Source organism: Arachis hypogaea, chromosome 8 (assembly GCF_003086295.3).
Source record: "Arachis hypogaea cultivar Tifrunner chromosome 8, arahy.Tifrunner.gnm2.J5K5, whole genome shotgun sequence".
Taxonomy (NCBI): domain Eukaryota; kingdom Viridiplantae; phylum Streptophyta; class Magnoliopsida; order Fabales; family Fabaceae; genus Arachis; species Arachis hypogaea.
Window position 1 is genome coordinate 27,551,793 of NC_092043.1, and position 144,179 is coordinate 27,695,971.

At 33.6% G+C, this 144,179-nt stretch overlaps 12 protein-coding genes across 15 annotated transcripts; 6 read left to right on the forward strand and 6 right to left on the reverse strand.

Annotated features, from left to right (window-relative positions):
- The first annotated feature begins 39,715 nt into the window (after positions 1-39,715).
- LOC112706723 (transcription factor MYB48) lies at positions 39,716-41,742 on the forward strand. 2 transcript variants are annotated; one of them, XM_025758162.3, is made up of 3 exons: positions 39,781-40,202; positions 40,281-40,410; positions 40,912-41,742. In XM_025758162.3, exons 1-3 carry the CDS (start codon positions 40,148-40,150, stop codon positions 41,390-41,392), a joined length of 666 nt encoding a protein of 221 aa, XP_025613947.1. In that variant the 5' UTR covers positions 39,781-40,147; the 3' UTR covers positions 41,393-41,742. The 2 variants fall into 2 exon arrangements, with proteins under 2 accessions (XP_072057790.1, XP_025613947.1); XM_072201689.1 differs by having other exon boundaries at positions 39,716-40,410.
- Positions 41,743-42,536: 794 nt separating this feature from the next.
- Positions 42,537-43,824, reverse strand: LOC112706724 (aquaporin TIP1-3). The gene is made up of 2 exons (XM_025758164.3): positions 43,320-43,824; positions 42,537-43,149 (listed from the first exon to the last, which is right to left on the reverse strand). Exons 1-2 carry the CDS (start codon positions 43,701-43,703, stop codon positions 42,775-42,777), a joined length of 759 nt encoding a protein of 252 aa, XP_025613949.1. The 5' UTR covers positions 43,704-43,824; the 3' UTR covers positions 42,537-42,774.
- Positions 43,825-46,380: 2,556 nt separating this feature from the next.
- LOC112706725 (ATP synthase small subunit 6-A, mitochondrial) lies at positions 46,381-48,089 on the reverse strand. Of its 2 annotated transcripts, XR_003155840.3 has the most exons (3): positions 47,885-48,063; positions 47,735-47,777; positions 46,381-46,705 (listed from the first exon to the last, which is right to left on the reverse strand). XR_003155840.3 is itself a non-coding variant. In XM_025758165.2 (2 exons), exons 1-2 carry the CDS (start codon positions 48,003-48,005, stop codon positions 47,731-47,733), a joined length of 168 nt encoding a protein of 55 aa, XP_025613950.1. In that variant the 5' UTR covers positions 48,006-48,089. The 2 variants fall into 2 exon arrangements, 1 of the variants encoding a protein (XP_025613950.1); XM_025758165.2 differs by lacking the exon at positions 46,381-46,705 and having other exon boundaries at positions 47,731-47,777; positions 47,885-48,089.
- Positions 48,090-56,284: 8,195 nt separating this feature from the next.
- Positions 56,285-58,307, forward strand: LOC112706726 (uncharacterized). Its single transcript, XM_025758166.3, has 2 exons — positions 56,285-56,483; positions 57,421-58,307. The coding sequence occupies exons 1-2, from the start codon at positions 56,442-56,444 to the stop codon at positions 58,159-58,161; spliced, it is 783 nt and encodes a 260-aa protein (XP_025613951.1). The 5' UTR covers positions 56,285-56,441; the 3' UTR covers positions 58,162-58,307.
- Positions 58,308-58,553: 246 nt separating this feature from the next.
- Positions 58,554-59,274, forward strand: LOC112705168 (RING-H2 finger protein ATL66-like). The gene is made up of 2 exons (XM_025756021.1): positions 58,554-59,120; positions 59,233-59,274. The coding sequence occupies exons 1-2, from the start codon at positions 58,554-58,556 to the stop codon at positions 59,272-59,274; spliced, it is 609 nt and encodes a 202-aa protein (XP_025611806.1).
- Positions 59,275-59,541: 267 nt separating this feature from the next.
- On the reverse strand, positions 59,542-61,125 carry LOC112706727 (large ribosomal subunit protein uL23). The gene is made up of 4 exons (XM_025758167.3): positions 60,856-61,125; positions 60,706-60,762; positions 59,923-60,286; positions 59,542-59,830 (listed from the first exon to the last, which is right to left on the reverse strand). The coding sequence occupies exons 2-4, from the start codon at positions 60,719-60,721 to the stop codon at positions 59,746-59,748; spliced, it is 465 nt and encodes a 154-aa protein (XP_025613952.1). The 5' UTR covers positions 60,722-60,762; positions 60,856-61,125; the 3' UTR covers positions 59,542-59,745.
- A 1,976-nt stretch (positions 61,126-63,101) lies between these two features.
- On the reverse strand, positions 63,102-65,542 carry LOC112706728 (monofunctional riboflavin biosynthesis protein RIBA 3, chloroplastic). 2 transcript variants are annotated; one of them, XM_025758169.2, is made up of 8 exons: positions 65,325-65,542; positions 65,076-65,239; positions 64,891-64,961; positions 64,600-64,821; positions 64,180-64,505; positions 63,982-64,111; positions 63,620-63,916; positions 63,102-63,529 (listed from the first exon to the last, which is right to left on the reverse strand). In XM_025758169.2, the coding sequence occupies exons 1-8, from the start codon at positions 65,381-65,383 to the stop codon at positions 63,272-63,274; spliced, it is 1,527 nt and encodes a 508-aa protein (XP_025613954.1). In that variant the 5' UTR covers positions 65,384-65,542; the 3' UTR covers positions 63,102-63,271. The 2 variants fall into 2 exon arrangements, with proteins under 2 accessions (XP_025613954.1, XP_025613953.1); XM_025758168.2 differs by having other exon boundaries at positions 64,891-65,239.
- A 17,305-nt stretch (positions 65,543-82,847) lies between these two features.
- On the forward strand, positions 82,848-87,921 carry LOC112706730 (UDP-galactose/UDP-glucose transporter 5). The gene is made up of 11 exons (XM_025758172.3): positions 82,848-83,464; positions 84,083-84,196; positions 84,312-84,404; positions 84,501-84,566; positions 85,021-85,119; positions 85,956-86,035; positions 86,278-86,390; positions 86,513-86,601; positions 86,987-87,073; positions 87,177-87,245; positions 87,364-87,921. Exons 1-11 carry the CDS (start codon positions 83,345-83,347, stop codon positions 87,481-87,483), a joined length of 1,050 nt encoding a protein of 349 aa, XP_025613957.1. The 5' UTR covers positions 82,848-83,344; the 3' UTR covers positions 87,484-87,921.
- On the reverse strand, positions 87,852-109,364 carry LOC112705169 (nodulin homeobox). The gene is given in 19 exon segments (XM_072201690.1): positions 87,852-88,705; positions 89,316-89,350; positions 89,431-89,949; positions 102,530-102,598; positions 102,724-102,740; positions 102,743-102,786; positions 102,896-102,965; positions 103,049-103,174; positions 103,268-103,556; positions 103,782-103,937; positions 104,184-104,279; positions 104,383-104,508; positions 105,181-105,399; positions 105,601-105,729; positions 105,815-105,898; positions 105,987-106,145; positions 106,225-106,350; positions 106,458-106,520; positions 109,127-109,364. Coding segments are annotated over 18 exon segments (2,829 nt in total). The 5' UTR covers positions 106,500-106,520; positions 109,127-109,364; the 3' UTR covers positions 87,852-88,182.
- Positions 109,365-110,627: 1,263 nt separating this feature from the next.
- On the forward strand, positions 110,628-112,708 carry LOC112706729 (glutelin type-A 1). The gene is made up of 3 exons (XM_025758170.3): positions 110,628-110,897; positions 111,314-112,034; positions 112,382-112,708. The coding sequence occupies exons 1-3, from the start codon at positions 110,702-110,704 to the stop codon at positions 112,533-112,535; spliced, it is 1,071 nt and encodes a 356-aa protein (XP_025613955.1). The 5' UTR covers positions 110,628-110,701; the 3' UTR covers positions 112,536-112,708.
- Positions 112,709-114,161: 1,453 nt separating this feature from the next.
- Positions 114,162-115,125, reverse strand: LOC112706731 (uncharacterized). Its single transcript, XM_025758173.3, has 3 exons — positions 114,723-115,125; positions 114,572-114,647; positions 114,162-114,479 (listed from the first exon to the last, which is right to left on the reverse strand). Exons 1-3 carry the CDS (start codon positions 115,056-115,058, stop codon positions 114,337-114,339), a joined length of 555 nt encoding a protein of 184 aa, XP_025613958.1. The 5' UTR covers positions 115,059-115,125; the 3' UTR covers positions 114,162-114,336.
- A 12,123-nt stretch (positions 115,126-127,248) lies between these two features.
- On the forward strand, positions 127,249-128,934 carry LOC112706733 (exocyst complex component EXO70H1-like). Its single transcript, XM_025758174.2, has one exon. The coding sequence runs from the start codon at positions 127,249-127,251 to the stop codon at positions 128,932-128,934; it is 1,686 nt and encodes a 561-aa protein (XP_025613959.1).
- The last annotated feature ends 15,245 nt before the right edge of the window (positions 128,935-144,179 follow it).

Here is a 144,179-nt window from a genome sequence, read left to right on the forward strand (position 1 = left end):
TATATACGTATATATTAATTTTGTTAAATAATTATATATATATAATTATATACATATACATAAATAAAAAAATATTTGAATTATATTTTGTTAAACTCTATGTTACCAGCTATTGAAAACATTTAAATTACATGTATTAATTTTTTTGTTATAATTATTTCGTTTTATATATATGATTATTTTTTATTCTACAATCGTGCAATAATATTTTTTATAATATTATTGCTATATATGAAGCAGCTTTATATTACTATAATTATATCAAATTTAATTATGACTGTAAATAAATAAAATAGGAAACAATCAAAACTAATTTTTTTATAGTCAAAATTTACAGTAAATATAAAAAATAAAATCACTAATGATTAAAAATTTGAGTAGAAAATAAAAATCCATAAGCTAAATTCAATTTGTTAACTAATTAATTTTATGTCCATATAATATTATTATTATTATATATTGATTAAAACTGTGAATACATATTAATAAAATTATTACATACGAAATGAGAATTAGAACCATATCAATTATATTAATTATATAAATTTAAAATTATTATTATTATTATTATTATTATTATTATTGAGTAATGATGATAATTCATGTGATAATGAATATTACCTATAAAACATCTAAAATTAAATAATATTCAAGTATAATTATGTGACAATTATAATTCAAAAATTACTGTATATGAAGTCACGAATTATTATTATAATTGATTTAATAATTGCTATAATTGCTACATATTCTCAATTTTATCGATTGTATCAATTTAACTATATCAATTATATTCAAATTAGTAGTCAATTATTTTTATGAAAATTCTTGCTATAATTAGGTTATACTTATGAGATTATCTTGTATTAATCGTTATAATTAATTTAATAAAGATATTTATTAAATATATATGTTATCTATATTAATTATATGCTAATATTTGTAAGAATGAGTTTTAAAAAGTGATATAAATTATAATATTATTGTTATATAAAAAATAAATTTAACTAATATATTAAATATTAATTTGATATAATTATAATAAAAATATTTTCCTAAAATAATATAATCATACATTATTCATGAGCTAATTATAATACAATTAAATGTATAATATTATTCTATATTATTTATTTACCGTCATGATTTTTTAGTTTATTTACTTACATAAATGATTAAAATATATAACATAACTATCGTAATTATTATAATTTTATGATATAATTATAATTAACATGTTTTATCATAATTAAATTTTGATTTGATATAATTATAATAAAAAGAGTTTCCTAAAATAATATAATTATACATTATTTATGAGCTAATTATAATACAGTTAAAGATATTATTATATCATAATGTCTACTTACTATATTAATATAATATCAAAAGATACATGTTTCATTATTTTTTATAGATAAAATTAGTTTTTATTGGCAACTAAATTGTGTTTAGGTCAACGAAAACTATATGTTTAGGTAGAGATTTTTTGTCAAATATAATGAAAATACAAATAAAGAAATAAAGGATAAAAATAAATTTAAATAATATATTTGTCACCACTTCATTTTATTAATTATTAAATTATTTAAAAATAGTACGTCCACGAAAAATATTCATAATATATAAATTGAGGCAATAATTTAAAATTTTCTAATTATAATTTAATCAAATACTAATATTAAAACCAAATTACTTAAACAACATTGAATCTATTCTAGTTCTTAGTCACCTATAATATAGAGTCATTCTCGTAACGATAACTAATTGAAATAACATCGTAAATATCAACATTTAGAATTCGTGCAAATTCAAACCATCCTCTTGTTAAATAAGTTTCATTATCCGCTATCCATGCAATGCGGCAAGGTATAGAATTGCCACATCGAGAAACCAAACTAACCCTTATTCCTCTCAATGGCATTGTATGCATGCAAAAGAACAACTTAAAATAAGAAAATTTAAATATATTACCAATCGTTGAAATTGCATATCCGAGTTTGTCACGAATTTAGCAAAACTGAACTTAAACCGAGAGAATTCAATCTCATTATGTGCTCCACTTTGAAGATTTTCGGGCAGACGTAAAAAAGCATAGAGGGGATGGAACTTGAACTTGCCCTATAAAATTCCGTGGATGCAATTCCGTGGATGCAATTCCTCAATAAAAAATTGAGCTCCTCCCAAGAAAGCTAACTTTAACCACATTCCATTAGGTTGGTCATAATAGGTGAGTAGATCCAACCATCCTTCGATAAAGTAGAGATTATTACCCCTTCTTTGAACGCCTACATCCATGTAGTTGGAACATGAATCAGTGAAAACAACTCGATGAGGTATTTCATGGATGTGATGCATTGTAAACGATTGTGGTAAAAGACAATCGAACTGAAACATTAGACGATAAGAATAACTTAGAGTAACAACAATTAATAAATTATTAAAAGAATAATATAATAGAATGAGTATATGAAAAATATTATAAAAAATTATAAATTGTACCTTAAAAGGACCAACTTCAATAAAAAACGAAAAATACATTCTTATTTTATGAAGTAGTAAAAAAAATACTAAATATAAAATTATGAGTTGACTCTTAAATTTAGATTCATGTACCACAGAAAAATATTATTTATAGACTTTAGTAAAACAAAAATAAAGATGTAAATTACTTATTATTAAGGCAATTTTTTATTATGTACAGTAATTACGCATTATAATTTATAAGTAGTTTAATAGTGCATTAAATAGTGATTTGATATAATTATAATGAAGATATGTTCCTAAATTAGTATAATTATATATTATTTATTAAATATTAATTATAATATAATAATATAATTATAATAAAGGTATTTTTTATAAAATAATTTAGAATAGATGAAAAATTTCATTCGTTTTGGAAGGAAAACGGACTCACAAGAGATTGACACGTCACTCTTATTAGTTGGGAAAAAACTCAGTTTTAGTATATTAAGTAGATAAAATAGAAGGGCTCAATGGTCATTATGCACTTAAGTTTTAGACTGTGTCATCCAATCATACGATTTTTTTTTTTGGTGACTAATCATACGATTGTTATGACCAATTATTTAATATTTTTTTTTAATTGAATAAAATCTATCATTAAATTTTCCATCACACACATTTTTGGAGGCATTAGTAATTGAAGAAATAGTGGCATTTGGCCTTAAATTTATTTGCATTATTCCGTAAGTTTGACATCATGAGCAGATAATGCTAATTAAACTATTAAATTGATCACACATATATACTTTTTTTTTGGAGGGCCAGAGAGAAGTTAACTTATCATGTTGAATTACTTGGTCCAAATGCAACCTGAAAAATATTTATATGTTCCAAAGAAAGGGACTGGGGAAAAGCCGAAAAGGGGAAGCAAGCTTAGAGTCCGATCCAGAACATTAGTGATCAATAAAGTATATATCTATGGCCTTGTGGGAGTGGTATCTTATCATCATCATATTTATATGGTGGACTCACGAAGAATAATGATATCATCCATGACATTAAAATAACTACAAGCGGTTCTAATCTCCTTTGCCTTTGTGCTCACCAAAGTGCAACTGCTTTTTTTTTTCTTTTTTTTTTCTTTTAACCATAAAATTTTATTGCAAGTGCTTCGTCATTACAATAGTCCCTAGTTGTCCCCACATAATTACCATAGTTTCTTTCTATAGCTACCTATGATGTACAGCCACATACAAAAGATATTCGACACATAAATTTTAAAATGGTATAAAACATATATATATATATATATATATATATATATATATATATATATATATATATATATATATTGGTCCGGCCACTACAAATTTAAATATCATAAATCGGCTTTATTATTCATAACTCGACATTATTCACATTGTTACCCAAGAAATTGGCGTGATAGTTCGGCAATTTACGTCATTAATCGGCATTACAGTTACTAATCAATAATCAATGTCATTTATTAAAAAGTGACATTACAAATCAGCCTAGCGGGCTGCTTCACAAAAGTAAAACGTCCAAACCCTAATTATTGCTCTTTAATACAGACAATAAAGCAGGAACATAATCGATTTGTACATTATCACCTATAAAAAGGTGTGATCTCCTATCCTAAAAGATACATTGAATTCTCAATACTAACTTAAGTTTCGGAGTGTCCTTGCAGGTACACTCCCCCCTGTTTCTTGCTCAAAGCTCTACGCGATTGGACACTCTCTTGGAGTAAAAGCTCGGATTGTCACTAGGCTTAAAGGTCGGCACCGAAGGTAATAGCTCGGCGTTGACTCCCAGAGACTAAGCTCTCCCTCCAGGTATCCATACAAGAACAATTGGCGCCCACCGTAGGCCGAAAGTATAAACCTCTCTCTATATCATCAGCCTCGAGATTCCCGTTTTGAAGTCATGGCTGAACAACCTGTCCTCGCCATCCGAATTGCTCCGGATGGTGATCGAGTTGCGACAAGTCGTGGCTGAAGAGAACCAAAGAATGGCAAATCAAATTGCCAACTTAAATAACAATCGAACAGAAAACAATGACCGACAAGAACAGACAGAAGAAGCCGAGCAGCAGTCAGAGCCAACACATGTCTCAGACACTGCTCGATAGGAAGAGGAGAAATCCGAACATAATGAGGAAGCTCAGAAAAACATAGAAAATGACGATCAGGAAAGTTCCCTTGGACCATTCACGGCGGAGGTGATGAACTTCATGCTACCCCGAAGGTTTACTCTGCCGACCACCCTAACTCCCTATGATGGGTTAGGTGATCCGAAGAAATATATCAAGAAATTCACCTCCATAATGATAGTAAACAGTGCATCTGATAAAGTTTTATGTCATTATTTTCCATCTCACTTAGACGGTCCTGCACTTGATTGGTTTTGTTCTTTGCTTGCAGGTTCCATTTCTCGATTTTGAGACATATCAAAACCCTTTGAGGAGTACTTTGCTGGATCAACCATCTACCTACATGACTCCGATTACTTGAACACAGTCAAGCAAGGCTAGCACGAAAGCCTCAAAGACTACATGACGCGCTTCACAAAGATAGCCATGAGTATACCCGACCTCCACCCCGAGGTGGAACTACACGCCATAAAAAGCAGATTATGACCTGGAAAATTTCAGGAAACTATTGCTGTGGCCAAACCAAAAACTACTGCCGAGTTCCGTGAAAAAGCTAAAGGACAGATCGACATCGAAGAACTCCGACAAGCTCGGAAAGTAGAAAAAGCCTCACCATAGAGACGATGACAAAACACGGGACAGCAAGAAGAATTTCAAACCAATGCCACGATATGAGACTTACACCAAATTCAACACCAAGAACGATGATATCATAAAGGAGATATTGAATTCGAAATTAATCAAGCCACCAAGAAAATCTAGCAATTACCCAGATTCAAAAGGCACTGACCGATCAAAATACTGCTCCTTCCACCAGAAGCACGGACATAATACCGACAACTGCGTCATCGCCAAAGACCTACTAGAGCGACTAGCTCGGCAGGGTCACCTCGACAAATACATCAGCGGCCACATGCAGCGGCGAGCACCTACTTCAGGAGACCAAAGCTCGGTTACACAACATGGCCGAGATAGAGACCGACTGAACAATAGCCATCCTGAACTACCAACACGTACAATTAATTGTATTTCCGGAGGTTTTGTAGGTGGCGGAGCCACAAGCTCGGCAAGAAAAAGATCTTACCGAGCTATACTTTCCATCAACGCCGATCAAAGTCAACAGCAGCCGCTGCCAACATCTCCACAGATAACATTCCAGACAGCCGATCATGACAATAGCGTAGCAAATCTGGATGATCCCGTCGTAATCTCCCTACAGCTCGGAGATCTCCTGGTTAAAAGGGTGTTGCTCGACCCAGGCAGCAGCGCCGACGTTCTCTTCTACTCAACATTCCAGAAAACGAAACTAAGCAGTAATGTCATCCAACCTTCCACTGGTGACTTGGTAGGATTCTCAGGTGAGCGAGTCCCAGTTATGGGCTCTGTGTGGTTACAAACCACACTCGGTAAGTTTCCCTCGTCAAAAACTTCAGACATTCAATACTTGGTTGTTGATTGTTTCAGTCCCTATAATTTAATACTTGGCCGACCTTTCTTAAATAGGTTTGGCACTATAGTATCTACAATTCATCTTTGTGTTAAGTTCCCTTTGCAGGACAACACAATTGCAACCATTCACAACGATGCCCGAGAAGCCAGGGAATGCTACAACAATAGTCTCAAAAGACCTAACCGTAACACAAAAGCCCAGGTTCACAATATCAACAACATGAACGACCAACACATGCTGGCCGACCTTGATCCCAGAGCAGGAACACTAGAAAGGCCAACCTCAACAGAAGACCTCGATAAATCTATTTCACAGAAAACTCAGACAAATTCACATACGTCGGCTCAACATTATCCTCAGAAGAAAAAACGTCATTCCAAGCATTCTTACAACAAAATGCCGACCTGTTTGCTTGGACCCCAGCAGATATGCCAGGCATCGACCCATCCATCATATCACACAAGCTAGCGTTAGATCCATCTGTCCGACCTATAGCACAGAAAAAGAGAAATCTCGGCCACGGCCGAAAACAGGCTTCCCTAAAAGAAACCAAGAAGCTCATCAACGCGGGCTTCATCCGAGAACTCAGATTCACAACCTGGCTGGCGAACGTCGTCATGGTTAAAAAACATAACGGTAAATGGCGCATGTGTGTTGATTTCACCGATCTCAACAAAGTATGTCCCAAAGATTCCTACCCTTTACCCTCTATTGATTGTTTAGTTGATAATGCCTCTGGTTTTGAAAAACTCAGCTTTATGGATGCATATTCTGGTTATAACCAAATCCAAATGCACCCATCCGATCAAAATAAGACAGCCTTTATTACTGAATATGGAAACTATTGTTATAAGGTCATGCCATTTGGTCTTAAGAATGCAGGTGCAACATATCAACGCCTAATGGACAAAATCTTCGCCAAACAAATCGGCAAAAACATTGAAGTCTACGTCGACGATATGGTCGCCAAGACAAAGTTCGGCAAAAATCACCTTGATGACCTCACAGAAATCTTCGAACAGCTAAGAAAATACAACATGCGGTTAAATCCCGAAAAGTGTGTATTTGGTGTTCAAAGCGGTAAATTCCTCGGCTTCATGCTCACTAGCCGCGATATTGAAGCAAATCCAGAAAAATGCCGAGCTATTTTAGACATGACAAGTCCCCACACCATCAAGGAAGTCCAACGGTTAACAGGGAGACTTGCTGCACTTTCTAGATTTTTACCTTGCCTAGCTTCTAAACCCTCATGTTTTTTCCAAACTTTAAAAAACAAAAAAGCTTTCCAATGGACTGATGAATGTGAACAAGCATTTACAACTATCAAAGAAACTCTTTCAAAATCACCAATTTTACAAACCCCCCTACAAGGGGAGCCATTATTCTTATATTTATCTGTCACTAACTGGGCTATAAGCTCCGCCCTTGTTGCAAAAAGAGAAAAGAAACAATTCCCGATCTATTATACCAGCAAAACCTTACAGAATGCCGAGCTTCGATACCCGAGCATTGAGAAACTGGCCCTCGCTCTTGTCTTCTCAGCCAGAAGACTCCGACCATACTTTCAGAGCCATGATATCCATGTTCGAACAGATCAACCTCTACGGCAAGTGCTGCAAAAACCTGAGCTGGCTAGCCGACTAGTTAATGGTCGGTGGAGCTATCAGAATTCGATATCACGTACGAAGGACGAGCATCCATTAAATCCCAGTTTTTGGCTGACTTCATAGCCGAATTCTCAGTACCTAGTACAACTGAAGATTTCATCGAATGGGCTTTATACGTCGACGGATCCTCCAACCCACAAGAGTGTGGAGTAGGTATCATACTTGACGATGGCCGTGGCAACATTATTGAACATTCCCTCAACTTCTCATTTAAAGCAAGCAACAATCAAAGTGAATATGAATCACTAATTGCCGGCCTTAGACTCGCGGCCGAAGTAAACATCACCGAACTTAAGGTATACTGCGACTCCAACAGGTAAACAACTTATACCAAGTTAAGGACCCTTTGCTTTCTAAATACCTGGATGTCGTCCAAAATTTACTTTCAAAATTTTCTAAATACGAGATACAACACATACCAAGGGAGAGTAATGGCCGAGCTAACATTCTGTCTAAGCTCGCCAGCACTCAACCAAATGGATCATCACTTTATCAGTCAACACTACTTAAACCAAGCATTGAACTAACACACGTCCTAAGTATGAAACAGGAAGCGGACTGGAGATCTCCATACATACAGTATCTCCAAACAGGGATCTTGCCAGGCGACGTCGAAAATGCTCGACACTTCTGCCGACAAGCCTCATTTTTTACTATTTATAATAATTGCCTATATAGACGAGGATTCTCTCGTCCACTGCTTAAATGTCTTTGCAGAACAGAATCAGAACTTGCACTTGCAGAGGCACATGAAGGGATCTGTGGAACACACCTCGGAGCCCGAAGTCTGTATTCAAAAATCCTCAGAGTCGGATTATACTGGCCGACGATACGACAAGATTGTCACGCGAAAGTCAAAAGCTGTAACAATTGCCAAAAGCACAGTCCGATTACACATCTCCCGGCCGAATTCCTACACTGTTCCGAGGTTAGTTGGCCGTTCAACCAATGGGGTATTGATATCCTCGTACATTTCCCTACAGCCACAGGATAGGTAAAATTCCTTGTGGTAGCAATTGGTTATTTTTCCAAATGGATAGAGGCACAACCTCTAGCCAAGATTACATCACAACAAATGCTTTCCTTTGTTTGGAAATACATTATTTGTCGATTCGGCATTCCTCGGCACATTATCACTGATAATGGTTGCCAGTTTGTCGATCAAAAATTCACATCTTTTTTGCAAAACTTAAAAATCAAACAACACTTCTAATCAGTAGAACACCCACAAACAAATGGGTTAGTTGAAGCCGCAAATAAAGTAATATTACATGCTCTAAGGAAGAAACTGGATGATGCAAAAAGTCTATGAGCCGAGCTTATCCCAGAGATCATATGGGGATACAATACAACAATTCACTCAACGACAAAGGAAACACCCTTTCGCTTGGTCTACGGTTCAGATGCAATGATACTTGTGGAGATCTCCCAATCCTCACTACGCACAGAACTGGCCGACCAAACTACACAAGACATAGCTCGACAAACCAAACTTGATCTCATTGAAGAACTCAGATCATCCACAGCAATCAAACATTTAGCCATGCAACAGCACATTGCCCGAAGATATAACCAAAGACTTCAACCAAGGTCTTTCCAAGTCCACGACCTTGTGCTCAGAAAAACAGAACAAGCTAGAAAACCACCAGCACATGGCAAACTAGCAGCTAATTGGGAGGGCCCCTACAGAGTAACAGAAGTAGTCGGCAATGGAGCCTACCGACTACAAACCCTAGAGGGTAAAGATCTCCCTAACACTTGGAATGTATCTTCCTTAAAGTTATATTACAGTTAATACCAGGGATAGGCCAATACTCTTTTTCCTACTACCAAGATTTTTCCCACAAGGGTTTTTCTTGGAGAGGTTTTAACGAGGCTAGCCTACCTGGGCCTTTAAATTCAAAGGTTTTACATCAATAAAATCTCTTATACAGTCAATTTTATTTGCATTTAATACTTTTCAATCTGTCAAAAATTCAAACCACTGATCTTAATTAGAATTTAGATAACATCATTCTATCAGACAAATATCTGATCTAACTCGGATTCCAATCATTCTATCAGACAAATATCCAATTTAACTCGGACTCCGATCATTCTATCAGACAAATATCCGATTTAACTCGGATTCTGATCATTTTATCAGACAACTATCCGATTTATCTCGGTTTCCGATCATTCTATCAAATAAATATCCGATCTAACTCGGATTCTGATCATTCTATCAGACAAATATCCGATCTAACTCGAATTCCGATCATTCTATCAAACAAACATCCGATCTAACTCAGATTCCGATCGTCCTATCAGAGAAAATCCGATCTAACTCGAATTCCAATCATTCAGACAGCTATCCGACCTAACTCGGACTTCTATCATTCAACATATGTGGGAAACCGATCATTCATAATCCGATCTTAATCGGAATTCGATCACTCAATAAAAACAAATACCCGATCAATACCAGTCACCAACACAGATATTATCATGCCTATGACTCGGCATCTAAACTCGGCCTACTCAGCCCTCCTACCAGATTTTCCACTCAAATTAATGGCATTTCACCGCTACAAAATTTTTTTTACCTAAAACACTTGGCTTCAATGCCACAGTCACAAATACTCAGAAACTAACAAACAAACTATGCAAAATTCCCCTATCAATATATGTTTTCTGCAAAGTCAACATAACCAAAAACAAAATAAACTGTTTAAATAAACACTACAAACAGTCAAAAGCTCACTACAGGAGCAACATATCCCACCAAAATACATGTTCAACAGTACTAAACATGAACACTAATTAACTATTTTTATCCCCCTCTTCAACACCGTCATCTTCAACCATAACTCCATCACGAATAATCTTAGCAGGGTCCATCTGATCAAGATCAACATTAGGAGCTAAGAACCTGGCTTGCAGAGAAGCTCGTTCAAACCCCTCAATAAAAGAGTCAAGGACTGCTGTCTCTTTACTCTTTTCTAAACTTTTCAATTCAGCAGTCAACTCCACTACCCGAGTACTCATACTAGACAGATCTGTCTCTTTCTTTTTAACATCTTTCACCTCTTTGGCATAATTCTCTTTCTTCAATTTCAAATCTTTCTCAACCCCAGCTAATTTACTCTCCAGTTCTATAACCCTGGCAGCCTTCAACCTCAATTGTTCCTCCAATCTAAAATTAGGCTTTTGTTCGGCTACTTGACGATGTCTCTTTTCTCGGCTCCACCCTAAATTGGCAAGCCTCAGACCCACAACCTTCAACAAACAAATGCAGAATTAAACAAGAACATCCACATGATTATCATCCAAAACGAAACAAAAGTTAAAACATTACCTGCATATACTGATCAATTGTCACATCTCCAACCTCTTCAGCCAAATTTACATCGACAGGAGTTTGGCAAACTTCATCGGCGGTTATCGTGAAAGGGTAACCTTTTCCCTAAAGAGAAGACACCTCACTCTGCTCAACAACCTCATGCAACTTCTTCTGGTTATCATAGAACTTCCACAAGTCCTCGGTTGGAACCTCCACCTCCTCTTCATCATCTTCGGACAAATCCACTACATTTGATTTTTTCCTTTTCAAAATTACCTTTGATCGCTTCGGCTTTGGCTGATCTACCTCTCCAGTACCGACCTTCCCCGCCTTTGATGAAGATTCCTCTTTGTCAAGCCCTTTATTCTTCACCCGAGCTCTCAAACTCGCAGCAGACACACCTGGATATTTACCCCCTGGAAAGCAACACAAATACAAATTTCAAACCTCAAACATGATACAAAAAACAAATTTACAATCCTTACCTAAGTAAGCAATAACAGCATCTTTATTCTCCTCCCACTGCAACAGGTCATAAACTAAAATCAACTCCTTCCGATCAACAACCTCAGTCAAATACTCAATTAGGCACTCATCCCTTGGAGTTATCACTTCAGGCCCCAGAATATTCTGCGGCTCCGAACACCACCAAAGAGGGAACTTTTCCCCCAAATTTTCGTCCAAATAAAAGGGAAAATCGGACTCAGAGTTGCTCACCTTAATGTACATCTCCTTGAAATTCTTAAAAGAAGACTTGTACAACTTAAATATGGCAAACCTTGGCGAGCTATTAAGATTTACACATCCTCCCTTCCACATGTCTTTCGCCTGAAATAAGCAGAAAAATAGCTCCACTGATGGGATCTCTTCCAGAAACTCCATAAGAATCTCAAACGCACATAGGAACGCCCATCCATTGGGATGCAATTGGGATGGAACGCAGTTCAATTGCTTTAACACTTGACATTCAAAGTCACTAAACAGAACCTTCACCCTCAACTCTTCCAACACACAGCTATGCATAAAGAAATATTCAAAACCTTCTCCTCTCTGGTAAACCCTATCATCTTCTGAACATGGCAACAACTCCAAACGAACTCCAGACCCAGCCCTCACTATTCCAGCCTTGTCTATGCCACTAACAGCATCAACATCCAAAAATAATGACACACGACCCTTCACGTCCTCATTCACCCAATCATCAGACCAATCTATCTCCCTTTCGGTATCCCTCTCATACCCCATTTCGAACTCAAAAATGAAGAAGATGAAGAACATATAATGAGCCAAGAATTGAATTTAAAGAAGGCAAAAGAAAGAAACTTCACATACCTCTTTTACTCATTTTTCTCTGTTTCAAAACCTTCAAACCCAATTTTATTTCCAAACAGCAAAACTAACCCACAAATCCCAACTCTTGGTTTTTCAAATACACCCAACCAAGAGTTACATAACCTTTTCAACTCCACTACACCCACTACTAATCACATCAAACCGTCCATTCAGACTTTGAAAATGACAAAACACTTACTGCCATCATTACTTCATTCTCTCTCCTCATTAAAAATAGTCACTTCTACTATCAGTTACTCTTTTCCAAAAAACTTTTTAATTAAGCATCTTGAACTGGGGGCTCCTAGCCTAACTCACCTGCTGGCATTTTACACCTACTCACAATGGCCGATTTATGCTTCATTAAAAACTCAACCTGCTTCATTAAAATACTTTCCCAGGCCAAGCTTGGGGGCTGTGGTCCGGCCACTACAAATTCAAATATCATAAATCGGCTTTATCATCCATAACTCGGCATTATTCACATTATTACCCAAGAAATTGGCATTATAGTTCGGCAATTTACGTCATTAATCGGCATTACAGTTACTAATCGACAATCAATGTCATTTATTAAAAAGTGAAGTTACAAATCAGCCTAACGGGCTGCTTCACAAAAGTAAAACGTCCAAACCCTTATTATTGCTCTTTAATACAAACAATAATTAAAGCAGGAACATAACCGATTTGTACATTATCACCTATAAAAAGGTATGATCTCCTATCCTAAAGGATACATTGAATTTTCAATACTAACTTAAGCTTCGAAGTGCCCTTGCAGGTACACTCCCCCCTGTTTCTTGTTCAAAGTTCTACGCGATTGGACACCCTCTTGGAGTAAAAGCTCGGATTGTCACTAGGCTTAAAGGTCGGTACCGAAGGTAATAGCTCGGCATCGACTCCCAGAGACTGAGCTCTCCCTCCAGGTATCCATACAAGAACATATATAATATAAAATTTTTTTAGATGAATTATAATAATATTTTGATATTTTATTGATATTAAAATATAAATTAATTTTTAATTATTTTTAATATTTTATTTAATTATATAAAATATTTAAAATATTTTTTTATTTTAATAAATAATAATAATACTATTTCTAAATTTATTTTAAAAATATATGTTAAAAATAAAGTTAAATACGCCGACATGCGATGATATTTAAGGGTATATGTTCAAAGATGTTCAAATTTTTTTTATTTTTTTATTAAGACACAGTTCAACACAATAAAAACACTTGTTGAACGAGTGTCGATAAGTGTTATATCTAAAATGTGTCCAATACATAGATACGACAAATCAGCAAAGTATTCGTATATCATTACATATAAACACCATGATTGACTACTTTTACATACACATATTTATCCATTATATCTCATTTTTTATATTTCATTCCATCTGCTACTTCAACTTTTACTATATGTCATGCTCCTCTCCTGGCCTCCACAAGAATTGATATGGTAGTTACATAAAATCAAGAATGATGATCATTAGTAGTTTGTACGGGTGGGGCCGGTTTGAAAATAGGGTGAATATATATATCATTTTATGTGAATTATTTTTATATGATAGAACTATACGTGTATTATATCATTTTATTTATATTTAATGAACATAAACATATGACTATATATTTACATGCGAGAAGCTATGATATAATGATATGTCCCATTTGCCTTGTAAGCCCAAATGGAAGCTTTAATCAGAATCACATACTTCAATAATGCATATAATTGCTATAATAATTAATAATAAACTCATTCTAAGTACTTTTCTTAGTCACTTGATGATTTCTGTCTTAAAGGAAAACAAGCTTCAAGCTAATCATGCTTTGTTGTCAACGAAACTTTTGCTAGATTCCATTAATCTAGATTTGTGGTAAGGGTTCATCTGTACTAATAAAAAAATAAATTAAATATTCTTCACTATATATATATATAGCAGGATTTGAATTTCCGAGTGCATGCATATGCAGCTTTATTTCTCCTTTTTTATTCTCCAAAGAATACTCCCAAAAGTTTTTAACTCATTGATATGTTTACCAAAATAAAATAAAACTCTCTGACATACATGCTTCTATAAGCATATTCTCATTGATGAACACATCAAAAACAAATTAAAAATGTCACAGATTCGATCATGATGACACGTGTGAAATTGTGGGTATGCATTTATATTAGGATGGTTAAGGCCACAGGGGTAACATTCTAATTGATGGATTCTACTATATAAGACAATAACCTTTGTTATTTTTATGAATACAATTGTACGATGCTAATTTTTATTACATATTTCTTAGATTGGATCTGCTTTGATTATTAACTTATGATCCTTCCTAAAATGATGCCCATGATAAGTTGCGTGTGCTATCCACTAATCAAAGCTAAGCGAGCAACACAATATGCTTATGCGCTCATGCTTTCCACTAAGAAAAAGTATATGTAACTAATAACATTCTTGAACAATGTGTGAACAATGTGAATTAATAGGATTAAAAGAGTAAATTTAATGAATAACATTAAATTAAGGTGTAGTGTACTTATATTTGATTGGTGATTATTCATGTTGTTCAAAATAATCATTGTTTCTCTATCACTTCCTTTCCACTAAATATAAATATGTCGAACTCTTTGCTTTTTGTATTGTTCATATTAATTCATAATTTTATTAGAAGATTATATTTAATCCAATAAGTATATAAATTTATGAATTAGTTTTAAATTTGAGTGTATATATGTGTATATTTGTGTGTGTGTAATTTACAATATTATCTTCTAACCACAAAGAAGATGATGACATAATAAAACTCATAAGAGAGTTATATATGTACATCCCATTTTATCGCGTGTGTAATTCTTACGTATAATATGAAATTAAAAACAATTATTCTAGTATTTTTTAAAAATTAAAGAATAAATTGTCTTATTTTTTATTTAAACCTTAATTTCAGAAAGAAATCGGAACAATTGTTTAATAAAAGAGTAACTTTTTTATAAATTAAATTATAGTTAAATATAATAAAATAAATAAATTATTATCAATGATTGTCGTGAAAACTCATGTTCTGAGTGCAAGAAGGTGAATGAGAAGAGTTGAGAGAGATTACTTAAAAGTTAGAACATGCAGAATAAAAAATGAGAGAATAGAATTAGTGATAAATCACATTTAATTCAATTGTACAATGTTATTTATATATATAACCAAAAATGTAACTAACTTTTAATTATAACTAACAAATTCAGATTAACATCTAACTCTAGTTAAGTTATTTAGTACTTAAATAACAGCTGCAGCATAACTGTCTCTGTATATGTATATCAGTAAGTTATGTAATGCATTACTTTATCTCTTTTATTATTAGTAAATGAGCTCTATTATCCATAATTATGGAATAAAAGTTTTGTATTATATGAAAAATAACAGAATCTCTTTTTGATGGAAGGAATGGAGGAGGAGCGGAAGAGGCCCATTGTGTTTGATTATGTGGTGTGTCAGCGTTGGAATGGCAATAGCAAATTCAAATTGAAGTGCGAAGCATTAAACATATAAAGTTTTACGTGTGGCAAATCAAAGTTGAGTTGATTTAGTAGATAGTTCACTTATTCGAACGAAATGGATTCTTTTTAGTTTTTTTAATACTTAAAAAAATATAGTGTGATCATTAATTTTATAAGTGGGGCCAAAATTAAATATGAGAGAAAAATTAATAAAAGGTGAAAAATCACAATTGACACCGTTCAATTTTTTTTTTCATTGGAAAGGATCCATTCCCCTTATTCGAATGAAGGTTCATTTATTAGTAGTTAGTTCACTTATATATGCAATAATTTATTAGTTAATAATAAATTTTTAAATAAAATATTGAATCATCACGAATTAGTTATTGTATTGTCCGACTGAGAGATACTATGTGAAAAAAAAATTGTACGTAGCAGTGATCACATTAGTTGATCCCCCTAAGAGTTTGAAATCGGAACAGGGAAGAGGCAGGTTTTAGAAAGTGAGTGTTTTACTATGCTCATCATCACACACAAGACCACACACAACTTGTGGAATTAATTATAGCCTCTACGCTTAGATAACACTAATAAAAGCTTATATTCTTTACTTTCATCAAAGAAGATTAACATACATATTGCTAATTAAAAAGAAAAATATTGGATCGAAGAATGTTAAAAGGCCAAAAATAAAAAAAGAAAGAACTTGAAAAAAAAATAAATCTGATTATCATACTCATCGTATAAACTTTTTCTGTGACCCAAATTGGCCAAAAAAGAAGGAAAAAAGTGTGAGGGCACCCAGACAAAACACGAAAGTAGTAGGATTAAGTGCCATGCAAATAAATTAAAATAAAATAAATACCATCTTAATCCGGGAAGGACCATTAACTATGATCTGAATTTCATCAACTAAAAAATATCAATTCAATTGAAATCATATAATTACCTGTATTATCATCTATAAACCATTTAATATAGACAAGTTTGCTTATTTTACAAATAAGATTTTTGTGGTGATTGAAGCAAATTACAAGAGGACACATGGGACCACTTTCCATTATGTTCTAATAAGTAATAATAAACACTTAAGATAAAGAAACTCCGAGAAGATAAAATTAAGTGCTCTGCCCACAAAAATGGTGGCATACACGTCACCAGCTAACAGATTTTTGGCTACCCTGACTCAACTCACAATTCTTAATTCCATTTGCATCCTTTCCATTGGTTCAAGTATTCCAATGGAGTTTAATTAAATCAAACCTAGAATTGAAATTAAAGCTTTGATTATAAATATATGCGTGCTAATAATACATATATATATTTTTAAATGTGTCGACTGTAGTTAGTTCTTTTTTTATAATATAATCTTATCTTTATCTTTGAAAAACGATAGCATTGTTAATAAGCACCACAAATATAGTGTGAGTGGTGTTAGTATAAACGCAGACAAATGATGCAATATTCCACTCTGCATATCTACTTATCATCTTAAGTTGTGGCTCACAACCATTACACTGTACATATAATTTCCAATATGTAGCACTCTCGAATCATAGGCAAGCAGGCATGAATTCTTTATCCAATTACAATTCACTGAATAATTCTTTGTTTCTTAGTAATTTTTCTTTTCTCCCTCCACTCAGAGTATGTGAATGTGACCTATTTTGGATCCTTGTAAATAGTTGTCTATGTTGGTAAATAGTGTATGGGGACTAGTCATAACAAAATTGACAAAATATATATCGGGAATATGATGATGTAAGGAATGAATGATTGATTTGTATCAATGGTCAAATGCCCAAATCATGGTTTTGGTTTCGGAATTTCAAGTAAATTTACCTGACACTATGTGATGATATTGACAAGAGTATAATTAAGCTTTTGGGTGAAAATTAAAATAACTTCAAATTATTTTTTACTCTTTTTATTATGTCTTTTAAGTAAAATTTTCAAAATTAAAGATACGATGTCTTGAATTTTTTATTGTGATTTTTAACACTGTAAAGCCTTGTTCCTTTTGTATATTTTAATTTCATGTATGTATTTTCTCATTTTAATTAAAGAAATAGCATTGTAAAATATCAAGAATGTTCTATTCTAATTTATTTAAAAAATAATTGCATGATTTTCGAATGTTTCCTATGACGAAATTTTAGATGTTTTAATAGTTTACGTTTCTGATGTTTATTTTCTAAAAGTATAAATTACATGTGTTTAGTTCTATATATCATTTACCTTCAATCTGATGATTTATGGATTAAGTATTTTAATTTAATTTATAGTATAATTTTATCAAATGTTTGACTAAAAATTACAATTTTTTCATTTAAAATTTAACTAGCTAAATATATAAAGAAAAATAACCTAATTAGTCGTAGAAATTAAATCACAATAATAATATTTGTTCTCGTATACTTAAGTAGCAGTATTTTTGTATACTTTATCTACCTTAAAATAATTTTTGAATTTTTCAAGTTGAATGAATTATATTTCAGTTGAAAAAAAATACGGAATATAAGTATCTAAAAAAAATATTTTAACGCTCAAGTAAGTAATTAAAATAATATTGTATAAGACTATATATTAGATTTCAAAACACATTTCGTTTTTTTTCTTTCCCATTCTAATACCAATTGATTTGCCTCTATTACCATGTAAATTGGGTTTTGGAATTCTTCTCGAATCATATTTGTGCTGCTTTTCATCTTAGTCCTTCAAATTTGATAGCTGGTTTATTGTGAATTTTTTCTTACGCAGCACTTGTTGCTAGCCCTCTCCATCATCCATGCATGCCTCACTAACATGACCATCAGGCACGTGAGGAGCCAATGATTCCGTAACCAAATCCTTTCTTTTAACAACTCCTAATTTCTCACCCAAATTACGAGAATTCTCACCCAAATCACGAACTTCCGATTCAACCTCTTTTTGAATCTCATGGTTGTTGTGTGGCATTAGTGTCGGGACTTCATTATTTTTTCCATCACCAAAAGAATCACCGTTTCCTTTCAAGGATTCCTTCTCCATGCACAACGATTTATCATGCCCATACCGTGCACAAGTAGCACACAAATCAGCTGTAAACTCTCATACTCCACTTCATGAATCACACCCTCCACTATAATATATTTGATTACAGGCAACCCAAGATTAATTTGAACACAAACTCGGGCATATTTTTCTCTTTCTGCAAGCTTAGTGGCCAAATCTACCTTCACCGGAATCCTTATTGCAGAAGCAATTCGCAACATTGCCTGTTCCTGATAGCACCAAATTGGAAGTCTCGAGACTCGAATCCATACCAGCGTTGATCTGAAGGATTTTTTGCATTGCCTAAAATTCACATCCTATGGCTTTACTGCAACATAGTGACCGTCTATCAACCATGGGCCACCAAGAATGACTTTCTCACGATCCGCAGCAATATCAAATTTAACCAAAAAATATCCAAACCCCACATCCAACAAATCAAACCCTCCTTTGATGCGCCATACTATCCGAAGCTTATACATGAGAGCCGTGTAGTCATAATGCTTATCCAGCATGTTGATCAATCACGATGGCTTCCTTATAAGGTTCAGCTAGATAACTCTTTGCCTCCTTGGTAAAACTGACACTTGGTGGACGAGAATCACCTTGCTTACCTGTCACCGTTGCGATACCATCCCCAGATAAAGACCCTACTAATGCAAAGGCCTTAGACTTTTCTGCATTAATGGCTTTATCTCTAAAAGAGACCTTAGATGGCTTTTCTAACCCCTCTCGAGAAGAACCCTCCTTAACACCGGATACACACCCACCCACGCTCTCCCCCTTATCTCTTTCGATGGTATGGAAGCATGGCAGGTGCAGTATTATGGGGTCCGAAGGTGGCAATTATTGAAGATCAGCGTGGGCCAGTACCGCAGGACAAACCACCTATTGAGGTTGGTGATTTTATTTAGAGTTTATGTTCTTATTTATTCTGTCCCTATTATTTATGGATAGTTTAAATACGATTGTTTGGAATATTAGGGATGCTTCTAATAAGTTAGCCCGGGTGCATTGTAAAGAACTTGTTAGAAAAATTAGACCTTTTTTTTTATTGTGGTTGAAACTCACTTTCCTTTTTAGCATTTAAAATTGTTTTGGTAAAGGATGGGATATCACTCTGTTGGTATAGTAGAAGCAGAGGGGCATAAGGGAGGTATTTAGTTTCTATCCTCTATGAAGAGTGTTTGTTGTAAGTTCATTGATACTTTTGATCAGGGTATTACTGTTGAGGTTCAATTTGATAATTTAATTTGGAGGTGTAGTGGTATTTATGGCAGTCCTAAATTTAATAAAAGGGTTCTCCTTTAGGATTATCTTGTTGCAAAATTCATGGTTTCTCAAAGACCTTGGATGGTTCTTGGTAATTTTAATGAAGTCAAATTTTCTCATGAATCTAAGGGCTGTCAATTTTCTCATCAAAAAGCAGACATGTTTGCTACTTCATTAGGGGATAGTGGTTTGTTTGATCTAAAGACTATTGGGAGGCGGTTTTCTTGGTACAGAAGGGTGAAAAATTATGTTGACGTGGCAAAAAAGCTTGATCGAGTATGTATAAATAGTAGTTGGTTGTCTATCTTTCCAGAGGCTTATGCAGAAGTTTTAAATAGGCTTCAGTCTGATCATTGCCCTATTCTGGTGCATTGTAAAGGTCGTCCTCAGCCTAAAGGGAATTGACCTTTTCGATTTGTTGCTGCTTGGGCTACTCATCCTAGGTACAGGCTTTTTTCTCAAGAATGGAGTATGGAAAACTGATCCAGAGGTTCTGAGTCAAGAAGCAGAGTCTTTCTATAAAAGCTTATTCTTTCGTTTGGATGATGTTGATTTGGGTTGCCTTGGTGATGTGCCTATTCCTTCTCTGAATGAGGAAGCTTGCAATAATCTTGCGGCACCAATTACTATGGAGAAAGTCAGAACATCTATTTTTCACATGAACTCTTTTAAAGCTCCAGGTCCTGATGGGTTTCAAACTTTCTTATTCAAAGAATATTGGGAGATCATTGGTCTTGATGTTTGGAAGATGGTTAAGCAGGTATTCTCCGGTGTTACTCTTGATTCGAGAATGATGGAGACTTTACTGGTTCTTATTCCAAAGGTTGAATCACCGGTATCTATGAAAGATTTCAGGCCGATTAGTCTCTGCAATGTAGTTTACAAGATCATCACGAAGGTCCTTGTTAATAGGCTTCATCCTCATCTTGTGGAGATTGTTGGCCCGCTTCAAGGAGGATTTATTCCGGGACGAGGAACTCCTAACAACATCATTATTACTCAAGAAGTCCTCTACTTTATGAAGAAGACTAAATCAAAGAAAGGCACACTGGCCTTTAAGATTGATCTTGAGAAAGCTTATGACAGAGTTGACTGGAGGTTTTTAGCTCATACCCTTAAGAGCTTTAGTTTTCCTATTCCTACAATTAATTTGATTATAAATTGTGTCACTGCTTCTTCCTTCTCTATTCTTTGGAATGAGAATCGTCTGAATGGCTTTACTCCTAGCCGAGGTCTTAGACAAGGAGACCCTATGTCACCCTATCTTTTTGTGTTATGTATGAAGCGATTGGCATGTTTTATTAGTCATCAGGTTGATTTAGGCTTGTGGGAGCCGGTTGCTATCTCTAGAGGGGGACCAAGAATATTCCACTTAATATTTACAGATGACTTGCTTCTATTCTGTAAATTTACAAAGAGACAAGTGCAAAATGTGATGTTGGTTTTAGAGACTTTTTACAAAGCATCTGGGGAATGAAGATTAATGTGGAAAAGTCTAAAGCGCTTTGCTCCAAGAATGTCTCTACAATAAGGAAAGAAGTTTTCACCGGGGTATCCTCTATCATATTTGTCCAAGACTTTAGCAAGTATCTTGGAGTTACCCTTAGCCATTCTAGGATGACCCGTTTAGCTTTCAATGGTGTCTTGAATAAGATTCGAAGTAAGCTAGCAAGTTGGAAAGGGAGTTTACTCAATCGGGCTGGTAGACTCTGCTTGGTTAATTCTGTTGCAGCCGCTATTCCCACGTACTAGATGCATGTCTCTATTTTTTCCAAAGGAATCATTAGTAAATTGGAGTCTATGATGAGGAATTTTCTTTGGAAAGGACAAGTTGATGGAAGAAGATTGAATCTTGTTAGTTGGAAGGTACTGATTACTCCAAAAAAATATGGAGGTTTGGAGATTAGAGATCCTTATTGTGTAAATGTTGCTCTTCTTGGGAAGCTAGTTTGGACTTTTTTCCAGCAGCCAAACACGTTATGGGTCCAATTGTTGGATGCCAAATACCGATCATCTCTATATGACTGCTTTAGTTATCCTAAGAACAACGACTCTCCCATTTGGAGGTGTCATTGCAAGGCTTGGAAAGTGTTGAAGGATGGGTTTGCTTGGTGTATTAGAGATTTGAACCAGAATTTTTGATTTTCTAGCTGGAGAGAAGGACGGTTATCTAATGAGATGGATTATGTTCACATTTCTGATTCGAATCTTCGGATACAGGATATTTGGTCGGTTGGTAGGTGGCATTTGGATACTCTTTATTCTCCTTTATCTCAAAATCTAAAAGGTAATATTCTCTCTTACAATCCAGATGAACAAGCAGATCCAGAAGTGGGTTGGTATTGGTGTGGGTCTATTGCCAAAGTCTATGACTCACGTAATGGTTACTTGTGGTTGTGTAAGCAGCTGTTTGGTTGGGAGGAATGGGAGAATTGGCTTTGGTTTTGGCGTCAGTTTGTTTCGGAAAAGCACAAGTTTTTGGCTTGGTTGTGTCTTAAGGAGGCTCTTCCTACTGCAAGTTTTCGCTTTAGAAGAGGGATGTCGTCATCGGATAGGTGTCCAAGATGTCTTTCTAGCCAGGAATCGGTTTTACATTATATTCGGAATTATCCAAAAGCTCAGCTTGTCTGGCATAGGTTAGATATTTCTTGTCATCCTTTGGATTTGAAGAACTAGTTCTTGTATCATAGCAGAGAGCATCCGTTCAAGTTCTTTTCGGGACTTTGGTGGATATGGTAAGCAAGGAATAATGACATCTTTAATCCTCATGAAACTTGGCCTCCGAAAAAAGTGATTTGTCTGACATTAACTTTAGAAAAGGAGCTTAGGAATATTTTTGAATTACAATGTAAGAGCCTTCCTTCTATTCTAAATGGTTTTTGGAATCCCCCATCCATTGGTACTTTTTAGATTAATTGTGATGCTAGTTATTTTGGTTCGGGTGATAGTGTTAGTTTTGCTTGTGTTATTAGAGATTGTAATGGGAGTTGGCAAAGGGGGTATTTGGGAATGATTGAGAGTAATAGTATTCTTCAAGGAGAATTGTTTATTATTTGGAGATGATATCTTTTAGCTTAGGATGTGGGTCAACGAGATGTTATTTGTGAAACGGATTGTGTAGAAGCATTTAATCTTGTTACTCAAGATGGTTTTGGGTTTATTGATCCATTGGTGCTCAAAGTAAGAGATATCATGCATTAGAATTGGCGTGTTGACTTTCGCTTGATTATGAGAGATGCAAACACGGTGGTAGATATTATGGCAAAGATGGCGATGAAGTTACAACTTTCGCATGTGGAGCTTCCATCACCTTGAAAGGAGTTTAAGAGTAGTCTTAAATGGGACTGTCCCTCTATTTAAGCAGTTCCTTTATTTTATTTATTTTATTTTTTTTGTTTAGTTTATTTCAATAAAAAAAAACACACCTCAGTTTCTCTTTTTCTACTTCTTTATAGGTATAAGAAAAATGTAGTTATTAAAAGTTACTAATAATTCATTAAAAATAAGGAATCATCATCGAAATATAACGTCTAAAATCCGATTTATAGAGTTACAACCTAATTATAACAATTGGATCAATATATATCTTAAAGAAGGTTTTGTCTATAGTGAGAAAAGTAGCAACAAGATCTTAAAGGACCAAATAAAAATATTCCATTCTAGTGACTCAGATTGGGACCGTATAAGGGGGGTATGAATTTAAAAATTTGGCCCTCAACTTGTGCCAATAGCAAAATACACCAATTGGATTAAGCAAAGTATTGATCATTTTTTTGTAAACTACATGACAACAAACAAGTTCTTCAACTTAAAAGACTGTACATGCCAGTATGAATCAGTTATATTACTTAATTAATTAATTATAACATGAAGCATAGTTATTAAAATCGGATCGGATTTTATATCGGTCCGATCCAATATTTGAACCATATAAAATAGAAAATAGGTGCGAATCGATTAAATTCGGAATAAACTGATAAAAACCGATCAAATTCGATGAAGATCGATCTGATCGAACTGTTTAGAATTTAAAATTTTTTCAAATTACTTAAGGTGGGATTCAAACTCCTCTCCTCAATGAGAAAAATGTCACTCACAATCACCAGTCATGCTCCTTATTAATATATTTGCAAATTATAACACATATAGATATCTTTAATCAAATAGTTTACTTCTATTTAATTTATTTTAATTTAGTTATAAACTCACTCATTTTTAAATTAATTATATTTTTATTTAACACTAATGATAAACTCACTTATTTTTTTTATAATTATATAATATCTATTAATATTATTTTTTAATAAATACTTGTAATATATAACAGTATAATAGATATAAATTAATTAATTAATAAATTATTAAAATTTGAAAATAATAGTTATTTTAATATAAAAACAAAAGAAAATATGATAGAGTAAAATTAAAAAAATATTTATTGTTCCTATTATTCTATATTGTTTTAGAATAGCTAGAAATTCTTAAAATATTAGTGAAAATGTGTATTTTAAATTTTTGACTATTTTTATTTTTTATTTATATAGAATCGGTTCAACTAATGACTCATCGATTGACTCAGTGACCCAGTAACTGGATCGATTTGATCACCGATTCGATTTTTGACAACTATGACATGAAGTAACTACAAACAAGAGAAAAAAATTATTGCTCGGGGATTCATAAGGAGACAGACAATTCACCAATGAAAATGGAGCTAAGAGTCTACAGCAGCGATGGAAAATTGGATCGGAGTTATTGTTGTACAGTCTTTTGAAGAACTTTCTGAGGTGTTGTCTTTTTCTTTGTTGAAATTAAGAGAAGTCGACGGAAAAATCTTCTCTATCTCCATTGTCATCGAGAAGTTTAACGGTGGAGAAAGAGTTTCTGACGGTTCGGTTCACGGCAAAAACATATCGAATTGAAGACATTACGACAGCGCCACAACAAGCAGCAACAACGAAAAAGATAAAAGTCCTTGTGGCAGGGATACCGCTAGCGCCGGAGGAGCTAACCCGAGGCACCGACATAGTAACTCCGTGGCCAATATGAGGGAGATGTTCGGAGAGATCATGGAGGCTAAGAAAGCAGTGCCTCTTGAAAAGCTTGCTGAGTAATGGACCATTGATCTCAAATACACCAATTTGTTTATGAACATGATCCTCACTTCAATTTTTATTTTTATTTTTCTATTTTATTTTTGTTGTAAAATAAATAAATAAAGAAGATAAAATAAGAAATAAAAGATTCTAATATTAATATTAGTCAATATAATTAACTCAATATAATAAAGATAATTTATATATATCTACTAATATATATAGCAACTTATTTGTAAGAGAGAAAGAAGAGAACAATATATGAAAAGAGAGAATGATTTTTTATTGTTTCTGTTGTGTGTCAAAAGCCTCAGCCTATGCTCCTATTTATACATGTGCAAGGCTTCACTTTTTCAAACTATATTAAATACAGTCATCCTTGAAAAACTGTATCTTATGAAAAATGGGCATCCACATAAGGTGTGATAAGGTATTCTTATCACAACACTCCCCCTTGGATGACCATTTAAAATTATTGCCTCGTTAAAACTTTACGAAAGAAAAATCTAGTGGGAAAAACTCTTAGTGAAGAAAAAAAAGTACAATATCCTTTAGTGATGGGGACTGCCTCATTAAAAACCTTGTCAAGAAAAATCCAATGGGAAAAAAACCTGACCAAGGAAAAAAGAGTACAGTCTCCTCCTCTTGTCGACATCAATTGATGTTTTGAAATCGGCGCATCCCAATCTCATGTACCAATCTTTCAAAGGAGGATTTTGGGAGTGACTTTGTAAATAAATCTGCCATATTGTCACTTGAGCGGATCTGTTGGACATTAATTGTCCATTGATTTTGAAGATCATGAGTGAAGAAGAATTTGGGAGAAATATGCTTTGTTCTATTACCTTTGATGTATCCACCTTTAAGTTGAGCAATGCATGCTGTATTATCTTCAAACAGGACAGTTGGAGCTATCTTATGATCAATCAGTCCACATGATGACATAATATATTGGATCAAACTCCTGAGCCAAAAACACTCATGACTTGCTTCATGAATCGCTAGTATTTTGGCATGATTAGAGGATGTTGCAGCAATCGTCTGTTTCATGGACTTCCATGATATAGCTGTTCCGCCATATATAAACAAGTATCCTGTTTGAGACCTCCCTTTATGTAGATCAGACAAATAGCCAGCATCTGCATAGCCAACTAGTTGTGACTTGGATCCATAGGGATAAAACAATCCCATATCAACCGTTCAATGAAGATATCAAAAGATTTGCTTGATTCCACTCCAATGTCTTCTGGTTGGAGAGGAACTATACCTTGCTAGTAAATTCACAGTAAATGATATATCTGGTCGTGTATTATTAGCAAGATTCATTAGCGCTCCAATGACACTAAGATATGGTATTTCAGGATCAAGGATATCTTCATTCTCTTCTTTAGGACAGAATTGATCCTTCTCCACATCTAAAAATCTTACGATCATTGAGGTACTCAAGGGATGTGACTTATCCATATAAAATCTTTTCAGGATCTTTTCTGTGTATGTCACTTGATGAATAAAGATCCCATTTTTTGTATGCTCAATCTGTAGGTCGAGACAAAATTTAGTCTTTCCAAGATCTTTCATCTCAAACTCTTCTTTTAGAGTTTTTATAATTGTTGGAATCTCTTCAGGAGTTCCAATGATATTTAAATCATCAACGTACACAACAATTATAATGAACCCATATGTAGATTTCTTTATGAAAATACATGGGCAGATATCATCATTCTTGAATCCATTTTTGGTCAGATACTCAGTAAGACGATTATACCACATTCATCCAGATTGCTTTTAGACCGTATAAAGATCTTTGCAATTTGACTGAGTATAACCCTTGGAAATATTCATTGGATGATTTAGATATCTTTAGTCCTTCAGAAATTTTCATATAGATATCACGATCTAATGAGCCGTATAAGTAGGCTGTTACCACATCCATTAAATACATATGCAGTTTATGATATGCAGATAAACTGACCAAATAACGCAATGTTATTGCATCCACTACAGGAGAATACGTTTCTTCATAATCTATACCGAGCCTTTGTAAAAAACCTTATGTCACAAGTCGGACTTTGTAGCGCATAACTTCATTTTCTCATTTTGTTTTCTCACAAATACCCATCGATATCCAACAGGTTTTACATCTTCAGGTGTACGGATTACAGGTCCAAAAACTTCACGTTTTGCAAGTGGGTCTAATTCAGCCTTCATGGCTTCTTCCCATTTTGGCAAATCATTTCTTTGTCGACATTCTTCGACTGATCTTGGCTCAAGATCCTTATTTTCATGAATGATATTCAATGCCACATTATATGCAAATATTTCATTGACAATTGTCTTATTTCGGTTCCATTTTTCTCATGCAAAGACATAATTTATCGAGATCTCGTCATTTTCACAATTTTCAAGTACCTGAACGTCTTTTGGCGTTAAAACTATATAAGAATTTTGGACAATTGCAGATGTCTTTACTATGTCTTTTTCAACAGGAATAGTATTTACTTATTTTCTCTTTCGAGAATTGTTGTCTTTGGAATCGACAGGCCTGCCACGCTTTTGGCGTGAATTTGCTTCAATGGCTACTTGTTCTACTGGGACATCAATTTGAATTGGGGTATTTTTCGCTGGTATATAAGATTTGGTTATCCTCTTTGTATCGAAATGCATCAGGCAATTCATTTGCTATTTTTTGCAAATGTATAATCTTTTGAACTTCTAGTTCACATTGCCCTGATCAAAGATCTAAATGCATCAAGGATGATGCATTCCAATTAAGTTCCTTTCCAGGAAGCTTATTCTCTTCCCCTAATCTTGAAAATTTTGATTAATCAAAATGACAATATGCAAATCAGGCTTTAAATACATCCCCAGTTTGTATCTCAAAATACCTTACTATAGAGGGAGAATCATATCCGACATATATCCCCAATTTTCTTTGGGGTCTCATTTCGGTGCGATTAGGTGGTGTAATGGGAACATATATCGCGCACCCAAATATTCTTAAATGGGAAACATTTGCCTACTGGCCAAAAGCTAATTGCATAGGAGAGAACTGATGGTAACTCGTTGGCCTCAATCGAATAAGTACTGTGGCATGTAAAATAGCATGCCCTCAAACCGAAGTTGAGAGATTTGTTCTCATAAGTAAGGGTCTAGCAATTAATTGGAGGCGTTTAATAAGTGATTCTGCTAATCCATTTTGTGTGTGAATATGAGTTACTGGATGTTCAACACTTATTCCATTAGCCATACAATAAGCATCAAAGGCTTGGAAAGTAAATTCACCAGCATTATCAAGACGAATTGCTTTGATTAGATTTTCTAAAAGTTGTAATTTTAATCGAATAATTTGAGACAGTAATCTCGCAAACACGAGGTTGCGAGAAGACAATAAGCACACATGTGACCATCTCGAAGATGCGTCTATCAGGATCATAAAATATCTAAAAAATCTACATGGTGGATGAATAGGTCCACATATATCGCCTTGAATCCTTTCTAGGAATTCAGGGGACTCAAATCCAATCTTTACTGGTGATGGCCTTAAAATTAACTTCCTTGAGAACATGTAGCACAACAAAATTCACTAGATTTAAGAATTTTCTGATTTTTTAGTGAATGTCCATGGGAGTTTTCAATAATTCTCCGCATCATGGTTGTTCCCAGATGACCCAATCGGTCGTGCCAAGTTATGAATTCATTTGGACTAGTAACTTCTGATTTACAGTAGCATGTGATTCAATTGCACTAATCGTGATATAATATAACCCACATGAAAGTGAGGGCAACTTTTCTAATATAACCTTTTTATTTGAATTATGAGTTGTGATACATAAGTACTCATGATTTCCCTCATTCATAGTCTCAATGTGATATCCATTTCGGCGAATATCTTTAAAGCTCAACAAGTTTCTTAGAGACTTGGTAGACAATAGTGCATTATTTATTATAAATTTTGTTCATCCGAGAAACAAAATTATAGCTCTTCCGGAGCCTTCAATCACATTGCCTGAGCCAATAATAGTATTAACATATTATTCTTTTGGCACAAAATGAGTAAAATATATATCACTTTTGAGAATGGTGTGCGACCTTGCACTATCCGCAAGGCATACATCTTCATTATATATCCTTGCCATTTTCTTCAAAGATAAATAATAATAAAATGAGTAGTAATATATGCACAGTCAAATTGAATTCTTGATTAGAATTATTTTTCTAAGAATCACTGTACATAATGTCATATACTAAAATTTTATTTTAAAACTTGACACATCTAATGATTTCAAAATTCATAAACATTAATATTTCATTATTTATATACATCACATTTGAAACTTAAATACATAGAAAATAAAACTTAACAATAAGTTCTTTACATTATTTATTTACATAGATATTTAACAATCTCACATATTAAATTATTCCATCATTGATCAAATGACCAATATTTTTTTAGGATCCTCAAAGAAATCAGATATATCATAATGAGTGGTGGAATTTTCAACATCATTTGAAACAAAATTTGTTTCCTTCCCTTTGTCATCCTTTTTCAAAGATGCTTGATAAAAATGGACTAGGTGCCTTGGGGTACGACAGGTACGTGACCAATGGTCCTTTCAACCACAACGGAAACACTTATCTTTTGTTGATTTATTTTGCCTAATATTTCTTTCTTTATCCCACTTCTGGTAAGATCCTTTCTTGTGAACATAATTCAATTTCCTTCCATAATTTTTCTTGTTACTAAAGCCTTGCCATTTACCTCTTTTGGGGTAATGATTTGCCGCATTTACTTCAGGAAATGGGGCGGCGCCAGCAGGGCGCGCTTCGTGATTCTTTAAGAGCAACTCATTGTTGCGTTCAGCAATAAGAAGGCAAAAAATTAACTAAAAATATTTTTTAAATCCTTTTTATCGATACTACTGCTGCAGGAGCACATTCGAGGCATGGAAAGTCGAGAAAGTTTTCTCTAACATATCATTATCAGATATCTTTTCCCCACATAATTTCATTCGTGAGGTGATTCGAAACATTGTCGAATTATATTCATTTATGCATTTAAAATCCTGTAGACGCAAGTGCATCCATTCATATCGGACTTAAGAAAGTATCACCGTCTTTTGATGATTATACATTTTTTCAAGGTCTTTCCAAAGATCTGCAGGATCTTTTAATGTAAAATATTCATTTTTCAATCCTTCGTTGAGATGACGACGAAGAAAAATCATGGCTTTGGCTTTATCCTTCTGCGATGCATTATTTTTAGCCTTAATGGTATCTCCAAGATCCATCGAATCAATATGGATTTCAGCATCTAATATACATGATAAATAATTGTTTCCAGATATATCAAGAGCATTAAATTCAAGATGAGAGAATTTTGACATAATGAAAATTTGTTACCTGAGTCTTCCTAAAAATTTGGTCAGAGTCTCGTACTGATAACGTGTTGTAAAATAAATAAATAAAGAAGATAAAATAAGAAATAGAAGACTCTAGTATTAATATTAGCTAATATAATTAACTTAATATAATAAAGATAACAATATATATATATATATATATATATAGCAACTTATTTGTAAGAGAGAAAAAAGAGAACAATATATAAAAAGAGAGAATGATTTTTTATTGTTTTTGTTGTGTGTCAAAAGCCTCAACCTATGCTCCTATTTATACATGTGTAAGGCTTTATTTTTTCAAACTATATTAAATACAGTCATCCTTGAAAAACTGTATCTTATAAAAAATAGACATCCACATAAGGTGTGATAAGGTATTCTTATCACAACAATTTTTGCAATTTGTGATTGCTTTTAATGTTATTTTCGAATCATTTTTTTCAAAAAATCTTTGATTTCTGGTATGAAAATGTTGAATTTGGTAATGATATTTGATTATTGTCATGTTTTTTTTTTTGTTGATTTTTGGCCGTCATTGTTGACAATATTAAAAGATATAAATTTGTTGATTGGCCAGTATAAATAATAACCGGAATGAATTTATATGCTTGAAACCCATATTTATAAAAGAGTTCCCAAATTATTACCAATTTCATTATCTGTTTTGGTTCTTTTAAATACCAAAATATATTTTTACCACCCTAAAATGTTCCCTTAAAGAAATATCATAATTGACATGGATGCTTTTGTTGTTTAGAAATGTCAAAAAATTGAAACAAATTAAAGCTGGCGTCCCAAATTCGAAGAGAATTATAACTAAAAGTGGTCCGACATTACGTAAATGGAAAAATGGAATCCTGCTGGGCGCAGCATGCACATGCCATTAATCTCTCATAGATGCTGGCTACTACTGCCTCGCTGCCTAGGTTTTTTTTTATTATTATTATTATTTTAATTATAATTATTATCTACTTAATATACTAAAACTGGATTTTCCCTCAACTACTAAAGGTGACGTGTCGATCTCTCATACCTCCGTTTTCCCTCCAAAACGAATAAAATTTTTTTTCTATTCTAAATTATTTTATTGTAATTATATTATAATTAATACTAAATGAATAATATATAATTATACTAATTTAGCAACATATCTTCATTATAATTATATCAAATCAATATTTAATGCACTATTAAATTATTTATCAATTATCAATTAAAAATACTTTTAATAATTTTAATGATAATAATAATATCAGTAATAGTAATAATAATAATAAAAAAATTTTGTTACCCGATTCACGTATATCAAATAATTTTTTTAAATTATTTTATAAAAAATATCTTTAATATAATTATATTGTAATTAATATTTAATGAAAAATATATAATTATACTAATTTAGAAACATATCTTTATTATAATTGTATCAAATCAAAATTTAATGCACTATTAAACTACTTATCAATTATCAATTAAAAATACTTTTATTCATTTTAATGATAATAATAATATCAGTAATAGTAATACTAATAATAAAAAATCTTTGTTACCCGTGATATGATGAAATTAATATATAATTATACTAATTTAGGAACATATATTCATTATAATTGTATCAAATCAATATTTAATGCATTATTAAAAAATTACCTTAATAATAAGTAATTTACATATTTATTTTTGTTTTACTAAAGTCTATATATAGTGTTTTCCTGTGGTACATGAATCTAAATTTGAGAGTCAATTCATAATTTTATATTTAGTATTTTTTCTTTTTTACTACTTCATAGAATAAGAATATATTCTTCGTTTTTTATTATTGAAGTTGATCCTTTTAAGGTACAATTTATAATTTTTTATAATATTTTTCATATACTCATTCTATTATATTATTCTTTTAATAATTTTTTATTTGTTGTTACTCTAAGTTATTCTTATCGTCTAATGTTCCAATTCGATTGTCTTTTGCCACAATCATTTACAATGCATCACATCCATGAAATACCTCATCGAGTTGTCTTCACTGAAACTGGGTTTTTTTCCGACTAATGAAAGTGAGGTGTCACTTTCTCGTGAACCCATTTTCCCTCCAAAATGAATGCATTTAATGAATAATGCATAATTATACTAATTTAGGAAAATATCTTTATTTTAATTATATAAAATCAATATTTAATTTATTATTAAACTACTTATCAATTATTAATTAGAAATATTTTTTATTATTTTAATGAATAATACATAATTATACTCATTTAAGAAAATATCTTTATTATAATTATATAAAATCAATATTTAATGCATCATTAAACTAATTATCAATCAAAAATATTTTTAAATATTTTAATTATATTCATATCTTTCTAATTCTTATTCATTATCCAATGATTTTATTGGTGGCAAGTTGTTAACCCATTTATATTGATAATAATAATAATTTTATTTGGATAAATATCAAATTCTATTCCTAATATAAAAATATAAAATTTGATTCCTTCCATTTTTATTTTACCACTATAAAAGACCATGTATGCTAGAAGAAAATATCATTCGTTTACCAATTACTCTTTCATTTGATAGCTTTTACAACAATTCTTTTTCTTCCTACGAGGCATCGTTGCAAGAAGACAACTATCGTGGATACAAACTACACACTCTCCAACTTTCGTGCTTATCATTCGGAGCTCTATAAGATATGTTATCTATGAAGTATTTATAGATCATGTATGTATAAATAAAAACTGTTTTGTATTTAAATTTAAGTCATTTACCTGTTTGTGATATATTGTAATGTGAAATTACTTTCAATATGTGTTATGTAATGATATTATGTTCTAATTTAAGCTTTTACTTTAGAACTGTATTATGATTTTATCTCATCATTTTTTCTTAGATATCAAGTTGACGTATTTTTATTTATTATTATTATTATTGAAACGAATGTGATATGAAATGTACCAAAAAAACTCTCACATTTAATTTATTTTATTGTAGTCTTCTATCTATTCTATTTATTTTTATTTTCTTCTTATTCATTTTATTTTCTTTTCAAATGTTATGTAATCTATCATAATTTATACCAATCTACTTCTATTTAATATACTAAAATTATGTTTTTCTCCAACTAATGAAAGTGATGTGTCACTTTTTTGTGAACCCATTTTTCTTCCAAAATGATTGCACTATTTCTCTCTTTTAAATTTATTTTTAAAATTATTTTTAATTGATATAATTATATTATAATTAGTATGTAATGAATGATACATAATTATACTAATTTAAGATAATCTCTTTATTATAATTATACTAATCTCTTTTAAATTTATTTCAGAAAATTATCTTAATTATAATTATATAACAATATTATACTTAGCATTTAATGAATAATTCATAATTATATTAATTTAAAAAATATCTCTATTATAATTATATAAAATCAATAATTAATGCATTATTAACCTAATTATCAATCAAAAATATTTTTAACTATTTTAATTATATTGATTTTAATTATATTAATATAATTCTATTTTTTATTCATTATCCTAAAATTTTATTAGTGACAAGTTATTATTTTAATGGTGACCTATATAATAATAATGATAATAATAATAATATAGAAAATTATATTTTAGAGAAATATAAATTGATTATTAATAATTAGTTATTAATAATAATGATAATTATATGATTAATTTTTAGTAATCATTAAATATATTTAATATAAATAACCAAGTTTAATTAATTAATAAATGAAAAAAATATTATTGGACGATTGTAGAAGCAACAATATATACATATTAATAACCAATTTAATATTAATAACGATAATTATTGTTATTATTCAATAATAATAATAATAATAATAATAATAATAATAATAATAATCTTTTCTTTTATTAAAATACTCATCTAATTGAATTAATATAAATATTTAATGAAAATAAAAGAATGGATTTTTTGGTAAATTTGTTAGTTGCTCAACCGATTCATCTTATTTATTGTGATTGAGATTGATATATAATCATAAAGATTTTTTTCCTCCATTAATTTTAGTAAAGAAATCCATGACGTAAAATAAAATAAAATAAAGTCAGTATCTACTTTTTTTCTCAATATTTTTTATATTTACGGTAAATATTAAATGTAAAAAAGAAAAAAATAATATTAATTATTATCACTTTTATTTGTTTACATTCATAATTAAATTTAATATAATTATAGTAAGTCTCTATAATTATAACAATTTATATCTGTTACATATATAGCAATTATATTATATATAATTATATATCTCCTCTTTTATATATATTTATTAGCAAGTATTTCTATTTATATAATCTACTTAATATATTAAAATTGGATTTTTTTCAACTAATGAGTGAGGTGTGAATTTCTCATGAATTCATTTTCCCTCCAAAATAAATGCATTTAATGAATAATGCATAATTATATAAAATTCATATTTAATACATTATTAAACTACTTATCAATTATCAATCAAAAATATTTTTAATGATAATAATAATAATAATAATAATAATAATAATAATAATAATAATAATAATAATAATATACTTCTACTTAATATACTAAAATTGTATTTTTCTCTAACTAATTGAAGTGAGGTGTCAATTTTTCATAAATTCATTTTTCTTCTAAAATGAAAGTACTATTCTCTCTTCTAAATTTATTTTACAAAAATATCTTTATTATATTTATATTACAATTAACATTTAATGAATAATGTATGATTATACTAATTTAGGAAAATATATTTATTATAATTATATAAAATTAATATTTAATGCATTATCAACTAATGAAAGCGAGGTGTCAATTTTTTATAAATTTATTTTTTCTCCAAAATGAAAGTACTATTCTCTCTTCTAAATTTATTTTAGAAAAATTAAAATTCCATGCTAAATATAGGTGGCAAGTAAAAAAAAAATAAGCAAGTTCATGGAATCAAATCATATTTCTATAACATATATAAGAATGTATATTTTTATTAAATAAAAATTGAATTTCTGCACTTCATGATGGGCGTGACATACTTCTTAGTGTGTTTCTTAATTTATTTTTTATAACTCATTGAATACAATTTATTATAGCAAATTAATTATATCAACTAATTGATTTGATTATGTATTTAAATATCACACTATTTATTATAATTTATATCAATCAAATAATTGTAATTTATTATATCAATTATTTTAATTCATTAATTTATAAGGTACATAATAACATAGATGATTTATTACTTATAATGATTAAATACAATAAATACATATTAATTTAGTTAAAAAAATCATTGTCTCCTATGTTTTCCTATTTATTTTTTCTAATTCATCAAATCCAATCAATTATAATAAATTAATTATATCAACTAATTAATTCAATCAATTATTTTTTAATTTATTTTTTGAATTCAATAAATCAAATAAAATTAATTATACTAATTATTTGTATTGACTAATTAATTTGATTAATTCTTACAAATATTTTTGTTTAACTTATTTTATTTATTTAAATATAACTAATTTGTTATTTAATTTTATTAGGATAAATATCAAATTCTATTTCTAATATAAAAATACAAATTTTATTCATTTCATTTTTATTTTACCACTATAAAAAATCATATATGTTAGAAGAAAATATCATTCATTTACCAATTACTCTTTTATTGGGTAGCTTTTACAACAATTCTTTTTCTTCCTATGAGACGTCGTCACAAGAAGGTAACTATCATGGATACAAATCAGCACACACTCTTCAACTCCCATGCTCATCATTTAGAGCAATATATGATATGTTATCCATTAAGCATTTATAGACCATGGTATTATCATGTTTGCATAAATAAATAAAAAATTCGTAATTAAGTTTAAGTCATTTACCTATTTGTGTGGTATATTGTAGTGTGAAATTATTTTTAATTTGTGTTGTACAATGATATTATGGTTTAATTTAAGCTTTTATTTTAGAATTGTGTTATGATTTTATCTCATCATTTTTCTTAGATATTAAGTTAATGTATTTTTATTTATTATTATTGAAGCAGATGTAATATAAAATTTGTAAAAAGAAAAAAATTCATTCAATTTATTTTATTATAGTCTTCTATTCTTCTATTTTTTATTTTTTATTCATTTTATTTTCTTTTTAAATATCATATAATTTATTATAATTTATACCAATTAATTAATTATAATTTATTATATCAGTTAGTTTAATTCATTAATTTATAATATACATGATAAAATAGATCATTTGTTACTTATACGTTTATTTTTTTAAAATCTAAATCTGAATAATTATATTTTCATTTTTTGTTATGAACAAAATATTATTAATAATGAATAATAATTAACCACTCATACTTTTCAAAGTGTTTGGATGATTTTTATATTTATTAATATTAATTATTGATTATTTTTTCATAAATAAATTATATTATAATTTGATGTTATTTCATAACTGATTAATGTTCATGAAACTATGTTACTCTAAATTTTATATTTTATAAATATTTTATTTAAATATAATTTTTTACCATAAAAATGTATTATTTTTAATAATATCATAATTTTATTTTTTTAATTATTCTAATTGAATATTTTATCAAATACTAATTAAAGTCATTATTCCATTAATACTAAAATAAAGTTACAAAAGGATCCATAGGGTAGAATAAGTAAAATAATGTGATACCCACATTGCAATATCCAAATGAAACAACTTAGGATTTAAAATTTTTATCTTTCTCTTTCTCGCCGTTTATTATATTATCTATTCTATTATATAAAAATCGAATTTTTACCTTTAATGATAGAATCAACGTAACATGCTTCTGCTTTATTTTGTTTAACTCATTAAAGTCAATTCATTATGATGAATTAATTATATCAACTAATTGATTTGAATAGATATTTAAGTATCACACAATTTAAAATTATGTATTTTAATTATTTGATTTAATTTTTATTATATATAAATTTAAGGAATAAATTAAAATAAGATAATTTATTACTTATTTAAATTGAATACAACAAATAAAAATTAATTTAGTTAAAAATTTAATATTTTCTAATCTTCTATACATAAAAATGACAAAACAAAATTATAAAAATAATCTTTTTATCACTTTTGCTATTTTAATTTTATTTTCTTTGCTTTTTTTATGTATAATTTTATTTTATATTAACTTTGTTTATTTAATAATAAAATATACTCATATTAATACTATCATATAATAGAAGTTTAACCCAAGTTCAAAATGCTAAAACAAAAAAAGAAAACAGTGGATATATGATTAGAGAAAAATGTATAATAATGACAAAATATATTAAAACTTGGATTTTTTCTCCAACTAATAAAAGTGAGGTGTTAATTCCTCATGAATTTATTTTTTCTCTAAAATAAAATCACTATTTTCTTTTCTAAATTTATTTTAGAAAAATATATTTATTATAATTATATTACAATTAACATTTAACGAATAATGCATGATTATACTAATTTAGAGAAATATTTTTATTATAATTATATAAAATCAATATTTGATACATTATCAACTAATAAAAGTGAAGTGTCAATTTCTCATGAATTCATTTTTCCTCCAAAATGAAAGTACTATTCTCTCTTCTAAATTTATTTTAGAAAAATATATTTATTATAATTATATTACAATATTACAATTAGCATTTAATGAATAATGCATAATTATAATAATTTAGAAAAGTAAAATAAAGTCCAGTAATTTATCTTCCGACTGCACACGTGTATAGAATAACTTTTAAGAATGAGTCATGTATAGTAAATACGGTCGATAATTGTAAAATTATATACTAACATTGATATAATATTATTTCACGTATATGTTTTGCAGGCATCAAAGAAAATAAAGTGTTGAGTTGTTTTTTAGTAGATTTATATTATTTATTGTTTATTAGAGAATTTTATGCATTAGAATTCTCTAATAATTTCTTATTTATTTTGAGATAATTTTGATATGTTCTTACTTAACAGTAAAACAACATATAAAACTTTGTTGGTGGGTCTAAATATTATTAAGTTATTTATGGTCACATTGAATATATATGTTTGATTTATTGAAAAAAGTAGATTACTAAAACCAATTAATAACTATTTTAGAATTAATATATTTAACTAGCTTAAGAAAAAACAAATAATACATAACATATTATATTTTTATTAATCAAATTATTATAATTTAAATTAATTTTAATAAAATAATTTAAAATTATAATTTCAATCTTATCACGTGCATGACACGGTTGATTAAACTTGTTTTGATTATTATATTTGAGTGAAAAAGGTTGGGCTGCTGTAATAAAACATATCAACAACGTGTTCCCATTTCTCAAAGCTTTGTCCGCATCTTCAGTTTTCTGCCCCGCCCTTTCCTCAAGTCAAGGGCCGCAATATTCCATCTATCCATGTTGTGATTAATTGAATACTACAATTATTTTTATTAAACTATTTTATATTCTTCATTAACCAAATAATATTTTAATATGATTAAATCACTATATATTATATCTAAGTTGTGATGATCGACTTCAATTGTGTTACAATTGTTATTTTAATCAACCAAAATGCTTTTAATACTGTACTTGAATTCAGAAAAGAAAAAAAAAAGATGTATCTTAGAAATTCATAATGAATCAAACAGAGTGGTAACTATTTTCAATTGATAAAGTGTTTAGCAATTTACAAAAATAAATTTAATACTTATGCAAGTAGTAATTATGGGTACAATAAAAAGAAGAAATAATGATCATCAAATCATTATACCAATATATAATGACTGATTTTAATATATAAATTAAATTTTATAATTAAGATTAACAAATAAAATTAATTGAATATTTTAATAATTATATATAAATATATAATAACTGATTTTAATATACAAATTAAATTTTATAATTAAGATTAAGGAATAAAATTACGGAAATATCTTTAATATTGAAACACTTGAAATGATTCCGTGCATATATTGAAGTGGGTGATGTCATGGTTTCAAAATGGGCTGAAGCAATTGACAGGAGGAGCATGCGCAGGGGATGAACGGTGGATACGCAACACTACTTATTATAAAAAATAAAAAAATAAAAGTAAATTAGAGATTGTGGAAAGAGGCATATAAATAGTGGATGGTTGCATAGGTGGGCAAAAGCATCATCAGAAAGAAGAAGGTAAAAAGTTAGTTGAAGAGAAAAAGAGAGAGAGAGAGAGAGAGAGAGAGAGAGAGAGAGAGAGAGAGAGAGAATGGGAAAAATGGTTAACGAAGAGCAACAGAAGCAATCGCAGAAGCAGGAATTTCGAAAGGGGCCATGGACTGAGCAGGAGGACTTGAAGTTAGTTTCATTTGTGGGGCTGTTTGGAGACAGGAAATGGGACTTTATAGCAAAGGTTTCAGGTTTGAAGGTGGCGGGAGACACTTGATAGGTAATGCTTATTTGGGCATGATGCTTTTTGAAACCGCCACTCCCTTTAACCACCCAATTCTATATATTTTTGTTGTAGGTCTCAATCGAACTGGTAAGAGCTGCCGCCTCCGCTGGGTTAACTACCTCCACCCCGGCCTCAAACGTGGCAAGCTCACTCCCTTTGAAGAGAAGCTTGTCTTGGACCTCCACTCCAAGTGGGGCAATAGGTACATCAAACAACTCTTTCACGTGAATCATATTCTTCAGATATAACTCGTCCAATTCAAGTTGACTTTATTTTTTTTTATAGATGAAACATATTTTGGTAAATTAAATATACTCAAAACTATAAACTTTCTTTCAAATTTCAAATTTATTCTATTGATAAACAAGTTATAACATAGATAATATGTAACTACTTGTAATAACTGAATTAAATGGTTATATTTTTTACGAGGAAGTATAGAGAGCCAATAGAGAATATGTACAATATGTACAATGAAAGTTTAAAGATGTTCGATTCAGTAAAATATCAGATGTTTATTATTCCTGATACTCGAATGGTTATTATAGATAATATGAGTGTATTGTGTTTAAGAAATTAGTAGTATTTTATTCTGGATGTTCATTTTTTAACTTATATTGAACTAAATAAATAATCCATTATACACATTATACAGATACTTCATTGACTCTTCTTCTTTAACATGCTCTCATGGTATGTATAGATGGTCAAGAATTGCTCGCAAGCTGCCCGGGCGCACGGACAACGAGATCAAGAATTACTTTAGAACTCACATGAGGAAGAAGGCTCAAGAGGAGAAGCGCGCGCTTGCATCACCAAGTTCTTCAAGCTGCCATTCCTCACTCTCTTCAAACAACAACAACAACCAAGCTGTTGATTCACATGCTTCCAAGAAAGCTGGAGAAGAGAGCTTCTATGACACAGGGGGGCCGGTCATGACTGTGGACTGCTCAACCGATTTGAAGGAAGAAGAAGGGTTCTCCATGGATGATATATGGAAAGATATTGAGCTTTGTGAAGAGAAGAACATTGTTGTTTATGATGGGAATAAGAGTGAAGAGGGTTGCAACTTCTCAAGTCCACCATCATGGGAGTATTCTTCTGACCCACTTTGGGTGATGGATGAACAAAGTGTGTTATTCCCAACTAGTGACCCATATTTTTCCTCATTTCTAACTGGCTAATCATCACTACCATTTATTCTTTTTCCCCCAACATCATCAAATATTTTGTTCATATATAGTAATGTGTGTGCTTTTAGTATTAAGAAACAAAGTCTCTAACATGTGTATAGCTAGCACCATATAATAGTTCCTCCAAGTTTATGCCATGCTTTATTTCTAGCTACATATAGTGTGATATAGCAGAAATAAATTATAATAGCCGCAAGAGTAACTACTACTACTCTATCTATAGTTTCTTATGTCAATGTCCCAATGCCTTGCTTATCTACTTTCAAAACAAGGCATCTCCAATATGAATATGTTATGTTCTGTTATTAATGTAAAATATCAAGCACTTGTTTATTTTATACGCCTATACTAATATAGCTCTTCTTTTATTATTAGTTAATTACCATCAACTAATAACATGCAAAGCATATATATAAGATGAACCAGCAGTGATGAGGGTGCCATTTGAACATCATAACGTGATCAAAAGAATTCAATTTGTGAATTAGAATGAAAATTATAGTAGAATATATCAATGAGAATAAAATAACTATATACTTAAAATACAAAAATTAGTTTTTAAATTCGAATATAAGATTAAAAAAAAAGTATTATTCTGAAATTATAATTTATTGTTGACTGAAAATACATAACTCAAATTATTTCCTTGTATTTTATATCATACATCACAAATCTTTAGCAAAATAACTTTAGTTTAATTTGATTTTGTTTTCACGTCTCTAAGAAAAAAAAGTATTATTTTTATCTTAAGGTGTTTTGGACTTTTGGCCTTTTATAACATTTTGTGAAGAAACTAAGATTGGAAATGACTTCATATGTTTTTATTTTCTTAATATTTTTTTTTTCAGTAGTTGCTGACCAATTTTGGGTGTAAGACTTTTCTTCATATAAAGTGAAGATTCTGTATGTGATTGGAATCCTTGATATTAATCAGTTAATTAATCACACTTTTCTTAATAATGCCCGCATCCAACTTTGTTCTTTTCACACAGAATATGTAATTTTCTCTTTTAATATTATATTATATACGAATCAGGTTCGGGTTCTACTTTAATTTATCCTTTCATCTGTTCAACTACTTAACACTACTACTCTATACATGTTACACACCATGACCACAAAGAAGCATGACGAGTAGCATAATAAGCGTCGCATATTCTTCATTATTTTTTACTGGAGCTATATAAATTACCAAAACCATTATACTCTCAACGAAATGAACATTGCTTCAAATAAAAGGAGATTTTAGAATGGAACATAGCTCATAGGAATCAACTTCAAAAAAAGAAAAACAAAGTGAAGGCAGAAAAGTAAAGCCATCCCACGTATTTGGAGTTTAATTAGTTGTTTTAGCCTTTTAGGTGAGTATGGTGCTAGTAATCTGTGACGGGGAGCGGTTCATGAGTGTGGTGGTTAATAAAGAAAGTGTCGTAGACAATAGCTGCAATAGCTGAACCAATGAATGGGCCGGCCCAGTAGACCCAGTGGTTGGCCCAATTCCAGCTAACAACAGAAGGCCCAAAAGATACAGCTGGGTTCATGGATGCACCATCAAATGCCCCACCGGCTAAAATGTTAGCACCCACAATGAAGCCAATGGCAATTGGAGCAATGATCCCAATGTCACCCTTCTTTGGGTCCACGGCAGTAGCATACACCGTGTACACCAGACCAAAGGTCATCACAATCTCAAACACCAATGCATTCGATGCTCCAACCCCAGAAGATAGTGCAAATGCAGATGTTTCCTGCATCCGAGCAGATTGTAGTAGGTTAGAACTATAACTATTTACTAAATTTTTTTATCAATTTAATTTTGATGCACTCTCAATAAAAATGTTTTATAGTAAATTTAATTTTGATGCACTTGTAAATCTTTTTTAATAGGCTTAAACTTTTGAGAGAAGTTAATACTTACTAGTCCGGCTGTGGCGAATTTAAGGAGCAAGCAAGCAACAACGGAGCCAAGCAACTGAGCAATCCAATAGAGAATGGTTCTGAGGAGAGTGATGTGGCCACCAATGAAAGCGCCGAAAGTGACGGCAGGGTTGACGTGGCCGCCGGAGATGTTGGCGGCAACGGAGACTGCAACAAAGAGAGCAAAGGCGTGAGACAATGATGCTGCCACTACGCCAGCTGGTGTTGCTGCGCCATTGTTTGTCAACTTATTATAAGCCATGCCGGAGCCTTGTCCGGCGAAAACAAAGATAAGCATTGAGATGAACTCAGCGAGTGCGGCCTTAAGCGCATCGCTTTGCCTCAACTCAGAAGCATTTCCAATCACAATTTTAGAGATCGGCATTCTTCTTAATTGTTTTCTTTCAATCACTCGAGTTGTTGCTCTCACCTTTGCTGCAATGCTGCTTTTTATATATGAGAGTGTTAAGGCACGACGAGCAAAATTCAAAAAGAGGAGGGAGGTTGCCTCCTACAGTCCTACTGGCTCTCGTGAAGCCACGTGTACGCTTTGATGGCAATTCTGTGGCTGTGCCAAGACTTTTGACCGACCATTGCCCCATGGTGGGTCCATCAATCATGGCCTGAGCTTTTGGACCAAACCCACATTTTCTTTTGTAGAAAACGGTGTGGTAGTTGTGTTGGATTTATTATCATTCATTATCACTCATTATTGTTCATTATTATCATAGGAGGAAAAAAAAATTGGATGGTCTCTAGTATTAAATCTAATCCTTTATTACTTTTTTTATATTTATTTTTGATCCTACTTATAAAATTAAAGGTAAGAGATTGTATTTCATTTTCTCAAGTGTTGAAAAAACTGAAAAGGATTCATTTCTTTTTTAAAACAAACTGATTTTATCAAATTCATATGATGCTCTAAACTAGGCTGTTTACCGTGGAGTAGAGTCCACGTCAATGTAATCTTCCGAAGCTTCATCTTTAATCTTATAATTATTATGTGAAATGTAATTAACGATGATAACTATGTTACATAAGTTTCAATATTAAGCTGCAAGTTCAAACAAAGAAGCCGATACATTTTTGTCATTTCTAAATGCCTAAATGTTTAATGTGTTTTTTTTTTAGAGAAGTTGGACACTAGTGGTTTTGACTTGAATACTTAAGCATCTTTGATCTGTACTTGTAATCTTGCATTAAACTCGAGTACTCAACATTATACAAAACAATAATATTAATAGGCAATGCAATAATGCAGAGAATTGACATGCCTCTTATATATTAGACTCTGTATTCGTCCACAAATATGAAAGATTAACAGCCACACCGCACACCGATGGCATCGAAGAAATTGTCACAATTTTTAAGATTATCCGCTGCTTCTTGAAGATAATTTAATTTGTTTATTATGAACGGCTGAAAGGGCTGATGTAACTTTAAACCAAGTTGCCTTTTAATTTGTTAATCGTGCCATAATGAGAACAACACTACAGTCTACAGATAGATCTCGCTCCATGGATATAACCACTTCCCACAAAATTATTGGGACGGCTTTATCTGTTCCTAATATTTAAGGAATAAGGCTGAATGCTTAATTACCATGTGTGATACATGTTCTTCATGACAACAGAACTTCGATGAAAAAGCCCATAAAAACAAACGTATCCTGAATTAATGAGTAAAAGTATAAAATAAACCAAAAGAGCAGAAATTTGATTAAGGATTACGTGGGTTCTTCTATTTAGTACGAAAAACTAAGCTTATTAAATACAAAATAAGAATACCAACCAAGTGCTATACATAATTATATGAATTTCCTCGAGATTGTTTCCTATCAAGATAAAAAAACCATAGATTTGAAAGGTATTAAAGCGAGAAAATCTGGATATATAACCATATAAGCATAAGAGATACTCGGTAAAGATAATTCCCGAATCCAATTTGCTCTAGATTAGTGACCTTAGGCTAATGCAATAACATGCATACATAAGAAATTAAGAATCATCTGCATTTGCCTAGTTTGCCTCTACTTCTTGTGCATGAGTATAATCTTCCTTTTGCCTAATCTGAAAACCATTTTTTCCTGAGGGAACTTGCATTAATTACAACTTACAAAGAATATATATGTATATTTTATCTATAAAGAAAGCTTGAATGCGTATGCACACATCTATGCACAAGACCAAATGGAGTGTCCTCCTGAGGTAGGAAGACTTAAAATCCCAATAAGACATGCTAGTTTTGTTATTTTGTTATGGCAAGCACTCTGGTGCAAAAGTAATTGTTTTCACACTGGTAGAAAAGCGTGTTACTTTTCTAAAATTGATATGGTATTGACTATTGAGTGTTTGAATGTGAGCTTTAGTAGAAGCTCAAATTTTCAATCCACAAAGATGAGCTCTCGAAGAGACCAATGACCAGTAAAATTAAAAACTGGTTATTTGAATGTTATATTTGAATTACGAAGAGAGAAAATAAATAAAAAAAAAAAGACAGCACCGTGTGGTTGAGCAACAGGTGTTTTGCCTGAATTTCGGTGTTATTTGTTTTATCGAGTTGTGTGAAATATGGCGGAATTGGTAATGAATTCAAGAAAGTTTGATTGCCAATTTGCAATTATATTAAAACACGAATCGGGGCAACTCTGAAATTATTGTTGGCAGCTCCATTGCTCTCCCTAGCTGCAGGAATTCGATCAAATACTTTGCCTTCAAATTTCAAACTACCAAAAAGGAATACCACCCCCCTCTCCTTCCTTTCTTCTTCTCGATTTTCTTTCTCTAGCCATCCCATATTCCCATCAGATATTCAAACATGTTGCCCGAGTGTAAAACTCAGTTAATTTGCCACAGGACAATTGCGTACAGTTGCCTCAGAATCATTTCCCAAAATGCCATCGTTAAAAGCCAGTTCCATTTGATAAAAATTGAAGCTAAAAAAAGCGGAGGTTGGGCTTACAAAGAAATAATTTATCTAAAAATAAGGCAACAGAGCCTTAGGCTATGCACTCAAGACTTACTGGGTTGCAGATAAACACCACTTAAGGATGCTCATGAACAGATCCAAAAAGCCCCAAATACATTATTAACACTACTATTTTTGCAAGATTAGCCATTGGCATTATTGCAAAAATAAAGAGAAACCTCCAAGTATGATCATTGTCACAATAAAGTAATCAAAAAGTGAGAACTTCGGAATTTCTTAGTATGGATTTAATCTAAGAAAACAAAAGAAATTGTAAACAGGAAGACAGCGAGAGTGAGTAAACAACATCTCTCTTCAGTTATTACAATTTATGAAGCTAAAGCAAGCAAAGCTCTAGGAACAGCTCACACAATGCGCAAAGCTGGTGCTATCGTTCCATTCAGAACTTATTCCTTATTCCTGGAAAAGTGAGGAAAAGTGTGTCAAATTAACATAATTTGAAAACCTTTATGCATGGATTAGAAGTGATAATCAGGTAATCAACTATTCACAAATTGGTTCTAACACAAAATAAGCAAAAATAAGATGGAGAACCATTCACAGAACACTACAAGTTATCAGTAATTATAAAGCAAAATTACTTGATTGGTCTCATGAAAATTAATCATATCACTATAAATTGATGCTAAATATCATCACTGCAAGCTCATAACACTACATAATCACTGAAACTAAACCAATATCACACTTAACTTCTGTGTAAATGCAAAGATAATAACAAGTTTAACATGCAATTCAATACTTTGCTTCAATCAACATAAAAATTGTATATCAAGTGCTCAACAGCTCAACCACATTCCAAAATATTACAGTTCAATGAGGAAAAGTTTTGAATGCCATCACACCCCCTTGGAAGACACATTAACCAAATAAAAGATGAGAGACTAGAGCTATGGGCTAGGGATGAAGAATGCACGGGCAAACCCATCCAGAACCAACACAATAAATAAAAGTAACCGATCCATTTGTTTAATTCTTGAGCAATTAATATTAATCCAATGGTTAATTAGATTGGATTATAATGGGCGTGTAGTATTTTCACTATTTTGTCACCCTTAGATGAGGACTAAATAGAAACGGGAGCAACAAAGAAAGTAGAAAATGAGCTTGCAGATTTTAGCATTGCATTGCTACCATGGTCAACAATTGAGAAATGAAAGCTATACTTCTGTTCTAATCAACTGCTTGAACAAACTATGCAGCGAAAAAAAGAAAGGGGGGAGGGGTGGGGAACCAAATCATAGTTTAAGAATCTAAAAGATGCGATCTACAACACCGGGGAATCAGACATTGCACGAATCATGTGTATTCAAACTAAAATGATTCGAAATTTTTCCCACAATCGGAATCGCGAGAAGCAAATCTATACCCAAAAAAAGGCCAAAATACGTTAAAAGGAAAGTTAGGGTTTGGAGGGTGGAGAATTACCTCCTGTGCTGCTGAACGAATGGCGATTTTTTGGCATCCTCCTCTGCGAAATCGAAGGGACAATCAATTAGATTAAGAACAAAATTCAAAGATGAAATTCAACAAATTATTAAAAAGAAAATGATTTAAGAAGAAAGGAGGAGTTAGTACCAGTAAGACTGAGAGAGAATTTGGTTACAATGAACCCGCTGGTGGCAAATCCAACGAGGAAGGGCCAGTTGCGCTTGAATTCGCGCTTGAAGAACACAGGCCATGGATCGAAAAGACGCATTTTTCTCCGCCGCAGCTAACTCCCTTCTCTCTTACTCTTTCTCTTTCTCTTTCTCTTGAGCTTCTCTCTCCCTTTCTCGCAGACACGCATATATATACCACGCCTTCATTTTTTTTGGTCGTCGGAATTAGAAGCCCATTTAACAAGAAAGAAAAGAAAGTGGGCCTAATAAATGAGGCCCATTACTTTGCCCAGTTAACGAGGCCCAATCTTAGTTAAAATATTTAACTTGGTTATTGTAGGGCATCTACAAAAATTACACTCCTGGACCCAAAAAAAGTCACACTAAAAATTGGATCTGATGTGAAAAAAAAAAAGTGAAAAGATAATATGAGTAATTAATTACGATTGAATTTGTAATTTTTATCATGTATGAGTTGTTCTATCTTGATTCAAAAGTGATTGAATTTTCATTTTTTCACTTTACCAATATCCTAACTTTGTAATAACAATCTGTTTGTTAGTAATTCAATATCACTGAATGATTCTCCACTTGAAATTTGAAATAAATAAGGTTTTAGCTCAACTCATTCCTGCCTCATATATGATATTATTCTTTGAACGGCAATTTTTCATATTTTCAGTTTTAAATATAAAGAATTATATATAAAAAATTAGGAATTTCTAATTATTTGATTTGTTCAAACTTCTTGTTGGAAAGTTTTGAATTTAAGCTAAGCTTTCCCTCTGTCGTTATCGTTTTATATATTTATGTATCAAGCACAACGTCCATAGATACGAAAAGCATGACTAGAAGATATTTATATGGTGATGATAAGTGGATCACGAGCTATATATGTAGATATTTATATTTGTATATAATTGTCGGTGGTACAGATATATATGTTTTTGGAATATTATATACAATACCACCTAGAAAGTAAGAATACACTAGTTTATCATGATTTCATTATTTAGTTAATTTTAAGTTACATCTCAGTTCCACGTTTTTACCATACCAAGAATATAATCATTATTCATTCAAAATGTTACTTCAAGGAGATATTTAAATGTAAAAGGTTCCCTTCATTTTGTTCCCTTGATTCCATCTTCATTACCTTTTCACAAGAAGCCCAAGCTATTGGAATGATTATTGTTGGAGCGCTTAGCTTATTACTTATTAGTACATAAATACATATTATTCCCTTTCTTCAATCATGAGACAACACGGTTTTCTCTTGACTAACTCAGCTCCTAGCTAAAATCATTACAATAATAGTGCATGTTGCTTTGCTCTCGTTGAATGCATGGTTTGACTATTATTCCAATTAGTGCCTTCATTATATATATTCCACTAACCTTGCTTGCTTCATTTCTTTTACGGGCCTAGGTCATTATCATTATTTGGTCCTTTATCTTCTAGATTATTTCAAAATATATAGATGTGCCTTTCTAATATAAATGCATTATTGACTCTAAATTATGATTTTCCCTTAAGAAAATTTAATAGCTCTTTTTCTTTTTTTCAAATAGTAGTTTTCAAACTAAATTATTCAGTAAATTGCTTCATGAGAAGGGAAGAGAATATATAATTGACGTGTGTGGTGTTTCTTTTTTTTCTGCCGTCACAAACCTACCCATTCACCAACTTTGCCTCCCTAACTATAATGTACCAACATATACATCTCAGATAAACCCTTTTCATTCCTGCTTGATTATATATATATGCTGTTCAAACATTTAGATTTGGACTACCTCTGAAGCTTTTATGTTTTTAGCTTTTTTATTTTCCTGCTTTAATTTGTTATATACTGTTGAGTCAAACCAAACTCCAACTACCTTTTTCGCATATAAAAATAAATAAATAAGATGGAGTATGGACGCTTGCTTTTTGCAAAGATCATTCATTTTTGACCGCGTGTTTAAATCAGTTATCAATTTTACCTTTTCAGGATCCAATGTTAAAAGTAATAATCGCTTCATTACTGAGAGAATCGCACCATGCATGCATATATCGGCTTACTGTTTATGATTGGTTGTTGGCATCATCATAACATCTTAGCTACATATAGAACTCACATTGTATACAAAAATAAAATCAAGTCACTAAAGTAAATTATTAATATAAAATATATATAATAACTGATTTTAATATATAAATAATATTTTTATATATCTACTACACGTGGACTGTACTACTAGAAAATTAGGAAAGAAAATAAAAAGAAAAGATAATAATTAAGAGTGGATGTATGAAAAATGTGAAATGAAGCTTCATTTGTACCATAGGGCACGTGTTAAGCATTTCTGAAAGGATCTCGCTAGAGAGACAATGGACTATTTGTACTGGCTATTGAGTTATGAAATAAATATTTCTTACACTATTTAGAATAACCATTCGAGTACAAGGCGTTTTAATACCATGTCATGATACCACTCATCCCAAAAGTTTCAGCCGATGAAAAATGTAACACTAATAATTATATCTCTAATACTCCATAAACCTCTATTATACACATTGTATAAATATTTCATTGACTCCTCTTACTTTCCCTTTCTGAAATGCAAGTATATGTAAGTTAAGGTATATAGTAGCTAAGCTAGCTAGGTGGAGAGAGCACAAGGTGCAAGTTGGATAGACACAGATATATATGCATATCTCTCTCTTTAATTTGAACTTTTGCATCATGGAAGAGCATCCACTATACAGTGCAAACCCAACTAGACTACTATTCTTGATTTGGTTTCTGCAGCTACGGTAACGGTCTTTGTATTTTGCCAATGACGGCAAGCCAAAATAAGCTTCCATTGATGGAGGTCAATGAGTTGCGTAGCATGCATGGACTGTATATGCAATTGCATGTGCATTGCGGCCACGTGTCATGTAATAACAGCCAATGGGTATTCGAGGCGTGTCCCATTACGGGCCCCACATGATTTGTACCTAACGCCCATGTGCCACCCCACCCTATTATCATGATAAACACAACCTCCTACATACCAATTAATTTATGGGAGTTATTCAAATAAACATATTTAAAATATTTTTTTAAAAATATTTTTAAAAAATAAAAAATTAATATATATAATTAATTAAATTATATTATTTTTATTAAAATTAGATTAAATACATTAATTTAATTAAAAAATTAGTATATTATATTTTAAATTAGTCTAAATTAATATATTATATTTTAAATTTATATTATAAAAAATGATTAAAATATATATATAAAAGTATTTTAATTATTTGTATAACAAAATTATTATAGTTATTTTCTATAAAAAAATATTAATATAAATCAATTTAAAATTTAATTTATTAATTATTTAGCTAAATTAATTTATTTTATCTAATTTTAACAAAAATAATACAATTTAATTAATTATATATATATATTAAATTTTAATTAACAAAAAATATTTATAAAAATATTTTAAATATTTTTATTTAAATAACTCTCATAATTTAATCCTCAAATAAATAAAAATAAATTGTATTACCAATAGTATAATCTATGTTGATATGTGATCCGTCACCTTATAACTCAGTCTTTATTATGTATTATGAGTTATAATTCGGCGTTAACTATCATTCATTCTTTTGCTTGTAACTGACACCTTCATTACCGATTTAATGACCATCATTTCTATCTTAATGACCAAACGGTCATAACATCAATTTTATTCATCAATTTTATGCCTATAAAAAGAACATTCTATATCTAATTTTAATAATACATTCTATATTCATAGAATTATTATAAGCACAATATAACACATGATAATTTTCATTTCATGTCTTACATTCTATATTCATAGAATTATTATATACCTCTTAAACACTTACTGACTTGAGCGTCGAAGTGTTTTTTGCAGGTACCCATCCCCTTGTTCTCTCCTTGCCGACGTATAACTCATCCCGACGAAAAGTTTAAAAACATTTATCGATGGACGAGCTATACACCGGCCAAACTCAACAAGAACAATATGGACAGGACTATATTATATCATATGTAAGCTAACTTGTTAAAGCTATGATGTAACAAAGGACAAAAGCCTTGGCTATTGTGCAAAGTCTCCTAATACATGCATTTGTATGTGAACTCAAAATAAACAAAACTAAACAGAAAATCAAGGGTGGAGGCAAATATTCCATCCAACTTGTAACACGTGTCGGTCACGACGTACTATGGTAATAGTATTTTATCTTTTTTTTTTTAGTATTTCGTTATTCATACTCATATAGATATATAACATTTATTATCTTATATAAAACATCAAATTAAGAAATAGCGAAGCAAGCATGCATGATTGGGTCGACAGGTAAAGTCGTTACCCGTTAGAGAAGAGTGGAGGTAAAAGCCCAAGTGGTCTCCACTTTATTGGACCATTCTTCCAACTTAGACAAATACAATTACAACACTGCCCCTAGAAACATTCACAACCACAACCATAGCACATAGGTTTGCATGCTTTACCACAAACATTTAGCTGCAATTCCTCGTCTCCTATGACTATGACCGTAATTAAATTGGGTTTAAACATTTACAATAATTTTCTCCACCATTATTGCAAGCTACACCTTTTTTTTCTATTATTATTTTCTTTCATTTTTCATTTGGAAGCAATTGCTTGTTTATATACACATCGTATTGAACGATGAGAAGTCTAGTTCGTAATTTAAAATTATCCTTTAATTAGGAAGCTAATGAAGCGAAGGGTGGTTAACTTCATCGATCAACCTTCTATTTATAGTTTTATACTATGATGATGAGAAAAAGAAGAGCGCAATAAAATTAAATAATTTAGTTGGCTAACTTATTTTATGTGTAACCGAATTGCGAGAAGAGGTATAAAATAAAATAATTGACCGATCAAAAGTATTTAAGGTTGATTATAGATGTATGCACACGCATAAATGCATGTTATTGTGAGCGGCCGCAAGCCAGATTCATTGTATTGAAAAGTGTGACTTTTATTTTAAGCACCATGTGTCGTATGCCATGCTTTCTTTTCTAAACGATAATCTTAACTACTTGTGATTTTAGATTTGTCCTCCTTTTAACTGAAACTCAGAATTACAAATATATACATATTATACTTTCTCAAATAGTACTGGGTACAGGAATAATATCTGGCAATGGATTAATATTGAACAATCCAATGTTTCATCACGTCATATTTTATGGACGACTAGTGAAATAAGTTCCTTCGATATATCGTCTAAGATGGGGAACAATACATTCTTATTAGCATTCCATTATAGATTTGGACAATGAAAAGTACCCCTAACTTTCTTTTAAGAATCAAAAGTACAAGTTTACAAGTTCTTTTATTTGTCAAATTATACTTTTAAAAAGTATGAATATCTCTCCAATAAATATCAACAAAGCTACCCTTACTCTTTGTGGTGCCTTTGGTAGAAGTTAGTAGAAGATTTTTGTCTTACAAACAAATGGAAAATATATAATTTAAAAAAATATTAAGGACTAATATTAGTATCAATCACCACTTTATTATTATACTATCAAGAATTAAAATTTAATATTTAGAATTTAAAATTTAGTATTTAAAATATAAAGTGTTCGAACCAATTTAGATTAGTTTAGTGATTAGTTTACTAGTCTGTTTAAACAAGTACTAAAAATTCAAATATCGTTTTGTACATGCAGCAATCTCTTAAATAAAATTTAAATTTACAGTAAATTAGTTTTTGATTTGTTGGACTAAAAAATACCATAAAAAATAAAAAATATATTAGCCAGATATTAATAAAAAAAAATTTTGTTAAACATGTAACATTATATTACTCAATCATTTATTAGGCCATAAAATTCTATCTTACAACATTTGCAATATAAATCTTACTATATTTGTATATGAAGCTCAGAGCAATCCTAATGAAATCCATTTTGAGTGTTACTATAAATGAATTGATATAAAATTAAAATTTATATTGGATATTATTTTTAAAATGATACTGGTATTAATAAAAAAATATCGTATCACTTAAAAGAAAGAAGAGTAAAATATTGTTACCTGTTTTAAATCCGTTAAATAAATACTAATAGTATTATTGTAACATTGTTTTATTGTAATATTGTAATCAAAATTTACTCAAACAAATAAAATGTATTCACTTGACAATAAATTATTATAGTTCAAATGACATAATCTTTCTATACTCATTTAAAAGGTTATGTGTTCGAGTCTCTTATCTTTGGTAAAATAAAATAAAATAAAAAAATTAAAATATTCAGTTGTGCTCTGTTTTCTATTACTCTATTATTTATAATTTTCTTATCAATCTAATAGAAAAATGGATTCAATGCAGGTTTTTATTAATTTTACTCTATTTTTTATTATGTTTAACTAGATAATGTTTTAAAATTTATTTTTATTAGTGTATAATATCTTTTATATATGATATATAATTATTAGTTTTGTAATTTTATTTTTCAGTTTAGTTAAATTTTTAAAATTTAATTAAATTAATTTGAAATAATTAAAAATAATTTAAATTGAAATAAAATTATATATTAGAGTAATAAATTTTACGTTAAATTTTAAATCAAATCTTATAATACTTATTCTACATCTTGTAAAACTCAAAATAAAATAAAATATTGGAGATACTTTAAATGTCATGACATTTACTCCTTACTCTTATATATGTAAACATAATAATTAACCTTCTAAAAATGGCAAGGATATATATTGCCTAATAAATTTGACTATACTATTCATGATTAAGAAATAAAAAACAACATATATGATATAGCTAGTAAATTTTGAATAATAGATAGAGTATTAATATTAAGAAAAATACTGAAAAAAATTATATTATATAATAATATTTTTAACAAAAATAGTTACTTAGATAGATAATTAGATTAGACTATTAAAAAAAAGAATAAGCCAATTTCTAATGTTTTGGTTTGCGAATATTTAAGTTGTTGAGGATATTTAAATTTTTAACCTTTCTTTAAAATTTGGATATATTGATTTTTGAGTTTAATTTGTCTAATTTTAAAAATTCTCTTACGAATCCATTCATATCAATCAGGTCCGTACAATGAGAATCACATTTGACAGACCGAAGTGAACATGAAGGATTAATTTGTCTAAATTTTAAAAAAGTCAGAATTTAGATGTATTTTCAAATTTTGAGTACTAAATGTATGTCTGGAAATAAAAAGATCAATAACCTATTTGTCATTTACTCTATTTGTTTTTGTGATGGTCATTTTCTCTATTTAAAAGTAAAAGATTATATTATTATTTAAAGTATTGTATATTAAAAAATATTTATTTATATATTAGGATATTCTGTATTTATTAGGAGTCATCAATACTCTTCTTTTATATTAGTCTTTAATTTTTATTTAATAAAATCTGATAGTTTACATGAATGTGGTACATCTAATACGCACAAAATTATTGTGCTCGTTCTAGATTTATCCGTCAACAAGTACATGTTATGAATAAAAGAAAAAGTGATAAATCTATCCTGACTTTTTGGTTAGCGGATATTTAAGTCTCCAAAAATTTAAAAATACATTTAAATTTATGACCTTTTTAAAATTTGGATACATCGATCTCTAAGTCTAATTTGTCCCATTTTAAAAATTCTCTTACGTGTGTATTCGTATCAATCAAATCAGTATAATGAGAGTGACGTTTATTTTTTCATTAAATCTGATAGACCTAAATGAATATAAAAAATCGATATATTTAAATTAAAAAAAATAAAAAACTTAAATATATTTTTAAATTTTTAAATACTTAAATATCTGCCTATCAAAAATCAAATACCTACTTTTGTTTTTTGTCTGAATAAAATGTTCACAATCTCTTTAAAGGAATCCTTCTACTAAAAACTTGGTAACTCAAAACTAATTTAAAGATAAATCGACCCAAATAAGCAGTTAAGCACTCTATCAAAGGCCTAGGGGCATTCACGTAAAAATAACAATAGCCGCATCAAAGTAAATAATAGACCCTATAGTCCATAGTTAAGCCGCACCGACTGAACTCAACTCTTTTTAATTTAAAAACAAAATGGCGTTTACCTTTTGATAAACAAATAAAATGAATTATACATAAGAAAACAAAGCGAAAATTAAATCAAGGGATCATAAGGACAAAACCAATAGGAAGGAAGGGACAAGGGTCCTGAAAGAGTGGGAGAATTTTGGGATTTTAGAAATCGGGTAATAGAAAAAAAAAAGGAAACTATTTAATCTTTTTTTTTTTGTATAAAAGCTTTTGGACACTATCTAATTTAATTGTCATTTATTGGAGGATATAGGACTTTGAATCTTGGACCACACCACGTTCTCCCTCTACTCTTGTGTCTTGTCTTTGTGTGCGTTAATTCTCTCTATAAATAACACCTAATATCCAATCCTCTAATCCTCCCAAGTCTTCTTCACTCACTATTTGTTTTTTTTTTTTCCATTATTTCTCTTCCTTGGCTTTTTGCAACACAACATGGAAGACCCCTTAGGTTCCATATTCAATTCCCATCACGAGGTTGGTCATTAATCACTACTCATTTTCCTTCTCATTTTTCACTATCATTCACTCACTACACATTATAACTAACCTCTTTTTTCCTTTAATCACTTGCATTTTCATTTTTGTTTTTTTTGTATTTGTTTGTGTACCATTATTTTGATAAAAAAAATATTTTTTTAATAAAAAAGATTTTTTTTTATTTTTTAGTGTGTTTGACAAATTTCTAGGAGTAAAAATAAAAATACTAGAAAAATCAAAAAAACATCTTTTTTTAGAAATTGTAATTTTTAAAAGATCTTTTTTTCTTTAAAAAAAGATGCTTTTTATGTAATAAATAAATAAAAAAATACTTTTATATTGTTATACTCAAATATAATTGATAAATAAAAAGATCTTTTTGTATGAGATATCCAAACATAAAATTACTTTTACTTTTCTATAAGATCTTTAAAAAAAATTAATTCAAAAAAAGATTTTTTTTTTAAAAACTCACTAAAACAAACCCTTTGTGTTATCGGAGGCTTTGTTTATTTGGTTAGTTTCACTCTCAAGAATAAATAATTTTGTTGAGAATCGAGTATAGTTTAGTTCTTTCTGCATTTTGTTTCTTGCACAGCTTGTTTTGTTGAAAAAATTGTCATTTATATGCATGATTGTGACTCACAATATTTTGAGCCTATAATTTTTCCTTAATTTTGTGTTTCTTGATTCATTTCTCATATTTTTTTTAAAAAATATATTTTTTGCTTCTGAAAGAAGAAACTATTTATCTTTGACCCTTATTTTATGTATTATGATTTTCAAACTATAAATAGTAAATACCCATATTACCGCTGTTTCCAAATAAAACCAAGTTTATTATTTCCTTTTTTATTCAGTTAATTAATGCAAGCAAAAGAAGATTTCTTAATTGTTTGTGAATTGAAGTTCCATTTTTGTTCTTCTTTTGCAGAGTGCTGATGAGTTGAGACAAAAGCTGAGCCTAACAAGAATCGAACTCGAGACTTTAAGAATCGAGAACGTGGAACTGACGAACCTTTTGAACACGGCACAAAAAGAGAGAGACGAAGCGAGAAACCAGCTTCAGAAGATGATGAAAGCACTGAAAATGATGAAGGGTTTTTGTGTTGAAAACAACAGCAACAGCAAGAACAACAACCTCGTATCACTTGCCGCCATTGCTAACAGCACTAAAGCAAACTCAAGCATCACAGAATCAAACAGCCTCTCACGTGTTTCTTCTCCCGTTGATGCTGTTTCTTCATCACCAGAATTCTCAAACATGAACGTTAACAACGTTGTTGACTCTGGTTGTTTCTTATATGAGAAGCCTGATCTTGATCCTGCAGATGCATTGATTGAGTGTCTCGCCAAGGGGAAAGTGTTGCCGCAGCAGGGGAAGCTTCTTGATGCTGTGGTGGACGCAGGTCCATTGCTCCGGTCCCTCATTCCGGCGGGGCCTCTTCCCACGTTTCGAAACCCGCCGCCATTGCAGGACATCAAGGTTCCACCACTTGCAGTCAAGGGACTTGATTCCTTTGCAACAACAACAAACACTTGTTCTTGGAATTCACCTTCCTCTGTTCTCAACTTCGGTGGTGGTGGTTCTTGGAACAATGTGTTGCCGTTGACTTCAAATGTTTCTGGAGTCATGAAGTGTGCCCCGTCAAGGGTTGTGAGACAAAGGATTTGATTTAGTGACTCTTTTTCTGTAAATGGAATTTAGAAACGATTGGTGTAAATGGCATACCAAGGCTTTTGATATAATGTAGTCCCACTCTGAACCTTTGAGTTTATGGAGACTTTTATTTTGATATATATTATTACTTTAGTTTCAAACTTTTTACTTGGAGTTATATCAAAGTAGTATACGGAAATAACAATGTTGGAAAACAACATTTTAAAACGGTGAAATCAACTAAGACAAGGCGAGTTATTAGATCCTGAAAATTATCTCCCACATTATATGTCCACACATGGTACTTAGACATTATCTCCCACATTTTACTTAAATTCTGTATTAAGTTCAATTGAAGGCCTTTACAAACTCATCAATTGTTAGTAATCTCTCCATTAAAATGTGTGATGGAAGGGAAGGATAGGGAAGTACTTTGTTTATTTATAGGCTGCTGTACTCTTTTCCTTGTAGTCAATTTCTCCGACATTCTCTTGTGTGTCTTCTTGAAAGCATACCGTTTTCTCATTAGGTGTCCTTCCTCCTCGGAAGTTAACCCTTCAAGCTCCCCTAATGATCTGCAGCATCATCAAGTTGTCATTGAGTCCTTCCCTGATATCTCTTCTCTACAAAGCGACGGCTTAGACAGCTCCGTCATAAGTTCTCTTCCGGTGTCGGAGTTCGAAAATGTGGGAGACCACAAGTCTATTAACGCAGATTGTGTCATTTGTCTCGGGGAATTTGAAAAAGGGGAGAAGCTTAAGCTGCTTCCTCAATGTGCTCATGCTTTCCATGTTTCTTGCATAGATGCATGGTTTCAGTCTCATTCCAATTGCCCACTTTGCAGGTCCCAAGTCCATCATGTTGAAGATGCTATCGCCGGGTATTCAGTGTCTTCGTATCCATTGCTGGAAACTCTGAGGAGGGAAGACTTTTCCCGAGACAGCGATGAACTAATCCGATCCGTTCGGTCCGAGGTCATACAAAGCTGGGCAAGTAGACCACACACTCTCTAACCACTAGCCAGCCTCCTTGATTTGGATGGCTCCAGGTACTCAAACCATTCGGATTTGTTTGTTTGTTTATCAGTGTTGTGAGCCTCTTGCCATGGTATCAGAGCCTACTCCTTGACTCATTGTTGCTCAATACAACAAAATAAACATATGTATTCCAACCTTCATATATTTACGATAAACATACTAATCTTTAAATCATGGTTAATCCAATCCAAACTCTACTTTTGCCCAACATGTGACAACTCAATTTATATTTTTTACATTTTAATTTAAGTGTTTTTTTAACCCTTAGAAAATAAATTTACATATCATAGTCACAACTCGCAAGAATGATATGACGAGGGTAGCAAACTTCTTATAATAAGATGTGTAGAATAAAATATATCGAAAATTGGAAAATGATCCCTGCTCATTTACTCATCGGAATTGATATTGTAACAAGAGTAACTTAATTCAAACTGAAACAAAATACACCAAATAACAAGCAGCAAAATTTAGAACTAGGTCTTGTTTCAATAGTATCCATCAATTACCACCATAACTAATATCTAAATAAAAAGTGATCCGGGTAAAGCCAGGAAACACCTTAGATGATTCCAATCTTGTTTGCTACATCCAAGGCATCATAATCAGGTGTCAACCTAACATAAGCCTTCTTGGTTCCATCAGGCCTACAACAAAGTAATACACATAAATTTGTATGAAGATAGGTGATTTGATTATAAACAAATTTCAAATTACCAATGACTGCATAAAGGCTCACCTGATCAAAGTGTTCACTTTCTTGGCCTGGATGTCATACATTTTCTTCACTGCGTCTTTGATCTTCTTCTTGTCAGCACGCAAGTCAACAATGAAAACCAAAGTGTTGTTGTCTTCAATCTTCTTCATTGCCGACTCGGTTGTGAGAGGGTATTTCAGAATTTGATAATGGTCAAGCTTGTTCCTTGGTGGGGCACTAATGCGGGGGTATTTGGGGTTCCTATCCTTCTTCAAAGTCTTAGGGCGATGGAATGTGACCTTTGTTCTGATCTTCTTGGCCTTCTTCTTAAAGGTAGCACCTGACTTCACTGCCTTAGCAGTTTTCAAGGCCTGAGCCTTTGGATCAGCCTTCTTTGAACTATCAACTGCATATAAAACAGAGTTATCAACCCATTGTAACATTCTTAATCTAAATCTCCACTTAAACTAAAAGCCTCAATGTAACTTTATGAGGGTAACCACCTGATAATACAGCATAATGTAGGACCCAAATTAACGCAACAGAGTATTCTTTGTCACTAAAACTTCAATCATAGTTGCCACCAAACAATTTCTAGTTATAATTTCATTGTAAATATGCAATTTGAAGTAATGCTCCAAGGTTAAAATCTACGATAGAAAGGGGTAAATATGATTCCCTACAGTTGGATACAGCTCATTTCATTTCCCCCAAAATATTGCATTTTGAAAAAAGAAGCAGCAAGGCACAAATCTATAGCGTCAATTCGGTACGAAATAAGAATATTGATTGCACAAGAGAAAGTAATGGTGACGAAGAAAATACCTTTAGCTGGGGCCATCGTTCTGCGGAAGATGAACGAACCTTACCTGTGGTGAAACCCTGAAAGTAAAGAAGAAAATGAAGTTAAGTTTCAGTGAGAGATGTTCAACAAAGCACAGAATAGGTTATGGTGTGCGGCAAGGTGAGACGCACCTGCAAGTAGTAGCTAGGGTTTGAATCGGGGAAGAAGAAGAAGAAGAAGAAGAAGAAGAACCACCCGACTCTTATACGAGGATCCACTACCCCATTTCTGGTTTATTTTTTATTGGGCCAATTTTGTTTGGGCTACTTTGGGCTTTACTCATGAACTATGGTCTTAGCCCATATAATGGTATAAACAGTCCAAAAAATTGGGTCTAATTGCCCAAATCCAATAATAGACAATGGTTGGGACCGAAAAGAAGACAATGCTTGACCAAAAAGCTAGACCAAGAAAAAAAAAATGAAGAAGCGTCATTATTTTTTTCCGGAGAAAAAAATATTTAAACAGAAATGATGATGATGATGAATTCAATCAAATGTTACTTTCTTTTCTCTTATAAAATTGTGGGAGGCTTTATTCTTACAATTGTAGGAGATGAATCATGAATGGTTGATTACTCTTTTGCTTTTCTCATTCACAAAGTGCTAAAATAGGATGACATTAGCAATCAATCTCCTGGCTGTATTACAATAATTTTCACATGACAAAAAAAAAAACAATTAAACTTAAATGGTGTGGATGGTAAAAAAAAAGACAAAAATGACATTTTAATTTTGTAATTTTGGTCTTTAAGATTAAAAGTATCCTATTTGAATCTAAAAAAATTTATTTCAATATAGTTTCACCATGAGATTAAAGTTAAATAATTAACGAAATGTTCAGTATAATAACAAGGTCAAATGGAGAACAAGTACAAGTTTCAAAGGTATAAAATCAACTGTAGATGCATCAATATATTTATTTATCATCTCCTTAGTTCTATAAAAAATATTTCATTTAAATTACAAGAAGAATGATAAATAAATATATTGATACATCTACTGTTGATTTTGTATCTTTGGAGCTTGTATTTATTCTCCAGATTATCGAACTTATTCTTATAAATTTAAGGACCAAAACAGGATTATGTCGCTTAGGGACTAATTCAATAATTTACCCTTTTATATATATTTATTTTCATCTAATAAGACATAAGTCGATCCTTTTCTCTCTATATCTTCCCCTCTTGTATTTGTGTATGAGTAATACTAGGGAACTAAAAGGGTATTAGCAAAAAACCAGCCAAAATATTTTTGGTGAATCCAAAATTTCTACGAATTAATATATATGGATGTTTCTTCTGCTAAGTATCAGAATGTTTCTTTTTCATACTAAATGGATGTTCTTTTATATATTTTTCATACTAAATGGATGTTCTTTAAAAATTTTATATTTTTTTAAATTTTATAGATATTTAATTATTTTTACTAAAATATAATTAGATATTTCTTTTGTTAAGTATTAGGATGTTTTTTTTTCATATTAAATGAATTTTTTTATATTTTTGTTTAAATGCTTGTAACATCCACAAGAAATTTTGTTTATAACCTGGTTGGTGACATTTAAGTCTAAAATTACAAAGGAAGAGAAGTTTGTTGTCCCTAGCAAATCATCTACATATGATGATGATGGTATTTATGTGGTAACATAAATCAATTAGTGAGAAGGTGGATTTATATTGAACTTGACAGATTCTCTCCATATGAGCTCCTTGACATCCTCTTCAGTTCATGTTGGATGCTCAAAGTCAAAACTGAATGGCCTCGGACAAACCGGCTCATCATTGATGGCCTCCGTCGCCTCCTTAGATAGCACAATCGGCCTCAGGCTTATGCCGGAGCTACTCGGTCTCGACGCGCCTGTTCCTGTCGTTGTTGACGCCGGTTTCGAGGGGGAAGTCACGTGCGCTGACGCGCGGAAACTCTGAGACTCGAACCCGAGTCCGAACATAAGGTTCACAAGCTCCCGATCTAGTAAAGACAGTTTCGACTAGAAGCGGAAGCGATCGGAGGAGTGGGTTGCGGTGGGGAGGCGGAGAGGGCCTGATGGTGAGAGAGAGATCTGTGTATGTGATTGTTAAAGGTGGGTAGATTAATGTAAGAGAGAAAAGGAAGGTTTTTATAGGTTTTAATTAGGTTTAGTTAATCAATTTTTGATTTTTTAAATTTTGGATTTAAAAAATTTAAAATTAATTATTAATATAAATTAATATGATTTTGTTTAATTTTTGGCTGATAACCTTTTGGTTTTATATACTTTTCTTTTGTGAATATGTTGCATACTTTTTTGCGAGGTTATCGTAGCTTAACAATGATGGGAATAAATTTAGAAATACTAAGTAGCAAACTGTTGCATTATTTTTGAAAAAAAATATATATGTCTATCAATGAAAAATGTGTTTATTTGAGTAATACAATGTATACAATCATGAGAGATGAATGCCATGAATAATTTATTGTTGGGGGTGACACCTTTGAAACAATTTTGTAACAATGGCATAAAAGACATCTTTTGTTGCAATAAATTTTGTGTAGAGTGTAGACTATACTATGTATTCTCTTGTGAGTCTTGTTTATTTACAGTTGAATCATGGTTGAATCCAGGTAATGATCCTTGTAAATCAGAGGCATAAACATGACCCATCTTTATCCTTTTAGTTTCGAGGTAGCGCTTGTTTTCCTCTGTGATTGGTGTCAACACAGGAACACGCCCTATGACTGCCAAACCATACCCTTTTAGACCAACAAACTTGGCTGGGTTGTTAGTCATTAGCCGCATAGTTCGAACTCCTATGTCTCTCAGAATCTGCACATTTTTTTTCCCATGGTATTCAATAAGCTTTTCATGGTTTTAGATATCAGTATCGAAACAAGAAAAGTGAATGATGGACCTGACCTGGGCTCCAATCCCATACTCACGAGCATCAACGGCTAAACCAAGTTCAATGTTGGCTTGGACAGTGTCATGTCCTTGGTCCTGTAAATTATAGGCTTTAAGTTTGTGACCAAGTCCAATGCCTCTTCCTTCATGACCTCTAAGATACACAACTACTCCTCTTCCTGCTTCTTCTATTAACTGCATTGCCAAATCTAGTTGGTTTCCACAGTCACACCGAGCTGATCCAAATATGTCACCAGTTAAACATTCTGAATGCACTCTCACTAGCACATCTTGTCCATCTCCTATCTCTCCCTGTGTTTACTTAATCACTCAGTTTCTAACTATATATATTCAACATCTTCAATCAAGTTTCTTACCTTCACAACAGCCACATGTTCAGTTCCATCTAACTTTGAGCTGTAGCAATATGCTTCAAAATCACCCCATTTCGTAGGCAACCTTGAAACACAAGTTCTTACAACCAATTCTTCGCGCTTTCTCCGGTACCTTGAGATGAGATTAGTTAAAAAATTAACTGGGTTTAGATAAGGCTAAATGATGCCTCTATATCTTACCTTATCAAATCAGTGATGGAGACAATAGGAAAGTTGTATTCCAATGCTAAGTTTGTTAGAGTGGGCAAAGAAGACATGGAACCATCCTCATCATTAACAAGAGCTGAAAGAACAGAAACTGGTGGCAATCCAGCAAGTGAAACCAGATCAACTGAAGCCTCAGTGTGACCTGCTCTCCTTAGAACCCCACCATTTCTGTACTTCAAGGGAAACACATGACCTGGCTTTCTAAAATCTTCTGAGTTAGACTCTGGAGATGATAGAGCAAGAACTGTTTTCGCTCTGTCCGCGGCCGATACGCCTGTTGAAGTTCCAAATTTTGCATCCTACTCAGGTGAAAACAACATTCCTTTATTGAAAAGCATAATGTTATGGTTTGCAAAGTAGAATTAGGCCTATAAGACTATGAAAACACTTTACCACTGTGATAGTAAAGGTTGGGGCTGAAGAATCTTCATCTTCAGTTTCTGGTGACATGAGAGGAAGGTTGAGTCTTTGAAGATCCTCTTGTTTCATGCCAACAGAAACAATCCCTGATCCATGCCTAATCAAAAAGGCTATATCCTTGGTACTAGTCAGAGATGCTGCCATTACAAGGTTTCCTTCAACATCACCATTTTCATCATCTACCACAATCACAAACTAATAGAAAAAAAATTGAATGAGTTAGATTAAGAACATTAAACATAACACTTGATATAAATCTGTTACCTTTCCTTGGCGAAGTGCATTAAGTGCTTGCTCAATGGAAGAGTAACCCTTAGAGGGACAATCTGGATCACCTTCAGCATCACTCACAAAGAAATCAGTAGTTTCCTGTGTTATTTCAGCGTTCAATGTTCCAAATGGTGCTGAAGAAGAAGAAGAAGACGAGGAAAACTGTTTTGAAGCATCACCTAAGAGGGACCCATTTTCATTGTTCCTTTTCAAGTTACCATCTTCATCAAAGAAGTCATATCCAATAGCACAAGAAGCTGAATTCAACAACCTGTTGTTCCTCCATATGCCAAATCTCCCACTGTGATTATTATGATGGCTGCTATATGATCGTTGTTGCAAGCTGCAAAATAATCAAGCATAATAGTCAAGCTTATTTCAACTTTGAACTCAGCATATTAATCAAGAAAAAATAGTGACACACATACCTTGAGCTGGTGATGACGTGGCAAATCAAAGGATGAGGGAAGAATGAAGCTGAGTCCATAGACTCTGTTCTGTGACTTTAAAAATACACAGATTAGTGCTCTTGTTTCGCCATGCATAATAATATATAGAAAAATTATATATACATATATAAAAAAAATGTGGACCTCTAGTTATGGATGTGTTCCAAACGGAACTATATTATCCAACTAACATTTTCAACTTGTGCTTTTATCAATCATCTACTTAATATACTAAAACTGGGTTTTCCCCCAACTACTAAAGGTGACGTGTCGATCTCTCATGCCTCCATTTTCTCTCCAAAGCGAATAAAATTTTTTTCTATTCTAAATTATTTTATTGTAATTATATTGTAATTAATACTAAATGAATAATATATAATTATACTAATTTAGCAACATATCTTCATTATAATTATATCAAATCAATATTTAATGCACTATTAAACTACTTATCAATTATCAATTAAAAATACTTTTAATAATTTTAATGATAATAATAATATCAATAATAGTAATAATAATAATAATAATAATAATAATAATAATAATAAATCTTTGTTACCCGATTCACGTATATCAAATAATTTTTCTAAATTATTTTATAAAAAAATATCTTTAATATAATTATATTATAATTAATATTTAATGAATAATATATAATTATACTAATTTAGAAACATATCTTCATTATAATGGTATCAAATCAAAATTTAATGCATTATTAAAAAATTACCTTAATAATAGATAATTTACATATTTATTTTTGTTTTACTAAAGTCTATATATAGTGTTTTCCTGTGATACATGAATCTAAATTTGAGAGTCAATTCATAATTTTATATTTAGTGTTTTTTTTTACTACTTCATAGAATAAGAATGTATTCTTCGTTTTTTATTGAAGTTGATCCTTTTAAGTACAATTTATAATTTTTTATAATATCATATACTCATTCTATTATATTATTCTTTTGATAATTTTTTATTTGTTGTTACTCTAAGTTATTCTTATCGTCTAATGTTCCAGTTCGATTTTTTTTGCCACAATCATTTATAATGCATCACATCCATGAAATACCTCATCGAGTTGTCTTCACTGATTCGGGTTCCAACTACATGGATGTAAGCGTTCAAAGAAGAGGCAATAGTCTCTACTTTACCGAAGGATGGTTGGATCTACTCACCTATTATGACCAACCCAATGGAATGTGGTTAAAGTTAGATTTCTTAGGAGGAGCTTGATTTTTGATTGAGGAATTGCATTCGCGAAACTTTATAGGGCAAGTTCAAGTTCCATCCCCTCCATGCTTTTTATATCTGCCCGAAAATTTTTGAAGTGGAGCACATAATGAAATTGAATTCCCTCATTTTCAGTTCAGTTTTGCTAAATTCGTGACAGATGCAGATATGCAATTTCAATGATTGGTAATATATTTAAATTTTCTTAGTTTAAACTGTTAATTATTAGAATAACTTTTTAACATATTTTAATTTTTTCAGAAATTACTAGCTTTCTTTTGCATGCATACAATGCCATTGAGGGGAATAAGAGTTAGTTTGGTTTCTCGGTGTGATAATTCTATATCTTGCCACATTGCATGGATAGGGGATGATGAAGCTTATCTAACAAGAAGATGGTCTGATTTTGCACGAATTCTAAATATTGAAACTTACGATGTTATTTCAGTTGGTTGTCGTTATAAGAATGATTCTACACTATACGTGACTAAGGACTAGAATATGTTCAATATTGTTTAGGTAATTTGGTTTTACTATTAGTATTTGATTAAATTATAATTATAGAATTTTAAATTATTGTCTCAATTTATATATTACGATTATTTTTTGTGAATTTTGCTATTTTTAAATAATTTAATAAAATGAAGTAGTGTCAGATATTATTAAGTTTATTTTTATTCTTTATTTCTTTATTTGTATTTTCATTATATTTGACAAAAAATTAACTTATACATATATTAAATCGTTGACCTAAAGATAATTTATTTGCTAATAAAAACAGATTTTTTTTTTATAATTGGAATAAAATTTATTTGCCAATAATCGATGGATAAAATTGAAATTACACCCGTGTCATATAATTATAATTAATTAATTGGTATAAAATGAAATTATACATGTGCCATCAGTAATAATCTAAATAATTATATCTTAACAAAATATAATTTGAAATAATTTATAAACAATTATCTTAACAAAAATAATTATTTAATAATTGATTTAAAAATTAATGCAAAAAATAATTATTAATAATAGTATTATTAACTGGGTAAATAATATAATTTCAAGTTATTACTTGAAATATAAATAATATATGGAAATTTATTGAGTAAATCAATGATTTTGCACCTTAATAATTTGACAATTATTACTCAATTAACCAGTTAATTGAATTAGTAATAACAATTTCCAATTTCAAATTTTGTATATTAAGTAGTTACTAAAAACTGGGTAATAACGATTTACACGAAAAAATCATTGATAAATTCAATTAACCATATAGAAGATAATATACTAACAGTTTTAGTATATTATTTATGGCAAGCGAAATTATTTTCTCAGATTTTATATTAAAATTGAAATTAGTAATAGTTTAAAAAAATGTTTATTAATAAAATTACTAATAGTCACATTTTTATGCACAAGATATATATTTTCTATATATTATTTAAAAAATATAATGAAACATGAATAATAAATGAGTATGTTATTTCTTCGACTAGCTAATTAATGCAAAATCGAGTATCCTTTTTTATTCGATTGAGGTCATATTCTGTTTGGTGAAAGTTTCAATCACCTTAATTAAATCATGTGTTTGTGCCTTAACTTATACAGGTAGTAATATGTTACATATTATTTGGTATATCTAAGTAGTTATTTCCCATAGCGGAGATGTAAAAAATCTTATTAAGGTTTATTGCTGTTCATACCCTGGCCCAAGGACAAAGGCCCAGGTCCAAATAAAAGGCCTAGTCTGAAGGATTAAGCCTAGCTAAATACCGACCTTCACGTAAGAAGTCGGTATCAACCACGACTTACTCTAAAGAAGTCGGACATGAGATTAGCTGGCAGATAAACACTCATTCAAATGAGTAACCGCCCCTAAAATCTCTCTAACCGCTTCATAAAGTCATATCTTAACTTCCCCAAGATAATGGGGCGGTTAACACCCTAAAGATACGGCACTACTCCAACGGTGGTTATTGGCTCACCACTATAAATACACTGACACCCCTCAGGTATCTCTAAGCCCAATACTCTCTAGACCTGCTAACACCCTTGCTGACTTAGGCATCGGAGTGTCTTTGCAGGTACCACCCCCCATTCACTCACGAACACAAGTCGGACGGAGTCTCCCGAGCTGCATACTCATACGGAAACCTTCTCCTTCACACATTTGGGCCAGCCAACGCCATCCATTCAGTTAATCTCCGGTTACCCAACGTAACATTGGCGCCGTTGCCGGGGACCCGAGAGATCATCCATTGATGGCGGACAGATCCCACGAAGAGGGCCATGTGGAAACAGATTCTGAACAAGAGAATCTGGACACGAATAATAACGATGTGGACCTCGCCCTCCACCAGGAAATTGATAATCAGCATAGAGATGGCACCTCCGGAGTAAAGAACCCGAAGGTAAATTCCTCAGAAGGGCGCGAATCAGAAAAAGGAGGACCGCCCCATGTAACTGAACTCATGGGGTTAGTCCACAGCCGCCTGGAACAGTTAGAACAAGAGCGGGAGCGGCAAAAGGAAACTGAAAAGTACCTAAAAGAGGAGATGGAACGGCGAAAAGAGTTAGAAAGAAAACTCTTAAAGCTAGAATCCTCCCTCAAAAATCGCAACTCCCGTGACGAACAGGAAGAGCCACCATTGGGGGGGAGGATCCCTTTAGCGAGGACATAATGAGGGCTAAAGTTCCGAGGAACTTCAAAAGCCCTGATATGGACCTCTACGATGGAACTACGGATCCAAAGCATCATCTGAGCAATTTCAAAAGTCGGATGTATCTAGCTGATGCTTCCGACGCCACACGATGCAAGGCCTTCCCGACCACTTTATCGAAAGCAGCGATGAAGTGGTTCGATAGCCTCCCCCCGAGGTCGGTTACTAGCTTTGAAGACCTCTCAAGGAAGTTTTTGATGAGGTTTTCAATTCAGAAAGACAAGGTGAAACATGCACCGAGCCTCCTGGGAATAAAACAGGAGGTCGGAGAATCTTTACGAACCTATATGGAAAGATTCAACAAAGCATGTTTGGAGATTCAAGACCTGCCCACAGAGGCAGTCATAATGGGGTTAGTCAACGGGCTCAGAGAAGGTCCCTTCTCACAGTCCATATCTAAAAGGCACCCCGTTTCTCTAAGTGATGTACAAGAAAGAGCTAAAAAGTACATCAATATGGAAGAAAATGCCAAGTTAAGAGACCTGAGTTGGCGGCCTGGACCCCCTCCCTCAACTAAAGAGAGGGAAAGGGAAGCCAAGAAAAAGGAAGAACTCGGTCTCGAGAGGCCAAGGAAATATCACTCTTATACTCCCCTGAAAGTTTCTATAGTGGACGTATACAGAGAAATCTGCAACACTGAAAGACTGCCACCCCCTAGACCCATTAAAAATAAAAAAGGGGGGAGCCGCAGCGATTACTGCGAGTACCATAAAATATATGGTCACTCCACAAACGATTGCTACGACCTCAAAAATGTGATAGAAAAGTTGGCTAGAGAAGGTCGGCTTGATAGATATCTCATAGAAAGGTCGGACAGTCATGGAAAGAGAAAGCGAGATGATATGGATAGAAGAGACCCACTACCGCAGACTCCAGAGAGACATATCCATATGATCTCAGGAGGATTTGCGGGAGGGGGGCTTACTAAATCCTCTCGCAAAAGACATCTCAAAAGAGTCTACCAAGTCGGGGAAGAGTCACCCGACCTTCCTACTATTTCGTTCACAAAAGAAGATGGGCAAGGAATAATCCCTGGGCATGACGATCCAGTGGTAATAACTATGATCCTAGCCAATGCCCATCTCCACAGAACCCTAGTAGACCAAGGAAGCTCGGCGGACATCCTTTTCAAGCCCGCTTTCGACAAGCTAGGGTTAGACGAGAAAGAGTTAAGAGCCTATCCCGACACCCTATACGGGTTAGGGGACACGCCAATAAAACCACTAGGATTTTTGCCCCTTCACACCACTTTTGGAAAAGGGAAAAAATCAAAGACTCTGAGTATAGACTTCATAGTCATTGATGAAGGGTCAGCTTATAATGCCTTAATCGGCAGAACTACCCTTAATCGCCTCGGAACAGTGGTATCCACTCCCCACCTCTGCATGAAATTCCCGACCTCAGCGGGAATAGCAACGGTAAGGGGAGATAAAAAATTAGCGAGAAAATGCTACAACGAAAGCCTAAATCTGAGAGGAAGAGGCAGAGAAGTTCACACAATAGAGCTCGGTGGCGCAAGGGCCAGAGAAGAGCTGCGACCACAGCCGGGAGGAAAGACCGAGGAGATACAGGTCGGTAAAGAGGAAGGAAAAAACACTTATATAGGAGCCAACCTAGGGGAAACTCTAAAACAAGGGCTGGCTGAACTCCTAAGAGATAATTCCGACCTCTTCGCTTGGAAGGCTTCCGACATGCCTGGGATTGATCCCGAGCTCATGTCCCACAAGCTCTCGGTTTACCCAGGATCCCGACCTATACAACAAAGAAGACGCAAGCTCGGCACAGAACGAGCCCTAATAGTAGAAGAGCAGGTACAGGCGCTCCTGGAAGCCGGCTTTATTAGAGAGGTCAAGTACCCAACATGGCTAGCCAATGTAGTGCTAGTCAAAAAACAGAATGGTAAATGGAGAATGTGCGTCGACTATACCGACCTAAATAAGGCATGTCCTAAAGACCCTTATCCCCTACCAAGTATTGATACCCTAGTGGACTCCAACTCGGGGTACCAATACTTGTCATTCATGGACGCCTACTCGGGATATAATCAAATCCCGATGTATGAGCCCGACCAGGAGAAAACATCGTTCATCACACCCAGAGCTAATTATTGCTACGTGGTCATGCCATTCGGATTAAAGAATGCAGGAGCCACATATCAAAGGTTGATGAATAAAGTGTTTTCCCCTCACCTGGGGACCCTAATGGAAGTATACGTCGACGACATGCTAGTGAAAACCAAGAAGGAAGTCGACCTCTTATCCGACCTCTCACAAGTCTTTGACACCATAAGGCTGCATGGGATGAGACTAAATCCTGCAAAATGCGCCTTCGCGGTGGAGGCAGGAAAATTTCTAGGATTTATGCTAACACAAAGAGGGATTGAGGCCAATCCCAATAAATGTAGAGTCATCCTAGAAATGAAAAGTCCGACTTGTTTGAGAGAAGTCCAGCAGCTCAATGGCCGACTTGCAGCCCTCTCCAGATTTTTGGCAAGATCGGCACTAAAATCCCTTCCACTATTTTCCTTATTAAGAAAGGGATGCCAATTCGATTGGACTCCGGAATGTGAGGAGGCGTTCCAAGAGTTCAAAAAGTTTTTAAGCCAACCTCCTATCTTAACCCGACCAGTACCAGGAAAAGACCTCGTTCTGTACTTATCCGTAGCAAACAGGGCTGTCTCGTCAACCCTGATAAAAGAAGACGAGGTCGGACAACACCCAGTCTACTTCATCAGTAAGGTCCTACAAGGCCCTGAACTAAGATACCACAAACTAGAAAAGTTTGCCTACTCCTTAGTAATAGCCTCACGAAGGCTACGACCTTACTTTCAAGCTCACACAATAAGAGTCCGTACAAACCAATCCATGAAGCAAATCCTCCAAAAGACGGATGTTGCAGGGAGAATGGTTCAATGGGCAATAGAGCTCTCCGAGTTTGATCTGAGAATATGAAACTCGGACAGCAATTAAAGCTCAATGCCTCGCCGACTTCGTAGCAGAATACGCAGGGGACCAAGAGGAAAAGCCGACTACATGGGAACTCTATGTAGACGGATCCTCCAACAAAACAGGGAGTGGCGCAGGCATAATATTAGTAGATGAAAGAGGAACCCAGATAGAGGTTTCCTTAAAATTTCAATTTCCGGCTTCAAACAATCAGGCAGAATATGAAGCCTTAATAGCCGGACTAAAGTTGGCAGAAGAAGTCGGTGCTACAAAAGTAATGATATACAGCGACTCACAGGTGGTGACCTCCCAAATAAGCGGAGAATATCAGGCAAAGGACCCTAATATGAAGAGGTACTTGGAAAAAACCCTGGAGCACCTTGGGCGCTTTGCAGAAACCGAGATCAAACACATAACTCGGGATCTAAACAGCAGAGCGGATGCCCTATCCAAGTTAGCAAGTACCAAACCAGGAGGAAACAACAGAAGCCTGATTCAAGAAACCCTCCAAGAGCCCTCGGTAGCAAAAACAGAAGATAAGCAAGAAGTACTTGAGGTAGTCGGTTTAAACCTCGGATGGATGAATCCCTTAGTCGAATACCTGAAATTCGACATCCTCCCTAAGGAGGAGAAAGAAGCTAAAAAGATCCGAAGGGAAGCACAACATTACACCTTGGTGAGAAATGTCCTCTACAGAAGAGGGATATCAACACCATTGTTAAAGTGCGTACCGACCTCAAGAACCGCCGAGGTGTTGGAGAAAGTACATAGTGGGATCTGCGGAAACCATCTCGGAGCAAGGTCGCTCGCCAGGAAAGTAATCCGAGCAGGATTCTATTGGCCGACCTTGCAGAGAGATGCCACAGAATTTGTGAAAAAATGCCAACAATGTCAGATGCACGCAAATTTCCACGTAGCTCCACCAGAAGAGCTCATCAGTATCACTTCTCCATGGCCTTTTGCAAAATGGGGAATGGATTTGTTAGGTCCTTTTCCCCAAGCGCCAGGACAAGTCAAATACTTGATCGTGGGAATAGATTACTTCACAAAGTGGATAGAAGCAGAACCATTAGCCACTATCACCGCTCAAAGAAGTCGCAGGTTCCTCTACAAAAATATCATCACAAGATATGGGATACCTTATTCCATTACTACAAACAATGGAACCCAATTCACCGACACCACCTTCAGAAGCTTAGTAGCCAGTATGAAAATCAAACATCAGTTCACCTCGGTGGAGCACCCACAAGCCAACGGGCAAGCCGAGGCAGCCAACAAAGTCATACTGGCAGGGCTAAAGAAGAGATTGCAAGAAGCAAAGGGAGCTTGGGCTGAAGAGCTCCCTCAGGTGCTATGGGCTTATAGGACAACCCCCCAATCCCCCACAGGAGAAACACCTTTCCGACTAGTCCATGGTGTAGAAGCCATGATTCCAATAGATATCAATGAGCAAAGCCCAAGGGTAATTCTCCATGACGAGGTCGGAAATATACGAGGACACAAAGAGGAGCTCGACTTGCTCCCCGAAGTCCGAGAAGGTGCCCAGATAAGAGAAGCGGCATTGAAACAAAGGATGACTACCAGGTACAACAAGAAAGTCATTCGAAGAACATTTGCCTCGGATGACTTGGTCCTAATCAGAAACGACATTGGAGTCAACAAATCAGGAGAAGGAAAGCTCACCGCAAATTGGAAGGGACCATACAAAATCAAGGAAGTGTTAGGAAAAGGTTATTATAAAGTAACCGACCTGAACGACACTGAGCTACCAAGGTCGTGGCATGCTTGTAATATGAAAAGGTACTACAGTTAAAAGCGAACTCTACTCCCTGATGTACTCTTTTCCCAACTTCATGATTTTTTCCCAAAAGGGTTTTTTTCTGGAGAAGGGTTTTTAACGAGGCATCATAGTAGAGGCTAAGGGAAAATAGGCTATCAAGACCCTTCGTAGCAAGAAGGTACCTCCCCAATTAATAAAGATCTTTTTCATTTACAATATCTCTTATAATATCCTTCTTTATTTTTCTAAGTCTTTCTACGAAACGCGCCGACTTAAACTCGACAAAACGTGAAAATCCCATGAACCGACCTAGATGGTCGTCAGGATAAAACAACGAGGTACAAGTCGGCGTAAAGAGGTTGTATGAGTTGATCGTAGAAACTCGGGAACAATCCGACTCATAAGTCGAAATGGGAACCCGAGTAAATAAACTCGGAAGTACCCCGAGTAGAAAAAACGCATCACAAAAGTAACCTAAGTCATAAAAACTCACTAAAGCAAAGTCGAGTATAAAGGATAACAAAAAGAGATTGGAAAACCTGAGGAAAGTTTAAAGGCTGCCTAAAAGCCCTTAAACAAAAAGGCTCGGAAAAACAAGACAAACCAATAGGAAAGATTTTTAGAGAAAGATCAAGAGGGTTTTAAATTAGAAAAGCATGCACGCATAAGGTAACTTAAACCCTTATCCAAAAAAAGGTATTTATTTTGTTAATCTAAACCCTTATTCAAAAGGGCACTTGCCGAAATATTTTGTTTACGGCCTTAAAAGGCCAAAAGAAATTGTTCAAGCGTCACCAAACAAACATATAAATGAGTTTAAAAAAGGGGGGACTCACAGGCCGAGCCCCCATATAGCCATAAAAAAAGTCATTTCTGCAGAGGAGTAGACGGATCACCACCACCACCAGACTCAGGAGGAGCGCCACCGGGACCAGGAAGAGAGGCTGAAGAGGAAGTCGGAGGAATAACTGAAGAGCTCGGAACATCTTTAGGACGAGGAGGGGACTCAATAATCCTCTGCCCCCGAGTCTTCAATTCTGACTCGGAAACAACCACGGGGACAGGAGGATCCACGATAGCACCATCAATAACGACTTTATCAGGATGTAAAGGAGAAAGATCCAAGTCGGGAGCGATAACTCTGACTTGCTCCAGGAAAATTCTCCAAGACTCTTCGGCACCATCAGCAATAGAGTCCTCCAACTCGGTGTATGCATTCCGAGAATTCAGCAAATCCTTCCTCACAGACACAAGATCCTGAAATAAACTCTGGTAACTATCCTGTGCTGTCTTCCTCAAGTTCGCCTCCATAGTACATTGGGCCCGCAGCTTGCTCTCCTTCTCCCGAAGGCTATCTCTCTCCTCCCTCAATTTAGCTACCTCCTCCCTCAACTCCCTCTCATGATCCTGGTAAGCAAGAAGCCTCCCCTCCAACTCTTCAACCTTCGAGGTTACCCCCAAAGAGCTGAGGGGAGTCTTCTCGAAGATATCCAAAAGCTTGCCACAAACACCCGCCGCCCGAAAACTCTCCTCAGCCAGGATGGTGAGGTGGTTTCGAACAGAAACATCATCCATACTTATATGAGGATAGATGTTCTTTCGGACGAATGCAAGAGCATCCGCCTTAACCCTACCATCAAAAGAAGAGCCAGACTCTAAAGTCTTACGCTTCTACTTCTCTGGCTCAGAAAGAAGTCGGGCGGAAGGAAGTGGTCGGGACAAGCTGGAAGAAGAAATCACAATGGGCTGAGAGGGAGTCCCCACATTTTGAGGAGGAGGAGGAGGAGGAGGAGGAGGGGAGACGATTGCCCTGGCACCACCGGCCCTGGCCCGAGACTTTGCCTTAGCCTCCTGAACTCTCTGGTAAGATTCCTGAGCATTCTTCCTTGCCATATCTGCAAAAGAAATAATTAGCAAAATTTACAAGTCGGCAAAAACTCAAGTCGACAGAAACAAGTCGGAAATAGGAAATGCATTTACTACCTAGTTGCGACCGAACAAAGGTCGGCGTCCCCTGGAGGAATTTCCTAGTATCCAAGTATGGGGCCCTCCCCCACGCTTCTCGGAAAAACCCCACAATGGCCGCCTCCACCTCGTCCAGGTCATCTAGACCATACTTCTCACAAGGGGAGGCCTCCAGCCAATAAAGGGGAAAGCGAGGGGAAGAATGCTCATCCAGAAAAAAGGGGTGGTGACCTTCTACAGCTTGCACTTTGAAAAAATAATTTTTGAAGTCATGGAAGGATTCGTCAAAAAGAGTGAAAATCCTCCGACCTTGTATGGCTCGGAAGGATACCCATTGCTGTTTGTTGTTTAGCCCACTAAAGGGCTTAGTCATATGGAAAAGAAAGAAGAAAATTCTCAAAGAGGTCGGAAAGTCCAAAGCGTGACTGACAAACTGATAAATCTTCAGAAAACCCCAAGAATTGGGGTGAAGTTGAGTAGGGGCAACTCGACAGTGGTGCAAAACAGATATTTCAAAATCCGAAAAAGGAAGAAAAACACCCAAGCGGGTGATCATACATTCATACATAAAGAAAAAATGAGGGGCCGCCTCATTGACTCTCCCAAAACAAACTCGGTCTTCCGGACCCGGGGTTATCAACTCATATTTTGGCTCGTCCTCCTCCGAAGTACAAAGCCTGTGATGAGTACGAAGATGAGTAATAAACTCAGCGTCGACCAAGGGTTCCTCCCCAAGGACCGTGACATCAACCCACTGAGAAAGAATATCTACAGAAGCCATTTTTTCTTTATATAATGAAAGGTGACAGAAACCTACAAAAAGAAAAAAGAAAAGGAAAATAAAAAAACAAGGTCCCTAAAGAGGGGAGATACGAAGCCAAAATCTACAGGCCAACCTATCTACCCACAAAACAAAAGCATGCAAACACAAGGCATGACGTGAAAGAAGAAAAGCTAACCTTTAGTCGAAAGTAAGGGTTGGATGAAGTAGAAGTCTTCAAAGCAAGAATGCAGCACGAACAAAGAAAGAAGAAGTTTGAAAGATTGCAGAAACGGAAAAAGGAAAGAGAGGGAAAGCATTTATAAACATGCTAAGGGGCATAATGGTAAAAGCGGAGCAGTCATTAATGAGATTGCACCGTTACCAAAGCCCTCAATCCCTAAATACTTCCCCAACGGACACGACGCTTGAATTGACGTAACTGTCAGAAACAAAAGGTCGCGGAAATCACGTCGGTTTAAAAATCCGTGTTTCCTCCAAGAAAGTCGGCTACGAACCCGAGTTAAATACTTGAACCCAAGCTCTAAAGAGACTTTGGGCTCAAGTAGGGGCACTGTTCATACCCTGGCCCAAGGACAAAGGCCCAGGTCCAAATAAAAGGCCTAGTCTGAAGGATTAAGCCTAGCTAAATACCGACCTTCACGTAAGAAGTCGGTATCAACCACGACTTACTCTAAAGAAGTCGGACATGAGATTAGCTGGCAGATAAACACTCATTCAAATGAGTAACCGCCCCTAAAATCTCTCTAACCGCTTCATAAAGTCATATCTTAACTTCCCCAAGATAATGGGGCGGTTAACACCCTAAAGATACGGCACTACTCCAACGGTGGTTATTGGCTCACCACTATAAATACACTGACACCCCTCAGGTATCTCTAAGCCCAATACTCTCTAGACCTGCTAACACCCTTGTTGACTTAGGCATCGGAGTGTCTTTGCAAGTACCACCCCCCATTCACTCACGAACACAAGTCGGACGGAGTCTCCCGAGCTGCATATTCATACGGAAACCTTCTCCTTCACACATTTGGGCCAGCCAACGCCATCCATTCAGTTAATCTCCGGTTATCCACCGTAACAATTGCCAAATAATTAGTGGATGAATAATAGTAGATTATATTATTTTGGGAAAGTATTTTCATTATAATTATATCAAATCAATATTTAATTATGATAAAATATGTTAATTATAATTATATTATAGAATTATAATAATTATGATATTTATGTTATATATTTTAATCATTTATGTACGTAAATAATTAGAAATCAAAATATAACTTATAATTATCCGTGCCATGCAAGATTAAATAAGATATATAATAACATAGATAATTTGTTACTTATGCTGATTAAATACAATAAATATATATTAATTTAGTTAAAAAAAATCACTGTCTTCTATGTTTTTCTATTTATTTTTTTTAATTCATTAAATCCAATCAATTATAATAAATTAATTATATCAACTAATTAATTCAATTAATTATTTTTTAATTTATTTTTTGAATTCAATAAATCAAATAAAATTAATTATACTAATTATTTGTATTGACTAATTGATTTGATTAATTCTTAAAAATATTTTTATTTAATTTATTTAATTTATTTAAATATAACTAATTAATTATTTAATTTTATTAGGATAAATATCAAATTCTATTTCTAATATAAAAATACAAAATTTTATTCATTCCATTTTTATTTTACCACTATAAAAGACCATATATGCTAGAAGAAAATATCATTCATTTACCAATTACTCTTTCATTGGGTAGCTTTTACAACAATTATTTTTCTTCCTATGAGGCGCCGTCAGAAGAAGGCAACTATCATGAACACAAATCAGCACACACTCTTCAACTCCCGTGCTCATCATTTAGAGCAATATATGATATGTTATCCATTAAGCATTTATAGACCATGGTGTTATCATATTTGCATAAATAAATAAAAAATTCATAATTAAGCTTAAGTCATTTATTTATTTGTGTGGTATATTGTAGTGTGAAATTACTTTTTGTTTGTGTTGTGCAATGATATTATGATTTAATTTAAGCTTTTATTTTAGAATTGTGTTATGATTTTATCTCATCCTTTTTTCTTAGATATTAAGTTGATGTATTTTTATTTATTATTATTGAAGCAGATGTGATATAAAATTTGTAAAAAAAAAAACTTACATTCAATTTATTTTATTGTAGTCTTCTATTCTTCTATTTTTTATTCTTTTATTCATTTTATTTTCTTTTTAAATATCATATAATTTATTATAATTTATACCAATTAATTAATTATAATTCATTATATCAGTTAGTTTAATTCATTAATTTATAATATACATGATCAAATAGATCATTTATTACTTATACGTTTATTTTTCTAAAATCTAAATCTGAATAATTATATTTTCAGTTTTTTATGAACAAAATATTATTAATAATGAATAATAATTAACCATTCATACTTTTAATTAAAGTGTTTGGATGATTTTTATATTTATTAATATTAATTATTGATTATTTTTTCATAAATAAATTATATTATAATTTTATGTTAGTTCATAATTGATTAATGATTAATGTTTATAAAGCTATGTTACTCTAAATTTTATATTTTATAAATATTTTATTTAAATATATTTTTTTAACATAAAAATGTATTATTTTTAATAATATCATAATTTTATATTTTTTAATTATTCTAAATGAATATTTTATCAAATACTAATTAAAGCTATTCTTCCATTTGCTTTTACTAATATATTTTCTAACTATTATATAAAATTAAAATCGTATTAATAAATTTAATATTAAAGTTAATTTGGCTTTTTATTATTTAGAGTGTTTTTCAACTCAATAATTTTATACTCTTTACTTTTTTTTAGTTTCATTTTGAATTTTAATTTAGTACTCAAAGGTAGTGAAATTCTATTGATACTGAAATAAAGTCACAAAAGGGTCCATAGGGTAGAATAAGTAAAATAATGTGATACCACATTGCAACATTCAAATGAAACAACTTAGGATCTAAAATGTTTATCTTTCTCTTTCTCACCGTCTATTATATTATCTATCCTATCATATAAAAATCGAATTTTTACCTTTAATGATAGAATCAACGTAGCATGCTTCTGTATTATTTTGTTTAACTCATTAAAGTCAATTCATTATGATGAATTAATTATATCAACTAATTAATTTGAATAGATATTTAAGTATCACACAATTTAAAATTATGTATATTAATTATTTGATTTAATTTTTATGATATATAAATTTAAGGAATAAATTAAAATAGGATAATTTATTACTTATTTAAATTGAATACAACAAATATAAATTAATTTAGTTAAAAATTTACTATTTTCTAATCTTCTATACATAAAAATGACAAAACAAAATTATAAAAATAATCTTTTTATCACTTTTGCTATTTTAATTTTATTTTCTTTGTTTTTTATGTATAATTTTATTTTATATTAACTTTTTTTATTTAATAATAAAATATACTCATATTAGTTTTATCATATAATAATATATTTTTCTCCTATATTAATCAAAAAATTTCAATAGTTATTAACTACATCTATTACTGAGAAGTGAGAACTACGAGAAGTTAAACCCAGGTTCAAAATGCTAAAACAAAGAAAAGAAAATAGTGAATATATGATTAGAGAAAAATGTATAATAATGACAAAATATACTAAAACTGGATTTTTTCTCCAACTAATAAAAGTGAGGTGTTAATTCCTCATAAATTTATTTTTTCTCTAAAATAAAATCACTATTTTCTTTTCTAAATTTATTTTAAAAAAATATATTTATTATAATTATATTACAATTAACATTTAATGAATAATGTATGATTATACTAATTTAGAGAAATATTTTTATTATAATTATATAAAATCAATATTTAATACATTATCAACTAATAAAAGTGAGTTGTCAATTCCTCATGAATTCATTTTCCCTCCAAAATGAAAGTACTATTCTCTCTTCTAAATTTATTTTAGAAAAATGTCTTTATTATAATTATATTACAATATTACAATTAGCAATTAATGAATAATGCATAATTATAATAATTTAAAAAAATAAAATAAAGTCCAGTAATTTATCTTCCGACTGCACACGTGTATAGAATAACTTTTAAGAAGGAGTCATGTATAGTAAATACGGTCGATGATTGTAAAACTGTATACTAACATTGATATAATATTATTTTAGGTATATATTTTGCAGGCATCAAAGAAAAGTGTTGAGTTATTTTTTAGTAGATTTAAATTATTCATTGTTTATTAGAGAATTTTGTGCATTAGAATTTTCTAATAATTTATTATTTATTTTGAGCTAATTTTGATATGTTCTTTTTTGACAGTAAAACAACATATAAAAATTTGTTGGTGGGTCTAAATATTATTAAGTTATTTATGGTCACATTGAGTATATATGTTTGATTTATTGAAGAAAGTAGATTACTAAAACTAATTAATAACTATTTAGAGTTAATATATTTAACACTAGCTTAATAAAAAACAAATAATACATAACATGTTATATTTTTATTAATCAAATTATTATAATTTAAATTAATCTTAACAAAATAATTTAAAATTATAATTTTAATCTTATCACACGGGTTAATACACTTGGAAATTACTGCACGATGAATGTGATATATAGAGAAGTTTTTGAGAGCCTATAATAAAAAGGTAATAACAAAATGTCTTACTAAATCTATTTATTTATTAAAATTTATTACTATCACTTAAAATAATTTAGAAATTCTAGGAACTAATAGATGAATTCTTATTGTACATTAATAGTTTGAGAATATTAAAATTATCATAAAAATTCGTATAATTTTATTCTCTTGACAAATAATTTTATAATTACGTTAATCATATAATTTTATATACAAACATTGATACAATGTTATTTCATGTATATATTTTGCAGGTATCAAAGGATAGCATTGAATTGTTATTCAGTAGGTTTAAATTATTTATTGTTTATTACAAAACTTTCTGCATTAGGATTCTCTATCAATTTGTTCTTCATTTTGAGCTAATTTTAATATTTTTTTTACTTCACAGTATACCAATATATAAAACTTTGTTGGTAGATTTAAGTACTACTAGATTATTTATGGTCATATTGAGTATATATACCTGATTTATTGAAAAAAGTAGATTAAATAACTATTTTATAGTTAATACAATTAACACTATATTAAGAAAAGAAAAATAACGCATACAAGTTATTTTTTATTAATTAAATTATTATAATTAAAATAAAATTTAACATAACAACTTAAAATTATAATTTCAATCTTATCACGTGCATGACACGGGTGATTAAACTTGTTCAATACTAATAAGAAACCACACCCCGTTGTCTTTTTTGTTCATCATAATAATAGAGGAGAAATACCTACATATTTTTAAGACACATTAAACATGTAGTTAAAAAAATTATTTATAATCACTTATTCATATTTATAGATCAGGAATAGTGAATAATCTATTTGCTGTAAAAAAATTTTAAAAAGATAAATAATTTGCTATAAAATATGTTTTATTTTTATTTATGAATCAAACAACACATACATGAGATGAATTATGTTACATAAAATATTACATCCAATTCAAAATATTAAAATAAAAAATTCTAAGAAACTATCAGAATATATTATTTTTTATCATATTTAGTCATTAACTTAATTTTTTTAGTTTAATAATTCAATAATATATTTTATTTTATTTTTTTAAATATTAATGACTAACTGAGGACTATTTCTCTATTAAAATATCAAATTTATAAATCCCTTCTCTCAAACTTTTCTTTTCTTTTCTTTTTGTCTTTGATGTGGAATTAATCTTTCAAACTTATTGTTCAACAATTATAAAATATATATAGTTTTTTTTTATCGTATATCCTTTAAATAAAATAAAAAATATATAAGAAAAGATATTATACGCTAAAAAAATCACTTCTTATAATATCTAAATTGTAGATAATTTCAAAGTAAGCAAGCATGTGGACAACATTAGTGAAGTCTAATGAGCAGCAATCTTCCAAGTTGCAAGCATTAGTGTGGGCCGTTGGGCCTTTGAAGAAAAGAAGCAGTAGGCAAGAGGGGGCCCAATGGTGGGTAGGTAAGTAGGGTTGACGAGACAAAATGGGCCCATGAGGAAGTCAGAGTTAGCAAAGGGAAAGGTACCATGTTGTTGCCAAATCCAATGGTGGAATGGTGACGTGGCATGTGATTGAATATTGCAGAATACTTTGCCGGGGAATGCGACTCTCTTGAGGCTCTGCAAACACCATCTCTCTCATCTCCCTTTCTCTCAGCTCAAACTGAAAACAACGAATCAGAAACCAACTAAACTCGCTTTCTTTCTCTCTTTCTCTTTCTCTCTCCCTCACTCACTTTGAGTTTCTGTGTCAGTGCCACGCAGGGAGTGGATGCCGTTTGATCCCCAACCTTAGAGGGGGTCCCACATTCGCTATTCTTATCTCACTCTTCTATGTTCGAGTCCCACTCCGACTTTGGCCATGGCGGAAGAATCAAGCTCTTCTATTTCAGCTGATTCCAGAGACACTAACAAATTATGGAAGGGCACGTTTGCTGTCTCTGGTATCATGGTTACCCTTGTCACCTATGGCGTCTTGCAGGTTCTCCCATCAACCCTCCTTTTTCTCTCCTTTTTCTTTCCCCATCTTGCACGATTTACAGCGCTAGGATCTCCTTATCCGTGCAAGAAGTAATCATTTTTACTGCGTGGTTATGTTAATTTGATTTATTATTATTATTGTTCCAATTCAATGAGGTAGTTTGAAACCGATTAAGGTTAATTATTTTCTCAAAAGTTGGTATGTTTTTCCCCAATGAATCAGATTTGGGCTTTAATGGTAGCTGTAATTAGTTTGCATATGCTAACAATCGGGGGTTTGTAAATCAGAAGATCATAGCTGCTATTGTGTTTGAATACAAAACTTGAATTGGTTCAGTATTGTTGTAGAAAGAAGAAAAGAGAAAGAGTAGCATAAGTAATCAACATAAGTGGGTTGCCAAGTGATTAAGTCATTTGGTTTTAGTATTTTTACTTCCTTGTAATTTGAGGGTTACTGAGGGTGAGTGTAGCTGTAGTCTACGTAGTATGAACAGATTCCTACACATTAGACTACAATTCTTTTTTGTTTGTTTGTTTTCTCCAATCGATGCTATATTAACATCAAAGCGCTCTCAAGCCCATCATTTATCAAATGAGTTATAGATATTTTTTATTGCAGGAAAAGATCATGAGAATACCATATGGGGCAGAAAAGGAGTACTTTAAGTATTCACTCTTTCTTGTTTTCTGCAATCGTATCACGACATCTGCTGTTTCCGCTGGTTCTTTGTTGGTAAGTAAATGTCATATACAAAATCAACAGATGCAGCTCTGACACATTTTCTTGTGAATGCATTTGCTTAGCCCCCAATTATTTGCAGTTTCATAATTTTCAACCTTTCTTTCAGGCAAGTAAAAAAACAATGGACCCTGTTGCTCCCATTTATAAGTATTGTCTCGTCTCAATATCAAATATACTGACTACAACTTGTCAATATGAGGTATTCTGTGTTCATGTTATCTCATAAGAAGCTGCTAAGATGCCTGGTAGTTAGTTGCTAATCGTGTTTTCTTGAATGTGCACATTTCTTACCCAGGCCCTCAAGTATGTTAGCTTTCCTGTTCAAACTCTTGCAAAGTGTGCAAAAATGATACCAGTTATGGTAGGTCAAACTTTCACTGTACCCAATCATATCAATTTCTTGTGTTGATTACTGGCTAATTTTTATATTCATCAGATTTACCTTCTGGTATTTGTCTTGTATGATGGATTTGTAACTCATTTTGCATTTTCTCAGTGATTGCAACTTTTTTATTTGATGATATGTTGGTAAATATTGAATATTTCATGCTCTATTTTCTTTCTCTCTGTCCAATTGCCATCATTGGTGGCTGTTTTCGTTGCTCTGATTATGAGAAAGTCATGAATACTAAAAGTCAAAGATATGGTTAGATAGTAGGAATTTGTTATTTGACATCACAGTCCTGCAATTATTTACAAATCCTGAAAATTTGGCTGAACATAATTTTTTAATTGATCGAATAGTTCTGCCGATATCATATAGCTACTATTGTGCCATGTTGAATTGGGTATTTCACGATTTGTGTGTTCAACAGGTTTGGGGTACACTCATAATGCAGAAGAGATATCAGGGACCTGACTATATGCTGGCTTTTTTAGTTACCCTTGGCTGCTCAGTATTTATCTTATATCCGGTAATTATTGGATCTTTGACCCCTAATTATTTTGATATCCTTCTAATAATTCGGTTTCTGTCTTGTGATTCTTTTCTTCATAGAAGTTAGAACTCGCAATGAATGTTCACCACTACTATATTAGTTTTGGTCAGTGACTGATGTTGCATGTGGGTGGTCCTATTATTTCTTTTAATAGCAAAGGATTAGTTTTATTCCGGACATGACAAGAAGGTTGCTTGAGATAATATATTATTATCCTTTAGACAGAAACAAAAGGAATGGCAGGGCCCTTGAGTTATCTTGAACTGGTGTAGACAGTCCTAAGAAGGCCGCTATATCCACTATTTTGTCACTAAGTCCTTGAAGTTCCAAACTAATTCGTAAAAAGAGGGCATTCTTGATTACTTAGACATACCAAAGCAAATAAACTAGGGCTTGCATTTGCAAAATTTTATCATTATAATGAATTCTTAAACTAGTTCTCCTAAGTCCCAAGTGATATTCAAGCTTGTGTTGATGTTTTCTGCAATCGTTGTTGACTAATGACTACACATAGTTGGCAGCAGGACCCGATCTCGACAATTACAAGTTCACACATTTCTTTAATATGTTGATATGTAATGGGACCTAGAAGGGAGAGAGGTATTGAACAATTGAGGTCACATTTCTTTGATATCTTGATATTTACATGTGCCTACTGACACTGCCTTTTTGTTTCCACGTTACCCATAGAAAGCATTACCATATCAAATATTGTTTTCTTACACTTGATTGATCAAGCAGTTACTGATACTAATCAGCAGTGGCAATATTATGTAATAAGTTAAATTCATTATTGCATGTCTTCATTGTAGGCAGGATCAGAAATAAGTCCATACAGTAGAGGAAGGGAAAATACGGTTTGGGGCGTTCTTTTAATGGTTGGCTATCTTGGGTATCACTACAGAACTTAAAGCCTTATTTTGAACTTTTTTCTTGTTGATTTAAGTTGTACTGGATGTTTCAATTTGCACATTAAAAACCTTATTTTGAAACACTTGCAACTTTTTAACTCGTGAATGCACTAATTGATGCATTTAAAATTTTGTACTTTAACTTATTATTTTAAGAATTTACCTTCAACTTGGTTCATCTACAAGTCTCTCATTGAATTAAGTTGTAATTTTTGTGTAATAGGTTTGATGGCTTCACAAGCACATTCCAGGATAAGCTGTTTAAAGGCTATGACATGGAGATACACAATCAGATATTTTATACCACATTGTGTTCTTGTATTCTTAGCTTCACAGGTAGAGTTTTTGGAAAGTTGCTTTTATTTTAGCATCCTTTGATTCTTTAGGCTACGTTCTGGTTCTTTTCCAGCTTCATCAGTGGAAAATACATTCTTTTGACACTGAACATTTTAATTTAGGTCTTATCTTGCAAGGACATTTAATACCAGCAATAGAGTTTGTTTATCACCATCATGATTGTTTCTTTGACATAGTATTGCTTTCAACGGTAAGCAAAGTTCTTCCCTCTGTTATAAATATGAATAATGTTGCAATGACAATTGTTTTCACTTCTCTGTTTGTTTTTTTCTATGAGATTTTGTAAGGAGTAAATTGCACTGTCCTCTCTTAAGATTTGATTAGGTGATATTCCATACACTGTTGTAAACATGACTACCTTTGGAAGGTTGTCAGCAAATATTTGACAAATTGAGAGTGGGTGTATGTAGTATAATTTAACTATAGGAGAGGTCACTGTAATTTAGCCTTTTCAAATCTATAACAATCCCAAATGTTACATACTTTTGTTTGAAAAAGGGGGAAAATAAAACAAGATTAAATGTTACTTCTTTTCTTCATCTTGTACTGAAGAATTTGTTATATTGTTGTCATAGGTTGCAACGGCTAGTCAATTTTTTATATCCTACACAATTCGCACTTTTGGTGCTCTAACATTTGCTACCATAATGACCACAAGACAGGTAACCGTTGCACACAGAAATCTAGTCTTCAGTTTCGCTAGTATCGTATATGTTTATATTGCTCGACATTTTATTCGATTTTCGTTTTTCCTAATATTGGCAGTTGGTGAGCATTATGCTTTCATGCATGTGGTTTTCGCATCCTCTTAGCTTGGAACAGTGGATTGGAGCCGTAAGACTCACTTTTACCCTCTCCGGACACCAAAAGTTTACACATTAAATTTTGCCATTCAACCATGTTCTTAATGATTGTGTTTTTGAGAAGCATTCTAATACCACTGCATTGTCAGGTCATTGTCTTTGGATCCCTTTATGCGAAAAGCTTCATGAAGAAACCACCTCCAAAAACAACCTCATCTGTAGCACTTGTTCAAAATGGAGAATCGAGTAATTTGAAAGTTAATCCTTGATTAAGATGAAGTTAACTTGTGCTGAACTGACACCTGTGCTTTCTTAAGTGATGAGGTAGCGTCAGAGTTGCACATTCAACATTGAAGGTTCATGGATAATTCATTATACAGATGTGGCTTTGACTTGAAATCTGAACAACACCAACTACAGCTTGATTCCGGATTTTGGTATCACTGTCATAACAAGAGAGGAATTAAAATGATATTGTCCCCTCTTTTTTCCATAGGGGAGATTAATTATAGATTGACTATAAGGCAAAAGAATGTTTATAGATTGAAAAAACGTGCAGAGTTTGCACAAAGTTGTTTTTATTTAGTTTTCGAGAAATGTGTAGGAGTAGGATGGAATTCAAGTATTCAACGATGGGTTTATGGCAATTTCCAAGGCTCATCATTCACTTAATACCATAACTAGCAATTTACTATTACGAAGAATAATCGTACTACAAAAAATTATAATCAGTATAATAGTCAATTACAGGAACCTTGATTCACAATTAAATGCCACAAGCATCATTTTGGTGACCATAAAATGCTAGTAACAAAGTTGGCAAAAAACATATCCAGCATCGTTTAGCTAATAGATTGGCGCTCCCTGTTTGGTTCGTTATCCTTCAATTAATGTTTGAACTTTGAAGAATGATAACAGACTGAAGCAGGTAGCAAAGTAATAGCTGCAGCCATCGAAGCATCATGAACTCATTCCGACCATAAGCTGAAAACTCTGTTCAAATCCCATTGTACTCTGATAACACCGACCTTCAATTCGGCCTCCGCAAATGTGTTACCAGTGGCAACTGACGGGTAAGGTAATCGCAACCCTTTATCAATCTTAAGCTCACTAACATCCACAACACAGGTTGATGACTCCTCCAAACTTTTCTCATACCACTTACCATGCATCTGAAACACCTTTCCCTTACCAGCCTCATCTCCTGCAGCATCTACAATCACCACAACTTGACCTGCATTGCATGGAACAAATTGCAGAGAACCAGTACTAGCAAATCCGGCAACTGAAGGCCCCGAATTCTCGCTGGAAGCTATTTTTGCGAGACTGTGATCTCTTGTATCCAAGGCATCACCTGGACTGTCAGGTGAGTTAAAGGATCCAAGTACTAGCTTTGTTGGCTTGTCTAAGATTGGATTGTCAACATTTGCAGCTGGTGCCGCTCGAACATCCTTAGCTGCTCGAGCTAATTTAGCTTTTCGATTGTTCAACCTGATATTGACAAAAATTCCAGTATGGATCAAACCAGATGAGAATAAATGGACCAATCTATGATGCACAAGCAGGCACTTGATATATATTGATGCTCCTGGACCAATCAAAATTTTAATGTAATGATACTAATATAAAATTTTCTATATATATAAAAATCTTGATATTCGGAAGATTCTCCAATTATTTTTAAAATCATACTATATTTATGTATTAAATGGTAGACTGGAAAAAAAATATAAAAGTAAAACGTGTTTAATAAAGAGATTTTATAATAAAAATATTTGGTTTTGAGCACCCCAAGAATAAATAAATAAATTCGTTGTTCTGTTTGAAAGAATAACAAGATATTATATTTTCCCTATCATAGACCAGGTTCAGAAAAAAAAAAAAAACTCTTGACACCAAAAATTGCTTACATAAAAGCTTAAAGAAGATACTAGTTAATTTTGGCAATCAAACCTAAATGATAATGTAAAATGTTAAGTATCCTATATGACCCCCGAGGCAAATGCTAAATATCCTGGATTGCTACATAAGAACATGTACAATGAGAAGAGCTCAACTAACAATATATTATAACTTATAAGCTATGTAAAACGAGACTCACCAATTTTTAAGCTGTGAAGGTGTAACCTCAGAACCCTGTAAAACATAATGCAGGAATGTTTTAGAACAAAAATGTCAGCAAAATATTACTCGGGGTTTAGTTGCATTTCACCTACATGAAAGCATAATTTTTCCGCCCATGATTGAAGTGAAGCTGCATTTCGATGCATATCAGGCTTATCCAAGAGAGCACTCTCAATCAATGCCACCTGTTTATCATTCATTATATTTCGCTTCCGTTTCCTCTTCTGCACAGTGGCAAGCTTTTCATCCTCTTTATTTTCTTTAACTGCAACTTTTTTACGATCCTCATTTAATTTTGAAAGCTTGCCATCATACATATGCTCAAAAGAATTCTTTCCTTTTGCAGAACTAGTATCTGAACTGCTTGTATCAGTGTTTAGAGCATCCACATCGATTTCTCTAGTTCCTGATGCAGATATGACGTTATCTTCTTGATCTTGCATATTTATGTCACTGCCTTTATTTATGTCTTCAGCTCTGGTATTAGGTTGGTCTATGTCTGGAAATGCAGCATTCTTAGACATTCCTTCCTTTGAGTTACCACGCTTATTAAAACAAGCAGGCTCTTTTCCAGTTAAAGGTGATGGGCATCCCCCTGCATTCTGAGCCACCTGTAGGAAATCAAATTTTACATTAACATCACCATGTTGAGGAAAATCTACATGGTAAAGAACAACCATATTTGAAAAATGGAGTACTTTTGTCATTTAACATTTAATGGCATTCTCTAGTTCTAAAATAAAATCAATTTTACATAAATTTTTGTTAGCACACTGTTAGCCAAAAATAAACAAGTTGTGAGCTTCGAGGTAGTGACTAGCTTCATGGGAGCTATTGAGGAATGCTAATCGACAGAAGTGAGGATCTCGATAGACCAGGATCCATTGAGAAAAAGTGAGGCAATCGAAGAAACGAGGAAGTTGACAAGTGAAGTTAGTAGCAGTTATATACAGCACCCAAAGAGCGGGAGCGGTTACTCATGAATTAATATACGTGGGAGTTACACTTCAATTTGATTGGTTGAATGTTCTTATAAATAAGAGAAGACTCGAAGGAACAAATGTCAGAACTTTGATACAGAAAATCATTCAAGCACACTCACATCCCCCACGAATTTCTGAGTCTGCTTAGAGCTTTCTTTTCTGTAGGATTCCTTCCATTGTCTTTACTTTTCATTTAAATTTCTTGTAATCTTTATTTTTCTTGCAGATTTATCTTTCAAGCAATTTTATCATTTCTGTCATCTTTTAAGATTCAGTACTTTTCATTTCGATTTCAAAGTCCTTCGATCTTATCAAAGGCAATTTACTACTTTCTTTAAAGTCATTTCATTTATTCTCAGTCATTTCATTTTCAAATTTATTTGCTTTTCTTTTTAGATTTTTCTTTATTACTTTATCCAAATTGAAAGAGATTTTGATGCACTTCGAAAACTGGTATTCACAAGAGGAGTAGGTTTCGCTTCCAGATTATTAGATATCAAACCAACCCAGATTTGCAAAAAATCGAACCAACCCAGATTATTAGATATCGAAATCAGTATTTTATTTGCCGCTTCGAGGAATATTGCTATGGTAACTTCAACTCCATATTATGCACAGGCTAATGGTTAAGTTGAGGTGGCAAATAAAATTTGATTAATTTGATTAAAACGCAAATCGGTCGTAAACCTCGAACTTGGCATGAGACTGAGCCAAGTATTGTGAGCTTATCAAAACTCACCTAGAGGTTCAACGACACCTCTCCGTATAAGTTGGTGTATGGTCATGATGCAGTATTTCCATTAGAAATTAATCTTAATACATTAAGAATAATGAAGCAAGATGATATACCGATTGAAGATTACGGGAATGCAATGTATGATGAGTTGAGTAATTTGAATCAAGAACGTATTTTAGCGCTTGAAAATATGGTCTACCAAAAGAACAACATTGATCAAAGTTATAATCGTCGAGTAAACGAAAAGTGCTTTAATATAGGAGAGTTGGTGTTAAAGGTTATATTACCAATTGGGAAGGACATTTTCAAGTGATCGATTTGTATTCTAGGAATGCGTATCGAATCAAAGATATTGATTCGGGAAGTGTGATTAAGTTAATAAACGGAAAGTATTTAAAGCAATATCGATGCATAGAAGAAAGGTGCCAAAAGCTCTGCAAGAAGGTGAAGTTGGACTCTTTCACCATCAAGAGCAGAGTATGCCTCGATTTGTTCATGCTCTTCGGTTTGGGCCCTGTCAAATCTTCTATTGATCTCCTCTTGTTTGGTTTCCACTATGCAAAGCTCTTTGAAGATGTCTTGTTTCTTTTGCTGCACAAGGACAAAAAGCTTGGCTAATTTAACTTTTTTTTCTCGGATTCTAGCCAACTCTTTTTCAATTTTGGCCAGCTCTTTCTTAAGTTCCTCTTCTCGTCTGTCGAAATAGGCTTGAGTACTAGTAGCCTGGACAATTCTCAAGTCATATTCTTTGTATGATTCTTTCATCGATCGGAGAGTAGTGTTGACCTCCTCCGATCCTGTTTGGCTACTCTCTCTGGTTTCTTGCAACCTATCTTAAATAATGGTAGAGTTGTTTGAGACCTTTGTGAACCTTTTTATTATAGAAGATAATTGAGGAGGAACTTGAAATTCGAGGGAAGAACTTAAAATGTTAGACAAGAAGGCATTCAAATCAGGATGATCAATCCATTCTTTGGGAGCATCTGTCAATAGCCTAAGAACGATGGTTAATTGTTCGAGAGTGCGTTGGTTAAGATCTGAAGGAAGACTCAATGTGGGTTGATCCTCAGTTGTTGGATTCGAGATAGGAAATTCCTCTTCTTGAGTGATCCTTGTCAAAACAGCCACTAGCTTAGCCAACTCGTCGTCAGGGAGTCCAGAGGTGATGTCTGGAGCCTCTTTCGAGGATTCAGGATCATGTGAGGAAGAGAGTTCAATTGTTGTTGTTGTACTTGGTGTTTTTTGAGGAGGAGGTGTTACTTCTCTGGTTTCTCAAATGGGTGAATCAAGGTTCTGTGTAATGGAAGACTGGAGAAGTGAATCAGTGTTGATTGGTGAAGGAGGATTAGAAATGGTTATTACTTGAAGTGATGGAGGTTGGTCTTGAGTCAGATCAACTAAGGTTGGTGTTTTAGCAGTTGATGGAAGGATAATTTGAATAGGCTCTGCTGAGATAATTGTTTGAGCAGAGAAATGAAACTCTTGCGGTTCTGATCCAGACTGGTTTCCTTGCTTGTTTTGTTCAAGTGCAGCAGAGGAAGAAGGAATGGACTGAGTAACTGTTTCAACCTGAGATTCGAAAGAGGTGTTTACAGATAAATTAATTCCAAGTTTAGTAGAGAAAATTTCAAATTGATGACATTATACTTGAGAAGGTTTCTTGCGAATGAGGTGTGGGAATGAAGTAATTTCTGATGAATCCTCCGAATCCGATTCATTAGATGGAGCAAAGAGGTCCGCTTGAGTTGATTGTTCACTTTCATCAGAAGGACTTTCACTCGATGATTGTATCTGAATGAAGGTAGAAAATGTTAGTACAAGTTATGATTCGAATAAATATGATAATGAAAGTTCGAAGAAAAGGGTTCGAACAAGGGCTTACCTTTTTAGAAGCTTTGGTCGAAACTTTTCGAATCTTCTTTTTTGGTTGTTTGTGTTGCACTGTTGCTTCAACTTTTCTTTTTGGGGCCTTTTTTGGTGAGCCATCAACAGCCTGAATAATTTTTATTGAGGAGTTTTTTTTATCTCATCAAAAGTGCGACTGTATTGGGAATAATACTTGGTCCACCATTCAACGAAAGATTTAGTGACAAATGAACTACACTTGTAAAGGAGACGAGAGTAGTTGTTTCGGGTTGAGCTCGATATGACAAAGAGCTTTGTCATTTCAAGGAACAAGGGAAGGGATAGCTTGAGAGAAGCCTGCCTGTCTGGCAACACAGTAGGGGGCATAAAGGGTCACCTTAAACTGTTCTTTCTTATATTGAGGTAATCCAATTGGGAATACCTGAACAGCAAGGAGGTTTGCCCAAGTTGTGTTGGCCACTTCATTCTCTTCATCATCAGATGGAAAGAGAAGACGTTCGAACCATGTTAGTTCACAATTTCGACGCAGAAATGGCGTGAATTTCATATCATTGTTGTTAAAGCTCTTGCAGGAGTGGAAGAGTGAGAAGACAACCTGTTAGTCGAAATAATTATTTTCAAAAGATTAAGCCAATTCGAAAAGTTGGTAAAGTGTCGAGATGGAAGCAGGAACTAAAAGAGATACACGAGCAAGCATTAAATGAAAATTATTTGGCAATAGATTCGATTTCGATACTTTAGTAAATCGAGCAGTTACACAAATGGAGAATCGAGCAGTTACACAAATGGTGGGGATCGAAGGCCATCTTTGAATTAAGGATTTCGATGGTAACGCTCTTGGACAAAAGAGCGGGAACGGTTACCTTAATCTCCTCACACAAAGGGGCACAAATTCTTTAATGACCAGTTATGGAAAGAGGGCTATAAATAACAGGAAGCAGTACGGCACATGGATTGGAACTTTTCTCCAAAAATACACTCAAGCACACTCACATCCCCAGCGAATTTCTGAGTCTGCATTCGAGTTCGATTTCTAAAAACTGGTACCTGCAAAAGAGGAGTAAGTTTCGCTCCCAGATCATTAGAAACGAACCACCATCGATTTGCTAAAAATCGACAAAACAAATTGGCACGCCTGGTGGGACAGTTTTAAACTGAAGTGTGTCAAACGATTTCTGATGTTATTTGGTGTATGCAATTGAGAAGTGGAATGATTATTCACATGAATGATGAAGTGTCAAATGTGAATGGTGGTCCGTCCACCAATGACAGCATACCAGTAACTATGCAATCTTCGGACGTTACATCACGTTCAGAAGGTTTCATTGTAAGTGAAAGTACAGTAGTTACTAGTGTACAAACAGGAAATAATGGGCGTAATATTCCTCCACGTGGTAACTTACCACCAGTCCAACCTCCAGTAACTACTGGTTGGCCTCCTTATGACCTTCCTCCGGTTATATTCCACCAGTGAGTGGTTTTGTTCCTCCAGTTCGTTTTGGGAGTGTAAATGGAGTAAATAATTCTTAAAACCCATAACAGCATTCAGAATTCTCTCGTGATTATAATGTGGGCTCTACGTCGAATGCCTCTAATTCTATGGCGGCATTTCAACAACATGTAGAGGAAAGTCATCATGATTTGGTCAATTTATTGACTCAACAAATGACTACGATTCTAAATCCTATGATAGCTGATCACAAATCAAAATTCAAACGTCTTGCGAGACAAGTTGAACGGATTGCTCGAATTGTTGATTATGATGAAGGCGAAAGGCATGATGTAAGGGGGGATAATGAGGGTTTCGAAAATATATTTCAAAATGAAAACAATGTTTTAAACAGAGAGAATCCTCAGATAATTCTCCGTGGTCAAAATGCAGATGATGTTTTAGCCCGATTACGTGCTAATCATGGTGGTGAACGTTATCAAGTCACAAAGATTGTGAAAGATGTACTCAATCGAGTTGGTTTGAACGTTGGGTTTATGAACCGATCCCATTTTGTGTCTGCTTTCCTTCAAGTTGTTCAAATGGCTGAAGTGCCAAGAGGGGTGAAGAATCCAAAAATAATTATAAAATTTGCAGGGAAAGTTGGAGAATCGACTACTGAACATGTCACTCGATATTTGGTCGAGATTGGAAATCTAGCCAATGATGAGAATTTGAAAATGAAGTTTTTTCATTCTTCATTAACGAAGAATGCGTTTACTTGGTTTTCGAATCTCAGACCAAATTCGATAACGACGTGGAATCAATTGGAAACTGATTTTCATGCTCAATTTTATCGAGGGGAGTTGAATGTAGCAGTTACCGACCTAGTAGCTTTGAAATGAGAAGATGGTGAAACCATTGATGACTATATGATACGTTTCGAAAATGCTAGGAATAGGTGTTATGTGTCATTACCTGAGAGTGAAGTGGTGAAAATAGCAGTTATGAGGTTAGAATTCTATATGCGTCAAAAACTGCTTAATGTGCATATACCTTATTTGGCCCATTTGGCTGAAAGGTTTCGTCATGTTGAACTTATGAAGAAGGAAAAAGAAAAATATAAGAATGAACAAAGGGTAAAGAGTAAATCTTTTACTCAAAAGGAGAAGTTGCTGATGTGGCCATGGAATCCTCGGAAGAGGAGTTCGATTTCGAAGTGGAGGTTGATTTGACTGAACTTAAGAAGGGTCCTCCATATGTTTGTTCTTTACTTAAAAAGCTCCCTAGTAATAAAAAGTTGAATGATTCAAAACTGAAGAATGGAAAGAAATATAATTTTGATATTTCGAAATCTGATTAGATTTTCGATGTGTTGCTTAAAAATAAACAGTTAATTCTACCTGAGAGTAGAAATTTACTTTTGGTGAAAGATTTAAAAGGAAAATTTTATTGTAAATTTCACCAAGCAATCAGTCATTCAACTAACAGTTGTATTCGTTTCAGGGACCTAATACAGGAGGCCATTATGGAAGGAGATTTGAAGTTTGATGATGGGAAGAAAGAGGTGAAAGTCGATACTGATCCTTTCGATGCTAAGATTAGTTTTGCTGAACCATATTTTGGAGTAAATATGGTAGCAATGTCTTATGATTTTGACGTGGCTCTAGGTGATTTCGAGTCACAAGTCCGACCTGTATACCCTGGTGTAGAGGATGGATTATTGGAGTTCCTTATGCAGAAAAAATTTAAAGATCTGGATGTATCTCTGTGTCCTCGATGCAATGCTGTGTTCGATGCTGAGACTGCAGCAATCTTTCAGAAAAAAGGATGAAAAAGGAATTGGCTCATAGAGATGAGCATGCTCGTCAAAAGCAACCAATTAGACAAGTGGAAGGACAAAGTTCCAAGGCTCCTCAGCAGAATGCTGTCGCACCGATGAGCCGTTCTCAGGCTATAGGACTTCAATGGATTCGAAATTGTCGAGAATTCCAGAGTCGAGATGCCCAATACCGACGGAACCCACAGTGGAAACATCGGGAACCTCTTCGAGGCCAATATCCTTACCACCGTGGCCGAGCCAGAGGGTACTCAAGGGGTAGAGGAAAACGGGATCAACCCCAAAATAAGAAGACTCAGCCTGGTAAAGGAAAGAGGGCAACGCCCTCGATGCATTCTCGAATAGTCTTTCCATCTGAAGGAGAAACATGCCCAAAGGGTATTCCTTACCCTGCGAAGTTGGACAAAGACAAAGCGATAGTTAATACTCCAGGTGTTGACAAAGACAAAGATATTGACTTGGATTAAGAGTATTTCGAAGAGGGATATGATGAAATGGTTGGAACTATTTCAATTATTCCAACTGAATACTTGGGTGAGTATGAAGGCAACCCTGAAGAAGCCTTTTCTTTCATCCGATATGAGGATAAACCAGGGTATTTTCTGAGGCCTTCGTAAAAACAAAAATCTCATCTTCACCCACTTCATATTACTACCACTATGAGTGGAATTAAAGTAAATAAAGTTTTAATTGATGGTGGAGCAGCAATAAGTCTCTTATCGAAAAAGACGCTGATGAAAATTGGTAAGCATCCTGATGATTTGGTTCCCACCAACATTGCTGTAACAGACTTTAGTGGTGCTTCTATTCCTGCTAAAGGTCTGGCTATTTTGGGGATGAAGGCAGGGTCTTCTGAGCGAAACACTGTTTTCGTGGTGGTGCCTTTGAGGGCAAGTTATAATGCTTTACTGGGCCAGGGCTGGATTCACAGAGTTGGAGTTGTACCATCTACTGTGCATCAGAGTGTCCTCCTTTGGACAAAAGATAGAAAGCCTGAAATTGTTAAGGCTGATTGGAATCTGTATGTTGAACAGCTACATGTCGATTTTAGGGTATATAGTCCGAAATTGAAGCCTTTAAATGTTAATAGGGTGTTAAATTCTTACAATTGTGAGGGCTGCTATTTGTTTCAAAAGGCCTGACGGTGAAACTGCGCCATCCACACCTTGTGCCCCCAACTGGTTGGGATTGTTCGTCTTAGAATGGATTCGAGACGTTGTTCGATAGAACATGCTCAAGATGTCTCGGATTACCTGGTAATTTTAGATAATTATACACGTAATTTCCCTTCAGTAGAAAATAAAGTTGTTCTTCTGATGAAGTTGAATCATTTAGGAACGTAATTTCTTCTTTTAGTAGCAAGAATTCAATGTCTTCAATCGAATTTAGTCATGGTTTAAGTTTTTCTTCATTATGTAATTGTAATGATATTATTAGTCACAGTGCTGATAAAATAGCAGAAGTTTATTGTATTGAAAATGAAGCTGTTGTTAATCCAGCAAATGATCAAGTTCATTCTATTCCTAATGAATCTGTTGATTTCTCTTTTAATTGCATGTATAATTTAGAACTTTTAGGTTTTGAAAAATATTTAGTAAAAGATGAGGATCACTTAAAAAAGTTTGAATCTCAAGATCTCTTAGAAGAAATTAATTTGGGATCTGTTGATGATGTTCGAATCACTTATATCTGTAAAAATCTTGCGAATCTTTTTCGAACTAAACTTTCCCATCTTTTACATGAATTTAAAGATTTTTTGCTCGAGATTATCATGAGATGCCTGGTCTCGATCGTTCTCTCGTAGAGTATCAATTAGCATTGAAACCAAATGCTCGACCTGTGAAGCAAACTCCTCGACGTTTTACTCCAGAAATTAATCAAAAGATTAAGGAAGAAATAGAACGAGTGATTAAAGCAAAATTTATTCGAACCGCCCGTTATGTTAAATGGGTTTCGAATATTGTTCCTGTAATGAAGAAAAATGAAAAATTAAAGGTGTGTATTGATTTTAGAGATCTGAATAATGCCACCTCCAAAGATGAGTATTTCATGCCAATAGCAGATATGTTGATCTATTGCGAAAAATGAAATTTTAAGTTTCATGAATGGTTATCCAGGATATAATCAAATCTTCATTGCCGAAGATGACGTGTCCAAAACTGCTTTCTATTGTCCCGGGGCATTAGACACTTATGAGTGGACAGTTATGCATTTCGGTTTGAAAAACACTGGTGCAACTTACCAACGTGCAATGAATGCCATATTTCATGAGTATATCGAAAAATTTATGTAGATATATATTGATGACGTCATGGTCAAGTCAAATTCAGTGAATCAACATATTGATCACTTAAGAAAGGCATTTGTTACTATGCGGAAAAAGGGATTGAAATTAAATCCTTTAAAATGCGCTTTTGGTGCGTCAGCAGAAAATTTCCTAGGTTTTGTTGTTCACAAAAATTTGCAATCGATAAGAGTAAGGCTGATGCAATGTTAGCACGGTCTTCTCCTAAATCAAAAAAAGAAGTGCAATCGTTCTTAAGGAAAGTAAATTATCTTCAAAGGTTTACTTCGAATCTTTCTGGTCGAACTCGAGTATTTGCACCTTTAGTAAAACTAAAGAATGATTCACAGTTCGAATAGACACATGAGCATCAACAGGCATCCGAGTCGATAAAGGCTTATTTGTCTAAGACTCCAATAATGGCGAATGTTCGCCCACATGGGCCCTTGAAACTGTACATTGCAGCATCTACAAACACAATTGGGTGTATGTTAGCCCAAGATGATGAGAATGGACATGAACGGACAATGTATTACCTTAGTCGAGTTTTGACTGATATCGAGACAAGATATTCCCCGATAGAAAGATTGTGTTTAACCCTATACTATGCGTGCATGAAATTAAAGTTACATGGTAGCTAAACCTGTGAAAGTTGTTGTACAAACTGATCTTGTCAAATACATGTTGAGTTTTCCAATGTTACGAGGTCATTTGGAAAAATGGATGCTAGCTTTGACAGAGTTTGATATGCAGTATGTCCCAGCAAAAGCTGTGAAAGGTTAGGTTATTGTAGATTTTTCTAGTTGATAACTCGAACGATTTGAATGGCCAGCGGACAAATATACTCGACGTTAAAGTTGGCCCAAATGGTGTTGCTTAAAGCGTTATCATCACCGTCATTGGAGAGGAGGCGTTGAAACCAGGTTGGACCACAGTTTCGATTCGCAAAGGGGAAAGTATTAACTCCTCATTTCGAAAAGTTTTACAAGAATGAAATTTGGAGAATGCTTCCTAGAAAAGTTCCTCAGTCGAGTGGGCATTTTCAAAATTTGGTTGAAGTGTCACTAATCGAAAACCTTCGATGTTTTGTTTGTCCGAAGCAGAAACCCCATCTTGCTTCACGTGCCTTTCAAAGATGGCATTTAGCCAAAGTTGGAGTAGGCAAAGGGGACCCTGCATTAATCAAAGTTCTTTTCCGAAGGCCATCGACCAATTGCCCAAGCTCATCATAAAGATTTCCTAAGAGCAACTTGGCCAAATTGAATTTGTGGCCTTCATGTAAAGCAGCCAGAGGAACAAAAAGTTTTTGCATAGAGATACTCCTCGAGCAGAATATAATAGCGTTTAGCCAATAGTATAAGAAAATCACGCACTCATCATCAGTAATAGGGCTGTCTTCTTTACCCATGTTGTGTTTGATGAACTCCCCATAAGAATTTTTCTAAATGATGTAGTAGGATTTGGAGGGCTTGGTATCGAAAGTAGCCACAAGATTGTTTATCGAAAGCTCAGTAATGGCGGCAACATCGAACAGAGTTGGACCAACCATTCCACAAAGGAGATGAAAGTTATTAGTGGTCTTATTCCAGAAGCAGAGAGCAGCGTCAATCATCCAGTGATGAGTGATAGGTGTGAAATGGGAAAGACGAAAAAGATCATGAATACCTTGCGTTCTCCAAGCTTCACCCTTTACAGGTTCGAGCCTTTGGTACTATTAGTAAAAAATAATTATATTCGAAGGATGAGATGATTCGAAATGTCAATAAAGCTTCGAAATGGAAGTAGAGAACGAAAGGGATGTACTTGAAGGCATCGAGTGGAAAACTATTTGGCACGGTTTCGATTGACATGGTAAATCGAACAGCTACCCGAATGAGGAAGATCGACGATTTTAAAATTAAAAGGATTTTAGCAACTGTCAAACGTTTGGGCAAAGTAGCGGGAACGTTTACCCAAATTTTCGCACACAAGGGACATCATTTCATTAATGATCGGTTATGAAAAAGGCTATAAATATTAAGGCACAAGGGTTGGAACTTTTCTTCAGAAATACACTCAAGCACACTCATATCCCAGCGAATTTCTGAGTCTGCGTTCGAGTTCGATTTCTGTAGGGTTCCTTCCATGTCTTTATCCTTTCAATTTACAATTTCAGCAAACTTTACTTTACTTGTTCAATTTAAATTCAAAGCATCTTTAAATTTCATTGTTGGATTTACATTTCAGCACTTTTAATCTTCATGTCAAAAGTCCTTTGATTCAATCGAAGACATTTTTATCGCTTTATTTAAATTCATTGCAAACCTTTTCGATTTCAGTCAGTTTATCTTCCGAAAGTCTTATTTTACACCCTTTAAACTTTTTTTCTTGTTATTGTCTAATTCGAAGACCTTTGATGCACTTATAGAGAAACCGGTACCTGCAAAAGAGGAGTAAGTTTCGCTCCCAGACCATTAGAATTGAACCACCTTCGATTTGCTAAAAATCGATAAAACAAATACCAAGCAAAGAAGTCAGCAGTTTTGAAGGAGACTTTAGGATTATTCCGAAAGGGCTTTTTACCATCGATGAAGGGAGTTATGAAAAGTTTCTGTTTGATAAGTAGGTTTCCCCTTTGGCGCTGGGGAAATAATGGGCATTGTCCTTAGCTTGTGTTAAGGTTTGCAGCGGGCCACGAAAACAGTAAATATTGTCATAGACGGTGAAAGATAGGAGGATCTTTTTGTCATCCACAACGTGCTCAAGGTCTTCAATGATAGTCCCCGAGCCGGGATAGTATCTTCAAATCAGATTGAATGAAAGTTTCAGTGGCAATGTGTTCGCCTTTATCTTTGGCAGTTGAAGAAGCCATTGATGATTAAAAAAAAAAGTGTTGACTTGGTTGCAGATGAAAAGGGAAAATGAGAAACTTAGAAAGGATTGGAGATAACTAAAGGTAGAAGATGAATTTGAGAGGGAAAAGACGAAAAGGTAAAGACGAAGAGTTTATAAAGGGATTTGAATTTTGAAAATCAAGGAAACTTCCTTGAAAAGCCACAATTGAAGGAAAGAGAAAATGGCAATTAATGAGGTGAACAATCATGGGAGTTGTTTTTGGAGTAATGGAAACGTAGGTAATTAATGGGCCGCATCTGAAGTAATTGTTCAGTTATGGGTTTTAATGTCTTTGAGAAGGAATAGGATTGAGCGTTTTATTAATAGTTCGATAGACACATCAATCCTAAAGAGGCAATTTGTTAGCCAAAAATAAACAAGTTGTGAGCTTCAAGGTAGTGACTAGTTTCATGGGAGCTATCAAGGAAAGCTAATCGACAGAAGTGAGGATCTTGATAGACCAGGACCTATCTAGAAAAAGTGAGGCAATCGAAGAAACGAGGAAGTTGACAAGTGAAGTTAGTAGCAGTTACAGATAGCACCAAAGAACAGGAACGATTACTCATGAATTAATGTACGTAGGAGTTACACTTCAATTTGATTGGCTGAAGGTTCTTATAAATAGGAGAAGACTCGAAGGAACAAAGGTTGGAACTTTGTTACAGAAAATCACTTAAGCACATTCACATCCCCAGCGAATTTCTGAGTCTGCTTAGAGCTTTCTTTTCTGTATAGTTCCTTCCATTGTCTTTACTTTTCATTTAAATTTCTTGTAATCTTTATTTTTCTTGCAGATTTATCTTTCAAGCAATTTTATCATTTCTTTCATCTTTTAAGATTCAGTACTTTTCATTTCGATTTCAAAGTCCTTCGATCTCATCAAGGGCAATTTACTGCTTTCTTTAAAGTTAAAGTCATTTCATTTATTCTCAGTCATTTCATTTTCAAATTTATTTGCTTTTCTTTTCAGATTTTTCTTTATTGTTTTATCCAAATTGAAAGAGATTTTGATGCACTTCGAAAACTGGTACTCACAAGAGCAGTAGGTTTCGCTCCCAGATTATTAGATATCGAATCAACCCAAATTTGCTAAAAATCGGTAAAACACACACGAGCACTTGTAACAATAGAAAAACCAGGCTTTGTGATCATTAAATGAGTAAAAGATATAGAAAATACCTGATAATGTTCATTGGTGTTGAGTTTAGTAAAATTATCCCAAGACAATGACAGCTCAAATTTGCCATCCTGAATTTTCCAGATGATAAGGCCAGAGTCATATAAAAGTTCCAAAATGGACATGAACAGAGAAGAAAAGATATAGAGCAAGAACAGGCAATAAAAACAACTCAAACCAAAGGACAAAAATATACTTGAATATGATTTCCTCGAACCCAGTAGAACTAAAAAGTGATTGTAATTTGCTAGAAAAAACCCTGCAAACAATTTATATAAATAAGCTATTTGTTATAACATGACACTGATCAAAACAGATCATGTTAAAGTGTTAAAAGTACATAGAAAATGAAGTGAGGGAAAAATAACCTTAGAAGTTGCAAATCCTCTGTATTTAAGTAGTTCGGAATCAAAGATTCTGCATGACTTAATAATGATCCTACAAAAAGGCGTTAACTGTGAGAAAGTAGCCACATATTGCTCAGAATTTCACAATAAGAAGTATATGAGAAGAATCATTACGCAGGTTCTTGCTAGCAATGGCAGCTTTAGGAGCATCAGAAGCAAAAGAAAACCCAGGAAGAATGTCAGATAGATCCATTTGCAGGCACTCCAGGACCTTGAGAACAAAATGATTTTCCTCCATCTCTGAGGATTAAAATAAAAAAGTGGTTACTGATACGAAGAACTATATATATGTGAAAACACTAAAAACTTAGTGAACCTTGACAAATAACCAACCTTCACATATGTTGGGAACAAAACAATGAAGATTTGCAAATAACTTGATCAGTAATGATGTCTTATGATGTGCATAAGAAGCCCTGGGCATCTTGTTTGGTATTTGGATGAATTCCAAATTTGTAGCATTTGTTATATCTAGTGAAGTATAATCCAAAACCCATCCAACTGCAGCAAATATATCATATTCAACATTGCAATCCTCCTCTGTCTCCGGGAGATTAGATGAACACCAACAGGATAAAAAATCTCCATGGGAGAGAGAAATTATTGCTGTCAGAACTTTAGTCTGAAATCACATGCCAATAAAACACTAAAACTTTCATATAATACGAATAAGAGGAGAATCCACACATTTCATATTTGGCCATATTTTAAGAATCAAATTTTGAGCAGAGAAAAGGGGGAAAAAAAGAAAAAAAAAGGAATGATGTTGATACCACGAAAAATATTTTACTATACCACAATTGATCATAACTTCAACTTAGCGCTATTCTGGAAGGGATAAACTTACAAAACAAAGCATCACGTAAGATCGAAAGTTTGAATCATCTGACAAGATGTCAGCTAGACGCATTGCATTGAGCTGCACAAATCCCATTGGATGGCATCCATCAACATTGTGATGGGCAGAATCTCTTCCAAAAGCAATCTTCAACAGATCTAAAACCTATATCATGGGAACTATGTTAATGGATCAAATATATACTGCATACCACCACAGAACATTATGATTTCAAAGATCTCCTGAAAACTTGTACTTCTACTCAAAAATCCATATTATACTGTAATCAACGGTTTAATCCCATTTGAGAACCAAAATAACTGCAGATGCTAATGGGGTGATCAGAGGGACATAAAAAGTTGATAATTTCAAGGTCTCAGTTTGCATGGTAGGCCAACTGGAGAAACTAACCTCAGATGCAACAGATTTAGCCAAAGCCAAACTTTGTGGTGAACTGGCTACTTCATCAAGATATGAAATGCTCTCCACTTCACACAAACCTAGCAGCTGATTTAAGAGTGATGATAGCATTGTTAATAATATGCATCAATTACAAAGTAGATTAAAGTTAAAAGCAGAGAGTTATAGCAAAATTTGACATCAGACTCACAATGGATAGTATTATAGATTTTAGCCTTGATAAAGCTGCCTTAATCCTAGTTGGAAGGGATGGCTGAATCTGTAACTTCAAGATGGACAGAGCCAGAAAGAGAACACCTCCCTCTCCACATATTTCCTGTAAAATAATAAAATGTGTATCTAGAAAACATAATCCCTCCTATTGATCACTCAAATCAATATAATAAGTTAATACACTAAGCATCTTCCTGGTGGATAAGTATCTACAGATGGAGTGTCTTCTATGTAAAATAAAAATATCTCAATTCTCACCGTAACTATATCCATTTGCAGGTTCTCTCCCATTAGCTTTGAGATAATAAATTGGTTGGCTTTGGAACAAGGTGACAAAAAAAATGGATACTCAAATCTATATTCAAGTTGGAGGGAGAATGATACTTGTCATATAAATATGGGTATAAATGAGATGTTTGTTGATCTATCTTACAGATGGAAAATATGAACATCGTAGTCCAACAAGAACTAGAATATTTTAATTGGAAATATTTAACCATAGTCCATGATCCTCTATTTTTTATCTTTCTAAAAAAAGTTGCTTTCTTTAAAACTACAATGAAAACCCGGCACCAAACAGAAGCAAACAAACCCATGAGAAGGTGGGCTCTGAAATTTATTTTTTCCTTTATCTTTTATGTTGCAACCAAACTACTCTTTAGTCCTAATCTTTAATCTAAAGTTAAACGGATTAGCTCATACAAAATTTCTGGGACATAGCATCACCTCTGCATGTGTTGCTACAAATTTATAAAGTCAGTCAAATTTAGAAAACCTTATTCATAAGGAGGCGTTCCTTAAACAACTTTTGTTGACACAGGGATTGAAGAAACTGAAGTGAAGCTTCACACTGCTGACAGAGATAATAAACTACTTGTTCAGCTGTCAAATTTGATTCCATTGAAAAATCGTTGTAATAAGCTAGCAGTGTGATCTCAAGACACCTAACAACCATGCGAACTGATCCAAAAGCAGCATCCATAAATATGTCAATCTGTGATCATAGAATTCATGGTTAGCCAAAGACAGATGTGTTATCAGAAAATATGAGAATCCATTAAGTGGAATGAAACTTAAATTCCTTCTTTCTTTCTTTCTTTCTTTCTTTCTTTCTTCTTTTTCTTCCTTTTTTTTTTTTTTTTGAAATTGGTATCATCTTATTTGGGATAAGGGTAACTATATGACTCCGAAATACCTTGGGATGGGCAAGCAGTACATGGACAACATCTTGCCATTTAGTTGAGATAAACCCTGTTAATAGATAGAAGGTACATGGCACAAGAGTTGAATGCACAAGGTGCCTATGACAAAAAGCATGGTCTTCCTGCAACATAAGTGTAAATATCAATACAAATAAACAACACAGAAGAACAAACTACAACCTGAAAAAGAACAGAACAGAGTAAAACCTGTTTGAAACCACCAAGAACAATAAGCATGTAGGAAACAAAGTCAAGCAGCTGGTCAAACAATTTTACATCATCGAGAAAAATCTGTAATCATATTGGGGATACAAAATTACAAACTAGTGTTATTACAATCTTCAAATGATCAAAATAAATATTCACTATTAATATTAACCTGTTCGAGTTTAGAAATTCGGGAGGCTAAATCACACAAGGAATACAAGAGACGAATGGCAGATAACAAGTATCTGAACAGGGCTTCATCTCTCTTAAATGATATAAGCATCGAAATGAGGTGCAATGGAAGTGATCCTGCAAGCTTTTCCATATCAATCTGTACATACAATAATTAGGAAAAATAGTATGATAAAACAAGATATAAAAGAGCATGATGAAGCTGACTATGAGACAACCTTAAGCAATAATCCATTTTTGGTACAGTATTGGATACTAAGATTTTCAGAATCCCTCAATAATTTATTTAGATCCAGAGCTTTAAGTCCTTGCAATTCCTTCACTGCCACTATCAAGCCTATTGCCTGTTCAATTCAATAAATAAAGGGTTATGCTCCAGCCACCCAAAAAGGGTATCCAGGGACAACAGAATCTCAAGGATCCAAGTTACAAAGCAAATGGAAATGCTTGCCTGTGCAGCACTGCTTGATGGTTCTCCCTCAGAAATGATCATTTTTCAAAATTAGTGGGAAGACTGAAGAAGCAATGAAGCATACATTAGCGAGAAGCATAAAATATGTCAAACAGACACATGGTATAAGTTATAAATTAGAACATGAAAACATCAGAAGTTATAGCTTTAAAAACAATAATAAACTTAATGGACTTGTAAGATTTCATATTGATGATAAATACATGTACTAAAGAGATTATAAATAACAATATATAACTATATATGGCCATATTTATGTCAAACATTAGAAACCCTTCATGGAAAAATGTAGGAATGATATATAAAAGATATTCGGCACCAAACCCATTTCGGCAAGTTGCTAAAACACATAAACACTTGGTATTGAAAGCAATCATACTTTTTCCAATACTGGGCAATACTTGTAATCTGTGATCAATAAGATAAGATTCAGGTACATACTTATGGGATACTAGCTAGTTATATACAGTACTCAAAATTGAATCAGCTCGAATAAAAGTTACACAGAATAAGCAGTCATAAGACTTGCTTTGTTCTGTAAAACCATGACAAGTATCATATATATGTCTAATCTCTTAAGTCTTAACCAATCCCCATACACATTGACTTCCTCTCTAAAGTTGCTTAGTGAAGCAGATCATGCAAAATATCCTTCTTTTGCTTTCAAAAAAAAAAAAGAAGATTGCAGAAAAGGAATAGAAGAAATACATTCATAAGTCATAATTGCTATTAGTGTCTCGTTGTTCCATACCATCAACAAATTCAAGATATCACAATCTAAGTTACGAAATCCTAATCTTAAGAAGGTTCACAATCTCAATAAAAAAATCTAGCAAGCTTAGGTCTTTTTAAAACAATCACAAGTAAAGTTAACTTGGTAGTTAAACTCTACTGCGGTGACGATACTGTAGGGGAGGTCCTGCGGAAAAATAGCTCGGCGCCAGGATGATAAAAAGCTTAAGACCTCTCTTATTACTTTTTCAATATGAAAAAGTAATAAGAATTCAAAATGAAAAAGGTCGTCTTATTCAAAACCCCAATTATGAAATCCCTTCTCGCCCACTTCACACCTCGGAACGCACCGTTCTTATAGAGAGAGAGAGAGGCGCTTTCACATCTTCTTAAGCCGAAATGAAATGGCTGGGGAGAGGGAAGGTTCCCTTTTTTTAGTTAGTATCAGTGAAATAGAATATTGAACTGGACATCAAAGCTAGTTTCTTCCCAGTATCTGCCTGTGTTGATTTGCAGCAAACAAATGAGAGCGGCGGCTGCGGGAGACAGTAGGGTTAGTCTAAATAGGGTTTAAGTGATCGGAAGACCGAAGACCTTATCGAGTTTTCCAGAATATCCTTTTTATTTTTAACAAAAAATTGACATTATATTTATATTTCACTCATGCTGACATATACATATTTAACATTCTACCATATTAGAACTTTGTGTTACACATAAAATCGACGATCGATAGTGCATAAGCCTGTCATTAATGCATGCTCCTCGGAGCATGTCAAGAGCTGGTTTCAGGTAAGCCTTACCTATGAGCTACAAAACAAGCATAAATCCCTCATTTTAAATAAGTACAAGTCTTTTTAATTAATAGTAATTATCCACAGCATATTATGGTCTCAATCAGTTTTTCTTTAAGGGTATCCCCCTTAACAAAGCAACTGAACAACAAAGGAAAATCCAATATAAAAGAGAAGACCAGAGATCAATCCATCTTCATATGCACCAAATAGAGGCCACGGATACAATTTCATCCAATAACAGGTCTAAGGATATCAATGATTTTTCCTGCTAAAAAGACACCAAGAAAATAGACACTATGACAAGAAAGAAAATTATATTTCCGCCTCCAATTTTCAGATGAACAAAAAATTGGGCAAATGTTGTCCCAAGATAGAGACATTTTACGTGTTTCTGTATCTGCCTCCCTTCTCCAAACAAGTTCGTGTCTATATATTTCTCCTAAGACAATTACCACACAGGGTCATTGTGTCTTGTCATAAATGTTGATGTAACCAACATATAACATATGTATGCTTGAGAACATAATAGAATAGAGAGGAGATGAAATGATCTTTTCTTTCCCCATACAAAATATTAGATGGTTCACTCCATCAATTATCTTGGAAGACATTAGTTTTTGTTGTAAAACAAGCCTCGGGTTAACAGCACTGGGAACAATACTCTGAAAGAGTAATAGAACATGTACTGCTCGGGTATTAAACTTGTTGCTCAGCTTGCACTAAGAAACCAGGCCTCTAATTCCAAAGCATACAAAAAAATCAACTAAAACTTAACCATAAATAAAAAAAAGGACCATAATATAGATCATAGCTATAGATGCCAAATGCTAAAAATCATTGACTTGAAGTAGAAGGCACTACAATAAGCATTTTAGCTCTAGAATGGAAGCTATAGATTAAACCATATAGCAATTAGTTTGAAGAACTTAGGTTCAGCACGCTGGTGCAATAACTAGCAGGAAGTTCAAGACCAATATTATCAATGAAAACTGTGTGAAAACAAGTAGAATATAAAATCTCACACAAGCCAAAACAAAACAATATGCTAAAATCGGACACAACTAAAGAGTAAGCAGTATTGAAGAAGTAGCTAAAGAGTGATGAGGAGCGAGAGAGAACCTGGAAGTATAATAGTGGTGGTTGAAGGTGGCAGCCGCATCGGCAAGTTGCCACCACGGAGGAGCAGCTGAAGCATATATTGGTTTCTTATTTTTCATAAAAAAAAATGCAAGCGAATGAAAAGGGAAGGATGGTTTTGTTTCAGTTTGGTTTGAGAGCTGAGTCGAGTTGCCTGTTATGATGGGGAGGCGAAGAGGAGAGAAAGGAAGTGAGTCGTCAGTGACGATCAGTCGATCACACTGCTGAAAGCCCGATCGGCCCACACAACCACCCAGTTAAGGGTCCCACTCTGGATACTGCTAGGCCCACAAAAGAAGCTCACCGGCCCCACTGAATTCTGGTGGATAAGATTAATAAAAAAGAATGTCCGAAAAAAAAAATTAATTAAAAAGATGATGTAAAAAAATCAATTAAAAAAATTGAGGTTTAGTTTGGTAAAGTTTGAATTTACAAAAGTATCTTATAAAAGTTAATTTTTAAAAGATGACTTTTTAAAAGTTGTAATATTTATGTTTGGTAAATCAAATTAAAAATAACTTTTAATAAACACAAACAACATTAATTGCATTTCGTAAAATAGCTTTTAAAATTTAAAAATACTATAATAGATATAAATATAAGTATTAAATTTAAAAATTAGTTAACATATAAAGTCATATTAGACTTTTAAATTTTGAAAAGCACAAGTCAACTTTAAAAAACTCTATCTTAGGTACTTCCAAAAGTATCTCAATATTTTAAAAATTGCATGCACAAACACATTATTTTTTTTATTTACCAAATACAAAATGAGAAATTTAAACTTTTAAAAAGCACAAACAACTTTTCAAAAAACTTTACACGTGACTTAAAACCACGTATTAATGTTAATACTAATAATTTTTTTTAAATTTTTTACTTTAATAAAAGCACAGCAAATATATAAAAAATATATTTTTTATTTTGTTATATAAAAGTTTTTTAATTTGTGTTTATAAGATATATATTAACTAAACTTTTCTTTTTAATATGACTTTTTTTAACTAGGATAACTTTATCCTATTTTTTATATTCATTTAATTAAATTTAAATTTTTAAAAATAACTTATTTGTACTAACTTCGAAATATATCATTTTGAACTTAAAAGTTAAAACAAATATTAAGTCAAGAAATATATAACTAAACACTAACTCCAATTTGAAAATAATATTATTTAAAAATAAATCCATCATCAAAATTGATATCCATCCCAAATAAACAGGAGTCGATGAATATAACATTAGCCTAGGAGAGCGCAATGCTGTTATATTTACGTAAAAAACATAAAAAGTATAAAATGTCTTCAAAATTCAAATAGAATATTCAAAATTCAATTCAATTTATTATAGAAAAGAAGAATCGAATCATGGAGAGATAAAGACGAGTGGGAAAAGCCGTAGATAGTGACTGTGACTGTGATAAGTAACTGATAAGATCAGTTCCTGATTTGCCCTTCCGTTGGCTTCTATAAAAACACCATTCTCTGCTCACTCGCTTTTCATAATTCACACGCACTCACTTACTCATACTCAAAGAAGAAAACAAAAGATAAAGAGATGGACCTTGATCTCTCTCCACAGCTGCCGAAGAAGCTTTACGGCGGAAACGGTGGCTCTTACTACGCATGGTCCTCATCGGAACTCCCCATGCTCCGCCAAGGCAACATTGGCGCCGCCAAGCTCGCTCTCGAGAAGAATGGCTTCGCCCTCCCTCGCTACTCTGATTCTTCCAAGGTCGCTTATGTTCTCCAAGGTACACCACCTCCAATTCAATTCAATTCAATTCCCTTTATCCATGATCATGTTGAATCTTCAATTCGTTCTGAGCAATTTGCAATTTCCCTAATCATTGTCAGAATTAAGGCTAAGCTGTTGGTTGTAATTGTGTTATCTGAATCGGAATCGCTAACCAGATTTCTGAACTTATTCCAGTTATTTTTATTTTTCGTAAGACTCCAATAATTCGAGATGTTACGTGACTGAATTCGAAATCAATTGAACAAATTAAGTGGAATTGCGATCCTAAAATTTTATTTAATTTGCATGATTTGTGTTGTTGGAATCTGAAAATTCAATGTGCGATCATCAGTGTTTTAAGTGAATAATCTGCATGCTGTATGATTGATTTACATATATAATTTTTGTGATGTATTTGTCTTGTTGATCTAGGGAGTGGAGTTGCTGGAATAGTGCTCCCTGAAAAAGAAGAGAAGGTTGTTGCAATCAAGAAGGGTGATGCCTTGGCACTCCCCTTTGGTGTTGTGACATGGTGGTATAACAAGGAAGATCCTGAGCTTGTTGTTCTGTTCTTGGGTGACACCTCAAAGGCTCACAAGGCTGGTGAATTCACTGACTTCTTTCTCACTGGTTCCAATGGAATCTTCACCGGATTTTCCACTGAGTTTGTTGGCAGGGCTTGGGATTTGGAAGAGAAGGATGTCAAGATCCTTGTTGGGAAACAATCAGAGAATGGGATTGTGAAGCTGGATGGGAGTATAAGCCTTCCTGAGCCTAAACCCGATCACCGGAAGGGAATGGCCTTGAACTGTGAAGAGGCTCCACTTGATGTTGACATCAAGGGTGGAGGAAGGGTTGTGGTCTTGAACACCAATAATCTCCCCTTGGTTGGTGAGGTTGGCCTTGGTGCTGACCTTGTGAGGTTGGATGGAAGCGCCATGTGCTCCCCTGGATTTTCTTGCGACTCGGCTCTGCAGGTTACTTATATTGTCAGAGGGAGCGGCCGGGTTCAGGTTGTTGGTGTCGATGGCAAGAGGGTTTTGGAGACTACTGTGAAGGCTGGCAATTTGTTTATTGTGCCAAGGTTCTTTGTGGTCTCAAAGATTGCTGATCCTGATGGAATGGAATGGTTCTCCATCATCACCACCCCTAAGTAAGGCTTTGGTTTCTTCTTATTACTGTCTTTGCTTTTATCTTTGTGTTTAGGAACCTCACACTTCTATTCTTGAATTAAGCGATATGATATATGAAAATGTGTGTCCATTAACCATTATAACAGTTGGAATCCAAAATTTGAAGAAGTGCATTATAGCAGTTGATTGTTAATGCTAGTTTCACCCATAAAAGGTTTTTATGACTATATCATTAAGAGATTTTAGTTTGTTGTTAATTGTTAACATTGTAAATGTTTTTCGTTTATTTGGTAGCTTGCAATACTGTTTTATTTACTTTATCATGGTTGTAGTTTCTGATAATCCTTAATTATTGTTATTTTGGCAGTCCTATATTCACCCACTTGGCTGGTAGTTCTTCGGTGTGGAAGGCTCTGTCGCCGACTGTTCTGCAGGCTGCTTTCAATGTGGATTCAGGAGTAGAGCAACTCTTCCGTTCAAAGAGGACCGCTGATGCCATTTTCTTCCCTCCGCCAAAGTAGAAATGAACTTAACTCCCTCATTTGTATAGATTTCCCCATCTCTATTCCGTCCCATCATAATAAAACAAATAAAATTTCCTATGCTATAGGAACTCATTATTCATAGGGGAAACGTTTGTGTTTAATGCAGTTGCTCCTTTCTTTTTCAATTATATCTTTTTCTTTCGTTTAAACGGAGATTGCACAATTTGAACTTATGATCTTTTTTCTCCTTTTGCATGACGCGCGAGATCGTATCTTTGTTACGTAACTATCTTGTACCTATTACCCTTGGTAAATAATTAAATTAGAAAATTAAATCCCGGGTTAACAAATAGACCTAAATAATGTGTCCTTGATGGATCAATGTCCCGATTTCTCAGTCTAAATGGCTGTGGCTAATATCCTCGGATCTCTGCATCCTTCATGGACCTAACATCTCTTGATAATATATCCTTAGGTCCAGTATTTAACACTTGGAATGAACCTCGCTTGATGATATATCCATTTTATTGTCTTTTCACTTCCTGGTTCCCTCCTTTTTTACACTGTTCAAACTTCTGCAGCTGCTGAATTCTTGTGTTTTATACTTTTATTTACCTTTCAAGAGCCGATTCCAAGATAGAGTCAAAGAAATTGAAACAACCACCCTGCTTAGGAAAGCAGATCGAATAAAATGTCATGTTGGTGGGTAGATTCTCTTGGCTAACATACACTCATAATGTCTCTCGTATAATTATTAATTGGTTTAGACTTTAGACCCATCACCTTCGTCCTTCGAGTTTGATCTAGATTATGCAACCAAAAGTGCACTACTTTGCTGTCATCGTTCATTTGGTCATGTACTGTAGGGTAGGTACCACATTGACAACAAAATCGCATTGATGAAGTCAGCACCAATAATGGGGTCTTGTCGGGGTAACCACCATTGCACTGACCACCTTCATGTGAAAGTGAGACTTTTGAGTTCGATGATTCCATCTCCATGATAACACATAAACAGTTTCTTGAAATTGGTTTGGAAAGAAACATGAGTAAGAGAGACTGATACATGTAAATTTAAAATATCAAATTATGATGAGCAGTAGAATACAGGAAGACTTATAGAAAATGATATAATGAAATATGTACATGTATCCTCATACGAATTTCACATCACATCCAACAGTTAAAAAATATGCATGAACTACACTTAAGAAACAACTCATTTTCTTATAAAATCTTGGTGGCATACTATTTATGAACCCTCCAAATTAGGGTGAACATGTATGATTATTCATCATTAGAGCTGAAAAAAGAAAGAGAAAAGAAAGTGGGGTCAAAAACAGTGCAATATGTGCTGCAAGTGCACAAGGTTCACATGCACATGCTTAGAGACAGAGACCACGGAGGAGACCCATGAATCATTCATGATTGTTTACTTTAACCTTAGTGATTGGAATTTCTAATTTTTTTTTATATCAATGGTAAGTTGATTATTTTGGAAGGGGATGAGAAGAAACTTTGCAAGTTGATGCGTTTTGACTGATTAACACCTTAAGTATTATATTAATGGAGTAAGCCTCTCTGGATTCTGGTTTAGTGGACAAGAAAGAAGAAAGAAAAACATTGGCAGAAGAGTTGTCAGCATTGTGCCATTTTCAGGAAGACGAAGAAGATAATTGGGAATTTGATACAACAATTCAGTAATCAGTACACACAGTACTACAACTTAACAAGAACAAAAATCTGCATTACATTAAGCCACATACATCGAACAAATAAAATTAAATTCTTCCAATATCACATTAAAAATTAAAAACAAGCAAACACAGGATGATGATCATATTAATGATGATGTTGGAGATGGCCACAGCTGTGCATTCTTCTTGACCTTGGAGAGACTTGCCAGAACTCCTAACGGCGTCACGTGTCCCATGATTGTTACTTTCTTTGCCTCCATGTCTATGTCAAAAGATTTCACTCCTGCATTAGAGTTTAGGCCATCATAAACATTAGTCAAGCAATGCAATATATAATTTTGATTTAGACTAACAAGTTGTAATTAATTAACTGACCTTCCATTTTTGAGATGTGTTTTCTAAGCTTTCCTTCACATGCCTTGCAGTGCAATGACACCCTCAAAACCACAACCTGTGTTACGTTGAATGAGAAATTTAAAGTTGTAGTCTTTCATAATATTTTCAGTTAACCAATTTTCTGAAATACCTGGTCATGCGTGGTAGCAACGACTGCGGTATCATCTTGTTTGTTCATGATGAGGTTGCAAGCATCCATTCTTGTGGTGTCATCGATGAGTAGATATCCTGTAGGTGAATCATCAGCATAAGAGCAATGCTGACCGTACAGTTTCTTAACTTTATTAACAGAGCTTTTTCTTCGTAGCTTATGATCTTCTGATGATGAGCTCCATCTGATCTTCTTCTTAGGAATGATTGGCAATTGTGATGAGCAATGGCTGTACCTTTTGGAACGAGGGTGCACACTAGAGGCTATGGCTGTGGATGCAGAGGAAGAACACAACAACTCCATTCCCTTCATCATTACTGTGAGAGAGGAAAAAGGGAGAAAGGGAAAGATGGAAAAGAGTTGTTCAAGGTACTAGTGTCCCATGATCATGTGTGATCAAAATATGGATCTTTTATATTGTTATAATATTATTACCATCTCTTACTTTACAACAGTTGAGATTGGATTAGATGCTGACACATGATTACTGCCACAATGACATTGTGGTATCTGGTATGGAATCAACAAAGAATCTACAAAAAAATGTTAGACAACCATCAGAATTTATTATTTTTAACTATTATTTAGTTATTAATGTTTAAAAGTATGGGATAAAGTATATTGTTAGATTATTAGAGTAAAAGACCTAGACTAAAGGAATTAAGTTAATGGTTAAGTAATTGTCAAAAACAATAAATTTCTGATTCCTAGTTTTTTTTTTCTTTACGGATAACCTTCATTATTAACCAATAATTGTTTTGTTTCACTTTGGCCTCTGATTGTTCTAGTAATCTGTGATTAGTTGGAGTTTCGAGTTTGCCATTAATTAATCTATTGTTTTGTCTTTGCACTCAACGCTAGAAGCCTAGAACTACTACAAGTTTTAGTTTGATACATGAATGATTTGCACTGGCGTATGTGTCTAACTTTTTAGTTATCTGAGGAAATCAAACTAGTCTTCCCTCCATGCTTTCTCCCTAGTCTTGCTTTACCAGCTACTATCGTTTTGAGGCCTTTATCCCATCTATATTTAATTACATTACATTGCTTTTGCTTTAGCTCTTTTCAGTTTCAAATAGTTTATTCTTCCTCTATTTAAATATAAAGTTTAGCTAATATGTGACTGAAAAACTTTTTCATTCAATATAATATAATCACGCGTTTAAACGTTAGGCCTTTTTTTTGTTGGTCTTAGAACATGTATGTAGCTTGTATTGGGCTTCATGGTAATCTTTTTAGCATACGAGCCCATTTAACGGGCAGAAAGACCGGGCCTAGCGAATGATCCACTATGTTAATGCACTCATAGTCATAGCGAATGATCAATTTTTTTTTTCTAAAAACAGAGAAAGTCAAACCCGCAATTTTTTAGATGAGTATGAAAAAATTATGTCATTTGAGCTATAACTTATTAGCAAATGATCCACTATGTTCATAGAGAAAATATGCAATTAATTAACGTCTAATGTTAGTTAGAACTTCATGGAAGGATTATAGTTTTGGGGTCAATTACTCTTTGTTATTCACGCTCTTTTAATTTCACTTACAAGAACGTTTTTATTATGTTGATACAGAATTATAAGTATTCATGATTCATGAATTACTAAACTTGATTAACTCCACCTCAAACCTCAGATTGTGTATAGCTTTTATCATCTAAAATCGAATTGAAAACTTAATGCATTCATGCTGAAAGATCCATGTTTATTTTATGAATAATATATTGATCTCGTTAGACTAGGATAAGGTCACGAACTATTTCACTCTTCACATCTAGGAAAGTTGATCAGCGTTTTAGTAATATTTTCTGCCTCTTAAGTCTTAACCCCACACGCTCACCGACTTTCAGTATGTTTTGTAGCGCAAAATTCAATTAACAGAAAAACACAACAAAACCGAATGTATACATATATGCTCATGGGTCACTTTCAACCTTGTCCATTCTAAGGTTTGAACGAATCTTCTTATGATAACTTTCTGTCGCAAATTTCATTGCTTCACATTCGAGAACTTCGCACCATATATAGAATGGCGAAGAATATTTCTCTCCCGCGCTATGCATTTATTATTCACGTGATATCAACTCTGATTTAGTCGCTAAGATTTCTCAAAATTGTGGACCTTCGTAGATATAAGAAGAGACAAAAAGCTAAGAGAGATTGACTTGTTGAGTGTTAGATTTTTAGGTTGGGTTTGATTATTTGATACACATATTAAGAACAAGATACATAAAATAAAGATATACAAAGTAATATTTTTATATTTTATTTAGTGATAAATTAAATATATAAAATAAATTATAAAAGTTTAATTTATTATAATTTTTTCATGCAAAAACTTAAAAAAATATATAATAAGAAAAAATTATTAGAAAAAATAAAAGAAAATATAAAAAAATAAGTTGAGTGTTGGTATTTTAGGGTTGAGTTTCCCGAGAGGTACGTATATTATGGTGGTAATTAAACTCCGTATACCTAAAGAACACCAACTCCCTGACTACTTAATAGCCATTAATTATAATTGTTTAACTTCACATCATATATTGTTGATCTTTAATTTATTTGATTTTTATCAGCTATATATATATATATATATATATCCTTGTATTTACGTGCATTCAGTGGTAGGTATTACGTAGTAGCCATTAGACATAAATTCTCAACCAACATTCTGCCCCCTATTAACCATCCTAACCAGCCATTAACCTTTAAGTCTTTAATCGCCACTTGTACCAGTGAGAAGAAGGGAGCATTGACCTTTGAGTCTTGGGCTCTAGTCTTATCTTAGGTACCCATTCAGCAATGCACCTGTTTTTCGATTTTACTTTTACAATTTTAACTCCATAGGGCTAAAAAATTTTGATATGAAAACAAAATGAGTGATATATTTTAATATGATAATTTTTTGTGTTTTTTAAAATTATGAGAGTACACAAATCAGACCCTTCGATTTGTGTTTAAAAAGTTGAAAAAATTCAGAATACACAAATCAGAGGGTCCGATTTGTGTTAAAAAAATTGAAGAAACTCAGAGTACACAAATCGGACTATATGAGTTGTTTGATTTTAAAATTTTGCTTAAGAAATCGCATGGTCCGATTAGTGGTTGGGCAAATATGAATTTGAAAACTAAAAAACGGACCCTCCGAATTATTTATTATTTTCAATTTTTGTACTGATAGAGAACTCGCATGGTCCGAGTTCTGTTCTACTGACACCACATGGCTGTGAAGCACCTGTATTCTCCACATCCAAGTCCAACACCACTTTTATTTCCATATTCAAATTAATAAGTGACTCCATAGCTGCATAATATATATTAAAACATAAACCTAATTATATACATAGGTGTTTTTTTTTTCTTTTGTTTGTCCTTATGCTAGTTTTAGAATTATTATTTTAATTTTTTAGAAAAAATTAAAATTAAAATTTCAATTTTTATAATAAAAACTCATATTATCTTAAAATTGAATAAGTCTAATTTTTACAGATGAATTAAGTTTATTTAATTTTAATATAATATCATAACTTATTCAATCCCAAATTTATTGAATCACCCACTAAAATCTTCTACATATCTATTTCACATCTAGTATAATATGTTTTAAGTGTAAGGTAATACTTTAATCTCTTAAATTAATTTTTGGAATAAAATATTAAAATTATACTAATTAAATTTTGAAAACTTGGTCCTTCATGACTATGTCGCTGAAAAATTGGTCCTTCATGACTATGTCGCTCCTCCGGAGTTGTTTGCCATTTTAACAAGTCAAATGACATTAATAATTACCGCAGGTTTGACTTGTATGCACTTTCAACTTCAACGTACTATTCTGCATGCCAGTTTCCTTTACACCAGAATTCTTGTTCTATATATTTAGGGATCTAGCAGTTTATTAGTTAAGAATAATATGTGTCTTAATAAATTTATTATTAGTAAAAGATTTTAAATATTTTTATAAAAAAAATTAATTTATAAATATAATTTATTTATCGGGATAATGGACAAAAAGTAGAAACAATTTTTAATCGAGAGAAATCTTAAAATTAGAAGGTTATTTGTGTAAGCATAGCTGATATATATATATATATATATATATATATATATATATATACTAAAGGATGATAATAATTTATTATCTTTTATTATTATTTTTAATTATTAATTTAATTTAATAATTTAATAATATATTTTAATTTAATTTTTAAATATTAATAATTAATTAATAGTCAAAAATAATAATTTTTGATAACATGTAACATTCTTTTTATATATATAAAGCTATTTAAAAAAAAAACAAAAGTACAATTTTAAGGCCATTTCATATTTTATTGAACTAAAATAAGAAAATGTATCCATTTATAAATAATTATGTTATATGTATATTAAAATCAGTCATTAGTATAAAATATATATTAAAATATAAAAAATATATTAAAAATAAATTAAATTATATATATTTATATACAAATATATTAGTTACTAATTTTAATGAAAAATTTTGTTGTACAAATAAAATTTTTGATTTATAAAATATCACTGACCCAAAAACGAAAACAAACAATTATTTTCTTTCTCAATTAAGCATTATAAGTCCTGTACTGTTTGACCTACCTCTGGTTTACTTATTATTTGTTGAAGATAGAAAATAGAAATACTCAAAATTAAATGCGCATGCCTCCTAGTTAGCTAGACCAATATAATAAAATAAAATAATATGATGGCTACTGAGTACTGATGAATCCATGACTTGATCAAGGTGAAATAAGCGATGCAACTAGCTGATGAGGTATATATGAGGATTTTTTTTTTAAATTAATAATGAGATTCGAATTCACAAATTTGTAGATGAATATATAAAAATTATGTTATTTAAATTATAACTCATTGAATATATATATGATATATGTCCGCGAAATATTTTAACTAACTACCCACCTAAATTAGCACAATGAGAATTTGGTAAAAGAAAAAAAAGAGTGAATACTCAACTCAATTCTTGAAAATTATTTCAAAAGGACTATGAGATTTTTTATAAAAAAAAATATCCAACCTAATTTTTGATTTTTTTTGGATTGATTAGCTCCTGTGAAAAAAAAAATAACATTGACTTTTTGACATAAGAGCTAATCAATTCCATAAAAATAAAACTTAAAAATCAAATTAGGTATTTTTTTGTCAAATACTTCATTATTTTTTGAGGTAATTATCAGGAACGGTTTAAGATTTTTTTTAAAAAAAAAAAACTATGACAGAAAAATAGTCCAACTTAAGTAATAATTAACATGAAGCGTAGGCATGCTTAACTGTAAAATTGGAATTACTTGTATATATGATGACACAAATGAGTAAACGCCATCCAAAAGCTCCAAGCCATATACTACTAACAAGAGTTACTCAACATGCATTGAATTTGAAATATACTGAATTATTATTTTTGACATCTTCAGGGGACACTATTTGACTCGGTTACTCCGATCATTTCAAATTATATATGCGAAGACTAGAACATTCTATATATCGACCATTATCTGAATGTCTTTGCCAACCTCATCGGCTTAGACCTAACCAGACATATTCATATCATATATGTTGTCCTCTTGTGAACAATAATATATACATGAATAAAAAAATAAAATAAGCTAAGGTAGTTATAAAAAATTCAATAAAAATATAATCTTACTAAGAACCAACAACGTAAGGAGTAGGGACTTATTCATTCTTGCTTGCAGATTGATTACCATTTCAATGATCTATATCAAGACAAAGACCGAGTTTAAGTTGGAAATTAAACCAGATCGATATATAAAATATATAGTATGGACCGCACATTTATAATACACCAAACTATTTAATTTGTCCATGAAAATTAAAGGTTATCTGGTTTCTATTTTCCTTACGCAACCACATTAAATAAAGCTTATAGTAAAAGTTTTTGTGACACCGGGCCGTCGCTGGTCACCAATCTTAACAAGATTAATAACTTTATTATGGTGAAGCTAGTCAAGAATTCATTTTAGTTGGTTAAGCCAATGATATATCTATTACTCTCAAAAAATTTACACAAAAATAAGTATACAATTTATTTAAATATATAACTCAATCAATTCAACTCATAAATAAAAATAGTACATAGGCATATTTATATTAATAGGGGAGGGAGATTCTTTATAACTCGGACGATGTGGGACTAACTCATAACACAATATAATAATATATGATAAACTATACTACTTTAATTAACGACACAAACATAAAGATACATACTCTTGCATCATTTTTCCTAAGTTGGAAAGAGTTCTTGCATTATATCCTCCCTGGAATGTAAAAGGCTTATTTTATATTGGCGAAAGAGTCTATTGGTTAGTGCATTTAGTTTTGAAGGATGTGAAAAGGTACAACTCAACTTGATTCTTTTGACTATCTACATGTCGTAACGGAGTTAATACGATCTTCTTGTCATTTTTATAAAAGAGTATATATTTTTGAAACCATCATGAATAGCTCGACGATCATATTGCCAAGAATGTCCTAACAATAAGTGACACGCGTCCATTGGGATGACATCACACTACACTTTATCCTTGTATTTGCTTCCATAGAAAATTGGACTAAACATCGCTTTGTCACTTTATGACTTTAACCTCATTCTCCTTTTTTGACCAATGCACTTGTAAGGATGAGGATATAACTCGGTTGGAAGCTTCAGTTTATCTACCATATAATTTGAGACAACATTTTCATAGCTTTCGTTATCTATGATGACCTTGCAAACCTTCTCATCAACAGTACATCTTTCTGTGAAAGATGTTGTGGTATCACCAACTCTCGTCTTCTATTACCCTTACAGTATTCAAGCTTTGACAAATTACTAAAACTTCTCCACAATCGGCTAGAACTTCTTCAATAGCATAGTGAACTGCACCTTCCTCCTCTTGTTCCTGAATTGGTTCTTCATTAACCTCTTTCTCGACAAGAGTGATAACCCTTCTATTTGGACAATCAGTAGCAATATGACCAAAACCTTGACATTTGAAGCATTTCTTACCTGATGATCCATGTTCCTTGTTGCTTTTATAAGATCTTGTCTTCATTTCTTGTTGAACATCAAGGATGACATTTTTGTCTTTTGCCGATTGAGTGTTATTTCTTTATGCTCTTTGTTTTTCAATCTTCAATGACAGCTTAATGACATCATCCAAGGTCCAATATCGTTGCAGCTGAACGATAATAGAAATTTTTGTGTTCAATCCTCCAAGATAACGAGCAATTATTTGTTCTTCAGGCTCTTGAATGTCACACTTCATAAGCAACTCTTCGAAGTCTATTGTATATTCTTCTATAGATAATGACTTTTGCTTCAAATTATGAAATTTGATGAGGGTGTCTTGCCTGTAATGTTCAGGAAGGAACTTGCGCTTGAGCTCACGATGCATTTTATCCCATATCTCGATCTTTCTTCTTTCTTCTATTTTTCATTGGTGCTTGAGATTCTCCCACCATACTAACGCGTGCTTCTTCAACTTGATTGCTACAAGTTTCACACGCTTGTCGTCTGGAATATCTTTCAACTTAAACACTTTTTTCATTGTGCAAAACTAGTCGATGAAATCATCAGGTTGGAGTCTCCTTTCAAACTCAGGAATATTAATTTTTATTCCTAAGTCTTTAGCTTTCGTGTTGTTGTGTCATACTGAAGGTTGTGGTAGGCTTAGAGAAGGGGGGTTGAATCTATGCCTTCCTTTTTAAGTTGTTGTTATAACCCTTTTAAAACAGATTTGCAATTCTGATTCTGTTTGAACTCAGCAGCGGAAATTTATGAGACAATTTATTTTTTGTCTCATGATTATCAGAAAACAGAACACAGCAGAGAAGAGAAAAGCTAACACCAGCAAGTATCCTGGTTCGGTTGCCTTGTGTTATGCAACCTACATCCAGTCTCCTCCACAACTATGGAAGAATTTCACTATAGTTAACAGTATTACATACACCAATAACACAGGATTGACCCAATCCTTTCACTCTCAAGTTCTAACCTATCTTGACATTGGCTATGCTAATACCTAACTATTCACTCTTAGTGCTAACCCAACTAAGAAAGGGATACCTTACAGGTACAAGATACAAGACATAGACATACCTAAATAAATCTGAAAATAACTCTAGGCTTTTCTCTCAAGTGTTTCACTCAACCTTTTTCCACTCATGGCTTTTACTTGAGCTTTCTCACAATGCCTTTTCTCACAAGAAATTACAGAAAGATAAACATAGAAAAGTACATTACAATCAGTAAAACATGAAGGAAATTGACTTCATCGACAGCCTCTTTGCTATGTGAAAAATCAGCTTTGCAAACCTCTGATTTAGTTCTTCAGTATTGGCCGAATGCTTCTTTGATAGAAAGCATTATCCAAGTAGAGGAACTTCACAGGGAATACTTCACAGAACACAACTCTCAAACTCTGGTTTTCTCTCCTTGCCTCTGAATGAACAGCAAGCTTCTTTTTATCTCCTTGCATGTCGCTTGGTTCTTCTTCCAAGGTCAACACCTTGAGTTGTGTGCTTCACCAACTCACCTTTCACTTTCTTCCATTTACCTCCAAAAATGGAATGCTGGAACAGACCCTTTTTTGCTTGACCGAAAGTCTTAGATCAGAAAAGATACAAGTTTCAAAGGTAAACTTGAATCTAAACCATTGATGATGTGCTTTGGCTCCAAGAAACTTTGTGAACCCTTGATTTACGGCAACAGTGATCAAAGGCTTCTTTCTTCATTTAACCAGAAATGGGTATGAAGCTTCAGCAAGTTACTTTGGGGTACCAATAATGGAAAGATCTTTCTAATTTGTCTAAGATCTGATTTTGCCCTAGCTTCTGATTTCTTCTTCTTTCTCTTTGTAGCTAACCCCTATCTTAGCCATTGAAAACCAACTTGGTCCCCAAGATACACTTGTGATCGTGGATGCACAGCAGTGTAGAACAGAGAACACTTTTTTCATTTATCCAAAAATGGTAAAACATAAAATTTGAGATGAAGTGAAGAAAGTAAGTTGCATGCAAATGAAAATAAATCACCTTTTAATTTCTGACTTAGTTTGATGTGGGTGATTAGACATTTGCTTTCTGAATAAGCTTTCTCTTTCCTTTTTTTTTTTGAAATGTGTAGGAACGACGAAGCTTTCTTTCTTGTGTTTTGTTGCTGACCAAAGCAATAAGAGAGAGTGAAGACTTCAATCTTGTATGAAAAGCTTGGTGAAATCAACTTAGGTGAGCAACTCGGGCTTGGGTTGGCTTTCTTCATTTATGCAACCCGTTTGCTTTCTATTCATCACCTTTGGGCTTCTATTATTTTGTGACCCATTAGAATAGATTCAGCTTGCTTTGAGTTGGGTTGTTGTTGATTAGTAGCTTTCCAACCTTGTTTTTATTTTCATCCAATTGGGCTGCTCTATTATATTTATTTTTTGGCCTGCAACATATCATCATCAATAATCAATACTAATTATTTACTTTGCTTAATAAAATAATGTTTGTCATCACTAATTAATTTAGTTAATTTCTTAACTCAACACATACTCTTCGTGTGGACAAATCTTCAGACGAAGAAGAATAATGAAATAGATTTCCATTATCATCTTCGCTAGAAGAGCTGACATCACTCTACTTGCCATGATTATTTTGAGCAGTTTCATATTTTGCAAGTTGTTCTTGCAACTCCTTAATTTGACGGTGCAACTCTTCTATTTCAATCTCTTGAGTAGTTCTACGCTTTGGAGCCATCTCTTACTACTATGCAATAAGGTTGATGCTTGGGAATTTATGTTATGATGATGATGCATAATGATGATGGAAATGCACTAATGATGATAATGATGTGAATTAACGAAGATAACTACCAACAAAAAAGACACCAAAAGAAGAGAAAAGAACGATATTATCCAGAACTTTATAGCAGACAATACATACTTAGAGACATTGCTCTGATACCAAACTGACGTCGGGGCATCGCTTGAGTCACCAATCTTAGCGAAGTTAACAACCCCACTATGGTAAAAGTAGTCAAGAATTCACCTTGGTTGTCTAAATCAAAGATGCAATTCTTACTCTCAAATAGTCTAGAAGAAAATAAGCACACAACTTATATAAATATGTAACTCAATCAATTCAGCTCATAAATAAAAAAGGTACATACGCATATTTATACTAATAAAAAAGGGAAACCTTTATAACTTGGGCGATATAGGATTAACTCATAACACAATATAACAATATATGATAAATTATACTACTTTAATTAATAATACAAACATAAAAATACATGTTTCTATATCACTTTGTCAACTAATTTGTGGACGTAAGACACTCTTTAACTAAAGCTTATCATAATTAACAACTCTTTCAAAAAATAAAAATAAAGTGAAAATGAGTATATACTAAATCAAGTAACAATATTATATCATACATGCTAATGACATTTTTTACTTCTTTATTTTTATGGTATCAATGCTGATAAATTAATCATCGCATATCATACAGAAATAAATTCTAAATATATTTTTAAAAATATTATTCGCACATTAAAATTAATTAATAAAATCAGTAACTAATATATTTATATATAAATATATATGTGATATAATTTATTTTAAATATGTAATTTATATTTTAACATATATTTTATATTAGTGCCTAATTTTTGTACCTTATTTATTTTGATGTACGCTAAGATAGTGAATTCATAGTTTTTACCTTGACTCAAAAAGTTAGTACAAAATAGTAAGTCGTTGAATCTTAAGACAAAACGTAAATGTAACTCGTAAAATATAAAATTAAAATTTATAAAGATTTTGATAACACAAATTCACAAATTACAAAACTCAATCACAAATCAAAACACAAATTCATAACTCACAAATTTATATGACATAAAAAAGTTAAGTAATAATTAAAGCAATTAAACTACAGCAATGAACAACTAATTACGACATAAAAAATCTGCTACATTTGCTTGTGCATTACACCATAATATAAAATTTTCAATCATCCTTCACAGAGCATTCATTCACTTTGTAGCAGAAGTATCTGGTTTTTGAAGAACTATGTCCAATACCATAATAATAAATTAACAATTCAAGTTTTCAGTCAAACAAAATTCAACAGAAAAAAATTAACTTGCAAAAAAGTGAATAACATCTTTGTTGTGACTTGTGAACACAAATCACTAAAATGAACAATCACTGAATAGAAGAGGCGAAAAAGATTTAAGACTTACCTAAAATCACTTATAAACAAGAGAGGCGAAGAGCACGGCAAGCAGCAACAACCAACTATCAACATTGGCAGTCAATGACTCAGAGCAGTAGCAACACTAAGTTAGCAACCTTTTAATGCAGAATGTAATCACAGTTGCAGTCAGGGAGAGCTAGAAAGGCAGAGATACACTCACAGACGGCATCACAACAAGTCTCACGGATCACAGTAACACAGTTTTTCTTCTCTGATTTGGTGATTTCAGAATTCAGAGGGAATTCAAAGTTTAGATGGAGGGAAAGTGATAGATTGAATGAGGTGAAAATCGAAAACACAGTCATATATTGAGGTTAAATTGCTAGGATAAACGGTTCAGGAAGAATTTGTAGAGACATTTACCTTCTTCACTTCAGATTGGGCTCTAGGATTTGAATTGGTTGCAATTTGGACCAAGAAAACCGCTTCTAGAATTTTCTTTAAACTAGAACGCAACCTCGTCGGAAACTCGCGATTCCAGCGTTTGAGCGTGTTTTCTCGGCGACTCAGCACGGAGCTGCTTCCTAGTAGAGTTGCGATTTTAACTACCTTAATGTACGCGTAACATAATTGATATATTTTAGTTAAATCCTGAAATAATTTAAAATATCTTTATCTTGCTACCAAAGAAAGACTTACATTAAGTTTCCATTCTTAGGAACAAGAATTCATTTTCAGCACACTGCTTTTGAAAATTTATGATAAACAATATGCTTGTTTTATTTGTTACTTTCGTTTATGCCTTAGGTAAAAGCAAAGGCTTGTTGAGTTGTTGCTATACATTTGCTGTCAAGAATTAAAAAGTAGGTAATTTTACCATAAGTAGTGTTAAAATTGCGCGTTGTTTGGATAGCCGTTTCAGAAATTCCCAAATAAAATAGAACAGTTATAACACGATAATTAGAATGAACCAAACTAATCCTACCCAAATTAGACATGAGCTGTGATTAATGAGATACTTAGCTGAACTCTTTAACTCCACACTCTGTGTCGTTATCAGATTATAGTATTTACCGCGTTTGCTAGTCGCTTTCATTTCTTTACAAGCCACAGCCCACACCTACCTCCAATGGATTTAGTCCATTCACTTTTCCTCTATAAATACCCCTCCCCTCAGTCTCACCCTCTCCAAAACCAAATTGGGTTATGTTCCCTGTAAACACAAAAACAATTAATTAATTGAGAATCCTATCTTTCCGTCGTCTCTGGAAAACAAAAAAATGGTTCTTAGAAAGGGATTGCTCATCGTTAACCACCAGGAGGGTTCTAACTGGGAAACATCGTTAAGTATGGAAAACGCTCGCACCATCATAGCCAAATGGGACCCACTTCCCAACGGCAGCGAAAACAAAGACGCAACTCCTCTCTTCACTAACACGCGCCAGGAAGCCAAACGGTACCTTAACGCCGTTTCAAATCTACATTCCGCTATGCAACACCTCCTCACACTGGATTCTTCCTCGGACCGGCTCGTCGAGGCTTGTTCCCTGATGCAAGTCGCCATGAACAGGCTCGAGAGAGAGTTATATCGTGTATCAGCTGAGATTAGGGACCATGTTGACGATGATAATATTCGCCATGCTGCTGCCAAGGAGGATTTGAAGGCAATCGTGGAGTGTATGTTCTTCGCTGGATATGGCAAAGAGTGCGTCCAGATTTACACCAAGGTCAGAAAGTCCAATGTCACTGAGGCACTGCAGAATCTCGGAGTGGAAAAGCCTAGGCTCTCTAAGATGAAGAAGATGCAATGGGAGATGTTCGATTTTAAGATCAAGACCTGGCTCAACGCCGTCAAATTCGCCGTCGGAGCTCTGTTTCCCGGCGAGAGGAGTCTCATTAACCAAATCTTTCCCTCTTCGGAGAACACGACCGTAGTCGAGTCCTGCTTCGCGGAGATTTGCAAAGACGGTGCCGAAATGTTGTTTCTGTTCCCTGAAATCATAGCAAAGTGCGAGAAAACGCCGGAGAAAATGTTCCGACTACTCGATCTCTACGAAGCACTCTCTCAAAATTGGCCTAAAATCAAGGACATATTCTCATACGAATCAACCTCAAGCGTAAGGTTACAAGTCGGAGTTTCACATATGAAAATCGGCGAGGCCGTTAGAGCAACGTTATCGGCCTTCGAATCGGCGATTACGAAGGAGTCCTCAAAGACGCCGGTCCCCAGCGGCAGGATCCACCCGCTCACTCGCTACGCCATGAACTACATCTCATTCCTAGCCGATTACAGCGACGCGCTCACCAACATACTCATCGATTCGCCAAAGACTCCCATGCCGGAGTCCTACTTCCGGACACCGAAGTTCGCGGCGAAAACTCCAGCGCCTCCGGAGCTGGCGGAGCGGCTGGCGTGGGAGATTCTTCTGCTGCTCTGCAAGATCGACGGAAAAGCAGAGCTCTACAAGAACGTGGCGCTGGGTTACCTGTTTCTTGCGAACAACATGCAATACGTGGTCACAAAGGCGCGGAACTCGAAACTAGGTTCCATCCTGGGCGACGATTGGCTCGCGAGTCACGATCAAAAGGTGAAGGAATACGCATCCAAGTACGTGAACATGGCGTGGAGCATGGTGGAGATGTCTCTGCCGGAGAATCCAAAAGCGGCGATGCAACCGGCGGAAGCTTCCGCCAAGTTCCATATCTTCAATATGGCGTTCCAGGAAGCGTGCCAGATGCAGTCCACGTGGATCGCACCTGACCTGAAACTGCGGGATGATATCCAGAAATCGGTAGTTTCGAAGGTGGTGCCTAAGTACCGGGATTTCTACGAGACGAATTGGGTCGGGTCGGATTCGGTTATAGCGTTCTCACCCGATGATTTGCAGAATCATATTTCTTTTATTTTGCATGATGTTGAAGATCCGGGCAGCATTACTACCCATTTTTCTTCTTTTCTTCGATAGCAAGCTTGTTCCACGTCATTTGTTTTAATATTTCATTTTTCTGTTGATGCAAATAGTAGGATGAGGGGTTAATTAGACGTATAATCTGCATAGAGACTTAGAGAGTTATGTTGTGTACAGTGGAAACCATGGAGTATAGAATTAATTATGTTGCATCCAATTATTGAGATGCTTACAAGTTACAACAGACATAATAATGCTAGAATGGCTTTGTTCTTTTTTTTTTTTTTGGTGATACATTGATTTATTCAAGGTATATATATAGACTTTAATGGATTGTTATGTTATGAACAATATTATCATAAGACACTAATAAATGATCTTACATGTATTTTTCAAAAAAGACGTAGTTTAAAAGGTATTGTGTGACCTGATTTCTTTCATTTAAATTCAAGGCATCGAAGGCGATTAGGATATTTCTTCTGCAGCAATAACATGAGCAATGAATCTCTCTCACTTGTTCTACATATTCTTTATTTTATTTATTTATTTATCTTTCCGTTTGTTTGTTGAAATTAAAGGTTCTTCATCGTTTTCATCTGCTATATAAGATTCACAAATCAAATTGCACTAAGCTTTCCTTGATCGAAACAACAACTGTCACAAATATGAAAGTAACGCAGAGAAAAATATACTGAAAATATAAATATTCTATATATTAACCTGTCACAAAAGGATTCATGGTCAATTTTCCGTGTATTGAAAGCCGGCAAGCTTTTTTTTGTTTGGGTCATTGAAAGTAAAATAGTAGTTGGCTCTAGCCCACAAATACACGAGTTTAAGTCTATTGATCCAAGAAATTGAATGGATCGTATAGGCCCAAAAAAGTTTTTCGTTGCACTTTGTAAGTCTAACCCAAAAGAGTTGAATAACAACAATTCATCTTTTAATGAATTTGTCTGATCGTGTCCAAAAAATAAAAAATGTATTTGTCTGATAGAGATAGGGCTAAGAATGATCTATTCATCTCTTGATTGGCATCTATATAATAAGATGGATCCAGCCAAGCAAACCAAGTAGCGAAAACACATAAAACAAAAGAGTAGCTACCATCATGTCCTTAATACCCAAAAAGCTACTCTGAATCCAGTGCCCACAAAAATGAGCTGTAATACTAGAAAACAAAATTCAGATGCAGTCGACTTCACGTGAAGTTGATACTTGATAGTCATTAAATGAATTGATTGATTTGACTAAATTTTCATCTAACGGTTCTCAAATATCAACTTCATGTAAAGTCGACTTCACCTGAATTTTCACCATATTTTTTGGTTATCAACCATTTAAAAAGAAAGATAAAGCTTTGTTTATTGTATAATGTTTGTACGTGCGTGTAAATATATTTACAAAAATTAAGAAACTAAAATGATTTTAAGAATAAAACGAGTATATAGCATTATTGGAAACAAATTTCTTATAGAATATGCCAACACGGCACTATCTAAAAAACGAAAAAATAATAATGACTATATGTTAGATTGAAAATAAATTATATGTATATAAAATTGGTCATGCACTAATAGGAAGCAACTTAGTTAAAATTTGACATGTAGATAATATTTGGTGGAGAGACAAAAATAAAAAAAATTGAGATTGAAAGATAAAGACTGAAAGACAGAAATTGAAATAAATTTTAGTATTTTGTTTGGTATAAAATGGGAGACAGAAATTGAAATAAGAATGAAACTCTAATTTAATTTGCACAAAGAGTAAAATTAGAATTAATTAATTGAAATAAGGGTATTTTAGGTATAAAATGTTTAAAGTTTTAGTCTCCATCTCTAAAAATTTTAGTCCTCTGTGTTCTCACTTTTTTGAAGTACTGAAATACTGAAATTTTAGAGATAGAGACAAAAATTTTAGTACCAGTCTCTGAACCAACAAATATGATATTGGGTCTCATTCTCTCAATACCTCAAAACAAACACTACCGTAATGATTGAAAAAATCATAAAAACGTGTTGAATAATATGTTAAAAAAAAAGTGCCAGTTACATATCTCACTCTAAAACTATAATTAACTTGTGTACTCTCATGCTCATGCAGAGGTTACAACTGGTCAGAAGTATTTACAGTTATATTTAGTTATTAGAAAAAAATAAACTTCTATTAGAATTCTATCGTAATTTTTTTAATTATTAGAATTCTCTTTATAAATATGAGTTATAGAATTAGAATAAAGGGTTGGAATCATTTGACAAATACTCTAAACATCTTAATGCTATAAATAAATTCACAAACAAAAATCAAAATATTCCTTCTACCTTTCTTTTCAGTTTTTCTTTACTTTTTATTGTACTTTTTTTTTCTGGTTCTCATTTATGCATTTAACTTTTATCTTCAGTTTCTCTTTCTCTTTCATCTTATTCAGTTTTTTTTATATTTTTTTCTTTCTTTTATCATAAATTTTCTATTGATATTATTTTTAACTTGAATATCCACAAAAAATAATAAATTTTACTCTCAATTTACTAAAAATCGACAAAACATTATATAACACTAAAAAAATTATCTTGTGAATACTTGAAGATTGCAGTCTCCAACTTTGGTTGATTAAACATATACATGCAAGGCTGCAACCAATAACTTATGCTCGATATAAATATTAAATATGTCTCAAGACCAAAAAAACCATTAAAATATCATTAAAATATCATTAGAGTTTATTGTTTTTAGCTATTATTATTAATTATTAATTTAATTTTTTATTTAATAATTTAACAAAACATATTTTAGTTCATATTTTTACGTATTAAATAACTAATATAACTATTTACTAAAAATAATAAATTCTAACTATTTTTTAATATATATATATATATATTTTTTAAATTAGACATGTAGCTATGCCATAGACTTGTGAAGTTGTTAATCTTTTCGTATCTAATTTTATAAAAGCTTATGATCCAACAAGAAACGCACGATACATCCAAATATTTTAGAGCAATTTTAATAGAGTATATTTAAAATATTATTTTGTTAGTTGAGAAATGTTTTTGATTAGGACAAGTCGATTCAAAGTTTCAAAAGGATGTTAGAATAAGAATAAAGATCAAAATAACATGTGTGCAGGTATTTATTGGAAGTTATTCTGGACTTATTCGATTTGGTCATTTTTGTAAATTGAATAAGTATTCCGTTGAGGAATCAAATAGGAGCTTGAAAGAAAAATCGAATGGTTATGCTGTGGCGAGAAGTTGAAGGTTTTCACTATGTGAAAAATTTATGGGTACGTCCCTGGACAGAAGAACGGAAATGGTTATCTGAGGATTTGCATACAAAGTAATATTGTGTAATTAAGGATCGGTTATAGAATTACACTATAAATAATGTAACAACCCCGATTTTCGAGTACGCGAGGCCTTTTCTAAAAGTACGAATTTTTTCGGAAGATCAGTAAAGGGAAAACCTTTGATATATCATTAAGAATATCAATCCTAATTGTCATTATGTCATCTTTAAGCTAGAACCTTTTATGAGGCAAGCTCGATAATGCAGTTATGAAGAACATAGTTTTTGAACCGTATCGGTTAGGAGTTTTGATCCGGTTTTTTGTAAATAGTCTCAGTTTGACGAACCAGACTCGATTCATGAGAGAAGAGAGATAATAGGGTAATATCATCATTATATGAGTATTAGAAGCTTCTTGAATGATATTATAAGGTTACTGGTCAGTTTTAGTTAAAAACAGAAAATCGGTTTAACCGGGTTCACAGTTTACTGGTGCAGCTTAGCACCAGCACTCTCTGATGACTTTAGCAATGCTAAGGCCTCATTATTCATGTTTTATTCTCATAATAAATATGTTACTAGTGTCATTTATGCTAGTAGCTCAGAAAATAATTTTTAGAGATGTTTTTGCAAGTGTTCCGATACATCTAGTTTTAGTAGTTATACACCTGAGATATTTTAATATTATTTTAATCCACCTCCAAGCCAACCAATCATAACTCACCCTACACCCCCAAAATCCCAAGGCTGGCTCATTTTCACTTTGTGGCCGAAAATAGGTAGAGAGAAAAAGAGAGAAAAGTTCTTAGTTCCAAATCTTCAAAGCTTGATTTCTTCTGAACTAAAACTCAAATCAAAATTCCAACCGACCAAAATGATCCTCTCTTCTTTCTCTACATGATCATATGACTTATCAAGGTTGGGATCAAGGTGAGTTGGCTGCAGCATCTCTCTTTTGATTCGGTTTCAAGGAAACATGGTTAAATATGTGTTTTCTTGATGTGATTTAGGAGGAAAAAGTGCTTAGGGACCACCTGAAAGTTTAATTGAATTTGGAGCAGCAAAACCAGGTAGGGTGTCACGAAATTAATCTTGATTATTTGTGTTTGAGATGTGTGAATGTTGTATTATTTGGCTGTGCTAAAATTGGTTGCATATATGATTGATTCTTGGTGAAAATTTGGTGAAATCATGATGAAATTTGATGCAATTCAAGCTTTAAAGTTCATGTTCTTGGGCAGCTGGAAAAACGAAACCCTAAGCTTAAATTGAGGTTCAATTTGTGTTGAAATCATGAAGAAATGATGGGGTTTTAGTTGCTGCTAATTTATTATGAATTGTAGTAAAAATCGGTTGCTGAAAAGACTGAAAAACAGGTAAAAACAGAGAAAGAATCTGAAGAATTTATGAAGAGCATGAAGAACACTTTGAGTGTGATGAAGAACAATGAAGAACAGGCCTTAGATCTTAAAAAGGGTAAGGAAGTAAAATTTTTGGTGTTTAGGGGGTTGTTTGGTAATTTCTGAAAGTTAGGGTGGTAAAAGTAGAAATATTAAAGGTTACGGGTGGTAAAAAGTGAATTTAAAAGGTTAAAAGTAAAAGGTAAGTTAATTTTCGAAAATTTAATGATAAAATAATAAAAAATAATAAAATATTAAATAATAGTATTTTAATAAAAATAATAAAATAATGCGAAAAGACAGTTTTCCGTAAAAGCTTTAGAAAGACAACTTTAAGTGCAGAATTCTCCTAATTACTTTCATAAAACACTTAGGGAGTGGTAAGAACATATTAGTGAGGTAAAGATAAAAGAAAGATAAAAGTCAAAGAAAAGATAAAAACCAAAGAAAAAGTCTGTAACGTTTTAACGACAGAAAAACAGACAGAGACTAGTGAACGAACTAGGGCAACTTAGTTAGTACTTGAGTTGCGACTAGGGTTAGGTATAATATGAAAAGTTAAACTGTTTCAGTATAGACTTAATGAACCTATATTTGGGACAGGTTAACTATTCATACCGAAATTTACATAAGCTTTAAATACATACGTTAAGCAGAGAAATCAGAGTAGAGTAGAGAAACACAGAAAATAGAGTAACCGAAATGAAATAAAGAGATAAAGAGAAAAAGAGTAATATAGATACAGATGAAAAGAGTAATCAGAGAAGAGAAAAGAGATACAGAGAACAGAGTAATTAAAACAGAGTAAAGAGATACATAGAAAAGGGAAACCAGAACAGAGTAAAGAGATATTTATATATATTAGTTGCTTGATGCAACCCAGAGCTATATTTAATATATATTAGTTGCTTAATGCAATCCAGAGCTTCTGTAGGGAAACTAAGTTACCTACAGCTATTTTCCGCTTCCCCAGAGCAGAGCAGAGTATATATATATTTTCCTGCAGTAAGCAGAGGCTGTCTCAAATGAGCGGCTATTATTATATGCGCATTTATTTAGGAACGAAAAATCGTATCCGGGAAATCGGGATTACTCGTGACCGGATAAATGTCGGGATTGTGGGCAGCCAACCGACACATGAGCTCATGGCGTGTACTAGGGCTAGACATGCATCATTCTTGTCTGCGCATCATTCTCTGTTGCTTTTCTTCTTGTGTGTGAACTATTTCTTTATGTTTGTCTGCTTGAGTGCTATGTGTGTGCTTTATTTCCTTGTGTTCTTCTGTTTGTGTTCTGTTGTCTCTACTTTCTATTTCTATCTTTATCTTCTGTTTACTGTTTCGCTATATTATGTTATTCGTCTGCTAATCGACCCCAAATAAATGAACGTAACTAATAACCCCGACCCTACTAAGGACTCCCCAGTTCTTACCCCTTCTCTCCCTTCCTCCCCCTCAGATGGAGACGGGCGTGATCTTCTACGAGTTTGAGGACCCTTACGTCTACGAGGATCCGGTACATCACAGTTACTTCATCATGGGATTGGAGCCTCGTATTAGACGATATGCGTTACCTAATCAAGCTTTTCAACATCCTCTGTCTAGCCCGCATTTTGACCCTGATGCTCCTGTACATCCTTTTCCTGATGACCCCGAGCACCCTATACCAGCTCAACCTTTGAATGAGGTGCAACCTGAGGCTATCATTCCTGATGAGCCCGAGTTAGCTGGTGACTACGTACCTATGATACCACCAGAGTGGGACTTTCCCCCTGAGCCGATCCCTGACTTTCCACAGCCTGATGAGTCGGCACTACCGGACGATGGGGTAGCTCCTATATACGCGAACGGACTTGTGCTCGCGAATGGTTTTGTACATAGTGACAACAGTGTTTCTGGTGGATCTGAGGGTATAGTTGTAGCTGCGGATGATGAGGAGGAGGAGGATCCTGAGATAGAGATAGAGCAGGATGAGGAGATGGACGAGCCTCACGGCAATTCTCCGAACGGCCATGAGTAGATATAGTTTGACTGCGGAAGGGGCATTCTTTTGATGACACTCTAGTCTAACATTATCTGATAGTTAGTCTCTCACTTGTGTTAGTACACCCGAGAGCTAGGAGCTATATAGTGGTTAGGCTAGCCTGGGTGCCAGTTTAGCGGCTTTTTGTATAGGCCAGGCCCTGGGAGTGTCGTGTAAATATTAGCTACGTAGGATGACGAGGATGTAAACTGACTTGATCTTGTATAAACGCTACATGTTTTGTTATAGTGTACATGATGTATATTATCAGCTGTATTTCTATGTTTCTTTATGCCACTTTTCTATTACTCTCATTGTATGCTTGTTTATTTTACCTGAACGTCTGTAACAAATAAAAAAAATTACTCGTAAAATTGGCATCGCTCTAACAAGGAACAGGCTCAAATATTAAATAATAGATAATAATTAGGAAGGATAAGTTAGTAACACTTAGCTTCTTGTATGACCATGGCATACTGGGAGTTGGGTCATTACAAGTTGGTATCAGAGCAGTTCGTTCCCAATAGAGCCTGGGGAGTGGACTGACTATGCTTCATTGCATACTCTGTTGTCTGTCTCATGCTTATAGGATATCTATGTGATATGTGTTGCATGATTGTCTCTGTGTTTTCATTCTGGGAATGTTCACACTTGACTTGAAGTGTTAAGACTGATCACCTTAATAATGATTGTTTGGTGTGAACAGGACCACGATGGGTTCATGGAGACGAGGCGTACGGGAAGGAATTCCTAATGTTAACTACGAGAGGGAACAGGAGACGTTTATGACTACCATGAATGCTGTGGTTGAAGCAGTGCGTGAGGCTGCAGTAGCAGCGGCTAGGGCTGTTGATCGTCTTGGAGTGAGAAACGGGAATGAGAATGAGCATGGGGAAGATAGTGGAAATGATGAGAATAACTTAGGGCATCTCGAAAGACCTATGACCCTTGCGACTTTTCTGAAAGTTAAACGGCCTAAGTTTAAAGGTACACTTGTTGCGACTGATGCTGACAATTGGTTTCGAGCTATCGAACGATCACTGCGAGCGCAGCATGTTCCGGAAGGCCAGCACGTGGAGTTTGCTACTTATATGCTGGAAGGAGAAGCTGAGCATTGGTGGCAGGGGATACAACGACTATTGCAACAAGATGAAGGCGATATTCCTTGGAATACTATTAAGGATGAATTTTATAAGAAGTATTTTCCGAGGGCAGCTCGTGACGCTAAGGAGATGGAACTTATACAGCTGAAGCAGGGTAACATAACTGTTGCAGAATATGCCCGTAAGTTTGACGACTTGTGCCGTTTCTCCAAGATCTGCCAAAGGAATCCTGCTGACTTTGAAGAATGGAAGTGTTTGAAGTTCGAAGGGGGCCTTCGTGAGTATCTGATGAGTTCAGTAGTTCCATTGGAGATACGAAATTTTGCTGAGCTGGTTAATAAGTGTAAGTTAGTGGAAGAATGTGCTAAGAAGGTAATTGCCTCTAAAGCAAGTCGTCAAGGATTTCCACCAAGGAACTACAATAGCTATAATTGGCAACCACGAAGGACAAACTTCAAGACACCTGGTGTGCCACAGCGAAGGAATCCACAAGCTGGTAACGTTCCTGCTCGCTCTGTGGGTGGAAACGGAGGTAGACCGAGGCAGGATAATGGCAAACGACCTCAACAGGTGCAGGTGAACACTACATGCAAGCGATGTGGGAAGGATCATGGTATTAAGCCGTGTTTGTTTGGAACATTCAATTGTTATAGATGTGGAGGAACTGGACATATTGCTAAGGAATTCCCAAAGATATTCGCTCGGAATCCAGTACGAACCCAGCAACAAGGTCGAGTGTTTGCCATGACTGCTGATGATGCTATGCAATCAGACGCCCTGATCCAAGGTCAGTGTTACGTTAAGAATCGATTTCTAACTGTACTGTATGATTCAGGTGCATCGCATTATTTTATTTATTTAACTGTTGCTCGTGAGTTGGGACTAGATTTCTCTGAGTTGAACTTTGATCTAATTGTCAATACACCTGCGTCCCAAAATGCTTTGACTAGTTTAGTGTGCTTGCAAGTACCATTCACTATTAGGGACAGAACTTTTATACATGATCTAATCTGTTTGCCTCTATGTGGTTTAGAAGTTATTCTAGGATTAGATTGGTTGTCCAAGTATCATGTTTTCCTTGATTGCTTTGAAAGAACTACTGTTATTCCGTCTGATAGTTTAGATATTAAACCATTTTTGTCATATACCTTATATCTGAATTATGTAAGAGTTACCTTAGACGGGAGTGATTGTGAGGGGTACGTTCTGTTAGCGGCTAGCTCAAATGACAGTGAAGTAAGCTTAGAACAAATCCGAGTGGTGAAGGAATTTCCTGATGTTTTCCCGGATGACATACCTGAGTTTCCTCCTCAGCGTGAGATAGAATTCAGCATTGAACTTGTACCTGGAACCAGACCAATTTCCATAGCACCGTATCGGATGTCACCATTGGAACTTGCAGAGTTGAAGAAGCAGTTGGATGAGCTACTTGGGAAGAAATTTATTCGTCCCAGTGCATCACCTTGGGGAGCTCCGGTATTGCTAGTAAAGAAGAAGGATGGTGGAATGAGACTTTGCGTAGATTACCGACAGTTAAATAAAGTCACTATCAAGAACAAGTATCCACTTCCACGAATAGATGATTTGATGGATCAGTTAAAAGGTGCAACTGTGTTTTCGAAGATTGATTTGCGAGTTCTGGACAGAGAAGGTGGCATTTACGGGACATGTTATATCACAGGGAGGAATTGCGGTGGATCCTTCAAAAATTGAAGCAGTAGTGCAATGGGAACCACCTACGATCGTTACAGAAGTTCGGAGTTTTCTCGGACTTGCTGGATATTACCAGAGGTTCATCAAAGGATTTTCACAGATAGCCTTACCTTTGACTTACCTTACACGAAAGGAAGTTCCGTTCGTTTGGACGGCTGAGTGTGATAGAAGTTTCAAGATGCTTAAGGAGAAGTTAACAACTGCACCTGTATTAGTACTACCCCACCCACAGAAACCTTTTGAAGTATACTGTGACGCCTCTCATAAAGGACTTGGATGTGTGCTGATGCAAGACAAAAATGTGGTGGCTTATGCTTCCCGGCAGCTGAGACCTCATGAACGAAATTATCCGACGCATGACTTAGAGTTGGCTGCAGTGGTGTTTGCTCTGAAGATCTGGAGGCACTATTTGTATGGCGCTCAACTAGAAGTTTTCTCTGACCACAAAAGTTTAAAGTATATCTTTGACCAGAAGGATCTTAATATGCGACAGCGAAGGTGGATGGAGTTCCTGAAGGACTATGATTTTAAGTTAAGTTATCACCCAGGAAAAGCAAACGTGGTGGCAGACGCCTTGAGTAGGAAGAATTTGAGTATCTCTTGGATGATGATAAAGGAAGAGAAGCTACTTGCGGAATTTGAGGACCTTAAGTTGGCTATGACTGAGACGTCAAATGGAGCCTGTTTGGCGCAGTTGCATATAACACCAGATTTTAAGATTAGGATTCAGCAAGCACAAGCACAGGACTCAGAAATGATGACGATGCTGAGACAGATGAAAGTAGAAGAACCAGAAGCTGTAAGACTAGATCATAGCAGTCTCTGGAGATACAAGAACAGAATTTGTGTGCCTAGCTCTGGAGATTTACGGCAAAGGATTCTTGCAGAAGCTCATCAAAGTAGATTTTCTATGCATCCTGGAGTAACAGAGATGTACCAGGATTTGAAACAAATGTTCTGGTGGCCGGGCTTAAAGAAAGAGGTAGCTGATTATGTCTCAAAATATTTAACTTGCCAGAAGGTGAATGTGAAACACCAGAAACCATCATGAACCCTGCAATCTTTAGAAATACCACAATAGAAATGGGAGCAGATCACTATGGATTTTGTCATGGGATTGCCAAGGACTTCAACGGGACACGATGCCATTTGGGTAATTGTGGACAGGTTGAAAAAATCAGCGCACTTCCTTCCGATTCGAGTTGATTATACCTTAGAAAGGCTGGCACGGATATATATTCAAGAAATTGTACGATTGCACGGAATACCTTCATCAATTGTTTCAGACCGAGATCCGAGGTTTACTTCCAGATTCTGGGGAGCTTTCCAGAAAGCTTTAGGAATAGAATTGCATATAAGTACAGCATACCATCCTCAGACAGACGGACAATCAGAGCGGACAATCCAGGCATTGGAAGACATGCTAAGATCTTGTGTGATGGATAACCAAGGTAGTTGGGATAAATATTTGCTGTTGGTCAAGTTTGTCTACAACAATAGTTACCAACAAAGTATCGGGATGGCACCATATGAAGCTCTCTATGGAAGGAGATGTCAGACACCATTGTGTTGGAATGATGACGGAGAAGCTAGTGTCTTGGGTCCAGACTTAGTGCAAGAAACTACTGAGAAGATAAAGGGGATTCGCCAGAAGATCCAGACAGCACAGAGTCGTCAAAAGAGCTATGCCGATAATAGACATAGACCCTTAAAGTTTAGTGAGGGAGACCATGTCTTTCTTAAAGTAACCCCGACTACTGGAATAGGTAGAGCCCTTAAGACTAAAAAGCTTAACCCTCGATACATTGGACCTTTCCAAATACTTAAAAGAGTCGGTCTAGTAGCTTATCAAGTAGCCCTTCCTCCATATCTATCAAACCTTCATGATGTTTTTCATGTCTCACAACTTAAGAAATATATTCCCGACGAGAGTCACATTTTACAACCAGAGATAGTACAGTTACGAGACGATTTGACATATAAAGCATCACCAGTTCGGATCGTAGAAAGAAGCGATAAGCAGCTAAGAGGCAAAACTGTTCGCTTGGTCAAAATAGCTTGGGGACAAAGAGGAAAAGAAGAGCACACCTGGGAACTCGAAGATAAGATGAAAGCTGATTACCCGCATCTATTCTCAAGTAACTAAAATTTTGAGGGCAAAATTTTCTGTTAGGAGAGTAGAATGTAACAACCCCGATTTTCGAGTACGCGAGACCTTTTCTGAAAACACGAATTTCTCCGGAAGATCAGTAAAGGGAAAACCTTTGATATATCATCAAGAATATCAATCCTAATTTTCATTATGTCATCTTTAAGCTAGAACCTTTTATGAGGCAAGCTCGATAATGCAGTTATGAAGAACATAGTTTTTGAACCGTATCAGTTAGGAGTTTTGATCCGGTTTTTTGTAAATAGTCTCAGTTTGACGAACCGGACTCGATTCATGAGAGAAGAGAGATAATAGGGTAATATCATCATTATATGAGTATTAGAAGCTTCTTGAATGATATTATAAGGTTACCTGGTCAGTTTTAGTTAAAAATAAAAAATCGGTTTAACTGGGTTCACAGTTTACTGGTGCAGCTTAGCACCAGCACTCTCTGATGACTTTAGCAATGCTAAGGCCTCATTATTCATGTTTTATTCTCATAATAAATATGTTACTAGTGTCATTTATGCTAGTAGCTCAGAAAATAATTTTTAGAGATGTTTTTGCAAGTGTTCCGATACATCTAGTTTTAGTAGTTATACACCTGAGATATTTTAATATTATTTTAATCCACCTCCAAGCCAACCAATCACAACTCACCCTACACCCCCAAAATCCCCAAGGCTGGCTCATTTTCACTTTGTGGCCAAAAATAGGTAGAGAGAAAAAGAGAGAAAAGTTCTTAGTTCCAAATCTTCAAAGCTTGATTTTTGCTGAACTAAAACTCAAATCAAAATTCCAATCCGACCAAAATGATCCTCTCTTCTTTCTCTACATGATCATATGACTTATCAAGGCTGGGATCAAGGTGAGTTGGCTGCACCATCTCTCTTTTGATTCGGTTTCAAGGAAACATGGTTAAATATGTGTTTTCTTGATGTGATTTAGGAGGAAAAAGTGCTTAGGACCACCTGAAAGTTTAATTGAATTAGGAGCAGCAAAACCAGGTAGGGTGTCACGAAATTAATCTTGATTATTTGTGTTTGAGATGTGTGGATGTTGTATTATTTGGCTGTGCTAAAAATTGGTTGCATATATGATTGATTCTTGGTGAAAATTTGGTGAAATCCTGATGAAATTTGATGAAATTCAAGCTTTAAAGTTCATGTTCTTGGGCAGCTGGAAAAACGAAACCCTAAGCTTAAATTGAGGTTCAATTTGTGTTGAAATCATGAAGAAAATATGGGGTTTTAGTTGTTGCTAATTTATTATGAATTGTAGTAAAAATCAGTTGCTGAAAAGACTGAAAAACGGGTAAAAATAGAGAAAGAATTTGAAGAATTTATGAAGAACATGAAGAACACTTTGAGTGTGATGAAGAACAATGAAGAACAGGCCTTAGATCTTAAAAAGGGTAAGGAAGTAAAATTTTTGGTGTTTAAGGGGTTGTTTGGTAATTTCTAAAAGTTAGAGTGGTAAAAGTAGAAATATTAAAAGTTACGGGTGGTAAAAAGTGAATTTTAAAGGTTAAAAGTAAGTTAATTTTCGAAAATTTAATGATAAAATAATAAAAAAATAATAAAATATTAAATAATAATATTTAAATAAAAATAATATTTTAATAAAAATAATAAAATAATGCGAAAAAGGCAGTTTTCCGTAAAAGCTTTAGAAAGACAACTTTAAGTGCAGAATTCTCCTAATTACTTTCATAAAACACTTAGGGAGTGGTAAGAACATATTAGTGAGGTAAAGATAAAAGAAAGATAAAAGTCGAAGAAAAGATAAAAACCAAAGAAAAAGTCTGTAACGTTTTAACGACAGAAAAACAGACAGAGACTAGTGAACAAACTAGGGCAACTTAGTTAGTACTTGAGTTGCGACTAGGGTTAGGTATAATATGAAAAGTTAAACTGTTTCAGTATAGAATTAATGAACCTATATTTGGGACAGGTTAACTATTCATACCGAAATTTACATAAGCTTTAAATACATACGTTAAGCAGAGAAATCAGAGTAGAGTAGAGAAACACAGAAAACAGAGTAACCGGAATAAAATAAAGAGATAAAGAGAAAAAGAGTAATATAGATACAGATGAAAAGAATAATCAGAGAAGAGAAAAGAGATACAGGGAACAGAGTAATTAAAACAGAGTAAAGAGATACAGAAAAAAGGGAAACCAGAACAGAGTAAAGAGATATTTATATATATTAGTTGCTTGATGCAACCCAGAGCTATATTTAATATATATTAGTTGCTTGATGCAACCCAGAGCTATATTTAATATATATTAGTTGCTTAATGCAACCCAGAGCTTCTGTAGGGAAACTAAGTTACCTACAGCTATTTTTCGCTTCCCTAGAGCAGAGCAGAGTATATATATATTTTCCTGCAGTAAGCAGAGGCTGTCTCAAATGAGCGGCTATTATTATATGCGCATTTATTTAGGAACGGAAAATCGTATCCGGGAAATCGGGATTACTCGTGATCGGATAAATGTCGGGATTGCGGGCAGCCAACCGACACATGAGCTCATGGCCTGTACTAGGGCTAGACATGCATCATTCTTGTCTGCGCATCATTCTCTGTTGCTTTTCTTCTTGTGTGTGAACTATTTTTTTATGTTTGTCTGCTTGAGTGCTATGTGTGTGCTTTATTTCCTTGTGTTCTTCTGTTTGTGTTCTGTTGTCTCTACTTTCTATTTCTATCTTTATCTTCTGTTTACTGTTTCGCTATATTATGTTATTCGTCTGCTAATCGATCCCATATAAATGAACGTGACCCTACTAAGGACTCCCCAGTTCTTACCCCTTCTCTCCCTTCCTCCCCCTCAGATGGAGACGGGCGTGATCTTCTATGAGTTCGAGGACCCTTACGTCTACGAGGATCCGGTACATCATAGTTACTTCATCATGGGATTGGAGCCTCGTATTAGACGATATGCGTTACCTAATCGAGCTTTTCAACATCCTCTGTCTAGCCCGCATTTTGACCCTGATGCTCTTTACGACTTTCCCTTATCCTGGTTACATCCTGACGCACCTGTACATCCTTTTCCTGATGACCCCGAGCACCTTATACCAGCTCAACCTTTGAATGAGGTGGAACCTGAGCCTATCATTCCTGATGAGCCCGAGTTAGCTGGTGACTACGTACCTATGATACCACCAGAGTGGGACTTTCCCCCTGAGCCGATCCCTGACTTTCCACAGCCTGATGAGCCGGCACTACCGGACGATGGGGTAGCTCCTATATATGCGAACAGACCTGTGCTCGCGAATGGTTTTGTACATAGTGACAGCAGTGTTTCTAGTGGATCTGAGGGTATAGTTGTAGCTGCGGATGATGATGATGAGAAGGATCCTGAGATAGAGATAGAGCAGGATGAGGAGATGGACGAGCCTCACGGCAATTCTCCGAACGGCCACGAGTAGATATAGTTTGACTGCGGAAGGGGCATTCTTTTGATGACACTCTAGTCTAACATTATCTGATAGTTAGTCTCTCACTTGTGTTAGTACACCCGAGAGCTAGGAGCTATATAGTGGTTAGGCTAGCCTGGATGCCAGTTTAGCGGCTTTTTGTATGGGTCAGGCCCTGGGAGTGTCGTGTAAATATTAGCTACG

Coding starts and splice junctions, on each gene's coding strand:
- LOC112706724 (XM_025758164.3), bottom strand. CDS start 43,703: ATGCCGATCTCTAAAATTGTGATTGGAAATGCTTCTGAGTTGAGGCAA. Junction 43,150..43,319: donor AATTCGCCACAGCCGGACTA/GTAAGTATTAAC, acceptor GCTCGGATGCAG/GAAACATCTGCATTTGCACT.
- LOC112706725 (XM_025758165.2), bottom strand. CDS start 48,005: ATGCGTCTTTTCGATCCATGGCCTGTGTTCTTCAAGCGCGAATTCAAG. Junction 47,778..47,884: donor ATTCTCTCTCAGTCTTACTG/GTACTAACTCCT, acceptor TCGATTTCGCAG/AGGAGGATGCCAAAAAATCG.
- LOC112706733 (XM_025758174.2), top strand. CDS start 127,249: ATGGTTCTTAGAAAGGGATTGCTCATCGTTAACCACCAGGAGGGTTCT.
- LOC112706731 (XM_025758173.3), bottom strand. CDS start 115,058: ATGATGAAGGGAATGGAGTTGTTGTGTTCTTCCTCTGCATCCACAGCC. Junction 114,648..114,722: donor TTGCTACCACGCATGACCAG/GTATTTCAGAAA, acceptor AACGTAACACAG/GTTGTGGTTTTGAGGGTGTC. Junction 114,480..114,571: donor ACACATCTCAAAAATGGAAG/GTCAGTTAATTA, acceptor ACTCTAATGCAG/GAGTGAAATCTTTTGACATA.
- LOC112706723 (XM_072201689.1), top strand. CDS start 40,148: ATGGGACTTTATAGCAAAGGTTTCAGGTTTGAAGGTGGCGGGAGACAC. Junction 40,411..40,911: donor CACTCCAAGTGGGGCAATAG/GTACATCAAACA, acceptor TGGTATGTATAG/ATGGTCAAGAATTGCTCGCA.
- LOC112706726 (XM_025758166.3), top strand. CDS start 56,442: ATGGAAGACCCCTTAGGTTCCATATTCAATTCCCATCACGAG. Junction 56,484..57,420: donor TATTCAATTCCCATCACGAG/GTTGGTCATTAA, acceptor CTTCTTTTGCAG/AGTGCTGATGAGTTGAGACA.
- LOC112706727 (XM_025758167.3), bottom strand. Junction 59,831..59,922: donor AAAGTGAACACTTTGATCAG/GTGAGCCTTTAT, acceptor ACTTTGTTGTAG/GCCTGATGGAACCAAGAAGG.
- LOC112706730 (XM_025758172.3), top strand. CDS start 83,345: ATGGCGGAAGAATCAAGCTCTTCTATTTCAGCTGATTCCAGAGACACT. Junction 84,567..85,020: donor CAAAAATGATACCAGTTATG/GTAGGTCAAACT, acceptor TGTGTTCAACAG/GTTTGGGGTACACTCATAAT. Junction 86,602..86,986: donor ACATAGTATTGCTTTCAACG/GTAAGCAAAGTT, acceptor TTGTTGTCATAG/GTTGCAACGGCTAGTCAATT.
- LOC112706729 (XM_025758170.3), top strand. CDS start 110,702: ATGGACCTTGATCTCTCTCCACAGCTGCCGAAGAAGCTTTACGGCGGA. Junction 110,898..111,313: donor GGTCGCTTATGTTCTCCAAG/GTACACCACCTC, acceptor TTGTTGATCTAG/GGAGTGGAGTTGCTGGAATA. Junction 112,035..112,381: donor TCCATCATCACCACCCCTAA/GTAAGGCTTTGG, acceptor TTATTTTGGCAG/TCCTATATTCACCCACTTGG.
- LOC112706728 (XM_025758168.2), bottom strand. CDS start 65,383: ATGGACTCAGCTTCATTCTTCCCTCATCCTTTGATTTGCCACGTCATC. Junction 64,112..64,179: donor TCCATCACTGATTTGATAAG/GTAAGATATAGA, acceptor TCTCATCTCAAG/GTACCGGAGAAAGCGCGAAG. Junction 63,530..63,619: donor AGTATGGGATTGGAGCCCAG/GTCAGGTCCATC, acceptor AAAAATGTGCAG/ATTCTGAGAGACATAGGAGT.
- LOC112705168 (XM_025756021.1), top strand. CDS start 58,554: ATGGAAGGGAAGGATAGGGAAGTACTTTGTTTATTTATAGGCTGCTGT. Junction 59,121..59,232: donor TCCGATCCGTTCGGTCCGAG/GTCATACAAAGC, acceptor TTTGTTTATCAG/TGTTGTGAGCCTCTTGCCAT.